Source organism: Semicossyphus pulcher, unplaced genomic scaffold (assembly GCF_022749685.1).
Source record: "Semicossyphus pulcher isolate SPU_LCO1_2020_fin unplaced genomic scaffold, fSemPul1.0.p SCAF_15, whole genome shotgun sequence".
Lineage (NCBI taxonomy): Eukaryota > Metazoa > Chordata > Actinopteri > Labriformes > Labridae > Semicossyphus > Semicossyphus pulcher.
In genome coordinates this window covers 25,006,274-25,119,633 of record NW_027211659.1, presented here as the reverse complement: position 1 = coordinate 25,119,633, position 113,360 = coordinate 25,006,274, and the positions used below count along the sequence as shown (strand labels likewise).

Here is a 113,360-nt window from a genome sequence, read left to right as displayed (position 1 = left end):
TCCATCCATCCATCCAACCATACATGCATCCACCGTCCAGGCCACTTCCTTACCGCTTCCGCTGGCTCTCTGGCTCAGCGGTCTGACCTGCATGGTGAGTAGGCCCATCGTCCCAGCCTTCCCTTACCGATTCCCTCTGGCGCCAGGGCCAGCGGCTTTGAACCTTTATGGTGCCCTGGCTCAGAGGTCTGACCAGCATGGTGCAGTGGCCCAGACTGTGGAGAGGCCTGTCTATGGTTGGATTGATGGATGGATGGATGGATGGATCCATTCATCCATCCAACTATACACTCTACCTGAAATAGAGAAACAGAGAGAGAGATAAACCCACCCCACCCCGCCCTAGCTCTGAAACTCCGAACCTTAAACCTGATAATAAAGCTGCTCCAGATCCTCAGCTGGTCGCGTTCCAGCACCGAGCCAGACTGTGGAGAGGTCTATGTATTTTATCTGTCTTATCTACCTGTCTTTCTGTCTGTCTATTCATGCATCCACCCATACATCCATCCATCTATGCATCCATGCATCTATATATCCATCCATCCATCCATCCATCCATCTATCCAACTATACATACATCAATTATGGATGGATGGATGATCAATTCATCCATCCATCCATCCATCCATCCATCCATCCAACCATACATGCATCCACCGTCCTGGCCACTTCCTGCATGGTGAGTAGGCCCATCGTCCCAGCCTTCCCTTACCGATTCCCTCTGGCGCCAGGGCTCAGTGGCTTTGAACCTTTATGGTGCCCTGGCTCAGCGGTCTGACCAGCATGGTGCAGTGGCCCAGACTGTGGAGAGGCCTGTCTATGGTTGGATTGATTGATGGATGGATGGATGGATGGATCCATTCATCCATCCAACTATACACTCTAACTGAAATAGAGAAACAGAGAGAGAGATAAACCCACCCCACCCCGCCCTAGCTCTGAAACTCAGAACCTTAAACCTGATAATAAAGCTGCTCCAGATCCTCAGCTGGTCGCGTTCCAGCACCGACCCGGACTGTGGAGAGGTCTGTGTATTTTATCTGTCTTATCTACCTGTCTTTCTGTCCGTCTATTCATGCATCCACCCATACATCCATCCATCTGTGCATCCATGCATCTATATATCCATTCATCCATCCATCAAACTATGCATCCATCCATCTATACATACATCAATTATGGATGGATGGATGATCAATTCATCCATCCATCAATCCATCCATCTATCCAACTATACATACATCAATTATGGATGGATGGATGGATGGATCCATTCATCCATCCAACTATACACTCTACCTGAAATAGAGAAACAGAGAGAGAGATAAACCCACCCCACCCCGCCCTAGCTCTGAAACTCCGAACCTTAAACCTGATAATAAAGCTGCTCCAGATCCTCAGCTGGTCACGTTCCAGCACCGACCCAGACTGTGGAGAGGCCTGTGTATGGTTGGATGAATGGATGTATCCCTTCATCCATCCAACTATACACTCTACCTGAAAGAGAGAAACAGAGAGAGAGATAAACCCACCCCACCCCACCCTAGCTCTGAAACTCCGAACCTTAAACCTGATAATAAAGCGGATACAGATCCTCAGCTGGTCGCGTTCCAGCACCGACCCGGACTGTGGAGAGGTCTATGTATTTTATCTGTCTTATCTACCTGTCGTTCTGTCTGTCTATTCATGCATCCACCCATACATCCATCCATACATCCATCCATCTATGCATCCATGCATCTATATATCCATCCATCCATCCAACTATGCATCCATCCATCTATACATCCATCCATCTATCTATCCAACTATACATACATCAATTATGGATGGATGGATGATCAATTCATCTATCCATCCATCCATCCATCCAACCATACATGCATCCACCGTCCTGGCCACTTCCTTACCGCTTCCGCTGGCTCTCTGGCTCAGCGGTCTGACCTGCATGGTGAGTAGGCCCATCGTCCCAGCCTTCCCTTACCGATTCCCTCTGGCGCCAGGGCACAGCGGCTTTGAACCTTTATGGTGCCCTGGCTCAGCGGTCTGACCAGCATGGTGCAGTGGCCCAGACTGTGGAGAGGCCTGTCTATGGTTGGATTGATGGATGGACGGATGGATGGATGGATCCATTCATCCATCCAACTATACACTCTACCTGAAAGAGAGAAACAGAGAGGGAGATAAACCCACCCCACCCCACCCTAGCTCTGAAACTCCGAACCTTAAACCTGATAATGAAGCTGCTCCAGATCCTCAGCTGGTCGCGTTCCAGCACCGACCCAGACTGTGGAGAGGTCTATGTATTTTATCTGTCTTATCTACCTGTCTTTCTGTCTGTCTATTCATGCATCCACCCATACATCCATCCATCTATGCATCCATGCATCTATATATCCATCCATCCATCCATCCATCCAACTATGCATCCATCCATCTATACATACATCAATTATGGATGGATGGATGATCAATTCATCCATCCATCCATCCAACTATACATACATCAATTATGGATGGATGGATGATCAATTCATCCATCCATCCATCCAACCATACATGCATCCACCGTCCTGGCCACTTCCTGCATGGTGAGTAGGCCCATCGTCCCAGCCTTCCCTTACCGATTCCCTCTGGCGCCAGGGCTCAGCGGTTTTGAACCTTTATGGTGCCCTGGCTCAGCGGTCTGACCAGCATGGTGCAGTGGCCCAGACTGTGGAGAGGCCTGTCTATGGTTGGATTGATGGATGGATGGATGGATGGATCCATTCATCCATCCAACTATACACTCTACCTGAAAGAGAGAAACAGAGAGAGAGATAAACCCACCCCACCCCACCCTAGCTCTGAAACTCCGAACCTTAAACCTGATAATAAAGCTGCTCCAGATCCTCAGCTGGTCGCGTTCCTGCACAGATGAACCTGAAGGAGAGAAAGAGAGAGAGAGATAAACCCGCCCCCCCTCCCCAGCTCTGAAACTCCGAACCTTAAACCTGATAATAAAGCGGATACAGATCCTCAGCTGGTCGCGTTCCAGCACCGACCCGGACTGTGGAGAGGTCTATGTATTTTATCTGTCTTATCTACCTGTCGTTCTGTCTGTCTATTCATGCATCCATCCATACATCCATCCATCTATGCATCCATGCATCTATATATCCATCCATCCATCCAACTATGCATCCATCCATCTATACATCCATCCATCTATCTATCCAACTATACATACATCAATTATGGATGGATGGATGATCAATTCATCTATCCATCCATCCATCCATCCAACCATACATGCATCCACCGTCCTGGCCACTTCCTTACCGCTTCCGCTGGCTCTCTGGCTCAGCGGTCTGACCTGCATGGTGAGTAGGCCCATCGTCCCAGCCTTTCCTTACCGATTCCCTCTGGCGCCAGGGCACAGCGGCTTTGAACCTTTATGGTGCCCTGGCTCAGCGGTCTGACCAGCATGGTGCAGTGGCCCAGACTGTGGAGAGGCCTGTCTATGGTTGGATTGATGGATGGACGGATGGATGGATGGATCCATTCATCCATCCAACTATACACTCTACCTGAAATAGAGAAACAAAGAGAGAGATAAACCCTACCCACCCCGCCCTAGCTCTGAAACTCCGAACCTTAAACCTGATAATAAAGCTGCTCCAGATCCTCAGCTGGTCGCGTTCCTGCACAGATGAACCTGAAGGAGAGAAAGAGAGAGAGAGATAAACCCGCCCCCCCTCCCCAGCTCTGAAACTCCGAACCTTAAACCTGACAATAAAGCTGCTCCAGATCCTCAGCTGGTCGCGTTCCAGCACCGACCCAGACTGTGGAGAGGTCTATGTATTTTATCTGTCTTATCTACCTGTCTTTCTGTCTGTCTATTCATGCATCCACCCATACATCCATCCATCTATGCATCCATGCATCTATATATCCATCCATCCAACTATGCATCCATCCATCTATACATACCTCAATTATGGATGGATGGATGATCAATTCATCCATCCATCCATCCATCTATCCAACTATACATACATCAATTATGGATGGATGGATGATCAATTCATCCATCCATCCATCCATCCATCCAACCATACATGCATCCACCGTCCTGGCCACTTCCTGCATGGTGAGTAGGCCCATCGTCCCAGCCTTCCCTTACCGATTCCCTCTGGCGCCAGGGCTCAGCGGCTTTGAACCTTTATGGTGCCCTGGCTCAGCGGTCTGACCAGCATGGTGCAGTGGCCCAGACTGTGGAGAGGCCTGTGTATGGTTGGATGGATGGATGAATGGATGTATCCATTCATCCATCCAACCATACACTCTACCTGAAAGAGAAACAGAGAGAGAGATAAACCCACCCCACCCCACCCTAGCTCTGAAACTCCGAACCTTAAACCTGATAATAAAGCTGCTCCAGATCCTCAGCTGGTCGCGTTCCTGCACAGATGAACCTGAAGGAGAGAAAGAGAGAGAGAGATAAACCCGCCCCCCCTCCCCAGCTCTGAAACTCCGAACCTTAAACCTGATAATAAAGCGGATACAGATCCTCAGCTGGTCGCGTTCCAGCACCGACCCGGACTGTGGAGAGGTCTATGTATTTTATCTGTCTTATCTACCTGTCGTTCTGTCTGTCTATTCATGCATCCATCCATACATCCATCCATCTATGCATCCATGCATCTATATATCCATCCATCCATCCAACTATGCATCCATCCATCTATACATCCATCCATCTATCTATCCAACTATACATACATCAATTATGGATGGATGGATGATCAATTCATCTATCCATCCATCCATCCATCCAACCATACATGCATCCACCGTCCTGGCCACTTCCTTACCGCTTCCGCTGGCTCTCTGGCTCAGCGGTCTGACCTGCATGGTGAGTAGGCCCATCGTCCCAGCCTTCCCTTACCGATTCCCTCTGGCGCCAGGGCACAGCGGCTTTGAACCTTTATGGTGCCCTGGCTCAGCGGTCTGACCAGCATGGTGCAGTGGCCCAGACTGTGGAGAGGCCTGTCTATGGTTGGATTGATGGATGGACGGATGGATGGATGGATCCATTCATCCATCCAACTATACACTCTACCTGAAAGAGACAAAAAGAGAGAGAGATAAACCCACCCCACCCCACCCTAGCTCTGAAACTCCGAACCTTAAACCTGATAATGAAGCTGCTCCAGATCCTCAGCTGGTCGCGTTCCAGCACCGACCCAGACTGTGGAGAGGTCTATGTATTTTATCTGTCTTATCTACCTGTCTTTCTGTCTGTCTATTCATGCATCCACCCATACATCCATCCATCTATGCATCCATGCATCTATATATCCATCCATCCATCCATCCATCCAACTATGCATCCATCCATCTATACATACATCAATTATGGATGGATGGATGATCAATTCATCCATCCATCCATCCAACCATACATGCATCCACCGTCCTGGCCACTTCCTGCATGGTGAGTAGGCCCATCGTCCCAGCCTTCCCTTACCGATTCCCTCTGGCGCCAGGGCTCAGCGGCTTTGAACCTTTATGGTGCCCTGGCTCAGCGGTCTGACCAGCATGGTGCAGTGGCCCAGACTGTGGAGAGGCCTGTCTATGGTTGGATTGATGGATGGATGGATGGATGGATCCATTCATCCATCCAACTATACACTCTACCTGAAATAGAGAAACAGAGAGAGAGATAAACCCTACCCACCCCGCCCTAGCTCTGAAACTCCGAACCTTAAACCTGACAATAAAGCTGCTCCAGATCCTCAGCTGGTCACGTTCCAGCACCGACCCAGACTGTGGAGAGGTCTATGTATTTTATCTGTCTTATCTACCTGTCTTTCTGTCTGTCTATTCATGCATCCACCCATACATCCATCCATCTATGCATCCATGCATCTATATATCCATCCATCCATCCATCCATCCAACTATGCATCCATCCATCTATACATACATCAATTATGGATGGATGGATGATCAATTCATCCATCCATCCATCCATCTATCCAACTATACATACATCAATTATGGATGGATGGATGATCAATTCATCCATCCATCCATCCATCCATCCAACCATACATGCATCCACCGTCCTGGCCACTTCCTGCATGGTGAGTAGGCCCATCGTCCCAGCCTTCCCTTACCGATTCCCTCTGGCGCCAGGGCTCAGCGGCTTTGAACCTTTATGGTGCCCTGGCTCAGCGGTCTGACCAGCATGGTGCAGTGGCCCACACTGTGGAGAGGCCTGTCTATGGTTGGATTGATGGATGGATGGATGGATGGATCCATTCATCCATCCAACTATACACTGTACCTGAAATAGAGAAACAGAGAGAGAGATAAACCCACCCCACCTCGCCCTAGCTCTGAAACTCCGAACCTTAAACCTGACAATAAAGCTGCTCCAGATCCTCAGCTGGTCGCGTTCCTGCACCGACCCAGACTGTGGAGAGGTCTATGTATTTTATCTGTCTTATCTACCTGTCTTTCTGTCTGTCTATTCATGCATCCACCCATACATCCATCCATCTATGCATCCATGCATCTATATATCCATCCATCCAACTATGCATCCATCCATCTATACATACATCAATTATGGATGGATGGATGATCAATTCATCCATCCATCCATCCATCTATCCAACTATACATACATCAATTATGGATGGATGGATGATCAATTCATCCATCCATCCATCCATCTATCCAACTATACATACATCAATTATGGATGGATGGATGATCAATTCATCCATCAATCCATCCATCCATCTGTCCGTCCGACCCGGACTGTGGAGAGATCTATGTATTTTATCTGTCTTATCTACCTGTCTTTCTGTCTGTCTATTCATGCATCCACCCATCTCTGCATCCATGCATCTATATATCCATCCATCCATCCATCAAACTATGCATCCATCCATCTATACATACATCAATTATGGATGGCTGGATGATCAATTCATCCATCCATCCATCCATCCATCCAACCATACATGCATCCACCGTCCTGGCCACTTCCTTACCGCTTCCGCTGGCTCTCTGGCTCAGCGGTCTGACCTGCATGGTGAGTAGGCCCATCGTCCCAGCCTTCCCTTACCGATTCCCTCTGGCGCCAGGGCTCAGCGGCTTTGAACCTTTATGGTGCCCTGGCTCAGCGGTCTGACCAGCATGGTGCAGTGGCCCAGACTGTGGAGAGGCCTGTCTATGGTTGGATTGATGGATGGATGGATGGATGGATCCATTCATCCATCCAACTATACACTCTACCTGAAATAGAGAAACAGAGAGAGAGATAAACCCACCCCACCCCGCCCTAGCTCTGAAACTCCGAACATTAAACCTGATAATAAAGCGGATACAGATCCTCAGCTGGTCGCGTTCCAGCACCGACCCAGACTGTGGAGAGGTCTATGTATTTTATCTGTCTTATCTACCTGTCTTTCTGTCTGTCTATTCATGCATCCACCCATACATCCATCCATCTATGCATCCATGCATCTATATATCCATCCATCCATCCATCCATCCAACTATGCATCCATCCATCTATCCATACATCAATTATGGATGGATGGATGATCAATTCATCCATCCATCCATCCATCTATCCAACTATACATACATCAATTATGGATGGATGGATGATCAATTCATCCATCCATCCATCCATCCATCCAACCATACATGCATCCACCGTCCTGGCCACTTCCTGCATGGTGAGTAGGCCAATCGTCCCAGCCTTCCCTTACCGATTCCCTCTGGCGCCAGGGCTCAGTGGCTTTGAACCTTTATGGTGCCCTGGCTCAGCGGTCTGACCAGCATGGTGCAGTGGCCCAGACTGTGGAGAGGCCTGTCTATGGTTGGATTGATTGATGGATGGATGGATGGATGGATCCATTCATCCATCCAACTATACACTCTACCTGAAATAGAGAAACAGAGAGAGAGATAAACCCACCCCACCCCGCCCTAGCTCTGAAACTCAGAACCTTAAACCTGATAATAAAGCTGCTCCAGATCCTCAGCTGGTCGCGTTCCAGCACCGACCCAGACTGTGGAGAGGTCTATGTATTTTATCTGTCTTATCTACCTGTCTTTCTGTCCGTCTATTCATGCATCCACCCATACATCCATCCATCTGTGCATCCATGCATCTATATATCCATCCATCCATCCATCAAACTATGCATCCATCCATCTATACATACATCAATTATGGATGGATGGATGGATGGATCCATTCATCCATCCAACTATACACTCTACCTGAAAGAGAGAAAGAGAGAGAGAGATAAACCCGTCCCCACCCTAGCTCTGAAACTCCGAACCTTAAACCTGATAATAAAGCTGCTCCAGATCCTCAGCTGGTCGCGTTTCTGCACAGATTAACCTGAAAGAGAGAAAGAGAGAGAGAGATAAACCCGTCCCCACCCTAGCTCTGAAACTCCGAACCTTAAACCTGATAAGAAAGCTGCTCCGGATCCTCAGCTGGTCGCGTTTCTGCACAGATGAACCTGAAAGAGAGAAAGAGAGAGAGAGGGATAAACCCGTCCCACACTAGCTCTGAAACTCCGAACCTTAAACCTGATAATGAAGCTGCTCCAGATCCTCAGCTGGTCGCGTTTCTGCACAGATGAACCTGAAAGAGAGAAAGAGAGAGATAAACGCGCCCCACCCTAGCTCTGAAACTCTGAACCTTAAACCTGATAATAAAGCTGCTCCAGATCCTCAGCTGGTCGCGTTTCTGCACAGATGAACCTGAAAGAGAGAAAGAGAGAGAGAGATAAACCCATCCCCACCCTAGCTCTGAAACTCCGAACCTTAAACCTGATAATAAAGCTGCTCCGGATCCTCAGCTGGTCGCGTTTCTGCACAGATGAACCTGAAAGAGAGAAAGAGAGAGAGAGAGATAAACCCGTACCCACCTAGCTCTGAAACTCCGAACCTTAAACCTGATAATGAAGCTGCTCCAGATCCTCAGCTGGTCGCGTTTCTGCACAGATGAACCTGAAAGAGAGAAAGAGAGAGAGAGGGATAAACCCGCCCCACACAAGCTCTGAAAATCCGAACCTTAAACCTGATAATGAAGCTGCTCCAGATCCTCAGCTGGTCGCGGTCCTGCACAGATGAACCTGAAAGAGAGAAAGAGAGAGAGAGGGATAAACCCGCCCCACAGTAGCTCTGAAACTCCGAACCTTAAACCTGATAATAAAGCTGCTCCAGATCCTCAGCTGGTCGCGTTTCTGCACAGATGAACCTGAAAGAGAGAAAGAGAGAGAGAGAGATAAACCCGCCCCACACAAGCTCTGAAACTCCGAACCTTAAACCTGATAATGAAGCTGCTCCAGATCCTCAGCTGGTCGCGTTCCTGCACAGATGAACCTGAAAGAGAGAAAGAGAGAGAGAGGGATAAACCCGCCCCACACTAGCTCTGAAACTCCAAACTTTAAACCTGATAATAAAGCTGCTCCAGATCCTCAGCTGGTCGCGTTTCTGCACAGATGAACCTGAAAGAGAGAAAGAGAGAGAGAGAGATAAACCCGCCCCACCCTAGCTCTGAAACTCCGAACCTTAAACCTGATAATGAAGCTGCTCCAGATCCTCAGCTGGTCGCGTTTCTGCACAGATGAACCTGAAAGAGAGAAAGAGAGAGAGAGGGATAAACCCGCCCCACACTAGCTCTGAAACTCCGAACCTTAAACCTGATAATAAAGCTGCTCCAGATCCTCAGCTGGTCGCGTTTCTGCACAGATGAACCTGAAAGAGAGAAAGAGAGAGAGAGATAAACCCGTCCCCACCCTAGCTCTGAAACTCCGAACCTTAAACCTGATAATAAAGCTGCTCCGGATCTTCAGCTGGTCGCGTTTCTGCACAGATGAACCTGAAAGAGAGAAAGAGAGAGAGAGAGATAAACCCGTACCCACCTAGCTCTGAAACTCCGAACCTTTAACCTGATAATGAAGCTGCTCCAGATCCTCAGCTGGTCGCGTTTCTGCACAGATGAACCTGAAAGAGAGAAAGAGAGAGAGAGGGATAAACCCGCCCCACACAAGCTCTGAAACTCCGAACCTTAAACCTGATAATGAAGCTGCTCCAGATCCTCAGCTGGTCGCGTTTCTGCACAGATGAACCTGAAAGAGGGAAGGAGAGAGAGAGACAAACCCACCCCACCCTAGCTTTGAAACTCCGAACCTTAAACCTCATAATGAAGCTGCTCCAGATCCTCAGCTGGTCGCGTTTCTGCACAGATGAACCTGAAAGAGAGAAGGAGAGAGAGAGAGATAAAAGGTTTTTTAAAGAATCATGACGTCAGAATGACGCCACTGACCAACAGCGCGGATCAGCTGCGCATGTGCCACCACGTAATTCGTCCTTTTATCTATGATGGAACGTTGTGGAATCGGTAGAAAAACAAAGGGTTCGGAGTTCGTTCACAATGCTGTTCTTCCAGTGCTGTTCCTGCTATTCAAGGGGCGCATTGGTGAGATGGGCATATAGCGGCCAGTTCACAACACGCACTCCTCTGCTTGTCACTCACACAGGGACGCACAGCATCGCTCCTCCTCATAAAACCTGATAATAAAGCGGATACAGATCCTCAGCTGGTCGCGTTTCTGCACAGATTAACCTGAAAGAGAGAAAGAGAGAGAGAGATAAACCCGTCCCCACCCTAGCTCTGAAACTCCGAACTTTAAACCTGATAATGAAGCTGCTCCAGATCCTCAGCTGGTCGCGTTTCTGCACAGATGAACCTGAAAGAGAGAAAGAGAGAGAGAGAGAGAGAAATAAACCCGTCCCCCCCCCCAGCTCTGAAACTCCGAACTCTAAACCTGATAATAAAGCTGCTCCAGATCCTCAGCTGGTCGCGTTTCTGCACAGATGAACCTGAAAGAGAGAAAGAGAGAGATAAACCCACCCCACACTAGCCTTGAAACTCCGAACCTTAAACCTGATAATAAAGCTGCTCCAGATCCTCAGCTGGTCGCGTTTCTGCACAGATGAACCTGAAAGAGAGAAGGAGAGAGAGAGACAAACCCACCCCACCCTAGTTTTGAAACTCCGAACCTTAAACTTGATAATGAAGCTGCTCCAGATCCTCAGCTGGTCGCGTTTCTGCACAGATGAACCTGAAAGAGAGAAGGAGAGCGAGAGAGATAAAAGGTTTTTTAAAGAATCATGACGTCAGAATGACGCCACTGACCAACAGCGCGGATCAGCTGCGCATGTGCCACCACGTAATTCGTCCTTTTATCTATGATGGAACGTTGTGGAATCGGTAGAAAAACAAAGGGTTCGGAGTTCGTTCACAATGCTGTTCTTCCAGTGCTGTTCCTGCTATTCAAGGGGCCCATTGGTGAGATGGGCACAAAGCGGCCAGTTCACAACACGCACTCCTCTGCTTGTCACTCACACAGGGACGCACAGCATCGCTCCTCCTCATAAAACCTGATAATAAAGCGGATACAGATCCTCAGCTGGTCGCGTTTCTGCACAGATAAACCTGAAAGAGAGAGAGAGAGGAAAGTTGAATCTACCTTGGGAGGAGAGAGAGAGAATCTACATATAACCTCGGTTCGAAAGATCAGTGACATCATATTATCGTCATGTGTTCCTTCCTTGTACGTAAGTAATGATGTCATATTTCTGGAATCAGCAGCGACCAGTGACATCATGATGCCAGCTCTCAACGCACAGTTGTCAGTTAAGTAAAGTTAAAAGTTAAAAATGAAGATCAATATATTAAATATGGATCAGATTTTGCTGACAGCCGCACGTGGAGTAAAAAGGAGCTTCAAGAAAGCAGTTTAGTTCACAATGCTGTTCTTCCAGTGCTGTTCCTGCTATTCAAAGGGCGCACTGGTGAGATGGGCATACAAAGGCCAGTTCACAACACGCACCCCTCAGCTTGTCACTCACACAGGGACGCACAGCATCGCTCCTCCTCCTGAGGAAATATCGTTTAGTGACACAGTGAAATAAAGTTATGGGGACAAGCTTTCCCCCCTCTTCTCCTCGCATCATCATACTGCTTTCGGTTTGGTGCTGATGTGGTGGTGGTGCCAAAAGACGTGGACAAGCTCCACATGCCAAGCTCTCCATCAGAGAGAGAGAGTGAGAGTTTCATATCATTAAAACACATGACTCTTTGTTATGTAAAAGGGTTGGCTAAAGTACAAAACAAACAGCTTTGGGACAAAAGAAGCATCTGTCTGTTGAACATATTACAGCATTTAGCAGCTAAAGAGCCGGAAATGTCAGTTAGGATGTGTTGTGGTTGTAGTTTTGTTCACGGCTCATGCACAGCCTGAAGTAAAAAAAAAAAAAAAAAAGGAGACTTTCTTCTTTAAAGAAAACTTCTGTATAGGAAGGTTTGGAAACAGATTATTAAGAACCTTAACATTACAGAAATGAGCAAAGTCCCAAGTCAGGTGAAGTAGAATAAGACGAGAAAAAAACGTGTTGATGGATGGGCCCTACAAACAAAGGACTGCCTTTGGGGAGCAGAGTTTGAATACTGTGTGATAACAAAAGTCAACGATGACTTCTATTAAATTAGTATCCCAGCTTCACGTATGCACTAATGTCACATACAGAATGTAACTCATGTAAGGACTTTTGTGTACTTTATTGAACAGAAACCATTTTTTTCTGAACCTAAACAAGAAGTTTTGTTACATAATCCTAACCAGAGGGGCTCATTCAGGAAGTGCTCCTGTGGGTTGTATAGGAGGATCGGTACAATCAACTCATATGATGGATGTAATGGTTGGAGGACTTTAATCTTTCCGTAGATGGTCGCCTGCTTTCTCCAAATGATTTGCAAGAGAATACCTCGGGTCCCTGTTCGGCATGTGTCTGTTTCTTTCTCTCTGAGGTGTATGGTTTGATCTGGCTCACTGACCTGAGGAGTAAGATGGACAACACCGACCTGCTGATCATGCTGACCTCTGCAGTCAGCCATGACCTTGACCACACAGGATACAACAACGCCTATCAGGTATAGATACATTCCCTCTGTGTGCTTTTTAGACAGCCTTCCCTGTTCCCTCCAGTTGTGTGAATGTCACCTTCTCATTTCTGTTCAGTTTGTGTAGTTATCTGCTGAGGATGGAGCATCAATGCATACAGAACTACTTCAACATCAACTCATTTTGATCCCAATCAGAAAGTCTAACAAGTATCTGACCCTCTTTCAGATCAATGCTCGGACTGAACTCGCGCTGCGCTACAACGACATCTCTCCACTGGAGAACCACCACTGTGCTGTAGCTTTCGAGATACTGGAGAAGGTAAGGAAGACAACTCGCTGTCTGTGCAAAGCTTTCTGTTCACGCTGCCATTAAACATACATTTTAGTTTAGGGATTTGAACTGAACCCGCATAAGAACCAGGGCTAAGGTAATAAGATTAAACCTCTCAACTACGCAATGAACATGTTCCTGTTTTGTAGACAGAGAGCAACATCTTCAGAAATGTCTCTATGGATCAGTACAAACGGATTCGAGAAGGGATCATCAAGTGAGATTATCTTTCCATTTCTGTTAGCATGCACATTTTCTCATTAGGGTTAGCCGAGCAGCCGATCATATATGATTTATTCTGCTGTAACTGCAGATGCATTCTGGCCACCGACATGACGAGGCACAACTAGATTCTCAACAAGTTCAAGTCCATCCTGCCAGCTTTTGACTTCACCAACAAGGACCACAGAGACGTGGTAAGTTGAGAATGTAAGACAAGGGAGCAGGACACAATATGTTCAACGGGCAGATGCACTGAGAAATTCATGTGTCATCTTTTTGTTTCGCATTTGAGGGATGAATTAAGAATAGATAATACTGAAACAAGAAACAATGCACCTTTAAACGTATACTGAGCCGATGTTGAATCTTAAATGTATAATTCATTGTTTTGCGTTAATAAAAGTGAAAACTACCTGACTGATCGGGTGCTGATTTGACAGACAAAAAATTAAGTAAACCACGATTAACCCAGTGCATGTGATTTTAAAAATCTGCTCCATCTGATTTGATTCATTTTCTATATAGGAAAAGTACTGTAGTTCAGCCTGCTAGATATTAGAGCCCTACAGATTTATCAGTAACCAGATATCGCCCAGTGTTGGCCAATGACAGATATTGACGAATATGCTTTTCCTTGTGTTGCTATGAAAACACATAATTAAACAACGATGCATGGGATGATTAAGAAATACAGCTAAGGGAAAACTTCTATTTATAGTTTAGCGTTTGAGTAAAATGAACTTTTGTTTATTTCTCCTACTTTGAAATCAAATACTCATTGAGGTCTTTTATTTGCAGAAAATGACGACTGGTTAAGAAAAGATGTAAAAAAAAAGATGTTTTTCAGAGCTTGAATAATGCAAACAAGTTCATGTTTAAACAGAATGTTTAAACTCGGGGAGAGTTCACAGATCAATATCTGATGGAATAACCTGTTTTTTAATCACAGCTTTCATGCATCTCTGCATGCTCTCCACCAGTCTGTTACAGTCTGTTAGGTGACGTCAGGCTGCTCTTGGAGCAGCTCAACTTTGATCGATGGCTTGTGACCATCCATCTTCCTCTTGATCACATTCAGGAGGTTTTCAGTGGGGTTCGGGCCTGGATTGGGCTGGCCATGACATGTAGCTGATTTAAGGAACATCTGGAGGGGTCTCTGAATTTTTTCCAGAGCTGTAGGGTCACCAGGTTGTCCAGCAGAGGGCGCTCTGACTCTGTACTTAACATTCCCAGGGCATCTCATCTCAGTGGACAATGGTCTGCAATTTCTAAAACTGTTACATATTCTTTAATGAAGTCAGTTGTTAAAGAAAGCAGACTTCTGAGTATCTTTGCACGGTCATATTCAAGTCACATAGAAAAGGAGAAATGTAATTCCAGCTGTAAAAATCAGCTTTGTTGGCTGCAACATCAATAATCAGCTCTAAAACTTGTGTCGTATTAGTATCAAAAATCCCATTTTGGTCCGACTGCTGCAATTTTAAATCATTTTGATGTGGCTGGGTGGTGGGGAGCTGAGACACTCAGCGGACTAAGGGTAGGCTTAATGTATGATAAACCAGAGACAATAAAACTGACCCGACAACGCCACCTGGGGAATTTCACCCCAGGAAATATAAAAAACACCTTAACCAGACAAAGGCAACACAGGTTCAATAACCGAAGTAAGACAGAGACGTGGTTCCAAAAAAACAATGTAAATTTATTAATGATTTAGACTGGAAGCATCTGTGAAGAGAGGGTGTTAGTTATTGCTGTAAGGAGATAAATTAGTCAATTTAGGAGAAAATATCAAAGTTTATTACAATAATTGGTATATCTTATGCTAAAAAGACACTTCCAATCCAAGTTAATTTAAAAATAGCAAAATGGGAAGGGAAAGTGAGGGGTGCCAGCAGAGGGGAGGCAGCCTAACATCAAAGGGTGTGTTCCAGTGTAAGTGCCTAGCCTACACCAGCAGCCGGCAACCACTTCACTATGAGTGGAGATAACAAAAGGATTAAGCAAAGAAAAGCAAATAAACCAGTTGGTTCAGTTTACAAAATACATCAAGGCAAAAACAGCAGCCGATAAAAGGCCTGAAATACAGAAAATAAACCCATTACAAATTATAATTTCTTTATAACAATGTAATACATATGTAATAAACACTCAAGTTATGTTGCCCTACTTACCAATTAACTGGCTTCACTAATACACTGAAACAAGGTGACAGCTAGCCAGACTTCAAGTCTTTATGCCTCAGGTAAAGGACCAGCAGGAAAACAGACACTTAAACCGGACACCAGTTCATATGAAGCAGAGAGGCAGACAGACAGGGGACTCAACACAGGGAACATATGGCAACCAGCAAGCAGACAGGAGAAAAAGGCAGCCATGTAGCCACAGGTGCTTTATATATGGTTCAGCTGATTAAGGGGCTGGGCCAGAGGAGGAGTTGGTCTACTTTCAAGAGGCTGCATTCAAGACCAACAATGAAAAACACAGGCTAGAACCACTACTCCCACTACATTAAGGATTTTGTTATTAGACTTTTGTCTTGCGCCCCCCATAGTGTAGCTTTTATGCTTGCTCAGATATTGCTCAAGATACCTCTAGCTTTCTTTTATAAGTACTGGTTACCTGACAATTATCTGTTTGCTCCTGCTCTCGATGAAGCTGATGATGATTCTGATCATGAACGACAAGTGAGCGACATATCCAATGAGGCGCGGCCCATGGAGGTGGCTGAACCCTGGTTGGACTGTCTTCTGCAGGAATTCTACAACCAGGTAACTCAGTCATACTGTATGTTGAGACATTTCATACTCCCAAAACAACTGTTAAATATTACAGTAATGTTGTGTAATCCGTATGAAAACACTCCCTGTCTTTTACAATTAAATCTACTTTTTGAACGATAGCCTAATTAGAACTGGATAAAATAAAAATAAAAACAAATCCATCCTCAATGTAACAGAGTTAGGAATAACCTTTATTGTTGAATTTCTGCAACATTGATGTTACTGTATTATGTATGTTGCTCTGTCGCCACCTGGTGGATTAAAAACCTGGTGGGTAGGGCTCCGTACTGGCCAGAGTACTTACTTCAGCAAAGGAAAAATCTCGTGAGCTGAAGGTGGGTGCGTGGTTGTAATGCTGCAGTCGATGTTTAAATGTTTGCTTAAAACTATTGCAGTGCTCAAACCCCGAATTGAAGCCAAAACGGCCCTTCCAATGTTTTCGGCTAATTAGCTGGCAACGGATTGAGGAGCACAGAGTCACACACTCTTCTGGAGCAAATGCCACTCTTCGTTTGACACAGAACTTTGTCTGATATCATTCTATATCGGAAGCTAGAGGCTGATTTTTAGATTACTAACATAATCTATATAATATTTTTGTGCGTAAAACACTTATACGGTATGTTGTTTTGTTTAAACCTAAACTCAACAGTTTATACTAATGCAGAAAATATGATTAGTAGATAAATCAATCAGTTAATTTACAGAAAATGAAATGGCAACTGTTTTGATTGATTTAAGCTACTCTGAAATTTTTCAACCACCATCTGGTTGATTTCCATAAAAATCTGTAACGTATCTTGAAAGATGGAGGTTCTCTCCAGATGATGAATCCTGCCAAATAAAGAGGTCCCTGAGTTTACCTCTAGTGCCACCATGAGATTGTATTTATGACCAAGAACTTGCAAAACTGTCAAGTATTATTTTCAGCTGTACTTTTAAGTATTTTCCACAATAGAGTAGCTACTGCCAAAGCCCTCAAATTACGCGATAATGCCAGGGCTGTCATAACAATGTGAGCACATGTGTAGTGTTTGTCGTAGCAGCGCTCTGATTGGAGAACCTCACGGCAGACCCGCCCATTTCCCCGCCTAACCGGTTTCTGATTGGACCGCTGAGTATCTGCCCATGTCTCTCCATGTAGAGAACTCCTCGGACGGCACCGCAAGGTCCGACGGGAGATGAAGTCTGAAATGCATTGAACAAAAACAGTCTAAAGTTTGAGTATACAAAGAAACAGGTAACTGCAGCTGTCAAATAAGTGTTGCCTTTTTGTAAAACAAAAGGAGCCTACATTGGAAGAACTCAAGAAAACATAGCTGCATATTTAAATTTAAATTCTACTTAATACGTTATATGCAAAAATTACTTTTTTTACAAAGCACAACATTTGGTTGTCAACGAAAGAGTGACCTACCTTTTACCCTGTAAACTTATGTACACCTCCAGGGTCATATCTTGCATATTGCTGAGCAAACAGTACAGCTCTTTCATTACAATTGATCTTGATCTATCTGTAAGATATAGTAGCCTAATTTAACAATCACCAAGCTAAATTATTTCCCTTTATTTATGTACCTATATAAATTGGCACATAAAGTAGTCTGTTCAGTACATGTATCAACCCTGACACACTTTAAATTACTGGTCGCTCATCCTACGAAAGTACAGACGTCACCTTAACTCAGAAAACTGAAATCAACTTGTTACAGGGATGCAACACTTAATATGAAACTGTTGTAACTACACTGTAGTTCAGTCACAGAAAGCCTACATGTTAACCTAAAATTTGACAGACAATAATTTAGTTTCAATTGCTTTAACACACTTTGTTTTTTGTAATTTCGTCGATATTATCCGCTAAAAAAATACTCACGTTCCCTCCGTCATGTCTGTTACTGAGATGTACTGGACTGAATCCTCGACTGTATGAATGAGTTTCTCTTTGGCTATTCCGTGGGTTTTGCCCTCTCTACTCCTTTCATGGGAATAGCAGTTCTATGAGGAGTGTATCTGTTGTACTTTTAATGTTTTTTTTTACCTTTGTTTCATAAAATTAATACAGCCGCACAGTTTAGTTCACAATGCTGTTCTTCCAGTGCTGTTCCTGCTATTAAAAGGGCGCATTGGTGAGATGGGCACACAAAGGCGAGTTCACAACACGCACTCCTCTGCTTGTTACTCACACAGGGACGCACAGCATCGCTCCTCCTCATAAAACCTGATAATGAAGCGGATACAGATCCTCAGCTGGTCGCGTTCCAGCACCGACCCGGACTGTGGAGAGGTCTATGTATTTTATCTGTCTTATCTACCTGTCTTTCTGTCTGTCTATTCATGCATCCACCCATACATCCATCCATCTATGCATCCATGCATCTATATATCCATCCATCCATCCATCCATCCAACTATGCATCCATCCATCTATACATACATCAATTATGGATGGATGGATGATCAATTCATCCATCCATCCATCCAACTATACATACATCAATTATGGATGGATGGATGATCAATTCATCCATCCATCCATCCAACCATACATGCATCCACCGTCCTGGCCACTTCCTGCATGGTGAGTAGGCCCATCGTCCCAGCCTTCCCTTACCGATTCCCTCTGGCGCCAGGGCTCAGCGGCTTTGAACCTTTATGGTGCCCTGGCTCAGCGGTCTGACCAGCATGGTGCAGTGGCCCAGACTGTGGAGAGGCCTGTCTATGGTTGGATTGATGGATGGATGGATGGATGGATGGATGGATCCATTCATCCATCCAACTATACACTCTACCTGAAATAGAGAAACAGAGAGAGAGATAAACCCACCCCACCCCGCCCTAGCTCTGAAACTCCGAACCTTAAACCTGACAATAAAGCTGCTCCAGATCCTCAGCTGGTCGCGTTCCAGCACCGACCCAGACTGTGGAGAGGCCTGTGTATGGTTGGATGAATGGATGTATCCATTCATCCATCCAACTATACACTCTACCTGAAATAGAGAAACAGAGAGAGAGATAAACCCACCCCACCCCGCCCTAGCTCTGAAACTCCGAACCTTAAACCTGATAATAAAGCTGCTCCAGATCCTCAGCTGGTCGCGTTCCTGCACAGATGAACCTGAAGGAGAGAAAGAGAGAGAGAGATAAACCCGCCCCCCCTCCCCAGCTCTGAAACTCCGAACCTTAAACCTGACAATAAAGCTGCTCCAGATCCTCAGCTGGTCGCGTTCCAGCACCGACCCGGACTGTGGAGAGGTCTATGTATTTTATCTGTCTTATCTACCTGTCTTTCTGTCTGTCTATTCATGCATCCACCCATACATCCATCCATCTATGCATCCATGCATCTATATATCCATCCATCCATCCAAATATGCATCCATCCATCTATACATCCATCCATCTATCTATCCAACTATACATACATCAATTATGGATGGATGGATGATCAATTCATCCATCCATCCATCCATCAATCCAACCATACATGCATCCACCGTCCTGGCCACTTCCTTACCGCTTCCGCTGGCTCTCTGGCTCAGCGGTCTGACCTGCATGGTGAGTAGGCCCATCGTCCCAGCCTTCCCTTACCGATTCCCTCTGGCGCCAGGGCTCAGCGGCTTTGAACCTTTATGGTGCCCTGGCTCAGCGGTCTGACCAGCATGGTGCAGTGGCCCAGACTGTGGAGAGGCCTGTCTATGGTTGGATTGATGGATGGACGGATGGATGGATGGATCCATTCATCCATCCAACTATACACTCTACCTGAAAGAGAGAAACAGAGAGAGAGATAAACCCACCCCACCCCACCCTAGCTCTGAAACTCCGAACCTTAAACCTGATAATAAAGCTGCTCCAGATCCTCAGCTGGTCGCGTTTCTGCACAGATGAACCTGAAGGAGAGAAAGAGAGAGAGAGATAAACCCGCCCCCCCTCCCCAGCTGTGAAACTCCGAACCTTAAACCTGATAATAAAGCTGCTCCAGATCCTCAGCTGGTCGCGTTCCAGCACCGACCCAGACTGTGGAGAGGTCTATGTATTTTATCTGTCTTATCTACCTGTCTTTCTGTCTGTCTATTCATGCATCCACCCATACATCCATCCATCTATGCATCCATGCATCTATATATCCATCCATCCAACTATGCATCCATCCATCTATACATACATCAATTATGGATGGATGGATGATCAATTCATCCATCCATCCATCCATCTATCCAACTATACATACATCAATTATGGATGGATGGATGATCAATTCATCCATCCATCCATCCATCCATCCATCCATCCGTCCGTCCGACCCAGACTGTGGAGAGGTCTATGTATTTTATCTGTCTTATCTACCTGTCTTTCTGTCTGTCTATTCATGCATCCACCCATACATCCATCCATCTATGCATCCATGCATCTATATATCCATCCATCCATCCATCCATCCAACTATGCATCCATCCATCTATACATACATCAATTATGGATGGATGGATGATCAATTCATCCATCCATCCATCCATCCATCCAACCATACATGCATCCACCGTCCTGGCCACTTCCTGCATGGTGAGTAGGCCCATCGTCCCAGCCTTCCCTTACCGATTCCCTCTGGCGCCAGGGCTCAGCGGCTTTGAACCTTTATGGTGCCCTGGCTCAGCGGTCTGACCAGCATGGTGCAGTGGCCCAGACTGTGGAGAGGCCTGTCTATGGTTGGATTGATGGATGGATGGATGGATGGATCCATTCATCCATCCAACTATACACTCTACCTGAAATAGAGAAACAGAGAGAGAGATAAACCCACCCCACCTCGCCCTAGCTCTGAAACTCCGAACCTTAAACCTGACAATAAAGCTGCTCCAGATCCTCAGCTGGTCACGTTCCAGCACCGACCCAGACTGTGGAGAGGTCTATGTATTTTATCTGTCTTATCTACCTGTCTTTCTGTCTGTCTATTCATGCATCCACCCATACATCCATCCATCTATGCATCCATGCATCTATATATCCATCCATCCAACTATGCATCCATCCATCTATACATACATCAATTATGGATGGATGGATGATCAATTCATCCATCCATCCATCCATCTATCCAACTATACATACATCAATTATGGATGGATGGATGATCAATTCATCCATCCATCCATCCATCCATCCGTCCGTCCGACCCAGACTGTGGAGAGGTCTATGTATTTTATCTGTCTTATCTACCTGTCTTTCTGTCTGTCTATTCATGCATCCACCCATACATCCATCCATCTATGCATCCATGCATCTATATATCCATCCATCCATCCATCCATCCAACTATGCATCCATCCATCTATACATACATCAATTATGGATGGATGGATGATCAATTCATCCATCCATCCATCCATCTATCCAACTATACATACATCAATTATGGATGGATGGATGATCAATTCATCCATCCATCCATCCATCCATCCAACCATACATGCATCCACCGTCCTGGCCACTTCCTGCATGGTGAGTAGGCCCATCGTCCCAGCCTTCCCTTACCGATTCCCTCTGGCGCCAGGGCCAGCGGCTTTGAACCTTTATGGTGCCCTGGCTCAGAGGTCTGACCAGCATGGTGCAGTGGCCCAGACTGTGGAGAGGCCTGTCTATGGTTGGATTGATGGATGGATGGATGGATGGATCCATTCATCCATCCAACTATACACTCTACCTGAAATAGAGAAACAGAGAGAGAGATAAACCCACCCCACCCCGCCCTAGCTCTGAAACTCCGAACCTTAAACCTGATAATAAAGCTGCTCCAGATCCTCAGCTGGTCGCGTTCCAGCACCGACCCAGACTGTGGAGAGGTCTATGTATTTTATCTGTCTTATCTACCTGTCTTTCTGTCTGTCTATTCATGCATCCACCCATACATCCATCCATCTGTGCATCCATGCATCTATATATCCATCCATCCATCCATCAAACTATGCATCCATCCATCTATACATACATCAATTATGGATGGATGGATGATCAATTCATCCATCCATCCATCCATCTATCCAACTATACATACATCAATTATGGATGGATGGATGATCAATTCATCCATCCATCCATCCATCCATCCAACCATACATGCATCCACCGTCCTGGCCACTTCCTGCATGGTGAGTAGGCCCATCGTCCCAGCCTTCCCTTACCGATTCCCTCTGGCGCCAGGGCTCAGCGGCTTTGAACCTTTATGGTGCCCTGGCTCAGTGGTCTGACCAGCATGGTGCAGTGGCCCAGACTGTGGAGAGGCCTGTCTATGGTTGGATTGATGGATGGATGGATGGATGGATCCATTCATCCATCCAACTATACACTCTACCTGAAATAGAGAAACAGAGAGAGAGATAAACCCACCCCACCTCGCCCTAGCTCTGAAACTCCGAACCTTAAACCTGACAATAAAGCTGCTCCAGATCCTCAGCTGGTCACGTTCCAGCACCGACCCAGACTGTGGAGAGGTCTATGTATTTTATCTGTCTTATCTACCTGTCTTTCTGTCTGTCTATTCATGCATCCACCCATACATCCATCCATCTATGCATCCATGCATCTATATATCCATCCATCCATCCATCAAACTATGCATCCATCATCTATACATACATCAATTATGGATGGATGGATGATCAATTCATCCATCCATCCATCCATCCATCCAACCATACATGCATCCACCGTCCAGGCCACTTCCTTACCGCTTCCGCTGGCTCTCTGGCTCAGCGGTCTGACCTGCATGGTGAGTAGGCCCATCGTCCCAGCCTTCCCTTACCGATTCCCTCTGGCGCCAGGGCTCAGCGGCTTTGAACCTTTATGGTGCCCTGGCTCAGCGGTCTGACCAGCATGGTGCAGTGGCCCAGACTGTGGAGAGGCCTGTCTATGGTTGGATTGATGGATGGATGGATGGATGGATCCATTCATCCATCCAACTATACACTCTACCTGAAAGAGAGAAAGAGAGAGAGAGATAAACCCACCCCCCCTCCCCAGCTCTGAAACTCTGAACCTTAAACCTGATAATGAAGCTGCTCCAGATCCTCAGCTGGTCGCGTTCCTGCACAGATGAACCTGAAAGAGAGAAAGAGAGAGAGAGATAAACCCACCCCACCTCGCCCTAGCTCTGAAACTCCGAACCTTAAACCTGACAATAAAGCTGCTCCAGATCCTCAGCTGGTCACGTTCCAGCACCGACCCAGACTGTGGAGAGGTCTATGTATTTTATCTGTCTTATCTACCTGTCTTTCTGTCTGTCTATTCATGCATCCACCCATACATCCATCCATCTATGCATCCATGCATCTATATATCCATCCATCCAACTATGCATCCATCCATCTATACATACATCAATTATGGATGGATGGATGATCAATTCATCCATCCATCCATCCATCTATCCAACTATACATACATCAATTATGGATGGATGGATGGATGATCAATTCATCCATCCATCCATCCATCCATCCATCCATCCGTCCGACCCAGACTGTGGAGAGGTCTATGTATTTTATCTGTCTTATCTACCTGTCTTTCTGTCTGTCTATTCATGCATCCACCCATACATCCATCCATCTATGCATCCATGCATCTATATATCCATCCATCCATCCATCCATCCAACTATGCATCCATCCATCTATACATACATCAATTATGGATGGATGGATGATCAATTCATCCATCCATCCATCCATCTATCCAACTATACATACATCAATTATGGATGGATGGATGATCAATTCATCCATCCATCCATCCATCCATCCAACCATACATGCATCCACCGTCCTGGCCACTTCCTGCATGGTGAGTAGGCCCATCGTCCCAGCCTTCCCTTACCGATTCCCTCTGGCGCCAGGGCTCAGCGGCTTTGAACCTTTATGGTGCCCTGGCTCAGCGGTCTGACCAGCATGGTGCAGTGGCCCAGACTGTGGAGAGGCCTGTCTATGGTTGGATTGATGGATGGATGGATGGATGGATCCATTCATCCATCCAACTATACACTCTACCTGAAATAGAGAAACAGAGAGAGAGATAAACCCACCCCACCTCGCCCTAGCTCTGAAACTCCGAACCTTAAACCTGACAATAAAGCTGCTCCAGATCCTCAGCTGGTCACGTTCCAGCACCGACCCAGACTGTGGAGAGGTCTATGTATTTTATCTGTCTTATCTACCTGTCTTTCTGTCTGTCTATTCATGCATCCACCCATACATCCATCCATCTATGCATCCATGCATCTATATATCCATCCATCCAACTATGCATCCATCCATCTATACATACATCAATTATGGATGGATGGATGATCAATTCATCCATCCATCCATCCATCTATCCAACTATACATACATCAATTATGGATGGATGGATGATCAATTCATCCATCCATCCATCCATCCATCCGTCCGTCCGACCCAGACTGTGGAGAGGTCTATGTATTTTATCTGTCTTATCTACCTGTCTTTCTGTCTGTCTATTCATGCATCCACCCATACATCCATCCATCTATGCATCCATGCATCTATATATCCATCCATCCATCCATCCATCCAACTATGCATCCATCCATCTATACATACATCAATTATGGATGGATGGATGATCAATTCATCCATCCATCCATCCATCTATCCAACTATACATACATCAATTATGGATGGATGGATGATCAATTCATCCATCCATCCATCCATCCATCCAACCATACATGCATCCACCGTCCTGGCCACTTCCTGCATGGTGAGTAGGCCCATCGTCCCAGCCTTCCCTTACCGATTCCCTCTGGCGCCAGGGCTCAGCGGCTTTGAACCTTTATGGTGCCCTGGCTCAGTGGTCTGACCAGCATGGTGCAGTGGCCCAGACTGTGGAGAGGCCTGTCTATGGTTGGATTGATGGATGGATGGATGGATGGATCCATTCATCCATCCAACTATACACTCTACCTGAAATAGAGAAACAGAGAGAGAGATAAACCCACCCCACCTCGCCCTAGCTCTGAAACTCCGAACCTTAAACCTGACAATAAAGCTGCTCCAGATCCTCAGCTGGTCACGTTCCAGCACCGACCCAGACTGTGGAGAGGTCTATGTATTTTATCTGTCTTATCTACCTGTCTTTCTGTCTGTCTATTCATGCATCCACCCATACATCCATCCATCTATGCATCCATGCATCTATATATCCATCCATCCAACTATGCATCCATCCATCTATACATACATCAATTATGGATGGATGGATGATCAATTCATCCATCCATCCATCCATCCATCTATCCAACTATACATACATCAATTATGGATGGATGGATGATCAATTCATCCATCCATCCATCCATCCATCCAACCATACATGCATCCACCGTCCTGGCCACTTCCTGCATGGTGAGTAGGCCCATCGTCCCAGCCTTCCCTTACCGATTCCCTCTGGCGCCAGGGCTCAGCGGCTTTGAACCTTTATGGTGCCCTGGCTCAGCGGTCTGACCAGCATGGTGCAGTGGCCCAGACTGTGGAGAGGCCTGTGTATGGTTGGATGGATGGATGAATGGATGTATCCATTCATCCATCCAACCATACACTCTACCTGAAAGGGAGAAACAGAGAGAGAGATAAACCCACCCCACCCCACCCTAGCTCTGAAACTCCGAACCTTAAACCTGATAATAAAGCTGCTCCAGATCCTCAGCTGGTCGCGTTCCTGCACAGATGAACCTGAAGGAGAGAAAGAGAGAGAGAGATAAACCCGCCCCCCCTCCCCAGCTCTGAAACTCCGAACCTTAAACCTGACAATAAAGCTGCTCCAGATCCTCAGCTGGTCGCGTTCCAGCACCGACCCGGACTGTGGAGAGGTCTATGTATTTTATCTGTCTTATGTACCTGTCTTTCTGTCTGTCTATTCATGCATCCACCCATACATCCATCCATCTATGCATCCATGCATCTATATATCCATCCATCCATCCATCAAACTATGCATCCATCATCTATACATACATCAATTATGGATGGATGGATGATCAATTCATCCATCCATCCATCCATCCATCCAACCATACATGCATCCACCGTCCTGGCCACTTCCTTACCGCTTCCGCTGGCTCTCTGGCTCAGCGGTCTGACCTGCATGGTGAGTAGGCCCATCGTCCCAGCCTTCCCTTACCGATTCCCTCTGGCGCCAGGGCTCAGCGGCTTTGAACCTTTATGGTGCCCTGGCTCAGCGGTCTGACCAGCATGGTGCAGTGGCCCAGACTGTGGAGAGGCCTGTCTATGGTTGGATTGATGGATGGATGGATGGATGGATCCATTCATCCATCCAACTATACACTCTACCTGAAAGAGAGAAACAGAGAGAGAGATAAACCCACCCCACCCCGCCCTAGCTCTGAAACTCCGAACCTTAAACCTGATAATAAAGCTGCTTCAGATCCTCAGCTGGTCGCGTTTCTGCACAGATGAACCTGAAAGAGAGAAAGAGAGAAAGAGATAAACCCACCCCACCCTAGCTCTGAAACTCCGAACCTTAAACCTGATAATAAAGCTGCTCCAGATCCTCAGCTGGTCGCGTTTCTGCACAGATTAACCTGAAAGAGAGAAACAGAGAGAGAGATAAACCCACCCCACCCCACCCTAGCTCTGAAACTCCAAACTTTAAACCTGATAATAAATCTGCTCCAGATCCTCAGCTGGTCGCGTTTCTGCACAGATGAACCTGAAAGAGAGAAAGAGAGAGAGAGAGATAAACCCGTCCCCCCCTAGCTCTGAAACTCCGAACCTTAAACCTGATAATGAAGCTGCTCCAGATCCTCAGCTGGTCACGTTTCTGCACAGATGAACCTGAAAGAGAGAAAGAGAGAGATAAACCCGCCCCACCCTAGCTCTGAAACTCCGAACCTTAAACCTGATAATGAAGCTGCTCCAGATCCTCAGCTGGTCGCGTTTCTGCACAGATTAACCTGAAAGAGAGAAAGAGAGAGAGAGATAAACCCGTCCCCACCCTAGCTCTGAAACTCCAAACCTTAAACCTGATAATGAAGCTGCTCCAGATCCTCAGCTGGTCGCGTTTCTGCACAGATGAACCTGAAAGAGAGAAAGAGAGAGAGAGAGATAAACCCGCCCCACACAAGCTCTGAAACTCCGAACCTTAAACCTGATAATGAAGCTGCTCCAGATCCTCAGCTGGTCGCGTTTCTGCACAGATGAACCTGAAAGAGAGAAAGAGAGAGTGAGAGATAAACCCGTCCCCCCCTAGCTCTGAAAATCCGAACCTTAAACCTGATAATGAAGCTGCTCCAGATCCTCAGCTGGTCGCGTTTCTGCACAGATGAACCTGAAAGAGAGAAGGAGAGAGAGAGATAAAAGGTTTTTTAAAGAATCATGACGTCAGAATGACGCCACTGACCAACAGCGCGGATCAGCTGCGCATGTGCCACCACGTAATTCGTCCTTTTATCTATGATGGAACGTTGTGGAATCGGTAGAAAAACAAAGGGTTCGGAGTTCGTTCACAATGCTGTTCTTCCAGTGCTGTTCCTGCTATTCAAGGGGCGCATTGGTGAGATGGGCACAAAGCGGCCAGTTCACAACACGCACTCCTCTGCTTGTCACTCACACAGGGACGCACAGCATCGCTCCTCCTCATAAAACCTGATAATAAAGCGGATACAGATCCTCAGCTGGTCGCGTTTCTGCACAGATGAACCTGAAAGAGAGAGAGAGAGAGATAAACCCGCCCCACACAAGCTCTGAAACTCCGAACCTTAAACCTGATAATGAAGCTGCTCCAGATCCTCAGCTGGTCGCGTTTCTGCACAGATGAACCTGAAAGAGAGAAAGAGAGAGAGAGAGATAAACCCGTCCCCCCCTAGCTCTGAAACTCCGAACCTTAAACCTGATAATGAAGCTGCTCCAGATCCTCAGCTGGTCGCGTTTCTGCACAGATGAACCTGAAAGAGAGAAGGAGAGAGAGAGATAAAAGGTTTTTTAAAGAATCATGACGTCAGAATGACGCCACTGACCAACAGCGCGGATCAGCTGCGCATGTGCCACCACGTAATTCGTCCTTTTATCTATGATGGAACGTTGTGGAATCGGTAGAAAAACAAAGGGTTCGGAGTTCGTTCACAATGCTGTTCTTCCAGTGCTGTTCCTGCTATTCAAGGGGCGCATTGGTGAGATGGGCACAAAGCGGCCAGTTCACAACACGCACTCCTCTGCTTGTCACTCACACAGGGACGCACAGCATCGCTCCTCCTCATAAAACCTGATAATGAAGCGGATACAGATCCTCAGCTGGTCGCGTTCCAGCACCGACCCGGACTGTGGAGAGGTCTATGTATTTTATCTGTCTTATCTACCTGTCTTTCTGTCTGTCTATTCATGCATCCACCCATACATCCATCCATCTATGCATCCATGCATCTATATATCCATCCATCCATCCATCCATCCAACTATGCATCCATCCATCTATACATACATCAATTATGGATGGATGGATGATCAATTCATCCATCCATCCATCCAACCATACATGCATCCACCGTCCTGGCCACTTCCTGCATGGTGAGTAGGCCCATCGTCCCAGCCTTCCCTTACCGATTCCCTCTGGCGCCAGGGCTCAGCGGCTTTGAACCTTTATGGTGCCCTGGCTCAGCGGTCTGACCAGCATGGTGCAGTGGCCCAGACTGTGGAGAGGCCTGTCTATGGTTGGATTGATGGATGGATGGATGGATGGATGGATGGATCCATTCATCCATCCAACTATACACTCTACCTGAAATAGAGAAACAGAGAGAGAGATAAACCCACCCCACCCCGCCCTAGCTCTGAAACTCCGAACCTTAAACCTGACAATAAAGCTGCTCCAGATCCTCAGCTGGTCGCGTTCCAGCACCGACCCAGACTGTGGAGAGGCCTGTGTATGGTTGGATGAATGGATGTATCCATTCATCCATCCAACTATACACTCTACCTGAAATAGAGAAACAGAGAGAGAGATAAACCCACCCCACCCCGCCCTAGCTCTGAAACTCCGAACCTTAAACCTGATAATAAAGCTGCTCCAGATCCTCAGCTGGTCGCGTTCCTGCACAGATGAACCTGAAGGAGAGAAAGAGAGAGAGAGATAAACCCGCCCCCCCTCCCCAGCTCTGAAACTCCGAACCTTAAACCTGACAATAAAGCTGCTCCAGATCCTCAGCTGGTCGCGTTCCAGCACCGACCCGGACTGTGGAGAGGTCTATGTATTTTATCTGTCTTATCTACCTGTCTTTCTGTCTGTCTATTCATGCATCCACCCATACATCCATCCATCTATGCATCCATGCATCTATATATCCATCCATCCATCCAAATATGCATCCATCCATCTATACATCCATCCATCTATCTATCCAACTATACATACATCAATTATGGATGGATGGATGATCAATTCATCCATCCATCCATCCATCAATCCAACCATACATGCATCCACCGTCCTGGCCACTTCCTTACCGCTTCCGCTGGCTCTCTGGCTCAGCGGTCTGACCTGCATGGTGAGTAGGCCCATCGTCCCAGCCTTCCCTTACCGATTCCCTCTGGCGCCAGGGCACAGCGGCTTTGAACCTTTATGGTGCCCTGGCTCAGCGGTCTGACCAGCATGGTGCAGTGGCCCAGACTGTGGAGAGGCCTGTCTATGGTTGGATTGATGGATGGACGGATGGATGGATGGATCCATTCATCCATCCAACTATACACTCTACCTGAAAGAGAGAAACAGAGAGAGAGATAAACCCACCCCACCCCACCCTAGCTCTGAAACTCCGAACCTTAAACCTGATAATAAAGCTGCTCCAGATCCTCAGCTGGTCGCGTTTCTGCACAGATGAACCTGAAGGAGAGAAAGAGAGAGAGAGATAAACCCGCCCCCCCTCCCCAGCTCTGAAACTCCGAACCTTAAACCTGATAATAAAGCGGATACAGATCCTCAGCTGGTCGCGTTCCAGCACCGACCCAGACTGTGGAGAGGTCTATGTATTTTATCTGTCTTATCTACCTGTCTTTCTGTCTGTCTATTCATGCATCCACCCATACATCCATCCATCTATGCATCCATGCATCTATATATCCATCCATCCATCCAACTATGCATCCATCCATCTATACATACATCAATTATGGATGGATGGATGATCAATTCATCCATCCATCCATCCATCTATCCAACTATACATACATCAATTATGGATGGATGGATGATCAATTCATCCATCCATCCATCCATCCAACCATACATGCATCCACCGTCCTGGCCACTTCCTGCATGGTGAGTAGGCCCATCGTCCCAGCCTTCCCTTACCGATTCCCTCTGGCGCCAGGGCTCAGCGGCTTTGAACCTTTATGGTGCCCTGGCTCAGCGGTCTGACCAGCATGGTGCAGTGGCCCAGACTGTGGAGAGGCCTGTCTATGGTTGGATTGATGGATGGATGGATGGATGGATCCATTCATCCATCCAACTATACACTCTACCTGAAAGAGAGAAACAGAGAGAGAGATAAACCCACCCCACCCCACCCTAGCTCTGAAACTCCAAACCTTAAACCTGATAATAAAGCTGCTCCGGATCCTCAGCTGGTCGCGTTTCTGCACAGATGAACCTGAAAGAGAGAAAGAGAGAGAGAGAGATAAACCCGCCCCCCCTCCCCAGCTGTGAAACTCCGAACCTTAAACCTGATAATAAAGCTGCTCCAGATCCTCAGCTGGTCGCGTTCCAGCACCGACCCAGACTGTGGAGAGGTCTATGTATTTTATCTGTCTTATCTACCTGTCTTTCTGTCTGTCTATTCATGCATCCACCCATACATCCATCCATCTATGCATCCATGCATCTATATATCCATCCATCCATCCATCCATCCAACTATGCATCCATCCATCTATACATACATCAATTATGGATGGATGGATGATCAATTCATCCATCCATCCATCCATCTATCCAACTATACATACATCAATTATGGATGGATGGATGATCAATTCATCCATCCATCCATCCATCCATCCAACCATACATGCATCCACCGTCCTGGCCACTTCCTTACCGCTTCCGCTGGCTCTCTGGCTCAGCGGTCTGACCTGCATGGTGAGTAGGCCCATCGTCCCAGCCTTCCCTTACCGATTCCCTCTGGCGCCAGGGCTCAGCGGCTTTGAACCTTTATGGTGCCCTGGCTCAGCGGTCTGACCAGCATGGTGCAGTGGCCCAGACTGTGGAGAGGCCTGTCTATGGTTGGATTGATGGATGGATGGATGGATAGATCCATTCATCCATCCAACTATACACTCTACCTGAAAGAGAGAAACAGAGAGAGAGATAAACCCACCCCACCCCGCCCTAGCTCTGAAACTCCGAACCTTAAACCTGATAATAAAGCTGCTTCAGATCCTCAGCTGGTCGCGTTTCTGCACAGATGAACCTGAAAGAGAGAAAGAGAGAAAGAGATAAACCCACCCCACCCTAGCTCTGAAACTCCGAACCTTAAACCTGATAATAAAGCTGCTCCAGATCCTCAGCTGGTCGCGTTTCTGCACAGATTAACCTGAAAGAGAGAAACAGAGAGAGAGATAAACCCACCCCACCCCACCCTAGCTCTGAAACTCCAAACTTTAAACCTGATAATAAATCTGCTCCAGATCCTCAGCTGGTCGCGTTTCTGCACAGATGAACCTGAAAGAGAGAAAGAGAGAGAGAGAGATAAACCCGTCCCCCCCTAGCTCTGAAACTCCGAACCTTAAACCTGATAATGAAGCTGCTCCAGATCCTCAGCTGGTCGCGTTTCTGCACAGATGAACCTGAAAGAGAGAAAGAGAGAGAGAGGGATAAACCCGCCCCACACTAGCTCTGAAACTCCAAACCTTAAACCTGATAATAAAGCTGCTCCAGATCCTCAGCTGGTCGCGTTTCTGCACAGATGAACCTGAAAGAGAGAAAGAGAGAGAGAGAGATAAACCCGTCCCCCCCTAGCTCTGAAACTCCGAACCTGAAACCTGATAATAAAGCTGCTCCAGATCCTCAGCTGGTCGCGTTTCTGCACAGATGAACCTGAAAGAGAGAAAGAGAGAGAGAGATAAACCCGTCCCCACCCTAGCTCTGAAACTCCAAACCTTAAACCTGATAATGAAGCTGCTCCAGATCCTCAGCTGGTCGCGTTTCTGCACAGATGAACCTGAAAGAGAGAAAGAGAGAGAGAGAGATAAACCCGCCCCACACAAGCTCTGAAACTCCGAACCTTAAACCTGATAATGAAGCTGCTCCAGATCCTCAGCTGGTCGCGTTTCTGCACAGATGAACCTGAAAGAGAGAAAGAGAGAGTGAGAGATAAACCCGTCCCCCCCTAGCTCTGAAAATCCGAACCTTAAACCTGATAATGAAGCTGCTCCAGATCCTCAGCTGGTCGCGTTTCTGCACAGATGAACCTGAAAGAGAGAAGGAGAGAGAGAGATAAAAGGTTTTTTAAAGAATCATGACGTCAGAATGACGCCACTGACCAACAGCGCGGATCAGCTGCGCATGTGCCACCACGTAATTCGTCCTTTTATCTATGATGGAACGTTGTGGAATCGGTAGAAAAACAAAGGGTTCGGAGTTCGTTCACAATGCTGTTCTTCCAGTGCTGTTCCTGCTATTCAAGGGGCGCATTGGTGAGATGGGCACAAAGCGGCCAGTTCACAACACGCACTCCTCTGCTTGTCACTCACACAGGGACGCACAGCATCGCTCCTCCTCATAAAACCTGATAATAAAGCGGATACAGATCCTCAGCTGGTCGCGTTTCTGCACAGATGAACCTGAAAGAGAGAGAGAGAGAGATAAACCCGTCCCCCCCTAGCTCTGAAACTCCAAACCTTAAACCTGATAATGAAGCTGCTCCAGATCCTCAGCTGGTCGCGTTTCTGCACAGATGAACCTGAAAGAGAGAAAGAGAGAGAGAGAGATAAACCCGTCCCCCCCCCAGCTCTGAAAATCCGAACCTTAAACCTGATAATGAAGCTGCTCCAGATCCTCAGCTGGTCGCGTTTCTGCACAGATGAACCTGAAAGAGAGAAAGAGAGAGAGAGAGAGATAAACCCGCCCCACACAAGCTCTGAAACTCCGAACCTTAAACCTGATAATGAAGCTGCTCCAGATCCTCAGCTGGTCGCGTTTCTGCACAGATGAACCTGAAAGAGAGAAAGAGAGAGAGAGAGATAAACCCGTCCCCCCCTAGCTCTGAAACTCCGAACCTTAAACCTGATAATGAAGCTGCTCCAGATCCTCAGCTGGTCGCGTTTCTGCACAGATGAACCTGAAAGAGAGAAGGAGAGAGAGAGATAAAAGGTTTTTTAAAGAATCATGACGTCAGAATGACGCCACTGACCAACAGCGCGGATCAGCTGCGCATGTGCCACCACGTAATTCGTCCTTTTATCTATGATGGAACGTTGTGGAATCGGTAGAAAAACAAAGGGTTCGGAGTTCGTTCACAATGCTGTTCTTCCAGTGCTGTTCCTGCTATTCAAGGGGCGCATTGGTGAGATGGGCATATAGCGGCCAGTTCACAACACGCACTCCTCTGCTTGTCACTCACACAGGGACGCACAGCATCGCTCCTCCTCATAAAACCTGATAATAAAGCGGATACAGATCCTCAGCTGGTCGCGTTTCTGCACAGATTAACCTGAAAGAGAGAAAGAGAGAGAGAGATAAACCCGTCCCCACCCTAGCTCTGAAACTCCGAACTTTAAACCTGATAATGAAGCTGCTCCAGATCCTCAGCTGGTCGCGTTTCTGCACAGATGAACCTGAAAGAGAGAAAGAGAGAGAGAGAGATAAACCCGTCCCCCCCCCCAGCTCTGAAACTCCGAACTCTAAACCTGATAATAAAGCTGCTCCAAATCCTCAGCTGGTCGCGTTTCTGCACAGATGAACCTGAAAGAGAGAAAGAGAGAGATAAACCCACCCCACACTAGCCTTGAAACTCCGAACCTTAAACCTGATAATAAAGCTGCTCCAGATCCTCAGCTGGTCGCGTTTCTGCACAGATGAACCTGAAAGAGAGAAGGAGAGAGAGAGACAGACCCACCCCACCCTAGTTTTGAAACTCCGAACCTTAAACTTGATAATGAAGCTGCTCCAGATCCTCAGCTGGTCGCGTTTCTGCACAGATGAACCTGAAAGAGAGAAGGCGAGAGAGAGAGATAAAAGGTTTTTTAAAGAATCATGACGTCAGAATGACGCCACTGACCAACAGCGCGGATCAGCTGCGCATGTGCCACCACGTAATTCGTCCTTTTATCTATGATGGAACGTTGTGGAATCGGTAGAAAAACAAAGGGTTCGGAGTTCGTTCACAATGCTGTTCTTCCAGTGCTGTTCCTGCTATTCAAGGGGCCCATTGGTGAGATGGGCACAAAGCGGCCAGTTCACAACACGCACTCCTCTGCTTGTCACTCACACAGGGACGCACAGCATCGCTCCTCCTCATAAAACCTGATAATAAAGCGGATACAGATCCTCAGCTGGTCGCGTTTCTGCACAGATGAACCTGAAAGAGAGAGAGAGAGGAAAGTTGAATCTACCTTGGGAGGAGAGAGAGAGAATCTACATATAACCTCGGTTCGAAAGATCAGTGACATCATATTATCGTCATGTGTTCCTTCCTTGTACGTAAGTAATGATGTCATATTTCTGGAATCAGCAGCGACCAGTGACATCATGATGCCAGCTCTCAACGCACAGTTGTCAGTTAAGTAAAGTTAAAAGTTAAAAATGAAGATCAATATATTAAATATGGATCAGATTTTGCTGACAGCCGCACGTGGAGTAAAAAGGAGCTTCAAGAAAGCAGTTTAGTTCACAATGCTGTTCTTCCAGTGCTGTTCCTGCTATTCAAAGGGCGCACTGGTGAGATGGGCATACAAAGGCCAGTTCACAACACGCACCCCTCAGCTTGTCACTCACACAGGGACGCACAGCATCGCTCCTCCTCCTGAGGAAATATCGTTTAGTGACACAGTGAAATAAAGTTATGGGGACAAGCTTTCCCCCCTCTTCTCCTCGCATCATCATACTGCTTTCGGTTTGGTGCTGATGTGGTGGTGGTGCCAAAAGACGTGGACAAGCTCCACATGCCAAGCTCTCCATCAGAGAGAGAGAGTGAGAGTTTCATATCATTAAAACACATGACTCTTTGTTATGTAAAAGGGTTGGCTAAAGTACAAAACAAACAGCTTTGGGACAAAAGAAGCATCTGTCTGTTGAACATATTACAGCATTTAGCAGCTAAAGAGCCGGAAATGTCAGTTAGGATGTGTTGTGGTTGTAGTTTTGTTCACGGCTCATGCACAGCCTGAAGTAAAAAAAAAAGGAGACTTTCTTCTTTAAAGAAAACTTCTGTATAGGAAGGTTTGGAAACAGATTATTAAGAACCTTAACATTACAGAAATGAGCAAAGTCCCAAGTCAGGTGAAGTAGAATAAGACGAGAAAAAAACGTGTTGATGGATGGGCCCTACAAACAAAGGACTGCCTTCGGGGAGCAGAGTTTGAATACTGTGTGATAACAAAAGTCAACGATGACTTCTATTAAATTAGTATCCCAGCTTCACGTATGCACTAATGTCACATACAGAATGTAACTCATGTAAGGACTTTTGTGTACTTTATTGAACAGAAACCATTTTTTTCTGAACCTAAACAAGAAGTTTTGTTACATAATCCTAACCAGAGGGGCTCATTCAGGAAGTGCTCCTGTGGGTTGTATAGGAGGATCGGTACAATCAACTCATATGATGGATGTAATGGTTGGAGGACTTTAATCTTTCCGTAGATGGTCGCCTGCTTTCTCCAAATGATTTGCAAGAGAATACCTCGGGTCCCTGTTCGGCATGTGTCTGTTTCTTTCTCTCTGAGGTGTATGGTTTGATCTGGCTCACTGACCTGAGGAGTAAGATGGACAACACCGACCTGCTGATCATGCTGACCTCTGCAGTCAGCCATGACCTTGACCACACAGGATACAACAACGCCTATCAGGTGTAGATACATTCCCTCTCTGTGCTTTTTAGACAGCCTTCCCTGTTCCCTCCAGTTGTGTGAATGTCACCTTCTCATTTCTGTTCAGTTTGTGTAGTTATCTGCTGAGGATGGAGCATCAATGCATACAGAACTACTTCAACATCAACTCATTTTGATCCCAATCAGAAAGTCTAACAAGTATCTGACCCTCTTTCAGATCAATGCTCGGACTGAACTCGCGCTGCGCTACAACGACATCTCTCCACTGGAGAACCACCACTGTGCTGTAGCTTTCGAGATACTGGAGAAGGTAAGGAAGACAACTCGCTGTCTGTGCAAAGCTTTCTGTTCACGCTGCCATTAAACATACATTTTAGTTTAGGGATTTGAACTGAACCCGCATAAGAACCAGGGCTAAGGTAATAAGATTAAACCTCTCAACTACGCAATGAACATGTTCCTGTTTTGTAGACAGAGAGCAACATCTTCAGAAATGTCTCTATGGATCAGTACAAACGGATTCGAGAAGGGATCATCAAGTGAGATTATCTTTCCATTTCTGTTAGCATGCACATTTTCTCATTAGGGTTAGCCGAGCAGCCGATCATATATGATTTATTCTGCTGTAACTGCAGATGCATTCTGGCCACCGACATGACGAGGCACAACTAGATTCTCAACAAGTTCAAGTCCATCCTGCCAGCTTTTGACTTCACCAACAAGGACCACAGAGACGTGGTAAGTTGAGAATGTAAGACAAGGGAGCAGGACACAATATGTTCAACGGGCAGATGCACTGAGAAATTCATGTGTCATCTTTTTGTTTCGCATTTGAGGGATGAATTAAGAATAGATAATACTGAAACAAGAAACAATGCACCTTTAAACGTATACTGAGCCGATGTTGAATCTTAAATGTATAATTCATTGTTTTGCGTTAATAAAAGTGAAAACTACCTGACTGATCGGGTGCTGATTTGACAGACAAAAAATTAAGTAAACCACGATTAACCCAGTGCATGTGATTTTAAAAATCTGCTCCATCTGATTTGATTCATTTTCTATATAGGAAAAGTACTGTAGTTCAGCCTGCTAGATATTAGAGCCCTACAGATTTATCAGTAACCAGATATCGCCCAGTGTTGGCCAATGACAGATATTGACGAATATGCTTTTCCTTGTGTTGCTATGAAAACACATAATTAAACAACGATGCATGGGATGATTAAGAAATACAGCTAAGGGAAAACTTCTATTTATAGTTTAGCGTTTGAGTAAAATGAACTTTTGTTTATTTCTCCTACTTTGAAATCAAATACTCATTGAGGTCTTTTATTTGCAGAAAATGACGACTGGTTAAGAAAAGATGTAAAAAAAAGATGTTTTTCAGAGCTTGAATAATGCAAACAAGTTCATGTTTAAACAGAATGTTTAAACTCGGGGAGAGTTCACAGATCAATATCTGGTGGAATAACCTGTTTTTTAATCACAGCTTTCATGCATCTCTGCATGCTCTCCACCAGTCTGTTACAGTCTGTTAGGTGACGTCAGGCTGCTCTTGGAGCAGCTCAACTTTGATCGATGGCTTGTGACCATCTATCTTCCTCTTGATCACATTCAGGAGGTTTTCAGTGGGGTTCGGGCCTGGATTGGGCTGGCCATGACATGTAGCTGATTTAAGGAACATCTGGAGGGGTCTCTGAATTTTTTCCAGAGCTGTAGGGTCACCAGGTTGTCCAGCAGAGGGCGCTCTGACTCTGTACTTAACATTCCCAGGGCATCTCATCTCAGTGGACAATGGTCTGCAATTTCTAAAACTGTTACATATTCTTTAATGAAGTCAGTTGTTAAAGAAAGCAGACTTCTGAGTATCTTTGCACGGTCATATTCAAGTCACATAGAAAAGGAGAAATGTAATTCCAGCTGTAAAAATCAGCTTTGTTGGCTGCAACATCAATAATCAGCTCTAAAACTTCTGTCGTATTAGTATCAAAAATCCCATTTTGGTCCGACTGCTGCAATTTTAAATCATTTTAATGTGGCTGGGTGGTGGGGAGCTGAGACACTCAGCGGACTAAGGGTAGGCTTAATGTATGATAAACCAGAGACAATAAAACTGACCCGACAACGCCACCTGGGGAATTTCACCCCAGGAAATATAAAAAACACCTTAACCAGACAAAGGCAACACAGGTTCAATAACCGAAGTAAGACAGAGACGTGGTTCCAAAAAGACAATGTAAATTTATTAATGATTTAGACTGGAAGCATCTGTGAAGAGAGGGTGTTAGTTATTGCTGTAAGGAGATAAATTAGTCAATTTAGGAGAAAATATCAAAGTTTATTACAATAATTGGTATATCTTATGCTAAAAAGACACTTCCAATCCAAGTTAATTTAAAAATAGCAAAATGGGAAGGGAAAGTGAGGGGTGCCAGCAGAGGGGAGGCAGCCTAACATCAAAGGGTGTGTTCCAGTGTAAGTGCCTAGCCTACACCAGCAGCCGGCAACCACTTCACTATGAGTGGAGATAACAAAAGGATTAAGCAAAGAAAAGCAAATAAACCAGTTGGTTCAGTTTACAAAATACATCAAGGCAAAAACAGCAGCCGATAAAAGGCCTGAAATACAGAAAATAAACCCATTACAAATTATAATTTCTTTATAACAATGTAATACATCTGTAATAAACACTCAAGTTATGTTGCCCTACTTACCAATTAACTGGCTTCACTAATACACTGAAACAAGGTGACAGCTAGCCAGACTTCAAGTCTTTATGCCTCAGGTAAAGGACCAGCAGGAAAACAGACACTTAAACCGGACACCAGTTCATATGAAGCAGAGAGGCAGACAGACAGGGGACTCAACACAGGGAACATATGGCAACCAGCAAGCAGACAGGAGAAAAAGGCAGCCATGTAGCCACAGGTGCTTTATATATGGTTCAGCTGATTAAGGGGCTGGGCCAGAGGAGGAGTTGATCTACTTTCAAGAGGCTGCATTCAAGACCAACAATGAAAAACACAGGCTAGAACCACTACTCCCACTACATTAAGGATTTTGTTATTAGACTTTTGTCTTGCGCCCCCCATAGTGTAGCTTTTATGCTTGCTCAGATATTGCTTAAGATACCTCTAGCTTTCTTTTATAAGTACTGGTTACCTGACAATTATCTGTTTGCTCCTGCTCTCGATGAAGCTGATGATGATTCTGATCATGAACGACAAGTGAGCGACATATCCAATGAGGCGCGGCCCATGGAGGTGGCTGAACCCTGGTTGGACTGTCTTCTGCAGGAATTCTACAACCAGGTAACTCAGTCATACTGTATGTTGAGACATTTCATACTCCCAAAACAACTGTTAAATATTACAGTAATGTTGTGTAATCCGTATGAAAACACTCCCTGTCTTTTACAATTAAATCTACTTTTTGAACGATAGCCTAATTAGAACTGGATAAAATAAAAATAAAAACAAATCCATCCTCAATGTAACAGAGTTAGGAATAACCTTTATTGTTGAATTTCTGCAACATTGATGTTACTGTATTATGTATGTTGCTCTGTCGCCACCTGGTGGATTAAAAACCTGGTGGGTAGGGCTCCGTACTGGCCAGAGTACTTACTTCAGCAAAGGAAAAATCTCGTGAGCTGAAGGTGGGTGCGTGGTTGTAATGCTGCAGTCGATGTTTAAATGTTTGCTTAAAACTATTGCAGTGCTCAAACCCCGAATTGAAGCCAAAACGGCCCTTCCAATGTTTTCGGCTAATTAGCTGGCAACGGATTGAGGAGCACAGAGTCACACACTCTTCTGGAGCAAATGCCACTCTTCGTTTGACACAGAACTTTATCTGATATCATTCTATATCGGAAGCTAGAGGCTGATTTTTAGATTACTAACATAATCTATAAAATATTTGTGCGTAAAACACTTATACGGTATGTTGTTTTGTTTAAACCTGAACTCAACAGTTTATACTGATGCAGAAAATATGATTAGTAGATAAATCAATCAGTTAATTTACAGAAAATGAAATGGCAACTGTTTTGATTGATTTAAGCTACTCTGAAATTTTTCAACCACCATCTGGTTGATTTCCATAAAAATCTGTAACGTATCTTGAAAGATGGAGGTTCTCTCCAGATGATGAATCCTGCCAAATAAAGAGGTCCCTGAGTTTACCTCTAGTGCCACCATGAGATTGTATTTATGACCAAGAACTTGCAAAACTGTCAAGTATTATTTTCAGCTGTACTTTTAAGTATTTTCCACAATAGAGTAGCTACTGCCAAAGCCCTCAAATTACGCGATAATGCCAGGGCTGTCATAACAATGTGAGCACATGTGTAGTGTTTGTCGTAGCAGCGCTCTGATTGGAGAACCTCACGGCAGACCCGCCCATTTCCCCGCCTAACCGGTTTCTGATTGGACCGCTGAGTCTCTGCCCATGTCTCTCCATGTAGAGAACTCCTCGGACGGCACCGCGAGGTCCGACGGGAGATGAAGTCTGAAATGCATTGAACAACAACAGATACACTCCTCAAAGAACTGCTATTCCCATGAAAGGAGTAGAGAGGGCAAAACCCACGGAATAGCCAAAGAGAAACTCATTCATACAGTCGAGGATTCAGTCCAGTACATCTCAGTAACAGACATGACGGAGGGAACGTGAGTATTTTTTTAGCGGATAATATCGACGACATTACAAAAAACAAAGTGTGTTAAAGCAATTGAAACTAAATTATTGTCTGTCAAATTTTAGGTTAACATGTAGGCTTTCTGTGACTGAACTACAGTGTAGTTACAACAGTTTCATATTAAGTGTTGTATCCCTGTAACAAGTTGATTTTAGTTTTCTGAGTTAAGGCGACGTCTGTACTTTCGTAGGATGAGAGACCAGTAATTTAGAGTATGTCAGGGTTGATACATGTACTGAACAGACTACTTTATGTGCCAATTTATATAGGTACATAAATAAAGGGAAATAATTTAGCTTGGTGATTGTTAAATTAGGCTACTATATCTTACAGATAGATCAAGATCAATTGTAATGAAAGAGCTGTACTGTTTGCTCAGCAATATGCAAGATATGACCCTGGAGGTGTGCATAAGTTTACAGTGTAAAAGGTAGGTCACTCTTTCGTTGACAACCAAATGTTGTGCTTTGTAAAAAAAGTAATTTTTGCATATAACGTATTAAGTAGAATTTAAATTTAAATATGCAGCTATGTTTTCTTGAGTTCTTCCAATGTAGGCTCCTTTTGTTTTACAAAAAGGCAACACTTATTTGACAGCTGCAGTTACCTGTTTCTTTGTATACTCAAACTTTAGACAGAAAAGGCTGTCGTGACCAATAGTAGCTCCACATGAACCAGCAACAAAATTAAATAGCTTATATTGTTGTGCACCATTCATTCTTTTTCCACCACTTCATAAATATGCTCATAATTGAAGCAAGCAATAAATAAAGTTAAAAAGCCCCTTTCCCTCTGACAAAATTAAAAACCAAGCATGAGCATCTATAAGTAGCTTATCCTAGGAGAATAGCACAAATTGATTAAGGAATGGACACCCAAAAATGTTCCCCCCTTGAAAGTTTTGACTGATGAAAAGCTTTGGGATGAAAAAATATTGCAGAGTCCCACTTTGAAAAATGCAGTATATGCAATACCGGGGTATATGACAAAAATACACCTCCCATGTAGGCAACAAAAAAATGTATGGTTCAACAGAGGTGCCCTTAACACACCATAAAATGAAGACATTAATGCATGGGTAGAAATTGTGTCGTCTAGATTGTCCAGTAGAGGGCGCTCAGACTCCATAGCTTATACAGCTGGAAAGAGAACGATCAACACTAGAAGTGGTTTAACATGTATGTATTGGTACAACATCCAAGAAAAAAGGTCTATTAATATTACACCTCAAAAACTCACAATACCATCTTCTATAATTGAAATCTGCATCAGTATCGTTCTGAAAATGCTCACATGGGTCTTGTACTACTCTTTTTAGGCACCTGCGGAGGCGAGGGGGGCCGTACAGGACGGAGCCGGCCACAGACCTGAGCCGCTGGAGGCTGTCTAATGTGGAGGGCAGGCAGACGTGGCGCTATGTGGAGGATCAGGATGCCCCTGACAGAGCGCAGACGATGCTGGAAGCACATGCTCTGGGCCTCGACACGGTAGGCTCTGAATATTGTATTGTAATATTTTGTTGTTTTTTAAGCATGGAAATAAGGCCCTAATGAAATAGTTTGTTTCAAATGGTTAAAAGTGGGCCTGCTGGGGCGATAAATAATTCAATAAAATGTAGTTTTTTAATTTTAATTATCTAATATGTGCACTAAAATTTGTTACGCATATGTGGATGGAATTTTTCACCACTGCATTGCCCGCTTTGCATGCATTGCTCACATTGAATTTTGCTCTAAAAATGTATGATGAAACACTTCAACTGAGTCTCAATTTTTGATGGAAGTAACAGTGTGTAACTGATAACTAACTAACTAAAGGCTTTGGAGGGCCTCAGAATATTTTCAGATTTTTAACTGGGCCACTGTTTTCTTAAGATTGGGAAGATCAAATCTAAAACAAAAACTTTAGATATGGCTAAATGGAAATCACTTTACTTCATGTTCACCGTTTTAAACACCGCCGTATCCCATACTGTTTAATGTTTACTTCATGTGCTGTCTTCAGTTTTGTAGATCTCTCTGTCATAGCCTTCAGTTTTTGCATCTTTTAACCTCTCTTGCTTTCTCTCCGCTGTTTTCTTCTCGTCACTTTTCTGTCTGTAAACAGACCGACGTCAAATTTACTGGACTTCTTTCAGCAGATTGATATGATTACAGTTAGTCCTCCAGATTCTGAGACTAGAGCCGCCTCCCTAGCAATGGTCTGTTCTTCATAGCAACGGTCTGCTATAGAAAAATAGCAGACCTCAGAATGCCATGATTAGAAAAGTGTTTAACACAACCTGATACTTACTCTAATGTGCAAAAACTACAGCTGGTAGAATAGAAACTTTAAGTAGTTACTATAGCTGTACAATAACTGCCAGTTCCTGAAGTATAAGATTTCTCTGGTGTTAATATCTAATCACTAATTTTCTCAACAGAGTCAGTTTGTGTCTGGCTCCCTGGCTGCACACACGGCTGTAGACGCAGCACTGAAAGGGATGAACTTCTACAGCCACCTCCAGGCCGAGGACGGTCACTGGGCGGGGGACTACGGAGGACCTCTCTTCCTGCTTCCAGGTAAAGCTGAATCATCCTCCTGCATTTTTAATTCTACACCTTTTTTCTGCAGAAGATGCCTTTTGTCCTACCATGGAAAAGTACAGCAGAGGATTAATGTTATCCGTGTTTTTGCACCTGTGCTTCTGTCGCTGTATGGATGTCTATTTCTGTGCGTCAGGTCTCCTGATCACGTGCCATGTGGCTAAGATCCCTCTGAGCGAGGCCTGGAAGAAGGAGATGGTGAGGTACCTGCGCTCTGTTCAGCTGCCAGATGGAGGCTGGGGTCTGTAAGTCAATAGCACATGTTATTTTGTCTTTCGATATCCACTCATGTGATTCTACTTCTGATTAAGGTCACAGTAACAGGAACAGGAAATAAAGGTGTGGGTTGCCTGGTTAATTAAAGCAAAAGTGTCCGTACTTTTTAAAGCTGTACAAACATAATTTTGTCATAGAATTATAAAGAAACTACAAAGTCAGTGAGTAAAATGTTACATCATTATATTGTTGTAACTGCTGCAAAAAGACTGGTGCAGTTACAGCTGGAAGTGTTTATTTATAACCGTAGCTCTAAACAGTGAGTACAGGAGAAATGTCTTAAAACATGCACACTCGGTCTGTCTGGAATATTAATTATGGCAATATTCTTGATGTGTTTTGTTTTTCTTCAGACATATTGAAGATAAGTCTACCGTCTTTGGCACAGCGCTAAGTTACACCTCATTAAGGATCCTGGGAGTCGAGCCCGATGATCCAGATATGGTCCGAGCTAGGAACAACCTGCACAGCAAAGGTGGGCAGTTAATAAAATGTGTCTTACTTTTTTTTAAAGATTATTTTTTGGGCTTTTGCCTTTAATCAATAGGACAGCTGAAGATAGACAGGAAATGCAGGGAGTACAGAATGGGGGATGACATGCACTACATGATCAGCAGACCGGGAGTCGAACCTGCGATCAGTGCGACGAGGTCTGTAGCCTCTGTACATGGGGCGCCTGCTCTACCAACTGAGCCAAACCAGCGCTCCCAATGCGTCTTATTTATTATTGAATCTGCAGTCAGTGAAAACATCACTGATTACTGATCATCGTTCTGTACTAAAAACACAAAGCAATCAAATGTGAAAAATGGTTTCCAGAAATTGTGAATATGTAACTGCTGTGTGGTTAGTAAAGGCACGTGAGCAGTCCCTGCTCCAAGAAAAAACTATGTCACTTCAAACTAAAGCTGTCTGTGATTTAATTTCTTCTGCAGGCGGGGCTGTAGGGATTCCCTCATGGGGTAAATTCTGGTTGGCCATTTTAAATGTCTACAGCTGGGAGGGGATGAACACGCTGCTACCAGAGATGTGGTAAGTTGCACATTATTACATCGCATTTTGTCCTCTTCTAGCCATCTGTCATGCTTTATATACACTGAAAAATCATCAGGATTTCAGCTGAGGTCAGAGGAAACAGGATTATGTTATCATTTAAAACTCTTCCATCAAAATGAAGCTAAAATGGTGCTGTGATATTTGGATTTTCTCCAGGAGAGGTTGTCCAAACACTGAAATCTGCGATGCCATGCTTTAACTTCATAGGTTGTCTGAAGGCGAACAAGCATGTGAACAAAGGCAGGCTAAATATAAAAGATATAAGGAGATAGTATGACACAAAATAACTATGCTTATTATCAGTGTACCTACAAAAAGTGCACCATAGGCAGCAGAAAGGACTTGAGCCCATGCAGGACATATGTGAGATACATGTCATAAAGTGATAAAAGATTATACAAATTCTAGATTATAAATGAGACACAAAAGGTAATAAGGTCTTGGTTTGCCATCAGTGTAGACAGTTTATCAAACTGGGGAACGCTGTCGCTTTGAAGGTATAAAAAGAGACAAAACGTCTACTTAAGTATTGTTTTTGTAAGAAGGATGTTATCTCAAATTCCTTGTTTTAAATATTGAGTGACAAGTTGTTTAAGTTCTGACTTTGCAGGAAAAAAAACTTGAATATCTCTGACATTAAAGTGGTTGTTTTGTTCTCGCAAATAATTTTTTTCTCCTCCATCCATCCTCCTTCATTGTATTGATTTCATTTCGAGTAAATAATCAGTAAATCTAAACGTTTTTTTATCTGTTCTAGGCTGTTCCCAACATGGATGCCAGCTCATCCCTCCACCCTGTGGTGTCACTGTCGACAAGTCTACCTCCCCATGAGCTACTGTTATGCTGTCAGACTGGCTGCAGACGAGGACTCCCTGGTGCTCAGCCTTCGACAGGTGCTGAACTAATATTATACCACAAGGGGGCGTCATAATCAGTACAGACAGTCAATGATGAACTCATTGACATTTAAAACAGAGACGAGAGGTGGTGTTCTTTTCAGTCCCCGGGTGCATTTTGCTGTTTGCTGTGTATCTAATTATCTCTGCTAAATACAGGCAATATCTTCTAATATTCTAATATAATTAAAGATTATTAAACATCAGTTAACTCACTTCTTTTTTGATTAACTGAAGGCTATGAAGTGCCAGAGAAAAGTAAAAATGCCCATCACAAGATTGTAGAATCACGAGATTGCACGAGTCACCCAATACAAAGAGATGTTTGATTTAGAATAACATAATACGGAAAATATCAGAAAACTGTCAGCGCTGGATCTACAAACGTACAAATATTTCAGATTTTTGCTTAATCAATGACATAAATGTTTAACGGATAATTCTTTCATCTCTTATTTTATTTACTAATTTAATTTGATGTCACCCTTTGGCTTCTTTCTTTCGAGTTAACCCTTCAACTCTAAAGTTTTTCTCTGCATAAAAAGCAGAGCTCTGTATGCAGCTTGGGTGAAGTTCAAGTAAGTTTTATTTTTGAGGCTTTGAAATTGCATTTTTGGCAAAAGATGTTAAACTTACAGTCCTTTTTCACAAATGAAAAACTGGAATGTATCATTGTTAGAATCTCAGACGAATACGATCTTACGATGTTGCATTTTGCCTTGAGTTTGGTTTGTGTTCACACGGCAGCTTTTACCAGCAGACCAAAGGAATTTCCACGTGGGGAAACTCCCTGAAGTAACCAAAGAAAGAGAGCACACTTCTCAAACACACTTCACACGATTCCACAGTTATTGTAGATATTACTATTAGAGCCTCCCCTCGTCGCTCCCCCACGTCTGTCCTCACACCCCACTCGTCTTGTCACGGGTCAGCACCCATTAAGAACCCACAAGTCAAGTCACTGTTTTTATTGTCCAGAATGGGCAATTTGTACTGCAGTAAGCACAAACCAAAACAAGAAACATACAATACAATATAGAAACATGCAGCAGTCGACATAAGTGACATCCAGAGTGACTTGTACTTATGCACAGGTGAGAATTGTCGTACACACTCCTCTGGAGCAGGCTCAGTGTCCACCATGACCCCACAGGGGCTATAAATAATAATAATAATAATAAATAATGCACCTAGCAACGTCACAGTTATTTTTATTATGCACAGTGTTTTGGTTTGCTTCCTGTATTAGGTCCTACTTTAAGTCCGTTTATGTTCTCACCTGAGTCCTGTCTTTTCTCTCTGACCATGGTCCGGTGGTTTGGTCCGCACCAGAGTTCGAATGCGTGTTCTCACCTGTCCAAATGAGTCAGACTGTCGGAGTAAAGTCCGAAAGCTGTCAGGTGGCAAAGCACACTTAGTAAGGTGTTGGGTCATCATGAGTCTCCATACAAATCTCCATACCAAGTCTCCCATTGGTGTCGAGCTTGGTTGAGATCTGGTCAAATGATTCAGTGAGCCTGTGGACCCTGGGTTTGAAGTATCATCATCACTTATATCTCTCCTCTCTCTGTGTATCAGTGTCGGAGTATCCAGGCCTGAACTCTCACTTTCCTGGACTCCACTTTCCTTTAGACTACGCAGAGGGAGCAGCTCAATTCTGTTTTTCTTGGACTGGACTGACATATGTACCTCTTCCTCAATCAGACACATGTCCACTTTATTTTGTTTATCTTGTTCTTTGTTCCGTAGGAGCTTTATGTCCAGGACTATACCACCATTGACTGGCCAGCTCAGAGGAGCAATGTGGCAGCATGTGATATGTACACACCTCACAGCACGCTGCTCACAGTCGCCTACAGTAAGTGTGACCAGCACCTACGCCTACAGTAGCATGGATCTGGAAAAACAGGCAGTATGAAATGACTGTTAACAAGCTATACATGCAGCTGTATATAATCTAATTACAAGCAAGTGTGACTGTTCCCATAAAGGTGATGAAATACAAATGTTTTGCACAACTGAAGTGGGACATGGGAAGTAGAGAAAAACGGAGGCATATCCCTGGTTACAGGATGTTTTTTATGCAATGTTAAAAAGGAGTGATGTCTTTTTTCCACTGGTATTTCCCTGGAAGTTGCTCCATGAATCATCCCCTGACCTTGTGACTCTGTTCCTGTTCCCCTGCAGTGGTATTAAATGTGTACGAAGCCCACCACAGCATGACACTGAGAGGAAGGGCGGTGAAAGAGTTGTATGAGCACATCCAGGCTGACGACCGCTTTACGAAATGTATCAGCATTGGACCGGTAATTTACACAATAAAGTACAAGAAAAAACACAGAAAGAAAAAAGAGGGCAGAGGGTTTAAACATGAAGTATCTTCCTCTTTAGATCTCCAAGACTATCAACATGCTGGTGCGCTGGTATGTGGATGGTCCCTCGTCTCCAGTCTTTCAGGAGCATGTGTCCAGGATCCCAGACTACCTCTGGTCAGTCAGCCAGTCTCTAAAAACAGACTTCTGTTCCCTATCTTATAATGATTATGTAGAAAACTCGTGTAAGGTACAGGATATTGTTATATATGTTGCGTCATGTTGCAAACTGTTCATTCAGAAGTTATAAATTCTTGACCAAAGATTCACAAGAAAGTAATTTGTCTGTGTTGCAGGTTGGGATTGGATGGCATGAAAATGCAGGTGAGAATTCTCTCTCTCCTCCTTTACAGTAGGTGTAGTTTGGTATGTGTACAAAGGTAAACAATGGAGGGATTGTACCATTAAAACCCATTAAGGGTTGAGTTGCTCAGATTTCTCAGAAAGGGCTCAGAATAAATGAGCCTGTGAGATCATGTTCGATAATTAAGGAGTGTCCTGAGAACTATCTTAATTCACTTTTTAACTTACAATATTTTAGCTTACTTCCTGGTTCGAGCTTTTTAATGTGTCCTTCAATAAGAGATGAAGTGCACTAAGGGACTTCAAATTCAACTTAATCAGAGTGTTTGACTGCTTTTGTGTTGTGCACAGGGGACCAATGGATCTCAACTCTGGGACACTTGCTTTGCTGTACAGGCTTTCCTTGAGGTAAAATTTCCACTCGTGTTTTCAGTGTTTTTATCACAATATCGTATTATATTTAATGTTTATTCAGACACCTGACTGCAATGGCCAATAAAGGAGTGCTGGTTTAGGTTTAGGGCAGGTGCCCCATATACAGAGGATACAGTCCTCTACGCATTGATTTCAGGATCGACTCCCGACCTGCCTATCATTTGGTGAATGCCCACTTAGGAGCATATAGTATAAAAATGTAAGACAAGGTTTATTTTGATCTAATTTGTTCTTTTTTTGTTAGCTGCAGCCTTAGCTGTGATTGGCCCACAGCCTTTTAGGCAGACCACCAAGAAAAGCATTGCAGTTCTTCAACAGACAAGACAATATTGTGCATGCATATACAAGTTTTCCAGCACCAGCCAAAACTTTCTCAAGGGACTGGATTATAAAGGCTTATTCGCCAAGACCAGTTTAAACAGATGACCTCATGGGATTTAGAAATTACGCCCCAACGTCTGTTTAGTGCAGCACATTCTCACAGGCTATGTCACTTTCCACATGCCCTCTGTGTACGTAATGTGCAATGAATTTTTACTTTAAAATGATGGAAATGACAAGATGACAAGCAACCTCAGAAATGATCACTCGAGGTACCTAAGTATATTAGTCCTGTGCGAATAGGCCTTATTATGCTGATAATCAGCTGATGATGATCTGTTTATGTGGCCTAGAGGCAACATTAACAAACTGAAATGCAGTGGACCCAATATTGAGCCCTGAGGGACGCCACCTAAGCTGTAAAATTTCTCAAGTCATAAAATTCGCAAGAGAGAATTTTTGTTTCAAGACAAGTTGTTAAACAGACACACGCTGAGTTAGAAAACCTTTTACACAGGTCGATCAATTGTTTCAGAAGCTGCATTTAAATCTATTTTACTTCAATAGTCACTTTTGTCATTTCTTATTTGTAGATTATTGATCGCTATGAGAAGAGCTATTTGAGTACTGTTGTTGGCATAACATCCTGATTGAAGGCTATCATGAAGCTGTTGGTCCTCACTTACAGGCAGGAGCCCAGGATAATCCCAGACTAGCCGAGTGCCTCCGCGATGCCCATCAATTTCTCAGAATAACACAGGTACCACCAACATCTCAGTTACACAGGAAGGACCCATAGCTTTATATTTTACTGTCAGAGTGTTTGGCAGTAATTATTTACGCTCCAGTTATCTCTACTAGATACATTTAGGTTTGCAAGATTAAATCAAGTCCCGTGCCTGACTAGTTTTTCCACTCTAATAGATACCTGAGAATCCTCCCGAGTACCAGAAGTACTACAGACAGATGAACAAGGTAAAACTAATAATAAACTTTTAGAATTATTGTTGAATATACAGAAATGGCCTCTTTACTTCATGTTTATGCACTTTTTTATCCCTACATTGTTTTGTTAGGGAGGCTTCCCCTTCAGTACACGTGACTGTGGTTGGATCGTGGCTGACTGCACAGCGGAGGGTCTGAAGTCAGTGATGCTGCTGCAGGAACTCTGTCCCTCCATCGATGAGCATGTCACCTCAGAGCGCCTGTATGATGCTGTCAATGTGGTGAGTTGGGAGTTGGTAAATGAATGGAAGACAAATTAACATTTTGTTTTATACACAAATTAACTTAAAGTTGTAATCTCGGAGATCTCATTTTCGTTCTCTTTGGCGGCACCTATGGCGATAAAGGGTAATTGCGGGAGCACACTTCCCAGATATCCAGACGGTGTTGCATGTGTGACGTCCACGGTCGGCTCCGGTTGTAACTCTTGATTTTCCTGGCTGACGGTCGCTTTCCTTTTCAGACTGTTTGCTTCATCTGAGCGTCGAGTTTGTTTCTTTTTCTTTGGATTTTCACTTCTTGTTGAAGTTGTATCTGTAGTCATCCATCTTTTCTTTGTTTGTTCAGCCATAGTAGATTACTGTTTACTCGCAACACTTGCAGAGAGCGGAAAAGTAGCCGCTTAGCTCCGCCTACCCTCTCTGGCAGACCAACCACTGCTGGCTGATGGAAAACGCGTCACTAACTGGGCACCGCTTGTGATTTCTTTCCGTGAAAGTCGCCACAGACACCCAGTCTGTAATACTGCAAATGCAAAGGCTTTCATCAGTTGGCCATAGGCTCAGTCACCATTGTTTTACCTCATTCAGCAATAGATAGAGACCTAACAGACATTTATTTCATTTTAAAATCTTCGAGAATATTACTTTAAGTCCCTTTTCATAGTTTAAGCAGATATACCACCTTTGCCAACATCACTGGTTTAAAGGAATTGGTCGACATTTTGGGAAATATGCATATGCAGTTTTCTTCCAGAAAAGTAGACAAGAAGAGAGATACATCTCTCATATCTGGTAATAAATATAAGAACTCCTAGCCTGCCTCTGTGCCGCTATGTGTTGTATTGAATCACATGAAAATAAGAATTGTTGTGTTTTTGTTACCTTAGAATGAGCTCTTTAGATCTACAAGGAAGCAAATCCCCATGAACTCCACCATGAAGCACCCCATGTTTCTTTTTGCACCCTAGATTGGACAAACCAGACACTTGCTTTGAGAGAGCCTTCTGCATTTTTAGCCTGTTTCATGGAACCTCACCATTAGATGCCAATAAATCCTACACACTGCTCTTTAAAAGCGCATTCACAATATGCCATATCCGGTTCGTTTAATCCATCGTCAAACTAAAATCCAGACTAATACCAGTTTTTCTCATACGTATTGTATGTGCTACTGCAAAAATCATCGCAGCTCTTTCACTCTCTGTTTATCTTCTTGTAGCTGCTGAGCATGAGAAACCCTGATGGTGGATTTGCGACATATGAAACAAAGAGAGGAGGGAAACTCCTGGAGCTGCTCAACCCCTCTGAGGTGTTCGGTACGTCGGTTTCCCAAACAACTACAGTCAACACTTCAACACTGCCAGAGACTTCAAACATCACTTTCAATTGATGACGCAGTTATAATTTTTATACATTAACAAATAACAGTAAGGCATGATACAGAAGTCACTGCTGTTTGAGGAATGTATAACAATAACAGAATTGTGCATGTTGTTGCCTGAGCCGGGAGTCCTTAAGCTGAGTTCACCGCCAGGACGGTCAGTGTTGCTCAACCTGCAAATATGCAGATGTGAAAAAGGGAAACAGGCAGTCACATATAAACATGACATTCGTGTCTCCTTTCAACATTCAACACTAGAAAACGTTTTCCATTGCACTCCATATGTTGCAATATTGTGACCTTTTCAGTATCCACGGGCAAAGAGCCGTGTGTGGTCATGTTCCCTGTGAAAAAGGGGATATAGAATGTGTTGTGAAATCTCTCTCTCTCTCTCTGTCTCTTTTTCTCCTCCTCTTACACTCAAACACACACAAACAGGTGACATCATGATAGATTACACCTATGTGGAGTGTACCTCAGCAGTGCTGCAGGCCCTGAGGCACTTCCAGAAAGCCTACCCTGAACACCGTGCTGAGGAGATAAGGTACACGACACACTTACACTGATTTTTGTACATTATTGGTTTCAAATTAAAGTGATAATAACGAAGATTTTCATTTAAATAAATGTCTGTTAAGTCTCTATCTATCGCCGAATGAGCTAACACAATGGTGTTTGAGGCTATGGCCCACTGATGAAAGCCTTTGCATTTGCAGTATTACAGACTGGGTGTCTTTGGCGACTTTCACGGGAAAAAATCACAAGCGGCACTCAGTTAGTGAGGTGTTTTCCATCAGCCAGCAGTGGTTGGTCTGCCAGAGAGGGTAGGCGGAGCTAAGTGACTGTTTTTCCGATCTCTGCAAGTGTCGCGAGTAAACAGTAATCTACTATGGCTGAACAAACACAGCAAAGATGGATGACTACAGATACAACTTCAAAAATAAGTGAAAATCCAAAGAAAAAGAAACAAACTCGACGCTCAGATGAAGCAAACAGTCTGAAAGGGAAATCGACCGTCAGCCAGGAAAATCAAGAGTTACAAAAGGAGCCGACCGTGGACGTCTGGTTATCTGGGAAGTGTGCTCCCGCAATTGCTAAATAGAATGAAACTGAGTACTTCTAGATCACTTTGAGTATAAAAAGAGATAATGTCTCAGTTGAAATTCAAAATGAAACTCTGAAGGTTTTCTGTTCACATGTCTGTCGGTTTCTTTGTCAGCTCCACTTTAAGAGAGGGACTGGAGTACTGCAGGAAGGTGCAGAGGCCTGACGGATCCTGGGAAGGGTGAGACTACACCTACTATTTTTGTATCTGATTTCTTTCTGACCTAATTGATGTGTCGTGAAATAATCCTTTGTGCTCCTGCTCAGGTCCTGGGGAGTTTGCTTCACATATGGAATATGGTTTGGCCTTGAAGCCTTTGCTTGTATGGGCCACGTCTACACAGATGAGTAAGAGTTGCAAACACTGAACAACAAATATCACTTTTGATACACAACAACGAGTAGACTCTCCTATACTTAACTTGTTGAGGCACACGGGACATATATAAATTCCTCACCTACATACCTAATGACACTGTTGTTCCTCTGTTGCCAGGCATGTGTGTGTAGAGGTGCAGAAAGCGTGTCAATTCCTGCTGGACCGGCAGATGCCAGACGGAGGCTGGGGGGAGGACTTTGAGTCGTGCGAGCAGCGGAGCTACATCCAGAGCAGCTCTGCCCAAATCCACAACACCTGCTGGGCTCTGTTAGGCCTCATGGCTGCCAGGTGAAGCTTAACTTGGGTTTGTCCAAGTGTTTAGACATCTCATGAGAAAATGTATATGTTTAGGCAGTGTGTTGGTCCAGGTCAGAAGATCTTCTGTTGGTATAGTCATTTATTTGTTTGTCTATTATACGGATATTTTATTTATTTACTGTTGCCCTTTATTGCAACCAGGCTGCATTGCATTATATCTCTACAGTTAACTAAATCAACTTCCAGAAGTTGAAAGTAATTGAATCTCATCAAAATAAATGTAACCATAAACATATTATAAAATCAATGTAATCAATGTGTTTTCTAATCACCAGGCATCCAGACCGACGGGCCGTAGAGAGAGGAGTACAGCTGCTGATTGAGAAGCAGCTGCCCAACGGAGACTGGCCACAGGTTATTAGTTTTCATGACAAATACTCAAACTGCACCTGACCTACTTACTGCCACAAAGTATCTAATAGTGATTTAATAAATTTAAATGTAACGTGAGCTTTAATATGTGATGTCTCACCCTCCTCAGGAGAACATCTCAGGTGTGTTCAATAAGAGCTGTGCTATCAGCTACACCTCCTACAGAAATGTCTTCCCAGTCTGGACCCTCGGCCGCTTCTCAACCCTCTACCCCAGCAGTCCTCTGGCTGGGAAGGTGAAGCTGTGAAGAGAAAAAGAGGTCATTTTTTATGCAATCTCAGATCACATTGGCTTTAGTCTGACGACAATGTAGCCTCTAGGGACAATGGTGAACCTGCCGGGCGTGTAGCCAGTGGTTGGTGATAAACGACTTTCAGTCAGTACTTCCGTTTTCACGTGCTGCATTGTTTTTCAGATAAAGAACACGTTTTTCTTGTGATAACTTTAATTGATGTCTCTTAAGTTTGCCGGAATTTCAACATCATAATGCAGATGAGTAAAAAGTCAAAATGAAGCTTTGTCAGGTCTGTCCTCAAGAGGAGAAGAAAACTACTTTTAAAATGCTCGTTTGTTGAACGGAGGTTGGATCGATAATTTCTGATGCATTCGAGGAAGTCGGGAAATCTGAACACTGAACGGCTTTCGTGAAACCTCATCAGGGAATTTATGTCAAGTTGAATTTTTAATAAGAAGCTAAATCAACGTGAAGAAGAAGCTAAATGACCGCTGATGGGAGCCTTGATGTCATTACAGCACATAACTCCTCGCCTGCTTTTGCTCTCCACACGGACTGTTCTTCCTGCATACGCTGCATCCATCTGCCAGGATGAAGGAACACAAAGTCTACAACTAAAGAACAATCAGCTTTCAATTATGCATATTTCAATGTGCATCTCTTTTAGTGTCTCAATGTTCACTATGTTATCTCTTCAGTTGTGCTTTCCAGAGTTGAATCTATCAAACAAAGATGTTCTATGTTGACATTCCAACACCCACCAGGGCTCCTCTGACAATCTGCTGCTATCTAAGACGCCCAGTTCATGTGCACTGGTTTTTGAAGTGTCGAAAGCATTCATGTCCATGTTGCCTTAAGTTCCCACATTTATAATAAAGATTTTTTATGGTATTATCTTGCCTGGATTCGTCTACAGTGAATGTGTGCAGAGCAAAAATTAAAACTATAGCAAAAATATTTCTTCACACGATGTTGCTCATCAATCAAAGATGAATAATTTTATTGACAAACCTTATGCTGACAGAGAGACGGCAGCCTTGCAACATAAAAACGGCCTTTGTATGGTGAACTTGTGAACTACTTTGACTCACCCAGTACGTGCACAGAGACGTCCATGATGTTTTAACCTTCATCACAGTGAGAGAGTTGGCAGAGCACACACATTTTTTTCCGCAACAGCTCCCACTACACAAAGCTGTGTGTGTTGCCATTAGTTATACTGTTAGCTTAGCAGTTAGCAGAGAGAAATTTCAAGCACTTAAGTCACAGTTTATTCTGTATATGAGGCTGGGCTCTCTTCATTATACCCTTATTTTTCAGGGAAAAGTAGTTGCCAAAGCTCAAAGCTGACCGTAAGGTGTGGTTTTGAGGAATGTTTTTCTGAGGTGAGAGAACGTGACAGGGGGTGTTTCATTATGTGTGTTTATTTGTGTTGCTAAGGTGCTGGGACAGACAGTGTGATAAGTATTGTCAGCAGTGAAGAGATCCTGATAATAGATGCAAAACTATGTAACTGGTTAAGCCAGTGTTATGTGCTGTTCCCTCTGAGTCTTCTGCATGATCAGATGCTGATAAGGAAGCAGGTTTAAAAACACCTCCCACACATTTTCCACAGAAGCAGGGAATGGGGAATTCTCACAATAACAAGAGTTCAAATTACATTTGAGGGTGAAAATCTGTTCATATATTCACATATACAAGTGGATCAGTCAGGTACAGTTGTTGACCATCGTTGTACACTTCAGACTTCTGCTCAAATGTATATTCATTTAAAAAAAGGAAAACTTAAGACCTGATTTGAGACCTGACATTAGAGTGTCAAAGACCGAAGACTTAACTTTAGACTTTAATCCCCAAAAACTCGACTGTAGAGTTGAATCCTTAAACACTTGACTTGAGACTTTTATCCCAAAAAACTTAAGACTTTTATCTCTAAAGACTTGACTTGAGAATTTTATACTGAAAGACTTAAGACTTAAATCCCTAAAGTCTTGACTTAAGACTTAAATCCCTAAAGTCTTGACTGAAGACCTTTATCCCTACAGACTTGACTGAAGACTTTCATCCCCAAAGACTTGGCTTGTGGCTTAAATCCCAACAGACTTGACCTGAGACTTTTATCCCCAAAGACTTGAGACTTTTATCTCTAAAGACTTGACTTGAGAATTGTATACTGAAAGACTTGACTTGAGAATTTTATACTGAAAGACTTAAGACTTAAATCCCTACAGACTTGACCTGAGACCTTTATCCCTACAGACTTGACTTGAGACTTAAATCCTAAAGACTTGACTTGTGACTTAAATCCCTACAGACTTGACCTGAGACTTTTATCCCCAAAAAGTTGACTTGAGACTTTTATCCCTACAGACTTGACTTGAGACTTAAATCCCAAAGACTAGACTTAAAACTTAAATCCCAAAGACTTGACTTGAGACTTAAATCCCAAAAGGCTTGGCTTTACTTAAATTAGTCAAGATTTGACTTAAAACTTAAATCCTTAGACTTGACTAGACAATTGAAAGCAGAAACCATTGACTGTATATAAAGATGGGCGATGCATTTCCACCTCCTTTTATACGAAAGGAGAACAGCTTCTTGTGTTGGTCTGAAGCAGATATTCACGGTTATGGAAACTTCAATGTCTGTAGTGTTAGTGTTAGTAACGTCTCTGCCGGATTTATCAACAGAGCTGTCAATCATGGGGTAACATCCCCTTTTTACAGCACCAAATAACTAATTAAAAGTAAACTTGTCAGAAAAATGACGATTGCACATGAATCAGCATGATAATAACTAACTATAATGACAGAAACCATGTTTGAGAAAAATGTATTTGACGTGTATTTTGATTTTATAGTTTGACTCATGTCCCATCTGTTAACATGGAGGAGTTGGGCTTTATGACCTGTACTTGGCTTGGCCTTTTGAAATTGAAACTGAACAGACAAGAAGTATTTTTGGTAAGAAAGGTGAGAATATTGCATATTTTATTTTCCTTAGTCCCAGACAGCTTAATTGTCTGATTATTTGTCTGTATTTTCAGTTGTTGTTGTGTGTGTGTGCACTGCAAAATGTTCAAGGATAGTTCACTTCAGAGAGCACCTACTGAGCCAATTATAAGCTACACCAGCAAAACGAGCGAAAGAGCAGATTGAGTGCAGGGTCGAATAAAAAGTCTTTGTTCACCCTTCGGATAAGAAAATACAGGTTTGGTGTCCTGACTATCGTGGAAAGGTTTCAAACAAACAGGCTTGTTAAACACGCTGTGCAGGACAAAAGAAGTCAAGAGAACAAGCAGGGTTAAATCATGGGCTTGCTGTAGATATCAGATAACCATGTCAGGCAATGTTTACAATGCAGGCATGAGTCTTAAAATAAAATGTAAATGCTGTTTTAACTTCATCTTAATGCATACATCACTACATATAGTGCATGACACAGATTTATACACACTCCCCCTCACATACTTTGACCTCACTAAACAAAGGCTGTGTGATGAGAGAGCGGCCACAGCCCCTGGTGACCTGCTGTGTGTTGAGGTGTGGCTTCACATAAAAGCAGCAGCATGTGGATTCTGCATCTGTGGATCTGCAGCCCTGCTCGCAGTAAGTTCACCTGCTGATGTTCTGAATCTGTAACGCTTTAACTTTGAATTATATGCATGGGGGGATAGTATTTTCTGGAAATATTTTTAATTGTTGGACAGGTCATTTCTTAAGCTGAAAGTTGTAAGTCGCTTTGCTAAGGGTCTTGCATCACAGGTTTGTTTTTGTTTAGTTTTTCTTTTTAATTTCCTCCATCTTATACGAAGTTTATTTGCTCACAGGATATCTGAGAGGCAGAAAATGTATATATTTGTTTTCTTTGTGTGATCTCCTCATCTTATTTCTTTTACCTGCAATCATTTGTCTAAATTTTTTTTTTTTATTCGTGAAAATGGTTCAAAAAGGGTTTTGCTCATGACAAAAAGTTATATCTTTTTCAAAGGTTTTTTTTTGTTTGTTGTTGTAATTTTAAAATCGATCACAAGAGGAAGCACTACCCAATGTTTTAAATAGGACTGATATCATTTACATTTTTCCAGCTGTTTTGATTTGATCTTCCATCCTGAAGCAGGAGAGGAATATATTTAGCTGAGACTTAGAAGATAGATCACTGTTTTTTTTTTCCTTTTTTGGCCTCTCAGGGCTTCCGTAGCTCTGTATGTGTGTACTTATTTTTTGTCATTTTAATCCATCTTCCATTTCAGGGTGGAAAGTTTTGACATGGATAGACAAAATAAAGGTAAAAAAACATTTGCTTTTCATAAACACTTTCTTCCAAACATATTGAAAGTGCATCTCATGCTTGACATTCACATTTACTTAATGCTGATTTATGACTAATTACAGGACAATGTTGTGAAGGAGGAGGCCATGGACAGTGTCATGGTCATGGTCATGGACACGGTCATGGTCATGGGCATGACCACGGGCATGGACATGGGCATGGACATGGACACGGTCATGGTCATGGACATGGGCATGGGCACGGACACGGGCATGAACATGGTTGTGGTGGTGGACACGGTCAATGTGGTGGACATGGGCACGGGCATGGACATGGTTGTGGTGGCGGACATGGGCACGGGCATGGACATGGACACGGATGTGGGCCTAAACGCAGGCGCAGGCACAGGCGTGGCCACAAGCACGGGAAGTGCCACAAGAAAGGGAAGGACAGTCATGGGGTAAGACATGAAAAGTTTTTGCACTCAACTGAACTTATCACAGGAATACTCATTTAATAGGTTGTTTATGCGTGATTACAACATCAAGTACAGATGCACTTGTGCAGGAACATCATAGGCTTTTTGCTAAGGAAGGTTTCTAACTGAGTGATGCGACCCAGAACTACCTTAGTGGCAGAAAGAAGAGCTGGTAGAATCTAAATGCTATGTTAATGAGCTTTATTGTTTAATTTCGTATCTACTTCAGCAGAGGAAACAGTGCACTATCCTGTCAACACTGAATTGTTCTGTTTGCTTTTCTTTCATCCGTGCTGTAGTCGTCCAGTAGCTCCTGCAGCAGCAGCAGCAGTGACTCCGACTAAATGAAGACTCCTTGATGGTGAAGGCAAACATTTGGAAATCCTTGTCCTTCTCCTTTACGAAGAATCAATGATCCTGTAACTCAATATTATCTATATTCCAAGCCCAGCACATGCTAACAGGCTTTTATCTACCATATGTAAAACACACATTGGGTTTTAACTGACTGTATGGCCATGAATCAAATACTGAGGTTATAAATTGAAATGAAAACAGACATGGATGAGTTCTCTTCACAGTTTCAGTCACTCTCTTTCTCATTTCAGGCTGAATACAGCACTCTTTTCAGGTTGACTTTTTCGTTTTGTCATCTGTATTTCCTGTTTTAAACTTTTATTTAAGTTATAAAAAGGAAGCTGTGTTTAAAGCCTCTTTTTATTATGGAGTTTAGTTAGTAGAAAACTGACACAAGGGACGAATCCCTTTTGAATCTCAGACTGCTGTGCCAACGTGATTTTATAAAGTAGGACATGTTCCTGGACCAACATTGAGATCATCCAATCACAGCCCTGTGTCATTGTACTGTTACTACACTTAAATCAAATACTTTTGTTTAAGTTTTCCTAAGTAATGTTTGTACATTTAAACAAAATCCTCTGTAAAAGTGAAAAAGAAAAACTGAATGTCTATATGTTGTTAATGTTTAACCTTTACAGTCTAGTACATTCTTTTAGCTGTAGCTACACAAGCTATTGTCGAGTTAGCTTGCTATGAAGGAAGACTATGCTAACAAGGGCTAGCCAATTAGCTGAACTTTTGTATACGTATGCTTCAGGCTAAAGATGATTCTTGCAAAATCCAAGTGGCAACCTATGGGGCTAAAAAATAAAGCATTCTGCCAAAAATTGCAGTTCCTCTAATGGCCACTTGAGGTTGGCTCCAAAAGTGAGTCTATCCCCTTAGACCTTATGTTAAAATCCCCATCTTTACAGCAGAATTAAACATGTTATCAGCCTGATACAAAAAACAGCTATGGTCTCCATAGTTAATTTCCACATTTATGACAACTTTAAAGGGGTTGAATTTTTAAAATGACGCCACTGTGTGTTTTATTGAGGCTTAAAAGATTGTACAAAGGGATGTGACAGTATTGAGTGACAGGGAGAGTTGCAAGCTGTCTGTTTGGTGTCACTTCAGCCAATTCCTGTCACTCAACACGACCCCTTAAGGTGTTTAAGGTGTTGGAATTTTTCATGCAAATATCAGACATATGCCTCTAAGTGCGGTTTATTGTACTAACAGAATGTCCAAGAAGTCTGTGCTCCAGCTCTTTTTGTGAGTGAATTCTAATGTCTACCTTTCTAATTAGCCAGCTGAAAAATAAGAGCATAGACTATATAACTTTGATAACCTAGCATTTGAAAACCTCACGTTTCTCACTTGCTCCACCTTCATGTCCAAATATGGTCTTTACCTGCTCAAAACAACCAAGATGGTGACAGCCAAAATACCTCACCTCAATCTTCCAAACGCCAGCTCACAAATCAAAGTGTGAAATCCCCGTGTCTTTGCCCATTTCTTTCATACAGTTCAGAGCAAAATCACCTTGTGCTTCTGCCACAGTGATGTTGTTGAACCACTGCCACACAGTGCCATAGAATGACCCTTTCAAACTCTTAATACAGTGAATTTTGCAGCGGTTGTCATAGAGGTTGATCTTGGGCCTTTTTCTAAACATGATTATTTTTGTCAAGAAAAAATAGTTCAAACTTTTAAGCAAAATGCTGTGTCCGCCTTTGATGGCACAAGATTGTTAATCTTTTTATTGTTGCTTATATGGATCCACATGGAGGGAAAAACATGTTTGTTATAAATAAATCTAAAAAGCAAATAATTAAAAAAATATAAAAAAACAAAATCTCAAGTGCATGTTCACACACCTCAAACTAAATGTATGTGAGGTTCAGGCTCTGCCCCGATGATGCCCATTGGATTGTTCAAACTGAGGTGTGGCTTGATAAACATAAAAAAGCACATCCAGCTGAGTTCTGTATCTGTGGGGCTGCACTCTTGCACACGGTAAGTTCTGGGCACAATATGTGTGTGTGTGTGTGTGTGTGTGTGTGTGTGTGTGTGTGTGTGTGTGTGTGTGTGTGTGTGTGTAGCATGCTTTGAAATACCGATCATCTAGCTTACATGTGTTTCCTTTGTAAACTGTTGAATTATGTCGGCCCTCTGTTTTTCTCAGTAAGACTTATCCCACTAACGGGAAGCTTACAGTCAGGGCCTGATGCAATACTTTGAGCTGCTTTGACTGTTGTAACATTTAACAAAGCAAACTGTATTTTCGGCACAATGTCTGATTATATCTGTAATTTTCATAAAGTTATTTCCTTTGTGATGTTAAGAGGGGATTTGTGTGTATAAACGTTTTTTCTCTTTCAGTGTTTGGATCTGAAAATTTAAAATGTGGGGGCAAAATTCAGGTAAATAACTTTTACTTAAACGTACTGAAAGTTTGGAACAAAAATTGAAGTCAAGTGGATTTAATGTGAAAGATAAAATGCTGAGCCACACCCCTTTTATTTAACCAGGAAACCAGTATCCGTTCGGCTTTAATCCTCAGCCAGGAGGTATCCCTCAATGTCCACAGCCTGCCCAACCCCAACCCTGCCCTCCTCAGCCCTGTGGTCCGCCTGGGTACCCACCTTATGGAGGACATGGTCATGGATCAGGGCCTGGCTGTGATGATCATGGTCATGGTCACAGCCATGATCACAGCCATGGTCACGGGCATGATCATGATCATGGTCATCATGATCATGGCCATGGGCACAGTCATCACGATCATGGCCATGGGCACAGTCATCACGATCATGGCCACGGGCATGGTCACGATCATGGCCACGGGCATGGTCACGATCATGGCCACTGTCATGATGATGTTTGTGGACATGGACATGGGCACGGCCATCATGGGCATGGGCATCACGGACATGGACACGGACATGGTCGTGGACATCATGGACACGGACATGGTCGTGGGCGTGGACATCATGGACACGGACACGGTCATGGGCATCATGGACATGGACACGGACACAGGCACAAGCACGGTCACATGCATGGCCATTGCCACAAAAAAGGAAAGAAGTGTCACGGGGTAAGATCATCAGTTCATTTGTTGATAATAATCTATGCAATGGCAAAGAGCCAAAAATTGAGTCTCTTTATTGTACTAGAGTAAATACCAGAGCACTGACAGGTAGACATAGTTACTTTTAGGCCATATTAAAGAGCCAGATGCCCTTACGGTTATAATCTAAAAGTAGTTAAATAATAAAACACTGTTTATTCACAAATCACACACACTTAAAGGAACAATACAATACAATTTCTCAGATTCACTTAGATGCAAGTTTATTTGGTACAGCTCGATTCTTAAATCCAGAAATATATTCATCATATAAATAAATCATTACATCATTTTGTTGATATTTTACAGTGTTGAACGTTTACTAATGCACTTATTGTCATAACTAATTGAGATGGTTATCCTACTGTAGTCCTCCAGCAGCTCCTGCAGCAGCGACTCGGACTAGAAGATGCCTGGATGGGAAGAGAAACGAGATGAGGTACCTCCTGGAAACCTTCATCCTGCTACCTGTTGTCAAAATAATCAGTTCATTTAACCACAAACATTTTTTCAGTGTGTGTTTGTTTGCTTCCTTAATAAAGCCTGATAAAGGCAACAGGATGTTTTTATAGTTGAATTATTGAGTTATTTTTCAGTCACTGTATGATCATAATTGTTCCTTTGAAGCTGATTTTCCATCAATCATAAAAACAACTGATCTCTACAAAACTTTGCCTGTTTTATCTCTGTTATATTTGACCTCACAGTGTATTATTACTCTGTGTGCGTTATCTGTCAGCCTGTGTTTATATTACCGTTATTTACCCAGGGTGTGTTGAATGAAGACCTTTGTTCTGCAGGGTTTTTCTCTAATAGTCCCACACCCTGCTGCTCCCATGATACATTCACTCCAATCCAATTTCAATCACGTGCGTAATCAAACACGAGGTTGACTGTAAATCTGACTTTAAGCCATTTTTGGTCTTGTAAAAACCCGATGTAATCTTTGACACATAGATAAGCGTATTATGATTACAAGCTGCTCCACTTTCTCGCACATTACAGTCAGAAGGAGAGGCCTGGTGCTGGTTTGCATACATGTAAACTGGAAGGGTTGCAAAGAAAAAAAAGGTGTGTGCATGGGAAACTATGACTTTGCACACAGCCCTCAGACTGAAACTCTCATGCATGTTTCTCCTCTGGTAAAATAAATAACCAGACTTCACCGTACAGCAACTCAGTAATAGCCAAATACCTCATCTACATTTGTTTACTGATTATATATTAAGTTAATATTTGTCAGCTTTCATTTTATTGTATAAAACAAGTAATCAACTGGAATATTCCCTGGCATCTCCGACTTCCCCTGAGGCAGTGTTATCAGGGCCGGGCCTTCCAGCTGACAGCAATTCATCTTTCTGCAGCAATAAATGCAACAAGCAATATTTTCTTTGCTGGCATTCACATTAAACATTAACGTTTAGTTCAGTAAGTTGTAAGTAAGGAGTAATATATGTTTCAGAAGAATCTTGAATTGTAAGATGTTTGGCCTCCAATGATATGAGCCAGAGTGTAAATATAAGCACATCTGTGACCACACCTGTTTTCCTCAAGATCAACGTCCTATTGGTGATGTCATGATGTCATGTTTAAACATGGTAAGATTCCCTTCTCTCTGATAAACATCACCCCCATATTAATCATCACTGAAGTGTTGCAGTGTTAATATTTCAGAAAGCCAACTTATTAAGCAAAAGACTCAAACATCCGACTGAGACAAAAAGACTAGCTGCAAACCAGATTTTTACACAGAAACCTTCAAAAGATTGTAAAAGAGGGTGTGTGTGTGTGTGTCCATATCTTAGACTGTTTATGGTCCATATTGACTGTATGTTAAAGATTATACAAACACACCCATTTATGTCACAAGACAGAAATGTTCTGAGGGGAGTTAACGTGCTGCCCAAAATCATGTGAGGGGGACTGAACATAAAAAGGAGTAGCAGGTGACCGTCCCGCCAGTCGATCTGCTCTCCAGCTCACAGTAAGTACTCTGCTGAGGATCTGTAGCTCTGCTTGTAGGTTTGTGTTCATTTATTTAAAGTGTTTGTTCTTTTACTTTCAGCATCTGTGGTTTCATCGGGAGTTTTAAAATGTACGGGCACAACCAAGGTAAATGACACAACCACTCTCAGATATGATGATCACTCTTGTTTAGTGTTGTATCGTGTTTAATTGTTTTCACGGTGCGTTTTAGGAAACCAGTACCCTGGATACCCCAACCCTCCTCAGCAGGTGCCAGGGGGATACCCTCAATATCCTCCAGGCACCGCCCCACCACCGGTCTACCCTCCTCAGCCCCATGCGCCACACGGAGGCCACCACGGAGGCCACCACGGAGGCCACCACGGAGGTCACCACGGACATGGACCTGGACCTGGTTGTTGCCAAGGTCAGGGTCAAGGACACGGCCACAGTCACGGCCACGGCCCAGGGCATGATCATGGACATGGACATGGAGCGTGCCAAGGACATGGACATGGACATAAGGACAAGAAAAAGGACAAGAAGCACAAGCACAAGGATGGTCACAAGCATGGCAAATGTCACAAGAAAGGAAAGAACTGTCACGGGGTAAGATTAACTTGTTTTCTGTAATATGATGGAATGCATGTTGGTTTTCTTATCTACGAAAATAACAGAATCAAAGAAGAAGAAATGCTAATTCAAAGTGGACATACAGCTGTAAATGAAGCTTTACATGGTTTTGAAGTATTGAAGTGATTCATTGATGTCTGTGTGTTTCTCTCTTCTGTAGTCCTCCAGCAGCTCCTGCAGCAGCGACTCGGACTAGTTGAAGATTTGTCATCATCTACAAACATCCATCATGCTTCCATACATTATGATTATTATTGTCATGCTGTCTGTTTCTTCATGCATTATCTTTAAAAATCTATTTCGATCAAACACCTGCAGTTTTAAAACCATGTCATGACGGGTGGACATGACCGATGTCGTAAAAGCTTTTCTTTACCTTTAGTATTTTAGTGTAAAAGTCACATTACAGGCACTATTGTATTCATGACTGTTTATGAGAAGGAAATAAAAGTGCCTCCTGTGCATGATAAATTAAGAATGCAGTCTTGCTTTTTATATGTTATTCTTCTGCATGCTTCATAACACACTTGTTTGTTACTCTTGCTAATAAAACCAAGGCGTGCACCTTATTTGCTCAGGGAAGGTGCACTGAAAGTTTATCGGGCAACACCTTGATTACAACACTATATTGCAACCTGACATTGACTCTGGAGTCACACTAATCTCATTTTGATAGTCTGTCTAATAAAACACTGTGATAACAAGTTGTTTTATCCTTTAGAACCACTTTTTATTCTTCTTGTATTTAATCAGAATCAGAATCGGGTTTATTGTTGTAGTAGGTTTACACTTACAAGGAATTTGTTTCTGGTGTTTTAAGATATTAAACAGTAGCACTCCTACTTTCAGGAACAGGTGTAATTAAAGAGCTGTTCAGATGTGCAGGTATGTGCGAGGTGATGCAAAAAGCGCACAGTATAAAATTAACAACAATGTGTAATGTAAACAGTATATAAATCCAGTGTGTGTCATTGTAATGCATAAAGACTGACTTAGAGTCATAACATTAATGTAATGTTAAGTGACTGTGGGGCTGGATGAAAGTCCCTGTGGGGGATGGCGTGGGGCCGGGGCATTGTTGATGAGGCTGGCAGCAGAGAGGAAGAAACTGTTCTTGTGTCAGGAGGTTTTGGTCCTGATGGACCACAGCCTCTTGCCAGAGGGGAGGGTCTCCAAGCATTTAAACTTTACTGAAGTTAAAGTACAAAGTATTTTCTGCAAAATTCATTTAAAGTATCAAATGTTTCCTTTCAGAATATATTTTACATTTTTGGCACATTGTATATACTTAATAAAACACTGCTTCATATTTTAGAACCTTACCATATTTGCTGCACATAAAATCCTATCAGTAATTTTAAATGTCAAATAGCTGTATCGGAGTTATAAAAAAATACAACAGTACCTTCTAAAATGTAGTGGAGTAGAAATGGCAATATGTAGATAAAGCAAAGCACCTCAAAATTGTAACGTAGCACAGTTCATAAGTTAATGTACTTTGTAACTCTTGGACACTGAGTATGGAAATAATTTAGGCTGTATTGTTATTTTGAGTTTGCATACTATTTGGAAGCTTTATTTGTATCACTGCAATGTATTTTATAAGTAACATGTTCGCTGTATGACCATCTACAGCTGTCAATAAAATTCATAAAGCTAAATGTTAATGTTTTTTCCCCAGTAAAATGTAGTGGTGTAAAAATATTACTTGTGTGTGCAAGTACAAGTAGTATGACTAAAATTGCTACTTAAGTACATTAAACGAGAAAGTACTTTTAGTTACATAAATCCACTATAAAAAAAATCAATTCTACCGATGTAAAAACGAAAACAGTCCAAACGACAAAATAAATATGACTCCATAGTATCAGAGCACAGGAGCAGTACCTCCTCTCCTCAGCAGGTGGCAGTGTGGCACAAACAAAGCACAGGCTTGATCTTACTCGATGGTGCGTACGCCCACCATGACGCCACCTTACGAACCAATCAGAACTCGCTCGATGCTTCTTTCAGGAAGTAAACGCCGAAAACTACAGTGGAAAGAGCAAGGAGAGCTGCAGGCTGTACCTGAAAGTGCTGCTTGTTGTCAGAAGACATAAGTCATAATGTCCTTTACCGTTTTGACATCTGCTTACAGGTATGTGGCACGTGGCGTTACTAGCGAAGCGACACGGTAGTTTGTTGCCGTGACTGTCCGAGTTTGTGACATTATTGTAGCTTGTTATGAAATATCAGACATGCAGGAATCAGGTTGAATTAAGTCTCTACGATGCTAGTTCTTGTATGCGTAAGTAATCATGATGGAGTAGTAATGTTGTAATGTCTAATGTCAACTCCCCCTTGTTAGCGTCGATCTGAACTTGAACTTGACAGTTGTCAGATGTTCTGTGTTAGTTTTTATAGGTATTTATGATTGCCACTATTCTCTCCTTGCTGTTCCTCCAGACTGAGGTCTCTTTGCAGATTGCAGCGGATTCAGGGCCACATGGTGAGAAAACTAGGCTGAAAAAAATGTAGATTCAGATGTCTTCTCAATCTGTCATTCTTAAAACAATTGAACATTTACATTAGTATCAAACTCAAACAGCCAGCATCAGCCATCAGTAAAAGTTTGCATGTGTATCAATTTAGTTTCAATTGGGCAGCCTCTCAGTTTTGGCTTGCCGGAGTGTTGTGCAGCAGCTGACCTGTGATTTCTAACCATCCACACACATTTTATTCTTATATTACTCATACTCAGCTTTTTACACAGTGTTTCTTAATGTATAAGTCTTTTAATGCAGATGATTTGAGTGTTATAAAAGCTGCTACTATCTGGATTTAGTTTGACAGGTCTGCCTGCACACAAACTAGTCTACAGGCTTTTAAATGTGAACTGAAATGAGGACGCCATTACATTCAATTGACAGACTAGCCATGTATTGTGTTAAATGTACCCTCTTACTTTTTAGAGAGTAGTACTGATCCTAGTAATGAAACAACAAATTAAGTCCATTAGCATCATGGAAAAATAAAGGCCAGCACAATATGTCTGGATACTTGTTGATGTGTGTGGTTTACTGGAGGGATGCTATGTCATTCAGTTTGAATCTAAGTCTCTTCTATAGTCAGTGCGATCATGCTTAGCTTACTATTTAAGTCGATAGGATTAATGCTGATATTTTGTAGCTTATTACAGCAAGTAGTGCGTGCTTCTATAGATTTGTCCTGTTGTCCTGTTTTGGATCAGATGTCGAGTCAGGTGGAACCAGAGGTTCTCCTGAACAAAGTGGGCAACGCAGGTGTGATCACCATAAACAGACCCAAAGTGCTGAATGCCCTCAACATGTCCATGATCAGACAGATCTACCCTCAGCTCAAGGTATGTGGAAGGCTGGTAAATGCAAACTTTAACTGGGGCAAAGGTCAAGGGTCATATATTACAGCAGTGTGTTCACTGAGTGTTCACTGGGCATTAAGTATTTCACTTAGTTTTACACTGTCAAGGTCATGATGTTATTGTGTAGTGTAGATTTGATCATTAACCTATTCTATACTTGTTAACAGTTACAGATGTGCTTGTTCCAGTCCAAAAAAACCCAGTTAAAAATGTTGTGTACTTCTACACTTCTAGAGTTTTGGAAATGTTATTACTTTAATTTCCTTGAACAAAATAAGATGTAAGGGGTTGTCACCAGATGTTAGAGGATATCAGACAATACATATAAAGTTGATCTAATAATAAATCCATCCATCAAATAGAAATGTCCCTCTTTTGATGGACTTTTGGGGGACACAACTCTCCCAAATCTTTTGACCAAATCCTCCAAATGAGGAATGTGCTAAACTAGATTTGTAAGACCTAGTGTACCACCAGTGAGGTTGCTGTGTTGTGGTCTTACTAGTTTAACTACTAAGTTTGGGTTGTTTGAATTATAATACTTTTTTTTGTTGTTTATGATATCCTGAAAATTTGCTGCTAATTTTAAGTTAATTTCTTTTTGATTGTAGAAATGGGAGAGTGGCAATGACACCGACATTATAATCATTAAAGGAGCAGGTGGGAAAGCCTTCTGCGCTGGTGGAGACATCAGAGGTAAGCAGCAGCATTCATGGTCTCATCACTGGCGTCTGGGTAGCCTTAATTGGGCCTCTTGTGTATGAACGAACCTAACATCCAGGTCACAGGAGTAACCGTCAGTTTAGATAACAATTTAACTTACCAATGTTTGAAAAAGAACCAAGAAGGTGTTTTATAAACACTCTTTAATTCTGGTTCTGAAGGTATTTCCAAAGTCTCCTAAAGCTCCTCTAACCCTCAGGACTCAGGAGTGACAGAGGCAGACAGGAAACAGGGGAATGAGAAGGGTGAGAGGTTGGATCCCTGTTTATTTAATTTTTGGTGAGCTTAAAGAGATGCTCATTTTACTGCACAGCACTGATGCTGATACTTTCTATAACTAACAGGTGTATGTGGTTGTAACTAACAGTATTTAACCATCAGTCTTCTCCTTCCTCGTCTTCTACCACTCCTTAAAAGAGGCCCTGAAAAAGCCTTACATTTGCAAGAGATTGTATAGAAATGTGCCCATTTAAGAGGCCATTGGGAGCCTCTTTGGGGGGCGGCTGTGGCTCAGTGGCAGAGTTGGTCGTCTCTCATTTGGAAGGTTGGGGGTTCGTTCCTGGACATGCTGAAGTGTCCTGGGGCAAGACACTGAACCCCAAATTAAACTCGAAGCCCTCTGCCATCAGTGTGTGAATGGGTGGATGTGACATGTAGTGTAAAAGCACTTTGAGTGGTCTGAAGACTAGAAAAGTGCTTTCTAAGTAGAGTCCATTTACTAGTCTGCTTTTCCTGTCGTGATGGTGTGACTCTGACTGTCGCTGAAACATGTTGCTCTGTTACTCTGTCTCTTTCCTCTCAGCGGTCACAGAAGCGGGGAAAGTTGGAGACCCTCTCGCAGAGGACTTTTTCCGTGAAGAATACATTCTCAACAATGCTATTGGTAAGTGTCTTAATACACCTGTGTTACATGTTGTATGTTTTATGTATGGGTACAAACGTATGGACTTACTTTATACATTTAAACAGCCAGACTTTTACTCTAACATTTTGCTGGTTTTTACTTTACTTTTCCGTATTTATTTGATCTTTTTAGGAACATTGAGGAAGCCATACATCGCCCTTATTGATGGAATAACGATGGGAGGGGTGAGTACATTGATTTCTGACTTATACAGTTTCTTTCTTATTATTTGCACAAAATGATTCATTAAAAACACTTTATTTTCCACCTGTTTTGCTTTGCTTTGGTTCCACTTTTAATGGGTAGCATTGCTTTCTATGCGCTGTGATATTCACATCTGCCTGTAGGTGTCAGCAGTGAACTATCTGCTACTGTTACCTGCTGCTGGAGGCAAGGTGTCCTCTGATTGGCTGAAATAAAGAGTGACAAAGCATTGTTGCTTCCACTGGTTTTTCACTCCAGGTGTCAGCTGTGTTTGGAATTTGAATCTGTACCTTTGCATCACAATGAGCATGAGACAGAATAAACAGAGCTGCATTAATGCTCATTTAACATGACAGACTTTGATCATTAAAATCTGTATTTTATTAATATTCTTTAACTCACCTGGTCAGAGAGGATGTCTGCCTTTAGGTGAGGTTGTTGTTTTTCAGTGTCGTGACCTTGACTGTGATTGTACTCCTGAGGTCGCTCACAGACACCAGCATCGACTGGGTCATTACTCATCATGTCTCCGTGTGAGTGTGATTGTGTGTGTGTTTCCCCTGTGGTGCACCGATGTGTGAAGAGAGCCCTGCTCTATAATTAAAGTGTCATAGGATAACCTTTGTTGTGATTTTGTGCTAAATAGATAACGACTGATTGATTGATCTAACACACACATTAAACCTCACCATCCAAATCCTGTTCGTCGCGGCGTCTAAACACTCTTCTTTAACCACTTCAGGAGGTTTTACAGCATCATGTGATTCAAATCAACTTCTTAATGAGGTGGCTGCTTTGTCTTTGTTATTTTAGTGGTTACGTTACATAGTGATAAAGGCCGTGGTAAAGGGTACATTCTGAGCTTTTGTTTGGCTCAGTACAGAATGTTTTATCGTCTTGTTTGATAGTTGCTTTTCATACTTTATGCTTATGTGGTCTTAAAAATAGGATGGTAAGCCTTTAAAAGGCATTGGCTCTAACCCAGTTCGTATAAGTCCATCTCGGTGATCGCTTGCACATTATGATTGCATGCTGATTGTGCACAAATATTGGTTTTTGGAACATGCAGGGAGCAGTTAAGTGCGTGATTTTCATGCATGTTTAAATAGTTTCAAGCCGTGGACATCTGGATAAATATGGCAAGAGATGGGCTGCAGAGATGAAATGAAAGCAGTAGGTTTTTGTATAGTTCAGGCTTTTGTTCACATAGATGGTGAAGAAGAACAAAGTGTATTAAAGAGCAGCTCCAGTCTTGTTTTAAGACGTATAAAATGCTCTGCTCTTGAAATAATCTCCTCCTTCTCTCTCATTAAAAATTCCTGAATCTGTACAGTCCCCGCCCACTATGCAAATGTACAACCGCCCCCTCCGTCATGAAAACAAAACACGTCTCTGCCGTCGTTTAGTGGCAACTTGTTGAACCTTAGCTAGCTTGAAATTTAGTAATCAGTAGTAGTAATGTTAATGTTAGTAGTCAGTAGTGAGTTTGCAAATATGACGTTGACGGTTACAGCTGGCTCGCGCATCGCCGAAGTGGTTGCCATAGGTTACACTTAATGATATGCATAGCGTCACCCCGTCCATTAACAGGATTGGCTCCTTAGGTTTGTGACGTCTCAAACCTGCCAATCTGAAAACGTGTTGTTCAGCCTGTCCTTGGTACACTGCAGTTTAAAAGCAGACAGGCCCAGCCATGGAGGTGACTGCTTATGTTGTCCCTGATATGACTTGTAGCACAGGGGGTCTTTAACTTCTGGCTCCAACAAATCAAGATGGCGGTCGCCAAACCGAGGCTTCAAAGTGGTCTATAAACTAATTGGGGACATCAGCGACCCCACAAACACTTCAAAACAGTCCATGCTGCGACCTCACAAAAGACACCTCAAGAATTAATTTGCTAATTAAGACACTAAGTCACACGTGTCTAATAGGGTGAAATGATGAAGTGACGACATTTTAATCGAAAGGTCAACCTCACTGTGACACATGATGTTCTGCAACAACACTTTTATTGGCATGGATGCTAAAACCCCGGAGCCGTACGGAAAATTGTGCTGCGGTGTGAAATGTGTCTGAGGAATCCACGTTTTTAGAATGTGAACTTTAGTTTAGCAACAACAAACATTTTCAAGCATTTTTTTTACTGCCATCGCTGCAATTCTGTGTCAGAATCCAATTTGTGGAAACACACAAAGAATGTGACTCTGTTTTTTGTTTGTCTTTATCAACTTGCACACAAACAGATAAACAGCAGATAACAAGATAACGAAGCTTAACAAAGTCAAATCACATTTCTTTATATTAACGTATAAAAATCGCTTGAAGGGGGTTCATGACCTGTACAGCAAGCGACATCCACGTTCTGCTCTCTCTATAGATGAATCCATCAAACACTTTGTGTGTTCGGTCATCCTGTGTAGCCGCCATTACTGCGAGGCAACTCAGTGTCTGCTGCCTGCCACCTGTGACAGCAGCATAGATCGTAAAGATGTTAGACAGCTGCCTCCAGTTACTGATGAAGGAACCTTAATCAGGAAACATTATTTACATTTTACATATTAGACGTGAGTTACAACAACAGCCTGATTACGTCATGGAGAAACCATCCAACACATATGAGTGATGAAGAGCTGTAATATAACGTTATTCTACGAGCTAGTTAGCTTCATCAACTAACAGCTGCATGTAATCATCACAGACTAGTTGCATTGGAAAATATGTTTTTTTAGATATTCATTCAGCCTGTTTTTTCTTTTTATTTGCTAATGCAGCAGGACTGTAATGATTCAGTGCAGCTCTTATTTAATTAGCTAGAAGAGGACGAGATCATTTCATCAATCACTTGGTGATCCATCCATCCGCTATCTTCCGCTTATCCGGGGCGGGGTCGCAGTGGTCGAGCAACCCCTCCAGGTCTGGCTCCAGGGGGTAGCCCCGGTCTCCCTGATCATAGGGGTTTTTGAACTGTCTGGTCCCTCCCCTGAGACCCTACCAGGTGCCCCGGACATCACAGCGCCCAGGTTCACAGGGACAAGCAAACTCCTCCACCATGTTAAGGTGGCATCTACAGCTCACTCTGAGAGGGCCAAAGTTACTGTGATATATACAATTGTAGTATTCTCGATCCACTTTCTAGTCCACTGCGCGGCCCGTGAATCTATGTAAAGCGTCCGGTCTCATGCAGAGGGACTCTTAATCTTTGCCACGACTGTTAGAGCAGCTGATTAACTCCACAGGTTCTTCCCAATGTCCTTTTAAATTCTTGTCTAAAGTAAAGTTACACAGAAAGTAGAGGTAAGAGTAGAAAATTGTTCACTTCTTAGGACAGCTTGCATTCAAACGTGCAGACGCCACCGCAGTGATGGCGGCTTGTCAACTTCCGGTAGTTCCCCGGATTATTCTGATCTAGCTACTTATCTAGTTTCTTGTTCATCACTCTCATTGTAGAAAAAAATCACACCGGGAAAGGATGCTAGAAACTGTCAACCACCATCGTGTTTGCTTGTCATTCTCTGTTTAGACAGCCGTGATGATAACATCACCATCACTAACCATTTTCCTCTCAAAGAGCGACACAAGCTGTGATCTGTTTGTCAGAACAAAAAACTGAAGCGCAGGATGACGCGCAGTAATGGATGCAGGGAACAGCTGAGTGCTTGGTTCTGGTTTATGTTGCACCGTATGGTGCGGCTCAAGTCATTTCCGCTCATCATCCCGGAGGAAAACCGTCAAGCTGTGACGTTTGTTGAATCATCTGCGCTGCTTGTCAAACGCTCATTTAAGGTTTTGTTCTAAGGATTCATCGCTGTGGGAAAGAGTGAATTGAAGTCCACTTCTCCTCTCTGTCGTGTCGGCACGGAGACAAAGATACTAATGTTGACACAAGCTATCCTCAGGGTGATGGCTGTTTAATGTGTAGTGGATAAAAACAGGCTAGTGCTATATATGGAAAAGTCCGAGAGCTACCAGAGTCCCTGTTCCCGGATCTGCTCTGAGCTCGGGGCAGAACTCCCACGTCAACCAGCATTCCTGTGTTAGTGATAACAAACCATCAGGGAGTGAAGACATGATATTAGCAGATCAGAGAACACACACTCATCTCATCTCACGCACATTATTCCTCACTCTCAAAGTTTAAACCCCCCAGAATGAAGATCTGTCAACTCCCAAGTGCCTTCTTTCTTTTCAGAAGTTTGCAGCAGAGTTGTTGTTGCAGTAGTTGCCCAATAGATGGATATGTGTGTGCAGCTGTACGCCTGTAATCTCTCCCCCCTGGAGAACAGAGCTTTTGTTTTTGCTAATGTCCACACGGTCTAAGTGGAAGACGAGAGAGTGAGAGCCAAAAAGACCTCGGCTCAGGCTTTGATCTCTGCGCTCAGGTTCTCATCTTTCAGATCCTGTGCAGAGCTTGTTTTGAAAGTGAATACTTTGTGCATGAGTGATGTGGAAAGATGTCACTTTCTCCTCAAGTGTTTGTAACTATTAACTGTCACTTGTGTCTCTTCATGCCAGCTAGGATTCTGATTTATACACATGCGTTTTCCTCACTCATACACAGAGCACACATTTGCAGATGCCTCGTACTGGTCCAATACCAGTGGGATAGTCTGAGTCACAGTCTTGTTACAATAACTCAGAAGATAAAAAACACACAGAAAAATGTACTAGGTTGTTAAAACACACACGATGTGCAGCACATTGATATTGATGAAGTGAAATACTGCAGAGGAAACATTGCACATGAAAAAAGTACTTGCAGACAAAATTGTCTGGATTAGCTGATAAATACAGTCTCACTACTTCCAAATAAAATATTCTAATTCAGTTCTTTTATTTGCAGAAAATGACGACTGGTTAAGAAAACCAAATGATGCAAAAAAAGATGTTTGTCAGAGCTCGAATGATGAAAAGAAAACAAGTTCATGTTCATGTTTAAACAGCAGAGAGAGTTCACAGATCAATATCTGGTGGAATAACCTGGTTTTAATTGACAGCGTTCATGCATCTCTGCAGGCTCTCCACCAGTCTGTCACAGTGCTGTTGGGCCACTCTTTGTTCGATGGCTTGTGACCACACATCTTCCTCTTGATCACATTCAGGAGGTTTTTAATGTGGCTCAGATCTGGATTGGGCTGGCCGTGACATGCAGAGAGAGATGCTCATTTAAGGAACATTTGGAGCTGTATGTAGAATACCAAAGGACAAATATATATGTTAGGCGCCGTAGTGTTTTGTGTGTTTTCTCTCTGTCCTGCTTGCGCCTCAGGCGCTGCTCTCCCTTCACTGCAGGTGATTAAGCTCACCTGTGTCTCATTCAGCAATCAGGAGAGAGTATAAAGGGCAGGAGAAAGGAGGCAGCCAGGGCCATTGGGCCATTCGGCTGTGTGTGTGTCAGACGTCTTCGTGCTTACTCCTTCAGTGGAAGGAAGGTGTTTCTTCGAGGCCTTAGTGTTTGTTTATTGTTGTTTGCAGTTTTTGGTTCATAATAATCTGTAGCTTCTCTTTTGTTTGTTTTGAAAGAAGCTCGCTTTGTGCTCCATTTTTGCTTAGTTTGTAAATAAATGCCTTTAACTTTGCCTTTACAGTGTTCATCCCTTCTTTTTCCTGGGTTCTAATTTATTGTTACTCCCACCATCCCCCAACCATCCTCTGGGATCTGCCGTAGCTCTAACACAGTGATTTCTAGTTGTAGCCATAATACGTCCATGATGGCAGAGAGAGTTTTCTGCTTAGGCTACTTTTTCAGCAGCAAAGAGAAATTGATTTCGGGTTGAACAAATCTATTGTTCTCTGGGCTCATGAGTTACGGTATCAGGTGGGCACAGACGGGTGAACTGGTTAATAACCCATCCCACATTTCGGCTATACCAGAAGTGTTTCCGTTGATGGCTCTAACAAAGTGTCGCCAATAATTTATTATTTTGCTTAAGTTGATTTCTTTTTTGATTATTATACGAGAGAGTTTCCTCCGTCTCACTTTGAGTGGAGTGCAATCTGGAGCATCTGAGAGGTGTGAAAAAGAAGTGCATCATTTTAACGGATGTCCCCTCACCTGTCCTATCAATGTTTGGTTTGTATCCTAATGAGGACTTCCTGATGCCCTCCATAGCGTTAGCCACTGTAAACTTTCCCAGCCAGGTTGTAAATTTAGCCGCTTCAGTTTGTAAGCATGAGCTCTAACCATGCTCGTCTGCACTTTGCACACCTCCATCGTTTACATCAGGATGTGGAGACATGTCCTTATATGGCGCTGGGTGGCACCACACCAGCGCGTAACAATGTTCCACTACTTTTATGGTGAACTCGGGTAATGATTCATTAAATGACCTGTAATTCCTCTGGGTGCAGCCACTGATCATGGCATGAAGTCTTTTCTTTTTTTATCATTTCTTTCATTGTAACTGCAAAAATACACTGCACAGTTTTATTACTTTTCTAAGGAAAAAGCTGCTATAATGTTTGAGGTTTATTTATCTTATAGTCAAGTGCTCTCCATCCTACATGAATCATCAGCAGCTAATAATAGATGAAGAGGAACTCAAACATCCTCTCACACCCGTGAAACTCTAAACGGACAGTGTTTATTGTCTACTTTCTAAATAAGTTCCGTCCTCTGCTGATCAGAAAAGAACAGCTAAATTTTTGCTCATCTGTCTTTGAGACTCAAGTCGGTGCAGATTTTTAGGCACTAGCTCTATCATTAGACGTAGCTGCAAACCCAGAACAACTACTTCAGCTTGGATTTTAAGTTAGCTACAAAGTGGTTCGAACCAACTCTGAAAATAGCATCCCAAACTATGACCCTGTGACTGTGTCCCAATTACGGGGCTGCATCCTTCACGATTGCATCACAGTGCTGTGTCGAAGGCTCCTTCAGATGCGGCCGACAAATTCGTCCTCCTTCTCCTGGGCCATGAGGGATCCATCGGGTGCATCCTTTACGATCCAACGTATCCCGAGATTCATTACGTGCCATTTCAAACCAGATGGCGGCAGATTCTTAAGCGGCTGAGGAAAACACTTTTAAATGTAAAAGTCTCAACTTAATCAAATTGCTAGCAGAACAAATGTTAAAAATAACAAAGGCCTAGAAAAATCACATTAGTTAGCCCGCTAGGTTGCTGTTGCTAGGTGACAGGAGCGGCATTTGGTGAGACATGGGTAAGGGCGGGAACAGCTGATGCTGCAAACAGGAAATCCTCTGCAGACCAGAGGTCATTTTCAGTTCTACGCAGGCTACAAAGGCTACGACTGGTTCATCCTTCGTAGACCACGTCCTTCAAAGGATGCAGTCCCTGAATTGAGATGCAGCTTATGAGTGCAAAGGATGCGATGAACAAGGATACGTTTTGCTGTGGCTTGAATAAATTCAATTTTGTGCATTGTTTTCTTTTTCATGCCGCCTTCTTTTGGAACAACAATTTCCTCTTGAGGATTAAAGGGATCTGAAGCTTTAGTTTGTATGTTGCCGATGTGGTGTGCACACGTTGCATAAGTCAGCGTCCCATTTGGTCCACCCCAGTCAGAAACAGTGTGGACCCACCACTGCTGAACTCTCACACAGACTCCCACATGAACGCGCCTCTTCAGTTGATCTGCTGATGTTTGGCTTCCGATGGCCTCGGGCTCACAGGAAATGGGATTTAAGAGGACACAGAAACAGGCCAACAGAAATATTAAATTCACTTTATTAAACAGTAGAGTTATCTACTTAGTATTTTTGTATGTAGATAAATGCGATTTATTTGACTTCATCCAACAAAAGTGTCATTATTTTCTTAATGTTATTGTTAATTTCCCATAAGGGCTTACTACATACAGGTGTGTATACAGTATAAAGGATGTATTGGTCATTTTAGAGTTCCATATTTTAACACTTTAATTACACAGATTGAACTAAGGTAACCTTTGACGATTTTGTTTCTTCGTACGCTCGTTTGTGCGATTAAACATGAATCTTTTGATCGCCTGTTTCCTCTCAGCGAAGCCATCTTTATAAGAAAAATGAACCCAGTGCCCGTCTTTGCTCTGACGAGCTGCTGAATCGCACTCATCATATACACCAGCTGACAGAGGTCACAGTCTGCCTCTATGTTTCTTTGTGTTGGGCTCTGGCTCTTTCAGAAGAGTGATTACTCGTTCGGAGGTCTGTTCAGTCTCCAGTGATCAGATATTTTTAATCCTCTCTGGTCATTCGTCAAAAGGCCTTGAGCTAAACCCTGCAGCACGTCAGCTCTCTGCCTCCAGACTGGACTCCTTTCATCTGTTCACTGAGAGCAAAATCACGACACGCTCACTTTTTGTTGGTTTTTCAGTGATTATGCGCCGAGCATCCTTTATGTGTGATATATAAGTGCACAGTGTTCTTTATTTCAGAAAGATGTATTGATCGTTTATGAGCCCAAATACAGCTAATGATGATAATTGACTGGTGGGATTTTCCAGTGTAAAGAATTGACAAATTACTGCCATGTTGTTGCTCTGACTAATATTACACTCGCCACACTGTAGTAGTATTTTACCCTCCTTTAAAACAGCAACAATCTTGACCCCATCAGCTAATGTCTGACAGCGATACAGCCTCTGGGAGCAGCTTGTCAGGGCTTCTGTTGTAGCCAGCAGTTAGAAATAAAGGACTTCAAGCCAGGACTTTCTGTGTGTTGCCATGGTTTACAGTCCAACTAGCAACTTGAGAAGCGAGAACGGAGTTAAGAGGGGACTTCTAACAACAGATTTTTAGATCCACTTGCATGCAGATTTCTGTTTACAGGGTTTGATAACAAGCAAAGTCATGGTTAGATGTTTTCCCTGATTGCATTACAGCCGATGCATTCTACCTCTTTTGCTCTCCACACGGACTAGTTTCCTGCATACAATTAAAGCCCGCTGAAAGGCTAGTGGACAAACAAGCTTGATACCCAAAATCGTGGTATCAGATTGATGCATAGACTGTAGAAGCTACTTGCTGATAACTGTGTCGCATTAAGAAGGAGAAGAAAAGAAAATTAAGAAAATTATTATTATTATTTCAAACATGCTACACACATAGGCCCAATAATACACACACTTGCACAAACAGGACTCTATGGACATGCATTCATGAAGAGATGTCAGAGGGAGGGGGCTGCACGTGGACATGCTCCCTAAGCAGTGGGGTATTTGGTGCCTTGCTCAAGGTCACCTTGACAGTGCCCAGCAAAAGACAAGGCACCTCTTCAGTACCACCCCAATTTCTGTTCGTTGAATCGGCCAACCTCCGGTTCCCAAGCCAAGTCCCTACGGACTGAGCTACCATCTACCCTGAAGGCTGTTTGGAGGCCGTACACAGCTCATATTGGTATCTGAACATTTCTAATATAATCTGAAGCAAACACATTCAGACTGGTTCTGCATGGTGGTGCAGAGGTTAGCGCTGTCGCGTCACAGCTAGAAGGTTCCTGGTTTGTATCCCGGTTCAGGCGTCGGGGGGGCCTTTCTGTGTGGAGTTTCTCCGGCTTCCTCCCACAGTCCAAAGACATGCTCGTTAGGTTCATTGGTGACTCTAAACTGCCTGTAGGTGTGAATGTGAAAGGTTGTCTGTCTCTGTGTGTCAGCCCTGTGATTGACAGGCGATCAGTCCAGGGTGGGCCCGCCTCTCGCCCAATGACAGCTGGGATAGGCTCCAGCCCCCCCGCGACCCTGAACAGGATAATCGGTATAGATAATGGACGGATCGATCATCACAATGACAACATAGTTAAGCAGTTTGAACATGATATATAGTACATAGTCTTTGTGTTGTTTCCAATAGGTATATACATACAGTATACTGATTACATTTTACCCAGCGTTTAAACTTTTTTAGGATGTCTTTTCAAACCATGAAGATTTGCTGTTGTTAAACCTTTTTCAGAGCCGTGTGTGAGACATCTTCACGATGTACAGCCTGACAGACTCGTGCATCACTGGCTGCACAAAATTGAAGCACACTTGGAGTAGAGAAATGTTTCATAGCTGTACAGGCAGATGTACGTGACTTGACGATGTCTCCCTGCCATAAACCACACATGTGACTTCATTATAAGACATGAATCACCAGTTTCATTCCAGCCTGGAGTTCATGTGGATGTGAACCCTCGGGGGAGTCACCTGATGACCTTCCACTGGCATTAATCAGCAGCACTCACTCTCTGACATATTGGATTTTACTGTGACCCGACCAGTGAATGACCCTGCTCTGAGGTACAGTCAGAGGTACAATATAAACACCTGTGGGCGGATGGTGAATTAATTAATGAGGAATCTTCTAGAATACTGAAGGTCAGCGATGTGAAGTGATTAGTTTATACTGCTGGATCATAACTCTCCCGGGCCAGGACACCATTTATCCTGTGTTTAACCTTGAGCTGAGAACAGGATCCATCTTTGTGTCTTCTTGCTTTCTGATTTTATTCTAGCAAATGTTCTAGTTTATTTCCGTCAGTATGTAACGATTTCTTCTCACCAAAAAACACATAAAAGTTATATATAAATTCCAATGAGGGATAAAATGAAATGAGAAACCAAAGTTCGTGACTGAAAAGATGTAAGCTGAAGCTTATTTTACCCACCCAAGGAAACAACTCTTTTACTGCATGGTTTAAAGTTATAATCTCGACGATCTCAGTTTCGTTCTCTTTGACGGCACCTATGGTGGTAAACGGTAATTGCGGGAGCACACGTCCCAGATATCCAGACAGTGCTGCATGTGTGACGTCCACGGTTGACTCCGGTCGCTTTCCTTTTCAGACTGTTTGCTTCATCTGAGCGTCCAATTTGTTTCTTTTTCTTTGGATTTTCACTTCTTGTTGAAGTTGTATCTGTAGTCATCCATCTTTTCTTTGTTTGTTCAGCCATAGTAGATTACTGTTTACTCACAACACTTACAGAGAGCGGAAAAGCAGCCGCTTAGCTCCGCCTACCCTCTCTGGCAGACCAACCACTGCTGGCTGATGGAAAACGCGTCACTAACTGGGCGCCATTTGTGTTTTTTGTCCGCGAAAGTCGCCACAGACAGCCAGTCTGTAATACTGCAAATGCAAAGGCTTTCATCAGTGGGCCATCGGCTCAATCACCATTGTGTTACCTCATTTTGTGATAGAGACTTAACAGACATGTATTTACATGAAGATCTTTGAGATTTTTACTTTCAGTTATGTAAGAAACAAACAAAAGTTTCAAGCATTTCATATGAACAAACATTGATATTGTTTAGTGCACGAAAAATCGCAAGTTCATCGTTATCTCAATATGAGCTCTGGGTATAACGGCCATGCTTTCACACCTTTTAAATGCAGCGTCGAAGATACGGCTGTGCCTGATTATGGAGTCCCCCACGATTAACGTGGCCAGGGCAAAGAGGGGATGAGGAGCTGGTGGTTTTGGGCTGTGATGACAGTTGGAGGGACGATTAGGATCCATGCTTTGTGTCCGGACAGGCAGGGCTTGTGGTGAAGCCGCGGCATCGGTGCTGGATCAAGGATGCCCTGCTGGCCTGGGATGAGGAAGAGCGTCTGAGCACGCCTCTTTCAGGATTGTTTGACGTGCAGAGGAGGTTATTGCGGAGCAGGTTGTTGGATGCGATGAGGGTTTAAGATGCGGCTTACCTGTATGTCAGTGACCGGTGGTTGGGGAAAAACAACAACACCTTTTTGTGTTTGTTTTGGATTCAGGAGGGACATGTTGCAAACACAGGTATTGTGCAAAATATGCAGAATGACAGATAGACATAGAAGAGTTACAGATAAACATGCACTATTTAATATTCATTAATTTGCCTACTTACCTACAATAACAACTAATTGCACATCTCAGATTTTTCTCATATCATGCAGGCCGATTGTTTATTTATGTTTTCACATCTAAAAAGATGAAACATTTCTGAACCACAGGGTCACTCCCCTGCCAGGCAACACGTCTGCACCTGTCAGTAGAGGAACAAATGCAAAAGGATGCTCTTTCCATGGTAACCTCATAATCTGACACGCACACACAGTGTCCTACCTGAGCTGGAAATGTCCTCTGGCCAGCTCTGCTCATTAGCCATAACCTCTGTCCTGCTGTGAGCCACACACACGCACACACTCATGCAGGTGTCGACCTGGTTTCCTCTTCTCTATTCCAGTCAGCATTTTCCATCCCAAACTTCATCTCTCTGCAGAGGTGACAGTTATTAATGTTCTCTTCTTGCCCAGTTCTCCCTGGTTGCACCCTCTCTGCCCAGCCTGGGACTCTGTTTCCTCCTCCCTTCATCAGAACATTGATTTAAGTTTTATTTTTGATAACCTTTTGTTCTCCTCCACCTGCAGGGCGTCGGTCTGTCAGTTCACGGACGCTTTCGAGTGGCCACGGAGAAGACGCTGTTTGCCATGCCAGAGACTGCCATCGGTAAGAGTGTGCAGCTGCACTGGCGTCTGACTTTCAGTATGAGCGGGAATCTAAGACCGTCAGTGATGTAGGAGCTGTGATTTCAGACACAGACCCAGCTGGATTCAATTCACATAATTCAAAGATGCAAGGTCTGCATGGAAAGATGAGAAGTTATACACTAATGGGGAGAATTCACTAAAGGATTGTGCGGCTTTTGCGCCCGCTAAACCACATGACACAAAAAGACTGCGCCTCATTGTCGAGGGTTGACTGCACCTCAAAGTGTGCTGCAGAGCAAACAGTGTCTCTGTGCTCTGGTGCCCTTTGGGCGTATTTAAATGAGTCATTATGCAGTCATTTGCAGCAAATTTGGCCCCTTTCTATGTAAATGAGCCTCGTGGCAAAAAACACCTAATCCACAAACGCCAGCGCTAACAGCACCGCGCAGTTAGAGAGAAGTTGTGGGAGGCTCAACCCTGGCACACGGGCACACTTTTTCCACATGTGTGGAGACGGTCTGGAGCCGTTACGCATGACAGGGATTATTATCTGGACTAGCTGCAGTTGTTGACTCATTTAAAAAATGAAGCTGCGTTACAGACAGTTAAACTAGTAAACACCTGTCGAAAGAGGACTTTAAAGTAAATTGTTAAAATGCTGCCCCCTCCTCTACCTGCTCATCATCGATCTGTGCATGGAGTTAGGATCCGCTGAGAGCGCAGCACCGCGCAGCAGAGAGTGGAGGTGCAGACAGCTTCTCTCCACAATCAGACACACAACAAGAGCAAACTGCACAGATCTGTGAAACTTTATGGGCATGTTTGCGCTTGAATATCATCAATGCAATCGGCTTTGTGAATCAGACCTCGAGACGAAGCAGATAGCGAGGGCAAATGATGCGCAATTTATGGAGCTATCAGAAGCCGCAATTCATTCTTAGTGAATTCCCTCTAAGAGTTGGTCAATATACAGAAAACTTAAATGTCAAAGGGTTAAAAATGGTTGTTTTGATGTGAAGAAATAGGGGTAAACTGGACGTGGCCTTCCTGATGTCACACACTGGTTTGTGGACGTTTTGAAGTCTCAAGTTTGGCATTTTACCGTCGCCATCTTGATTTTGCCTATATTCTGGTTTACAGATCACTGAGGTGTCAATCAAAGGTAGATTTATATAACCATTGCTGATGTCAGGACACACAGATACCTCATTGCATTAAACAGCAGACCTGTATTTATTAATTTATTTATTGGTTTAGCTGCTATAACAGACATATTTAATTTGTTCAACCTCTATTATGGGATGAGAAATATCAAAGAGACATCCAGAGGGGAGAGATGGTGACATGTCAAGGCTCAGGTAAAGTAAATGCTAGTCAATTAGCTCATTTCACTTGTCTTAGTCATTGCTCCAAAAAAAACATTTAAACAATTATTGGACAGTAAATGTTTTCCAACGACGGTATATTGTTCCTAAAAGTCGTATAAGTGACGCCACCAAAAACATGCAGTCATACATAACTTCATTACAGAACTTGTCTGATTGTTCTCCTGTCTGAGCCTCCTCCTCGGGTGTTAATTGCTGGAGTACTAAGCTAGTTTGCTCTTTATCTAATTGACTCCTGCAGACAGATGGTCGTGTCCTGAGGCGCTGAGGAGATTAGTAACAAATCTCCAGCAGCCACGAGTTACAGCTGACGTTATGGCATAAACTAACATGTTGGCACTTAATTCTGGAAGACTTATCACGGTTATATAATAGCATATAAAAATACTTGTATATGAATTATTTGCATGCATCTAATAAACCAAAGCTTTAATCACACTGGTTTACTGGCGATAAAGAGCCTGTGACCAGGCAGCTAGTGTTCTCAGCCTCTCCTCGGTCCATGTGTTTGCCTCATTAAGATGGCTAATGGATATTAAGTAGGTCTGAGAGCATCACTTTAAAGACTTGATTGAATTTTTGAGCCCACATTTGGTTATATTTGGCTTGAAGTCCAGACACAATAAGTTGCTATGTTATACATTTTTCCCAACACCTCCAAGGACACTCATGCATCCTCTATTTTGCACACACACACACACACACACAAAGCTTATTCCAGAGCACACCGGGCTCGGACGCTATGATTAATCTTCAGCCGATGCTCTCCTCCGTGCGGTGGTGTGCAGTGGGGCTCTGACTCAGATTCCTGGAGCAGTGCAGGGATGACTATTATGATGTCAGCAGAGAGGAAATGAGTCTAGCAGGAGGGAAAGGCTGAGGTTGTTTTAGATGCTGTCTGACTCTTGTGTAGGATTTTCTTAAAGGTTAAGCCAAAATATGGAGTCGTAGGAAACGGGACCGCAAGTCACTCGCACAGGCTGAGGATTGGTGATATTCGGGGAGTGATGTGCTTTACATAATGTGTGTGAGGGCATATCCTTGAGTATCTGTCTGCTTGATGTCCTCTAATCCATGCACATGCAACCTGCGATCTAGTCTTTCCAAGTGAAGTGGCATATAAGTACACTCTAAAGCAAGGACCTCTTAAAAAGAACGCTTTAAAGAGAAAGCAGGACGTCTTGGCTAATCCTCTTCGGAGATTCTGTTTATTTCACATATTATTTTTTTGACTAAAGGTGCTTAGCTTCCAGCTCTGCACCATCATCATCAGCTCGCCCCCTCTGCTATCACAAACGTGGACTTAGCACTGCACCGTTTCAATCAAGGCATTTTCACATAGATTGCTGCTTATTTTTAGACTTGATCCTGGGGAACAATCTTCTCAAGAGCTTCTCATACATTCTTATTAAAAGTTTCAAGTGCTGGAAAGTCTTGAAATATCAGAATTTAAACCCCTATGGAATACAATCTAAATATCTAACATATCTTCTTTAGAATTTGAGTGAATAAGGCTACACGATTCCTGGTTCACGTCCCAGTTCGGACGCCTTTCTGTGTGGAGTTTGCATGTTCTCCCTGTGCATGCGTGGGTTCTCTCCAGGTACTCCAGCTTACTCCCCCAGTCCAAAGACATGCTCGTTAGGTTCATTGGTGACTCTAAATTGTCCGTAGGTGTGAGTGTGAGCGTGAAAGGTTGTCTGTCTCTATGTGTCAGCCCTGTGATTGACTGGTGACCAGTCCAGGTGTAACCCCGCCTCTCGCCCAATGACAGCTGGGATAGGCTCCAGCCCCCTGCGTATTTGGAGAGTTGGTCCTAGTAAATTGTAGGAGTGGGACAAAATATCGATACAGCAATATATCGTCGTCCTGACTCGTCTAATATGATTATCGATAAGCTGGAGCCAAATATCGATATTTTCATTTACAAATATACGCCGCACTAAACGCGTTTCCATGCGATTTTGACTCACCATGTCACCACTTCATGACTCCTCGTGGTGGCGCTTATGACATGAATGGGTGTAACGTGAACTGAAAGTAATTGGCCGAAGAAGACATTGACCGCAGGATAGAAGAAGAAGAAGAAGAAGAAGAAGAAGAAGAAGAAGAAGAAATAATGTCGGGCAGCGGTGAAAAGAAGTTAAGAGATGTGCCAGCTACTTTCAAATCCAAAAGCCTAATTTGTTCTCTCGTTCTGTAAATTTAATTCACAGACTGAAAACACGAACATTGTTTCATCTCAGTTTGCGTCAAATTCTGTTACTGCCCAGTGTGAAGGTTGTATTTTGATTTAACACCTTAATGCAACAGAGTTATTGGTCATGTGGTTAGTTTAGCCTGTGTTTGCCTCTATGTCAAATCAAAATGTTGCTGTTAAAGGCCTTCTGTGTCTTCCCAGAGTATTACGATATCATAGAGAGCCTTGTACTAATTTCTAAAGATCAGTAAATTGTACTGATGACAAACCCTATCCAGTTCAACATTAACTGACCTACATTGAGTAAGTCGACCAAAGTTTTCTTAAAAGAGGGTTAAAACACCTGCAGGGGCAACTCTGCCTTAGCAAAAGGCCCCCTGAAATCAGCAGCCAAGAACAAGAGACTGACATGCTGTGATGTTTGAATGATCGTGAAGTGTTCCTCATGTATGGATTAATACTCAGTAAATCGAGAGGCTAAAAAGGTGAGGCCGATTATAACCTGGATAAAACGTAATCATAGGCGATTAAAATGTGCACAGCCCTGCTGAGGATGTTACTTATCATGTAATTTACCATTATGGACATGAATAACAAATCCTCTCTCGTTGGCCAAAAGGTGAAGGGCTGATCCATTGTTGCTTTCTGGATTTCATCATGTGATCAGGGTCGTCCTTTCTCTATAGTGAGCTCTGGCTGTGATTTATTAATGGCCCTATACTACCCCCAATCCCCACCAATACCAACAGCACTTTGTAATTCAGTAATCACCAGTTGTATACTGGGCAAACAATATCATGAAAACCCTTAAATTAAAGGGATAGTTCGGGTTTTTTGAAGTGGGGTTGTATGAGTAACTATGTGTACTACATACAGTCGATAACAGTCAGCACGGCCCCTGTTAGGAGAAGCCGGCCGAAGTTCCTGTGCGGAAGCTAAGCAAAGCACCGCTTCAGACGGGGTCATGCATATAAACAAACATGTCAGTTTACGTGTACGCTGTATTTTAGTTTTTTGACATCGCTTCACGTTGACGTCAGGCAGCCCTTTTCCCCGGCACGATGTCTCACTCTGCACAACAACCCTGTATACCTACACATGCAGCGCAGGGTATCACAACAGCTGTTTGGATCAGCTGTTTGTAGAAGAGACAACAAATAAAAGAAAATACAATATTATGGAAACAACAAAATGACATTTACATTTTCATCCTATTAAATCTTAATTTCTATCATCTTGAATGGTTTCATAGATTCAGTGAAAGCATCAGTGAGCCGCACCGTTGCACTGGTTCTTTCATAACGTCTAACGCACCCTGCTGCAAATACTCACTAGTGCATCAAATGTGTATTAATCCGCAGCTGAAAATAGTTAAATTTAAGAGAGTTAAAATTAAAATTATTGAGAGAGACATTATTGGTTTTTGATTCTTTTATCTGGATTCATTTGTTTCTCTATGAAGTAAAATATAAAATATTAATAAGAAGGTCATGTTGAGCTCATTGCTCAGAATATAAACACTGCTCTGTCCTCGGTGCTTCTTTTAGGAATAACTTTTTTACTTTACATTTTTACAAGTTTTGAAATATCACATCCTATAAATGTTCATACCTACACACACTCCTCTCTCTGTCTCACTCACACACAAACACCCTGGCACCCGTCTTACCCTCCTGTGTTAGGGTTAACCCCTTCTGTAGCGGGATTAACAGATTTACCGCAGCTCTGCTCGCATTCTGAACAACAGCCGTAATCTGCTGCATTTATGATATTACATTTTCAGCTGTGAATCAGGTCAGCTCATCTAATCCCTCCCTCTCCCATTCCCCCGCCCTCTTACGGCCTCATCCCATGATACAGAATAAGTCCGAATACAACTGGGACCAATGCAATCTCCTTTCCTGTCAGAAATATTGAAACCAAATGAAAAAGAATCAGTTCAGTTCAGATTAAGAGCTTTGATTGTGATGATTTTTCTTTTGAAATCATGAATGCTTGTGAGCTGCATGTTTAGCTTTGATTTGTATCATTTGCTCTTTTTAATGGTTACACTTAAACTGAACATGAATCATATCTGGGTGAGATGGACACATATTTTAGGAAGTTTCTCCCTCAAATATCGGTCAGGCCTCAATCATTAATGGAAGTGGATTCTAGTGTGATGTCGGCTCAGTTAACAGATGCTGTTTATGTTTGCATTCATCATTTAATATGTTTATTTTTAGGGTAGTTAATATTCACTTCTTGCTTTTAGTTACTATCACGCGTAGAGCTCGACAGATCAGTCAGCCTCTCCAAAGTATGAGCCTCACATAGATAAATCTGATCAGTGTATTTGTATATAACTCCATCCATCCACTTATCCTGTTCTTCGGCTGTGTTCGAAATGCCTTACTATACTACATACTGCATACTGTGTTCAGTGATAGTATGTAGTATGGAGGAGCTTTTCAAATTCATTTAGCAGTATGCTACAACAGGCGGAAATAAATAATAACCGCCGCTTCTTTATCTATAGCGCCCCCTTCTGCTGGAATGCTGCCGCGGTCCGTCATTTCAACTGCCACTGTGATGTTCCAGCGCTTTGCATTGTGGGATACAGTAGGCGAGGTAGACTGGTCCGATGCATACTGGAGATTTTCTCTGAATCAATACGACATCCGGGTATTTTTGGCGTACTGCACATTTAGCGTTTGTTTGCATACAGCATACTACATGTTTGCCAAATCCGTACGTACTGCTAGTGTAGTAAGGTATTTCCAAAACAGCAAATCTCTCACGCTCACATTCACACCTGATTTAGTCACCAATGAACCTAACGAGCATGTCTTTGGACTGTGGGAGGAAGCCCGAGTACCTGAAGGGAACCAACGCATGCACAGGGAGAACATGCAAACTCCACACAGAAAGAACCAGGAACCCTCTAGTTGTGAGGTGACGGCGCTGACCGCTGCACAAGTTGCATCACAAAAACAGCTTTGTTATAATTGAGAAATGTTTTCATTGGCATAAGGCTTCAGATGGCTACACATTGTTTGTTCTCTATTGAAGAGCAAGGATGAACTGTGACAGATGTTCATGTTGATTGTACCTGACACAGCTTCCTGTTTTATTTTGACAGGGCTTTTCCCTGACGTGGGAGGTGGATACTTTCTGCCGAGGCTCCGGGGAAAGTTGGGGCTGTTTCTGGCTTTAACAGGCTTCCGTCTGAAGGGACGTGACGTGCAGAGAGCTGGAGTGGCAACTCACTTTGTCGAGTCTAAGAAGGTACACTAAATAAAGTTTTGTAAACTATCTTTGTTCCCTTAAAAATATGTAATTTTTAAATTCAGACTGACTGATAAAAGCATTCTGAGATATTTAGGAATAATGTTTTGCTTCATATGAAACAGACTTACAACAAACACTTTAAGTACAATACGGTGTTTAGCTTTAAATGTCTCCTCTCTGAAGCACTTAACAGCCCAAGCACTCTGTGAGCGTGAGTGGTAATGTTGCTGCAGGGATGTGTGCAGGACAGGAGCACAGTAGGGGAGGGTGGGGTCAAAGCTCCGCTGGAAAGCCGGATGCTGAGTCACCGAATGTCTCACTCTTATCTAGAGTTGCCAACATACACTGGCTGCTCCAGAGGCAGGTTGTGTTTGTTTGATGTTGGTGTGAGGTCAACACAGTGGGTGGCAGCGTTTGTTTAAGACTGTAACCTTGACTTTCAGCACAGACAAACAGAGGGAGGGATTTAGTTCATTTGTGTAACTTTTCTATTGAAAACAAAGCTGAAGCTTTTGCTTTGCGGAGCTTTTAATGAAGTGGAAATAAGGGAAAAGAATTTGTTCAGGTAAAACAAACTTCAGCTGTCTGCTGAGAACATTACCTGTTAGTTTGCCTGTGGGTACATCCACGCATCTGGGTCTTCCAGCCTCACAGCGATGCATTCATGTGTTATTGTTAAAACTATTTTGGAGTATGCCCTTGTGCTGCCTGATTCGTTCAAACCTGCACATAAATCCACAAAATACAAAAATGGCCAAACAATCCAGGGTAGCTGTTTCTCCAAAAATGTTTTCCTTCAGTAGGAGCAAGTTGGACATCTCTGCCGACATCCTAAAGTAGGATTTAGAATTTAGCCCAAGTGCTTCTGAATCAACATTAAAAAAGCAATTTGACAAGCATTTTTCTGTGGCTAGTTTTAATGTCTTAAGTCTTCTGCATCAACAGATCACGGACCTGGAGAAGGAGCTGGTGGACCTGAAGTCTCCCTCCAATGAAGACGTCTCCAAAGTGCTTGATTCCTACCAGAACCAGGTTAGAAAACTTAAACTATCCTAATCAGAGGAAATAGGTAATAAGTCGCCCTTAAAGGGGCCACATCTTTTAAATGGATATTGTCATATTTTCATGGGTTTCACATTTTTGGGTGTTTATTGTTCACAGTGAACAACATGTTTTTCAGAATTACATGTTTAAAAAGGTCGCCTCTGAAATGGGTCGTTCAGATCAGCTGCAGGTTTCTACGCAGAAGTCAAGTCAGATTTCAGCTTACCATTCTGATACCTCCTGGTGATTCTGGCTCGTACATATAAGGCCGAATAACCGATCCTAGAGCAGCCATGTTTTCTTCAACTTTGCAGTGACAGTGCAGTGCGGACGCTCCCCCACGTGGGATCGCACGTGGCTAAGGTCTAACTTTTGAATAGCAAAACAGCTTGTTTGTTTCAGGAGGACGGAGAGGCTCCGAAAAATAATTAAATTAAAATATGTCTACAATTTTTAAAACGAAACAAACTTTACCGACGTGATTCAAAAACATTAGAATAATAGAAAATTGATTGCGTAGCTAAAATATTTTAGCAATATCGCATGAGAGGGAGTGATGTTGTACTGAATATCATCACAGCTGTGATTCGGTCATAGAGGGATAATCACAGGCGTGGCCACTCTTGGAATGCCTCTTGTCCAATCAGATCACTTGGTCAGAACTAACTGTTGTACAAGTCACCTTTAAGACATCTGTTTCTCAGCCTCTCTATGCTGATAATTGTGTTTTCTGTCCACAGAGTAGTCTGGATGCTGAGAAGCCTTTTATCTTGGATAAGCACATATCTGATATTGACAGGTAGGCCTTGAATTTCTATGTTCTGTGCCTCCTTTCCACTGTTTTCCACCCGCCTTGACAAAAGTTGTAAATAGTATATGGTACTTCTTTTGGCATCACCTGTGTCGTGGTTCCAAGCAAGCTGAGCTGATACTAACAGGTGTGGTAACAACTCTACAGAGCACTGATTGGTCAGAGAGGATCATCACTTGAATCTTCACTTTATGGGACATTCTAAAAAAAAAACAACACATTTTTAAATACCCAAGCTACTATAACTAGCAACTAGTGCTGTCAAAATGTGCCAAAAATGATGTTTGACTATTTCCTCTAAAAAAAAAACAAAGGTTTGAAAATCTAGTTTTGCGCAATATGTCCACAAGAGGAAATACCAACACAATGAGAGACAAAGGTATATTTATTTAAACATAAACATGCCTTTTAAAAGATCCCCTTGCAAAATAAACAAAATAAATGGTTATGGTAAAACGGACATTCAGCGCTCCGAGCGTATCACAGTATAAAGTGACGTTGTGTGCTTCAAAGATGCTCCGTAACCAAGAGAGTGCCTGCGAGGACGTAAAAGAAAACGCGAGCTCGCGAGACAGCTGCTGCGGTAGTGCTGATTTTTTTTTCACATTGAATATTATTTTTAATAATCGGATATCTCTTTAATATATGACCAAATTATAATTAAAACATGTTGAATATTCTTTGACAGCCCTACAAGCAACCGCAACTTTTTTATTCACTCTGCCTACATTTTTAATAATAAAAGCCTGCAGAGGCACACCTTGGTCGATGACAAAATGCAGACGTCTCTCTATTAATGTCTGAGTCACAGTGAAGGTGATGTCACTGTAGTTTCACATGGTTTTGATAATAAGATCAGCTAAAAATGCTGCCTGCATTGAGGGGGTTCTGTCTGCTGTGGAAATACAAAATAAGAAGATCACCTCGTATCAGAAGCGAGTCCAGAGGGGTCAAGTTGAGCATTTACCTGTCTCTTTCTATCTTGCCCACTGCCCTGCTGATTCTGTGGCTCTCCCTTCTTTGACCCGTCAGTCCTACAAAAGATGCACATCTTCAAAAGTCATCAGTTCTCTACGACTTCTGTAGATTTAGCAGATATTACTCAAACAGGATCAAAGTAAATGCTGTATTTGTTGGGGATTATTTTTAGCTGCAGGGCTCACTGATGTTTTTAATAGTTCTTGAACAACAGTGGAGCTCTGTAAAAGGTATTTTTAGGCTCACAGAAAATGCTTGGTAGTATGATCACAGTTTGTTTTGGTCTGCTCACGGGTTTTGCTGACAGAAGAAAATTGTTGCCAGCTAAACCTGAAAGCAGGGAAGTTTACCCTTTTTGTTCTGATGATAATTAAAATGAGTGAAATGTTACCTGCTGAGCACATTAAACCCATCCTCTGCTTTCCTTCCCGTCAGGCTGTTCAGCTCCAGCAGTGTGGAGGGCATCGTGCAGAACCTGAAGGCAGACGGATCAGAGTTCGCCAAGAAACAAGCTGAGGTACAATCCTGATCTTTTGCTAATTGTTTTCAGCAACACCAGCGCAGAGGCATGCGCAAAGTTTTTACATGTACACTTACTGTATACTGTTTAGAGCTTGGCCGATATATCAGTTTACCGATATCAGCTGGTATTAGCCCACAAAAAGCTTCCTAAATAGTTATTCAGCTGTAGATATTAGTCTATGTGCATGTGCATGTCACATTGCAGGACGTTTGATAGTGAAGCAACTGTGAAACAAGCTGTTACTTCACTGCCTGGTGCAAAATGAAAACTTGCCAGTTTCTCATTTTTCATGACTAATCCACAAGAGAAGTCTGATTTCACATTAGGGCAGCTCATCGTCACAGATCATGTCGGCGGGATGATCGAGGCGGACTCTCCGTTATGCTTATAAATGAGATTATTCCTGTTATCAGCGGCACCTCGCCCCGGTGCTGGTTAACACTGTGGCCGTATAAACGGGCCGTTCACGGAGCAGACGTTCCGCAGAGTGTTTACTTTTAGTGGCACACCTGCAGCACACACGCAGTGTGAAGTTGTTTTTGCCGACAGGAAGTACGTGTCACAGGGCTGATCACGCTGATTAAACATACTTTTGAACACCGTTAGAAACGGTAGATGACAGACCGATTAAATAACACAACTGCAGCCCACAAGTCTGTTTGTATTTATTTTATAAAGAAGCATGTCGATCCCCTTGAACTCTACGTTCTCGTCTCTCAACCAAGTGTGTTAAAAGTAGGAGGGTTTTTTGTTTTGTTAGAAGAAGATAGACTTAAAAGTCCAAAATAATAAGTATGATTGCTAATTGTTTATATGAACATGGAAACACCCTGCATTTATCTGGTATCATTTCCTGTATTTCTTAAAAGCATAATAAATATCGCAAAACAAAAAAAAATTCACAATGTTAGTTTTTCCAGTATCCTGCAGCCCTATGTGCAAAAATATGAAAACTTATAATGCATATAATAAATAAAACATATAATGCAGAAAACAATGCTTGAGCTGATTTACAAATAGTGTTACCGGGTAGTTTGTCTGTTATAGCATGCTTAGACACCATAGTTTGAAACACTCTCAGCACTGTCTGCAGAACATGCAGCTGAGTATGACAGCTGAGCAGACGGGGATCGCCCTTGAATTGGCTGAAAATGTCTAACAATCTTAAATGTTCTTTCAAAGTTAGTTTTTTTAAAGAAAGAGTAGCCCGATCAGTATTCATTCATACTGCTAAAGACCTGCTGTGTCTGTGTCCATCCCTCCTGCGTCCCGACCACCAGATAAATCCCACCGACAGAGCTGGAATGGAGCCATGGCATTATTGAGCATTAGCAGTTTATGTTTGTAATTAGTAGTCACCCCAGGTTTAAGCACTTAATGGGGTTAGTCTTAGTCTTGTGCCTCGATGGTTCGACCAAAAATCCCTCCTGTGATTCCAGAGCTCTTATCAGACCACCACTCATTTCCTTAATTGATTCTTTATTGCTGTTCCTCTCGCATATTTTTCACCCCGATCATCCAATGAAATCAAACATACGAAGACAGGCCTATAAATGAAACATTAGACCCTTCCCTCATCTACCAGACCCACCAGTCCCCACCAGGATTAATGATTCTGTGCAACTTATTAGCTGTTAATTTGCCTCCTTGATTTGGAACATTTGATAAACAGTAGTTCTTAATTAAAGAACGGTTTTAAGGTTTGGTGCTTCCATTCTGCTGATCCAGGATCCTTTCAAACCATGGAAATCTAAATTGGAGCCAAAGGGGGGTCGCCTCCGTCATCAAATATTTATCATAAACCCACATCCTCAGTCACTACTACACCACTCACCCCCTGTCCTGTCTCGTACATCAAACATTTATAGCCATCTTTGTCCCCAGTCGCACATCGCCTCGCTTTGTTTGTCTTTTCCATGATTATATTTGAGAATTTTCCTATTAAGCCATCCATCACCATCTTTCTGTTTGAAAGCTCTGACACGGAAAACATCCTGTGTTTCTCTTTACAGACGCTGTCCAGGATGTCTCCTACCTCCCTGAAAATCACCTACAGGCAGCTGCAGGCGGGGGCAACTCTGAGCCTGCAGGACGTGCTGGTGATGGAGTATCGCCTGACCCAGGCCTGCATGGTAACATCCAACACACCTCCTCCAAACAGTGTCAGACGTCTGAGAAGTTATCAACATTAATCAGCTTCATGTTCATTCTTTTTACACACACAAGTCATCAGAATTGGAGAAGAACACAGGATTTTCAAGTTGAGGATTAAAACCAAAATAGCCTTTTAACTATTTTAAGTTTAGGTCTTATGTACATAATAGTAAGAATCTAAAAGTATTAAAAATAGCTTCCTGATGTTTCGTTTGAATTGGGCGTGGTTAAACCCAATCATAGGATAAAGTAACACGGCAGCTATTCGTTTACACCCAGCTTGGCCTTCGGACGTGGGTAAATATTGACAGCTGTGAGTGTTAAATGGCAGCTGCTGATAATCTGTTTTACAGGGCGGATGTTTAATGTCATTGGGTGGAGTTTAGTTCTGTTATAACACAGTCCCAGCTAATGTTACAGAGCCAGTATCGAGCAGTCTAAAACAGCAAAAGGAGCTGTTTTCAATCAGCTTTTTAGTGAATGCTTAATGAGACTCTCAACTGTGATATTTATGCATTTTTCCTATGTCCAGAGGCTTTAACATATTAACTTAAAACTGTCGTTCACTTTTAATGTCACCATAACTTATCTTAATCATCTAGCACAGCTGTTGTCAGTGTGAAGGATTTAATCTTATGTCTTTGTTTCTATGATTTGCAGAGAGGCTGCGACTTTTACGAAGGCGTAAGAGCCGGTAAGTAGATGCAGTGCATGTGCAAGGAAAGTGAAAATGGGTTCATGTAAGACCATGTCTATACGGTATTTTTCACAACAGAGTTTTTCCCTCCTTTGTTTAAAAAAAAAAAAACAACCCTTCCACAGTTATAAAAAAAATTCCTGTCCAAACGTCCTGTCCTGTCATGAGGATGCCACACTACCAGGCAAGAAAAGGAAAATCACAGCCAATCAAAAGTCTGAAAAAATCCATTGCCGGAAGACTACCTGGCTTCATACGCCTCTGTTCCTCAATATAGTCGACGAGTAACTGTACATATGTGTAAACATGTAAAAAGTCCTGTTAGCAAGGTTAGAAGCGTCATGGTTTTTGTCACATCAGTCATTTTACAAGGAATGGCGCCTCATTTGTGACGCCTCAGCAAAAAACGCTGTTTACCCCGTCTACAGGTCTCCGTGGAAACGGAATTTCTTGAAGTCTTCACCCTAGCCGGAGTTTTACAAAAGATCTGTTTTCAGTGACCTGAAACGGCGTTTGTGTGTGAACTAAAGACCAAAAAAGGCTACGTTGTGAAAAACACCTGTGTACATGTAGACATGGCCTGAATTTCAATGAATAGCAGCAGTGGTTTGCACAGAGACCTATAATGATCTAAATGACAATGAAAAAGAACATACTGGTAGATTCAAGGATCAATAACTGTCATGGTTTTCTACATGTTTCCAGTGCTGGTTGACAAGGACCAGAATCCAAAGTGGAACCCGTCGACACTGGAGGATGTGTCTGAGCAGACTCTGGACCAGTGCTTCTCCTCGCTGGGAGACAAAGACCTGACGCTCTGATGTCAGCCAGCAGCTGATTACCACGTTTAAACACACACCACTGAGCCTTCATTAAGCCTCCTGTCCCCACAGTTTGTTATACTCAGTCATGTGAGAGGACTGTACTGCTGAAGATAGGAGAAAGTCTGTTATATTAGTACACAGGTCATATACTTTACAGATTGATTCGGTAGGATTAAATACTGTGGTGACATTTTGCAGGAAATCCAGGCTGCTCCTCCACAGCTGAGGAGCTCTGATTCATGTTCACAGCCAGAAATAGAACATAGTAGCAGCAGAGGTAGTGAGCAGATGCCCCATGTGCCACACATGAAAAACGTGTAGTGTAAACCTGCTCTGCAGCGGACGTGGAGTCTGTTTTATTTTACATAGAGCGGTAACTCTCTTCTGCTGCAGAATCAGGCAATCTGCCACACAGCAGCATTAACATGGGGGCATTGGAGGAGAAAATGATCTCACCACTGAGTGCTTTATTACATTTCCTTCCTGTGGGTGTTTGTTGATGTGACATGGGTCAGGATCGTCAGTGTTTCTGCAGAGTGCTCTAATTCAGATAATGTGTTGTCTCGTGTTTCTGATGTTTTCTTTCCAGTAGTATCTGTAAGTTTCCAGTATAACACTCCCAAAACAAACAGCGGATTTAGATATACTTATAAATATTTGCTCTGAATGCAGTTACATGATTGTTCAGTATAATATGGTCTGATATGTGAGTGTGTTTTTAAAATGTACTTGTTCTGATGCTCACTGTTTTTTTGCTAGGATTCATAGACTGTGTATAAGAAGTGGACGTAGCTTCTGAGTCTGAAAAAGTGGCGCTAATGCATAAGTGCCTTAAACCTGCATTATCTCTGATGGCCAGCAGGGGGCACATCCACTGGTTGTGTGATAGCTCATGAGAAAATGACCTTACTTCTTAATTCCCTCAGTGAACTATTTCCCAAGGGGTTTATGGTGTCAGTCTCTAGTTTAAAGTCTTCTTCAATACAGCACGATGTTGATTTAGTGAATTATGCTTCCATTTACATGAAAATAGACGATTAAGCAGGATGTGCTTTAGGGCCTGGCTACATTGTAATTGACAAGTTGCTACCATGCTAACTGGGAAAATGTCTTGCTCAGCATTCAGCTGTACTAAAAGACTCTCAAAATGTTGGCTGTTAATTTTCTGGTCAGGACACTTGGTTTAAGTCTGTTTCTAGCTAGCCAAAATTAGCATACAAACTAATATTAAGCTCCTTTCCCACTGGTCAAAAAACCTGCTAACACCCGGCTTTTTAGCTTAGTGGCAAGAGTTACAATCGGCATTCAGACCCGGGTCAAATGACTCTGCAATAGACCCGGGTAATTATCGCTTCGGCGCCAATCTGCATTGATAGGAACACAAAACCTGTGTCAACACGCTAATCTCCGCCCCCTTTCTGGCGAAATGCTATGCTCCGTCTGTAACTTCTGCGACTCCTTGTCATCTCAGCTACAAATTCCACCCGTTATGTCCGAGCAGCGCTCGAACATCGTTCCAAATTTGCTTGATAAATAGACCGAGTCAGTAATAGAAACAGTAAGCACCTAACCACCGTTACATCTCCATCTCCACCTTTTACTAACCCTGTCTCCAATGTGTTTGTGACGTCAGATGGTGATGCAGCAGAAAGGAGACTGAAAGGAGTATACTCCACTGGCAATGGGAAAAGAGACAATCGGCATGTATAAGCGGGTCTTCCCGGGTCTGAAAAACCTGCGTCAACACGCTAATTTTGGTGGGAAAGGGGTATTATAGTTACCTTGAGTTACAGATTAACCTTGCTAAACAACTTAGCTCTAGCATTAACTGGTAGCAGCATTTGCTAACCCCTCCCTCCTCTCCAGTCTCACCCTCCCGTCCAAATACAGTCACTTCTGGCTCCAAAACACCAACATGGCAGCGTCCAAACAGTCAAATTTTGAGGCTTCAAAGCCGTAGTCCACAAACAGATGGTCGACATCACCATAACGACGTCCACTTCTTATAAACTGTCTATGGTAGAAATGAAACACCTGCATAAACAGAAGTTTTCAACAGCTGCATTATTTATGAGACAACCAGCCAGATTCGGCACCAATGCTGGAGCAGAAAGCAATAAAGAGGGTTGGTAATGTAACATCAAAGGTCGTGTGCTCTTTGTACGTGAAGAAAGCGCTCGTGTTTGAAGGACCTACAGTGGCTGAGAGGTGGATCTTTTTATGACCTGCTGAAGTGCCTTTGTTATCAGCATGCAGGCACTAAACTGCTGCTCTGATATGAAGTCTGAAATTTACACACATTTTATTAGCTTGGTCCGTTCTACCTGCATTATGGGCAGGTATTGTTTTCGAAAAGACATTAGAGACAACAGTCTGTCACTGATAAATGACTGTCAAAAATAACACATAAATCAGGTGAATCAGGTAAATCAGAACCATGTTTGAATCCTAAACTACCTGCAGTATGGGCCTCCTTTACCTTGTGTCTATTCTTATCTTCTTGCATGCTTCACATTCACACAGTCTGACTCTATAATAATCATATTTGCCTTCATAGTCTGCGTCCATCATGCAGTTTGAGGCTTTTCACCGCGGCTCAGTGAGCACGCACGATGACCTCCCACATACTGTAGACAATAAAGTGCCATAAACACAGAGAGCAAAGTCTGAGTACATCTCTCTACACGTCACAGATAAGCCCTCGTGTTTTATGGCCAACATTTACTCTTCAAACAAGCACCGGGCAGCCAGCAGTCATTTCTAAATCCTCATGTTTGTCCTGATTGTTGCTGAACCTTTAACCTGCTGTGTGTTTACGCTCATACAGGATGCAGCAGATCCACCTGTCTTGTTTGACAGGTGTTTTAAATAAATATTGAGTCACACATATGTGGAGACACCCGTGTGTAAAAGAAGCTGGTCTGCAGTTGTGACTTAAGCCCCTTCCACACATGCACACATGACATTTTCCTGAAAATTTCAGGACCTTCTGTCCCCAACATTTTCTAGAGTTACTCTTTCACACACAGCGGGAGATTTTTCCCTGTCGGACAGGGGGGAGTGGAGGCGTATATTTGGCGACTAATTCTATCATGTTTCTTTTTTGATCCGTCAAAAAGATCGTCATTTAACTATCTGGGCACTCGCCCTCCACGTTCTGTCTCTGCCATGGCTGGAGCAGCGTAAAGAGAGATGTTTGTGTGTATTTATATATATATGAAATATTTCAATCATTGAAGGCATAGATCTGATTTATTGGCATCATCAGGTTTAACACAGACTGGATGTACAGTTTGCAAGTTAAATGAATAATATTCTATAGGAATATAACAAAAGTCGCACATTTTAAGTGTTTGTTTTATGATTAAACAGGTGGACATGTTTCTTCTGACAGATCGGCTTCCCAGAGACTGTTTACTTATTTGGCAGCAGACAAATCAAACTTCTCATCACCGTAAATCAGCCACTTGTGTCACTTTATAGTCACGTCAGCTCAACTCCACAACTCTCTGACCTCTGTTCCATCTGTTGTAAAACAATGCTCTACAAAGCATTGTGGGTACAGTAGTCCAAACCTTGTAATTACACATATGGCAACACTTTCCTGCTGTGAGTCTTACTTGTCTTAAGTAGTGAATTGTTGATTCAGCCGGCTTGTGGCTTTGAATTAGGCGCTAGTACACAATTTAGGTCTTAAGATATTAAAGAAAGTAATAGTTACATATTTTTCTTGAAATACAAATTAAAGGGGTCGTTTACTTGTTACCAAGCAGATTTGTAGAGAAGGGAATCATGGACAGCAGGTTCAAATACCTCTCCTGCTCTGGCTGCCAAAGAGCCCCTGAAAGCTCCTATGAGGAATTTTTGGTTTGCGTTGATTTTGGCGACCTTGTCCTATGCTTGATTTATCTTTGAGCTTGTCCTATACATGTGTAAGAGGTGTATTTTAACAGGTGTTTTTTAACATTCAAACCTATCACTTACTGTGAATCTTTGCCTCGGAAAATAGAGAAAAAAGGCGGATTTGAGCGTGAAGTTAACCTTTTGTTTGACACCTACCCCCCAGCAGTGGTTACATACTAGGGATGCACGATATTGGATTTTTTGCCGATATCCGATATGCCGATATTTTACAACTCATTTAGCCGATTACCGATACCGATATTTTTTTCCCGCACACCTAATTGCAGCGATCATCAACTCTCTTCTATATTGGAATTAGCGTACAGTATAATGGTGATACTCTTATCACATTTGTTACAACGGTCGGGGTGACGGGTCTTGAGATGGTTTATCAAGTTTGTAGTGTTGAAAGACTTTGCCTTGGCTCCTCCTCGCATCACCGAAGCTGAGCAGTCATTGCAAACAGCAGTTTTTCTATCTATTTCAGACACTTTGAAAAACTTCCACACCACGAACATATTGGCTTCTAACTCTCTCATGCTGCAGGTAGACGCGCAGGTCTTCTTCGTGCCAGGGACATTGAGCCGAGGTCGGGCATTTAATCAAGTATGCAACAGTCCATTATTTTATCAGTGAATTATATCGGCGGATATCGGCGTGTTGGCCGATATCCAATAGTTCATTTTTAAGCCAATATCGGCCGATACCGATAACGTGCCGATAATATCGTGCATCCCTATTACATACATTAAAATAAGTTTAAAGTATAATCAATCTAGTCAATGATCCTATAGAGGCATCTGCATTCATTTCAGTCTGTTTCATAACCAGCTGAAAACTCCTCACAGGAGCTTTAAGAGGCTCGTTTTAACAAGAGCTGCAACAATTAACCAAAAAGTAGATGGACAATTATGATTAATTAATGATCAGTTAAATCAGTTTCAAGCAAACAATGTACCGGTTTTAGCAATCTTATCGTTTTCCCTTTTAAATATCAATTTCACTGAACATCTTCAGGGTTTGGCCTGTTGGTTGGGCTTAGGAAATTTAAACAGGCATTTTTCAGGCTTTTTATAGGCATCATAATTAAGAGAGTTATTGTCAGTTGCAGCCCTAATTTAAACCATATAAATGGCCATAAAAACCTTCATAAGTAAATAAATCCTACAAAGAGGTTTGCATGAGTCTGGCCAACGAAGCATCTCCCCCGTCTTTGCACCTGCTGGCATGAAATCAGTTAAAACGGGTGACCTTTAAAAACTGGTGAACTGGAAGACAGATGTTTAAATGAAGACAGGCGTTCACATCGGATCAGATTTTTAACTCTTTGTGGTGCAGAAAAACACTATTTCCCAATTTTTGTCAGAGTGAAACAGAGAAACAGAATCTCTTGTGGGTTTGTAGACACACATAAAACCACAATCAGTAAAACAAAAAAACTGGAAACATTTTGCACAGTGAAGCCTGGCATCAGCATTATCGCCTGTGTATCAATATTCTAATTGTCATTCAATTTCACAGGTTAAATCAATGACTCCTCCTCCTGCAGCATGTGGACTGTAAAGAACGTGCACATTTAACTCCACCTCTCAGTTTTCACTGCAGTCTGTTCCTTCTTGTTCTCCTGAAACATGAAATCCCAACGTTCAGCACAGCAGTGACGCAAAACAAACAGCATCAGATTAAGATTTAGGGATATGGCGTGGGCAGAGCAGATCATCTCTAATCTTTAGTGTCATCACAACATGTTTTGGGGAAATTCCCCAAAATATTCATCCGCCCACACGGATTAGTGCAAGAACTGTAATATGTTTTTTTAGGCATTTTTTTTGTGTTTTTTGAGTGACGTGTTTGAGCGGGCGATTTTCAGCTCACTTCATGTTTCATTGGAGAAACGTCTCAGTCGGCAACCAGTCACCATTTTAATACAGCTTGTAAACAGAGACTTTAAAATGCTTCACTCAGATTGGCAGTTTTAGACAGTTTAGAAATTGTATCGATAAGACTTCAACTATGTGATTAACTATGTTGAAAGTGATAATCTCAAAGATTTTCATGTAAATAAATGTCTGTTAAGTCTCTATCTATCACCGAATGAGGTAACACAATGGTGATTGAGCCTATGGCCCACTGATGGAAGCCTTTGCATTTGCAGAATAATGGACTTGGTGTCTGTGGCGACTTTCAAGGGAAAAAAATCACAAGCAGCGCCCAGTTACTGATGCGTTTTCCATCAGCCAGCAGTGGTTGGTCTGTCAGAGAGGGTAGGCGGAGCTAAGCGACTCCTTTTCCGGTCTCTGCAAGTGTTGCGAGTAAACAGTAATCTACTATGGCTGAACAAACAAAGAAAAGATGGATGACTACAGATACAACTTCAACAAGTTCAAGAAGTGAAAATCCAAAGAAAAAGAAACAAACTCGACGCTCAGATGAAGCAAACAGTCTGAAAAGGAAAATCAAGAGTTACAACCGGAGCCAACCGTGGACGTCACACATGCAACACTGTCTGGATATCTGGGAAGTGTGCTCCCGCAATTACCGTTTATCACCATAGGTGCCGCCAAAGAGAACGAATATCTTTGAGATTATAACTTTAATTGATACTGGACAGATTTATATTCACACTGAAACAGTGTGACTGACATAAGAGAAGGCAAGTGGAGAGAAGACTCTTCCACTGTTTTATATGGCTTATAAACTTGTGTCGAACTTGATAATTATTCTACATTTTCTAACCGTCTTCAGTTAAGCAAAGCTAGAGATGTGACTTGACTTTTGGGTTAAATCCCAATGACATCAGTAAGAGTAGCTGTCGGACAGGTCCGGACCTGCAGCTACACCGACGCTCTGAGCAGACCTGTATAATGTCCCCTCCGATATAAATCACACTGTATTAAACGGTTCAGCTAAACTGTTTGGGCCCATAGTAACCTACATTAAGTGCTTTGGCAGTTCCAAATACATCGACTCTGTCCCCTGATGTGTTCGAATACCAGCTGTTACTATTTTAAGAAATCATACACACACTGGATTAACGTCATGGGGTTTCGAGGTTTGCATAATTGTGCTCTTGTCCTCTGTAGGGCAGATGGCAGTAGTCCTCGTCTAGGCGACTTAAAATGACACAATGTTGACAAAAACTAAAACATTTTAGCCAAAATCATGTGTTTGTTTTTCAGCTCCAGTTCTGTTGACCAGTTATTTTAAGAAAGTGTGTCATTCTGCTCTCATGCCCTGGTTTCCTTGTGGCTGAAAAACCAGCAGGTCCTCTGTGATCTGGCTCCTGATGTCAAAGTTCCCAAACTGTGACTTGTGTGTACTGAAGATCCTAGAGTGCAGGAAATGCAATATTTGTATGCATAAATTCCTGGATCCATTTTGAGCGCTGTGGCAGGCTGCGGTCGAGGCTGCCTAATGGCGAGAGGGACAAACAGACTGAGGAAGATGCTCCTCGTTGCAGCTCAGCCGCAGAGTCTCCAGGGAGGCCATTAAGGGAGAACTTCAGGGCTTTTGTCAGACCAGAAGGAGCCGAACAGCTGGGCGTGTTTCTGTCCTGATGATACGAGGGAGGATTTTTCAAGTGCCCTCACCAAATGAAGGGATCTATTAATAGCTTCCTCTGTAAGAGAAGAGACTTTTGGCCTTGTTGCAGCATCATGACCAGGATAGACTTTCACTGGCAGGAGGAACGTTTGATTCCAGGTCATATCTGATAGGATTTCTCGCTTTGCGTTGTAAGTCCAGCCGCAGGAGAGCCAACACCTAGCGGAAGACGGGACAAATAAGGTCTGAGAAAGATGATATCCGATTGACGACACACTCGGCTTCAGCGCGGCTACGGCTCCGATTCAGATAATCACAGAACTGAGAACCGGATCTGAGTGCTTTGGAGGAGGGTTCGTAGGCTCAATCCAAGTATAATCCAATCGGAAAGTAGGTCAGCACTGATTTAGTGACACCTCATTCATATTCCGGCTCACAGCAGGTAAATGCTTGGAGGATTCGTTCTGAATGAAGGTGTTTGAGACTGCTGGCCTTGTTTAATCACATGTAGAACCTCCAGGGTCAAGGTCAAGGCAGCCTCAGCCCGACCCGGTCCTTTTGCACTCTGACATCCCCGCCTCCCTCCCATGTCATGGCACGTCACACTCGATGTAGGGGATGTCGCTGTAGCGGCGGTCTACCTCCACCCACTGCTGCACGGCTCGGGCCACGATCTCCTCGGAGAGCCGGTGGGCGTACTCCAGCAGCACCGGGTTGACCTGAGGCGAGCTCTCCGGAGAGCCCGTCTCTGAGTGCACCAAGTACGCTTTCTCGCCCTTCGACCTCTTGGCCTTTCCGTCGAACTTCTCTGTGGAGTTTGCATTGTTGGCTGCAGAGTCACTCTTCTTGGATTTAACACACCCCATACTCTGGAGGATGTAGCATTGATTAACCTTTAGGTGGGGGGTTATGGGGTGGCAGTAAGGTCTTTGGTTGAAGTTCTTACTAAGATATGAATGTTTTCATGTTGATTCTGACAACTCTGCGCTTCTTGACTTCTCTCTGCAGCCGTCGCCTTCCTGTCATCCACTCCTGCTTTCATCCATATCTGAGTACCAACCAGAATTACAAAGTGGAGGGTGGTGATCTGGAGGAAGCTGTTGGATGACCAGCTAGGAGGTCCATCCCTGCGAGGATGTGGCAGCGTGGAAACAGTCCCTCCTTAACCTCGTCCCTTCCTTAACTGCAGAGAGAGAGTGGAAAGAGGGAGGATTTTAGTGATTTATTTCATGCAGCCTACAAATACCAGATGGCCTGAATGAGGAGAGGATTGTGAACGTTTATCACAGTGATCGTTGCAACTATGTGACCGGAGCTCCAGCGGCCGGCTCGAGGTCAAGGCACCTCTGCACGGTCACATTTAAACGCGCTCTGCCTCTCTACACGTCAACTGTGTTAGTCATTCACCCCCTCCCTCCTCTTCCTCACAGTGTTTTATGACTCAATCCCTCGGCCTATTTCCAATTGCACGGCACAGGGACGTCTGTCTCTAGCTTGAGTGGACTGATGCTGTTTGGTTGTAAGCCTGCGTCTCCCATCTGTTCTACTAACAGAGCCGAGCAGCCTGATTCACGGTGACAGCTCCTTTTCTGGGGCTACAGGCCTCTGTGCACAGTGGACATGTGCTTCATTCACAAAGCTGCATGCTGGAGTCTGAGGCCATGAATGATTTATGCAGAGTGGGGAGTCTCCCTCAGAGTAAAACAACATTCAGAGGCGCAAACAGGAGTCTGAGCTGTCAATCTGGTGATATGTTAATGAGTTTAAATAAACAAGTGTTCATTCAGATATTCCCCTACCTGGGGGCATCCATTACCTGTCAGACAGACACATGGGATTGGGATTACACCTGATAACTGATTTATTTGAACAACAAACCTGCTCTGAGCCTGAATAAAAAAATCTCTCTGCCCACTTGAGATTAAAATATCATCACAATGTGTTGTGGTCCTGTAAACATGTACATACTTTCAACAGAGTGCTGCAAAAGCGTCATTTTTCTCCATTCCAACATACACAGAATCCGGCGACAGAAGAAATAATCCAAGGTCGTTCAAGTAAACAATAATCCGGACATCATGTGGTGTCGCGCCGGTTCCTCTGCCCTCCCTTCACACAGCATCCGAGCGATCTGAACTTGAAACTTGAACGCTATTGATCCAAAATGATCTCCCAAGTTGCTGCTCGCTGGTTTTTGTTTCAGCAGGACGAAGAGCTCCGCACCAGATTTTAAAATAATCTCTGAGAACAATAAAAGAAGATCCCAGGCTGCTGGTGGATCACACCGCTTCCCTGTTGCCGTCGCGTCGGTCAGCGCGGAGTGGAGCTCATCAGCACAGAGGATATCAGAGGTGTGGACTGGACTGACTTCAGAGGATCGACGCTCCACGGTTATGATCGATCTGCAGCGGTGCTCAGGAGGAGAGAGAGTCCAGGCGCTGCGCACTGACAGAGGCTCTGCACCGCCGCGGGCCGCTGAGACACTGCCATCTGGCGGCGACACGGAGAACTACCACACTGAAATCGCTAAAAATCACAACAGCAAAACTACTTGCAAGTATCCAAAGTAAAGTGCACAGAAAACCATCACTATTTTATTATACATGAGCAGATTTTTAAAAATGTATTATCATTGATGTGTATATGTGTATCTGTGGTCTTAAAAACTGGAGCTTGTGGTGTCAGAGCTTTATAACTTAATACTCTAAAATACTACTGAATAGTTAGTTCTTTAAACCAACAATACATCATTTTAAAAGCGTGTCATGTGTTTATGTAAAAGTAACAACTAACTGCAGATAAATAAAGTTGAAAATAACAAATATTACTTCCTATCATTTGTTTTCATAAATTTAAAATTTAATGTAACCCTAATTTCTCACACCGAACCCCCCCCCGGAAAAATATCTCAAAGTGACTGAGTTCCTTAGTAGAACTATATGTCCTGAAAGTTTGATTCCTATGGACAGTTAAAACTTGCTCTTATTCAGTTGAATTCCCACTTGAATTCTTTCTTATACAACAGTTAGTTCCGACCAAGTAATCTGATTGGACAAGAGGCATTCCATGAGTGCCGATTTCGAGTACAACATCACTCCGCCTCAGCCAGGTGTTCTGAATACTGTCCATTAACGTTACAGCAGACCGTGTGTGTTTATACTGATCAAGCTGGCACCTCTGAATCACACAGCAGACTCTTATTTCACCAACACCTTACATTAAAACAATATCAGTATAATATCATTCTGACTCACCATGAGTACTAATTTTTATTTGTCTCCTTTTTATTTGTCTTCAGGCAGGAATCTTCTTCAACGTGAGAAATATAAGCACACATTTTTATAAACAATTATTATGATTAATAATTGTACTTTTCCGCAGAAGCAATTATTCAGCATTTCTGTACATAGCAAAGTTTATAAGTCACAATTTTATGAAACAGCTCTATATCGATCTAAATATCTGTCTGTCTATCTCGTCAGCCATCAGCTATAATCTGAAGATGACACAGCCTATGGTTGTGACAGCTACCTTTTCGGGGCTTCTGGTGAAGCCAGCAGCGACAAAGGATTTCCGGCCAAGACTTCTTTTTCCATGCGCTGCATTGTTTACAGTCCGACAGGCAACTTAAGAAACAGGATTGAGTTGGAGTTGGAGCAGATTAGCTGCACTTGCATGCAGATGTCTGATTATAGAGATTATACAACTTCATTCAGAATCTGTAAACAGAGATAAGTCTATCTATAATTAATCAATTTCTAGATGGTGCTCTTACTTCAAAAGAACCGTGCTATTGATGTAGCCTACTGGTTTATAAAATCAGCTGGGTGGACTTTATAACTCTGGATAAGAGTAAGTTAGTAATGTAGTACTTGCTGTGTTTGAAATAGTTGTTCTTTGGCTGTCAAATTGTTCAAAGCATTCATCATCACTTTTGTAACCTGCCATGTATGAATGCAGGTAGGTTGACACTGAATGCACCTGGCTCTGTAAAACAATCCATCCTGTTATGTTCAGTATCAATAATAATCTTTTTCTGCATGTTTTGTATTTTTAATTTTACTTTTTAAGTTACAGAAACCAGTAAGGTCGTCATTTTATTGCTGTTCTGCAGATGGGGACATTAGTGATGTGAACCTGCCACAAGATGGCGCTGTCTTCTCATGTACTACAATCAGGTTTCCCCACCAAGGATTTGATTTTGATTTGAAAGTCCTAAACTAAGGATAATCTATGTATAGTATAATATTTTCAAGAATAAAAATGGAACCAGACCTCAACACACTGGAATGACTCGACTTGCCCTTCATATTATTGTAATTCCTATTGTTTTGTCAATGATGAAATGTTCCTTCAAAGCAGTCACAGTTGCATCCCCGTGCCTGTCATCAGAGAAGATTCATGTCTGATTAACTTATCGTGGCCGCAGTTAAAAGAGCAAACTTGACTGTTTAATTTAACCGTACTCTTTTAAAAACAAGCGTCGGCTCATAATGATTTGATGCAGGATGTATAATTGATCACCATTAACAAATAACCAAGTCACTGACTTTGGACTTCAATTGATAAGCATCAAGTTAGCTGGATTTCAGTCATATAAAAGTATATTCATGACACTGTATTTTACAAAATGTTTGTATTTGACAACCAGTTTAATTAAAGCAAGTATTTTAAACTTAAATGAGAACAGTCACTTCCCTGCTTCAGAGAGGCTGAGCAAACATAGGTCTGAAATAAAGTTTAATGCGACTGAAATCCATCCAGTTTGATTGAGTATGAATTCATGTATGAAGTTACTCTGAATTAACTTTCCTAAAGTAATGATCCTTTAATTGTGAGCTTATCACATGGAGTCACGTTGACTTAAAGCTGAACAACAGGAATTAATGGTACATCCTGAATTAATTCATCCAATAAATCATCATGAATCACGCCTTAGTTACGTAATGCATTGCTGTGTGTGTACCCTTATTGTTAAGTGTTGTCGCACAAAATGATTTTTTTTTTTAAATAATCTTGGTTTCCTGCAGTAGGAGGCTATTTTGTGCCACTTTGTTGATCACTTTAGCTTCAACAGAGCGCTACAGACAGTCCGCTAAGCGTCCCTGCGCAATCACTGTAAGAAAAGTGAATCAATCCATCTGTGGACGCGTTCAGCACATGCCCACAGTCTCCGTCCCTTTATGGTTTGACAACGAAAAAAAGTTTTCATGTCAGGCGGTAAAAAATCATTGTTGTCCATCCAGCCAATCATAGTTTTTGACGACACAAAAGAGGCTAAAGTTGGAGTATAAAAAGCTGTGCGCTCATAAAGTATGATGCCTATCAGTGTGGGACATTAATACAAACCCAGAGCAGTCGCGCATCAGGTCCAGCACACACCGAGGGATCTTTGTTAAACTAACCTTCACACCTGAGAGACAATGCATCTGTCTCAGATTGTGCTGTATGTTAGCCTGCTGATTGCTTTGGGTGCAGTAGTTTTGAGTGACCAGGAGACGCACCAGCAGCCCTCCGCCACCAGCCCTGAAGAGACGGAGCAGTGCGCCACCTGCGAGGTCCGGCAGCAGATTAAAACCATGCGACTAAACGCCATTAAGTCTCAGATTCTGAGCAAACTGCGAATGAAAGAAGCTCCTAATATCAGCAGAGACATAGTGAAGCAGCTCCTGCCCAAAGCGCCGCCGCTGCAGCAGCTCCTCGACCAGTACGACGTGCTGGGAGATGACAACAAGGATGTGGTGATGGAGGAGGACGACGAGCATGCCACCACGGAGACAATAATGATGATGGCCACTGAACGTAAGTTTTTATTTCCCTTCGCATTTGCTTTTCGCATAACAAGGAAAGATGCGCACAGACAAAACAGGTTTTTACGCGCGGCAGAGCGCACGAAGGCGTCCCCTGAACACGATCTAGATTGTCTAGGGTCATATATTTTAAATGTGAATATAACATTAAGATGATTTAGAATAGTACACGGGTTAGGGCATTCTTGTCAGACAGCGCGAGCGGTCATTACGCGCAATGTTTTCTAAACTTTATTCGACCACTTCAAGTGTCAAAGATATTTACACGTTTTTTCTCTCTGTAACTGTTAAATGCACATGGTCAGTATAACCTTTAGTAATCAAAGAGAACTGTTTCTTTCTCTGTCTCTCTGCAGCCGAGACCATCGTACAAGTGGATGCGGAACCAAAGTGCTGCTTTTTCTCTTTTACCCAAAAGTTTCAAGCCAATCGCATAGTCCGAGCTCAGCTCTGGGTGCATCTGCGCGCGGCGGAGGAGGCGACTACTGTGTTCCTGCAAATCTCCCGACTGATGCCGGTCACAGACGGGAACAGGCACATACGAATCCGCTCCTTGAAGATCGACGTGAATGCCGGGGTCAGCTCTTGGCAAAGTATAGACGTCAAACAAGTGTTGAGTGTGTGGCTGCGGCAGCCGGAGACCAACTGGGGCATCGAGATAAACGCCTTCGATTCGAGGGGAAACGACTTGGCTGTGACCTCCGTAGAGCCCGGAGAGGAAGGACTGGTGAGCTTTACTTTAAATCAAAATGAAATGTTCAAATTGTCTTCAGTAAATGTTCAGGAGTCAATAGTGATGACTGCATTGGTGCAGAGCTATGTTCTGTGTCAGTTTGTTATTTGAGAATCTGCTACAATAATTAGGCCATCCTGCAAGAAACAACCATTATTTCCAAAAGTCCAGTTTGCAAAAGGGTTTGAAAAAACATTTGTTGTGGTTTTAGCTTTGGGCTTCTGCAGGTTTTAGTGTGCAGAGAGGCTTTGCAGAGTCAGCAGGTGGTTAAACATTCATGCATTTCGCTGCTGGAAGACGGAATCAAGACTTAAGACTCTTGAAAGTGGTTAATCAACAGAGACTTCATGTAGGCGCGTACCTGCATTTGGACAAACGCCCGGTCCACAATAACCTCAAATCTTATTGCCAGATTACATAAAAGTTCACCTGCCTCGCATTCCTCAAAGTATTCTGTGTGACTGTGCAAATCAGAGTAATTGCCTGCACGCACACACTGCTGCTATCAATGACAAACACTTATCATTAAGGCTCAAATACTGGCACCAGGCTCTGGGGCAATTAGAATGCCGAGACAGCTGAGGTTAACCAACCGAGAGATGATTTAATTTCTCTAAAACTCAAAGTTTCATAATATTATCGAGTCATGTTTGACAACCAGCTGCAAGAGGTCGGGGGCAGCAGATTAAAAGATTTAAGTTGAATTCTGTCATCCGCCTCACTTTGCAAATCAGCTGTTTACAAAGTATTCTCATTTGCTCTGTCGTTGCAGCAACCATTCATGGAGGTGAAGATCTCAGAGGGCCCGAGGCGTGTCAGGAGAGACGCGGGCCTGGACTGTGACGAGAACTCTCCAGAGTCCCGGTGCTGCCGCTACCCGCTCACGGTGGACTTTGAAGACTTTGGCTGGGACTGGATTATTGCCCCAAAGCGCTACAAGGCCAACTATTGCTCCGGGGAGTGTGAGTACATGCACCTGCAGAAGTACCCGCACACCCACCTGGTGAACAAAGCCAACCCCAGAGGGAGCGCAGGCCCCTGCTGCACCCCCACCAAGATGTCTCCAATCAACATGCTCTACTTTAACCGAAAGGAGCAGATCATCTACGGCAAGATCCCGTCCATGGTGGTGGACCGGTGTGGATGCTCTTGAGTTGGGTCGGAGACCACAGCGAGAGGGAGGGGAGGACGGAGAGGCCGCTGCTCAGTCCGGCTTCTAACTTGAGACTTTCTGACACAACCGATCCACCAGTTCCAGTGCTTTCCTGCAGAACACGGTGCAATAGAACCAGAGTAGAGGCCACAAACTGCCGAGCGCTTTCAAAACCGGCATAGCTCTTACTTTTCTTTCCTCCAGTGAAATCTTAGCCAGAGAGGCTTGATGTCAGATGGATGCAGAAACAAACACACACACATGCTGGGTCTCGGAGTGAATGTAGACGGAAATTATCAAAGTTATCCAAAAACTTCTGTCCTACTTCTGTCCATTTATACAAACATGCCGACAGATTATACTCGTGCGCCGTCACTCCACTCGTAGCCAACATACATGCTAATACACTTTTTGCTAAGCTATATGTCTGATAATCCTTTTTCAAGTTATGTTTTCAGAGTGAAACCAGGAATCCTCATGGACTTTTTGAAAGGGCTTGTAAAACCACAAACGGAGACTCTGTAGGGTGATGTTCCACACTGGCAGAACATGTTTTAGGTCACATAGGATCACAGGAGTTGGTGAAAGCAGGAAAACCTCCCTTTGTTGCTGCCATTTATGAAACCAGACAAAAACAGCAGCATTACACACTTCACACTTTCCTGGATAGGATCAAAGTTAAACATTTTTGGTTAACAATGCCGAGAACTAGGGAGTAAAATTCGAAGTGCAGGTGGTGCGTTCTGACATTTGTTCCTATGGACACAAAAATGTTCCACCAGGGTGAAGAACCACTTTAGGTCTTATGTACTCTGCCATACACACACGCAGCAAAATAACTGACACAGGAGCGCTCTCGCTCAGTCATAATCTTCACAATCCAACGAAAACAGCCTGACCTGCCCGATACACTTGAATTATTCTAATTGTAAATTTACATAACTGGACAGAAGGACTTGAACTGAAGGCACAAAGAATGCAGCCGACAAATAAGAAATGTGTTTAAGACAGAGGACACGGATTGTCGAAATATATGAATGTTGAGATCACGCTTAAACTCTGTCTTACAAACAACACAGTTTGCACTATGGCACACCAATAGAAGAATTGGTTGCTACAAGAGTTGTAAAAACTGATTTTGATATGTTTGCTAATTTGTATTGTATACATATGCCATTGTTTCCATTAGGAGTTGCCTTTCTAAACCACTGTTGGTAAATGTATAAAACCACAATCTAGCAAGATAAAAAGATGTAATACAGCAACTCTGTATACTTGTTTTAACAAATAAAGTTTCCAGCTTGTTTGTTGAGTTCTTTTTCTTTGAGGAGTTTGTTCATGCAGACAGCACGTCCTAAAAACTGCATCGAAAAGGATTTGATTTTAAAAGCTTCACTGCAGCATTTCAGTTATGCTAAGTTGCAACTGAAACATGGGATACACAGAGGATGCATATTGTTCTTATATTCAGTTAAATAAACCATACACAATATGATACAATAAACCCTTGCACTACATTTCAAACATGTTTCCAGTGCAGTCCA

At 43.2% G+C, this 113,360-nt stretch overlaps 7 protein-coding genes and 2 pseudogenes across 8 annotated transcripts; 8 read left to right on the top strand and 1 right to left on the bottom strand.

Annotated features, from left to right (window-relative positions):
- The first annotated feature begins 11,213 nt into the window (after nt 1-11,213).
- Nucleotides 11,214-13,753, top strand: LOC138592036 (high affinity cGMP-specific 3',5'-cyclic phosphodiesterase 9A-like; annotated as a pseudogene).
- A 20,867-nt stretch (nt 13,754-34,620) lies between these two features.
- On the top strand, nt 34,621-37,152 carry LOC138592035 (high affinity cGMP-specific 3',5'-cyclic phosphodiesterase 9A-like; annotated as a pseudogene).
- A 3,890-nt stretch (nt 37,153-41,042) lies between these two features.
- lss (lanosterol synthase (2,3-oxidosqualene-lanosterol cyclase)) lies at nt 41,043-55,224 on the top strand. Of its 2 annotated transcripts, none has more exons than XM_069663222.1 (22): nt 41,043-41,078; nt 42,426-42,594; nt 43,530-43,668; nt 43,829-43,913; nt 44,322-44,443; nt 44,904-45,000; nt 45,782-45,917; nt 47,670-47,778; nt 48,108-48,226; nt 48,312-48,409; nt 48,589-48,616; nt 48,947-49,003; nt 50,040-50,111; nt 50,276-50,326; nt 50,428-50,577; nt 51,797-51,893; nt 52,397-52,502; nt 53,178-53,243; nt 53,330-53,410; nt 53,559-53,729; nt 54,035-54,113; nt 54,241-55,224. In XM_069663222.1, the coding sequence occupies exons 1-22, from the start codon at nt 41,065-41,067 to the stop codon at nt 54,376-54,378; spliced, it is 2,184 nt and encodes a 727-aa protein (XP_069519323.1). In that variant the 5' UTR covers nt 41,043-41,064; the 3' UTR covers nt 54,379-55,224. The 2 variants fall into 2 exon arrangements, with proteins under 2 accessions (XP_069519323.1, XP_069519322.1); XM_069663221.1 differs by having other exon boundaries at nt 43,829-43,937.
- A 2,688-nt stretch (nt 55,225-57,912) lies between these two features.
- Nucleotides 57,913-59,673, top strand: LOC138592749 (period circadian protein-like). Its single transcript, XM_069663620.1, has 4 exons — nt 57,913-57,974; nt 58,619-58,653; nt 58,761-59,098; nt 59,416-59,673. The coding sequence occupies exons 1-4, from the start codon at nt 57,935-57,937 to the stop codon at nt 59,462-59,464; spliced, it is 462 nt and encodes a 153-aa protein (XP_069519721.1). The 5' UTR covers nt 57,913-57,934; the 3' UTR covers nt 59,465-59,673.
- A 101-nt stretch (nt 59,674-59,774) lies between these two features.
- Nucleotides 59,775-63,257, top strand: LOC138592748 (uncharacterized). The gene is made up of 4 exons (XM_069663619.1): nt 59,775-61,477; nt 61,844-61,884; nt 61,993-62,561; nt 62,965-63,257. Exons 3-4 carry the CDS (start codon nt 62,110-62,112, stop codon nt 63,164-63,166), a joined length of 654 nt encoding a protein of 217 aa, XP_069519720.1. The 5' UTR covers nt 59,775-61,477; nt 61,844-61,884; nt 61,993-62,109; the 3' UTR covers nt 63,167-63,257.
- A 1,184-nt stretch (nt 63,258-64,441) lies between these two features.
- On the top strand, nt 64,442-65,826 carry LOC138592849 (proline, histidine and glycine-rich protein 1-like). The gene is made up of 4 exons (XM_069663734.1): nt 64,442-64,578; nt 64,660-64,706; nt 64,792-65,168; nt 65,353-65,826. Exons 2-4 carry the CDS (start codon nt 64,688-64,690, stop codon nt 65,386-65,388), a joined length of 432 nt encoding a protein of 143 aa, XP_069519835.1. The 5' UTR covers nt 64,442-64,578; nt 64,660-64,687; the 3' UTR covers nt 65,389-65,826.
- A 1,412-nt stretch (nt 65,827-67,238) lies between these two features.
- hibch (3-hydroxyisobutyryl-CoA hydrolase) lies at nt 67,239-98,906 on the top strand. Its single transcript, XM_069663146.1, has 14 exons — nt 67,239-67,329; nt 67,638-67,680; nt 68,422-68,553; nt 69,183-69,267; nt 70,097-70,177; nt 70,331-70,383; nt 82,729-82,807; nt 89,495-89,640; nt 90,589-90,675; nt 91,428-91,486; nt 92,912-92,993; nt 95,012-95,131; nt 95,814-95,847; nt 96,556-98,906. The coding sequence occupies exons 1-14, from the start codon at nt 67,298-67,300 to the stop codon at nt 96,669-96,671; spliced, it is 1,149 nt and encodes a 382-aa protein (XP_069519247.1). The 5' UTR covers nt 67,239-67,297; the 3' UTR covers nt 96,672-98,906.
- Nucleotides 98,907-104,628: 5,722 nt separating this feature from the next.
- cunh2orf88 (chromosome unknown C2orf88 homolog) lies at nt 104,629-104,986 on the bottom strand. The gene has a single exon (XM_069662607.1). The coding sequence runs from the start codon at nt 104,984-104,986 to the stop codon at nt 104,711-104,713; it is 276 nt and encodes a 91-aa protein (XP_069518708.1). The 3' UTR covers nt 104,629-104,710.
- Nucleotides 104,987-109,543: 4,557 nt separating this feature from the next.
- mstnb (myostatin b) lies at nt 109,544-113,108 on the top strand. Its single transcript, XM_069662625.1, has 3 exons — nt 109,544-109,922; nt 110,287-110,657; nt 111,436-113,108. The coding sequence occupies exons 1-3, from the start codon at nt 109,544-109,546 to the stop codon at nt 111,814-111,816; spliced, it is 1,131 nt and encodes a 376-aa protein (XP_069518726.1). The 3' UTR covers nt 111,817-113,108.
- Nucleotides 113,109-113,360: the final 252 nt, after the last annotated feature.

What these genes read in the sequence shown, in the direction of transcription:
- LOC138592748 (XM_069663619.1), top strand. Translation starts at nt 62,110, where the DNA reads ATGGAGGACATGGTCATGGATCAGGGCCTGGCTGTGATGATCATGGTC. An exon ending in AAGGAAAGAAGTGTCACGGG is followed by an intron (nt 62,562 to 62,964) that starts GTAAGATCATCA and finishes ATCCTACTGTAG; the next exon opens with TCCTCCAGCAGCTCCTGCAG.
- LOC138592849 (XM_069663734.1), top strand. An exon ending in AAGGAAAGAACTGTCACGGG is followed by an intron (nt 65,169 to 65,352) that starts GTAAGATTAACT and finishes TCTCTTCTGTAG; the next exon opens with TCCTCCAGCAGCTCCTGCAG.
- mstnb (XM_069662625.1), top strand. Translation starts at nt 109,544, where the DNA reads ATGCATCTGTCTCAGATTGTGCTGTATGTTAGCCTGCTGATTGCTTTG. An exon ending in AATGATGATGGCCACTGAAC is followed by an intron (nt 109,923 to 110,286) that starts GTAAGTTTTTAT and finishes GTCTCTCTGCAG; the next exon opens with CCGAGACCATCGTACAAGTG. An exon ending in AGCCCGGAGAGGAAGGACTG is followed by an intron (nt 110,658 to 111,435) that starts GTGAGCTTTACT and finishes CTGTCGTTGCAG; the next exon opens with CAACCATTCATGGAGGTGAA.
- cunh2orf88 (XM_069662607.1), bottom strand. Translation starts at nt 104,986, where the DNA reads ATGGGGTGTGTTAAATCCAAGAAGAGTGACTCTGCAGCCAACAATGCA.
- hibch (XM_069663146.1), top strand. Translation starts at nt 67,298, where the DNA reads ATGTCCTTTACCGTTTTGACATCTGCTTACAG. An exon ending in AGCGGATTCAGGGCCACATG is followed by an intron (nt 67,681 to 68,421) that starts GTGAGAAAACTA and finishes GTTTTGGATCAG; the next exon opens with ATGTCGAGTCAGGTGGAACC. An exon ending in CATTCTCAACAATGCTATTG is followed by an intron (nt 70,178 to 70,330) that starts GTAAGTGTCTTA and finishes TGATCTTTTTAG; the next exon opens with GAACATTGAGGAAGCCATAC.
- lss (XM_069663221.1), top strand. An exon ending in CTGTACAGGCTTTCCTTGAG is followed by an intron (nt 49,004 to 50,039) that starts GTAAAATTTCCA and finishes CCTCACTTACAG; the next exon opens with GCAGGAGCCCAGGATAATCC. An exon ending in CCAACGGAGACTGGCCACAG is followed by an intron (nt 54,114 to 54,240) that starts GTTATTAGTTTT and finishes CACCCTCCTCAG; the next exon opens with GAGAACATCTCAGGTGTGTT.
- LOC138592749 (XM_069663620.1), top strand. Translation starts at nt 57,935, where the DNA reads ATGTGGATTCTGCATCTGTGGATCTGCAGCCCTGCTCGCA. An exon ending in GATCTGCAGCCCTGCTCGCA is followed by an intron (nt 57,975 to 58,618) that starts GTAAGTTCACCT and finishes CTTCCATTTCAG; the next exon opens with GGTGGAAAGTTTTGACATGG. An exon ending in CATGGATAGACAAAATAAAG is followed by an intron (nt 58,654 to 58,760) that starts GTAAAAAAACAT and finishes GACTAATTACAG; the next exon opens with GACAATGTTGTGAAGGAGGA.